The 141,677-nt window shown below is 48.4% G+C and overlaps 3 protein-coding genes and 1 pseudogene across 5 annotated transcripts; 3 read left to right on the top strand and 1 right to left on the bottom strand.

The window, feature by feature from the left end:
* Positions 1-32,438: 32,438 nt before the first annotated feature.
* Ivd (isovaleryl-CoA dehydrogenase) lies at positions 32,439-53,034 on the top strand. Its single transcript, XM_057781271.1, has 12 exons — positions 32,439-32,633; positions 38,620-38,709; positions 38,911-38,962; positions 44,139-44,308; positions 45,213-45,306; positions 45,465-45,601; positions 47,084-47,180; positions 48,683-48,776; positions 49,293-49,374; positions 49,836-49,940; positions 50,046-50,118; positions 52,159-53,034. Exons 1-12 carry the CDS (start codon positions 32,493-32,495, stop codon positions 52,290-52,292), a joined length of 1,269 nt encoding a protein of 422 aa, XP_057637254.1. The 5' UTR covers positions 32,439-32,492; the 3' UTR covers positions 52,293-53,034.
* Positions 53,035-72,536: 19,502 nt separating this feature from the next.
* Positions 72,537-96,097, top strand: Bahd1 (bromo adjacent homology domain containing 1). Of its 3 annotated transcripts, none has more exons than XM_057781466.1 (7): positions 72,537-72,755; positions 87,364-88,794; positions 90,592-90,974; positions 91,673-91,832; positions 92,245-92,321; positions 92,983-93,074; positions 93,933-96,097. In XM_057781466.1, the coding sequence occupies exons 1-7, from the start codon at positions 72,743-72,745 to the stop codon at positions 94,120-94,122; spliced, it is 2,346 nt and encodes a 781-aa protein (XP_057637449.1). In that variant the 5' UTR covers positions 72,537-72,742; the 3' UTR covers positions 94,123-96,097. The 3 variants fall into 3 exon arrangements, with proteins under 3 accessions (XP_057637449.1, XP_057637448.1, XP_057637450.1); XM_057781465.1 differs by having other exon boundaries at positions 92,974-93,074; XM_057781467.1 differs by lacking the exon at positions 72,537-72,755 and adding an exon at positions 73,722-74,068 and having other exon boundaries at positions 92,974-93,074.
* Positions 96,098-97,983: 1,886 nt separating this feature from the next.
* On the top strand, positions 97,984-99,910 carry Chst14 (carbohydrate sulfotransferase 14). The gene has a single exon (XM_057781313.1). The coding sequence runs from the start codon at positions 98,113-98,115 to the stop codon at positions 99,241-99,243; it is 1,131 nt and encodes a 376-aa protein (XP_057637296.1). The 5' UTR covers positions 97,984-98,112; the 3' UTR covers positions 99,244-99,910.
* A 6,326-nt stretch (positions 99,911-106,236) lies between these two features.
* LOC130880995 (60S acidic ribosomal protein P0-like) lies at positions 106,237-132,384 on the bottom strand (annotated as a pseudogene).
* Between the last annotated feature and the right edge of the window lie 9,293 nt (positions 132,385-141,677).

Here is a 141,677-nt window from a genome sequence, read left to right as displayed (position 1 = left end):
CACGCAGTGTGTGTCCTCCACCCGTTACTGCTGTGACAGCCCCTTCACCCTTACTGCTGTGACAGCCCCTTGCCTCCCAAAGTTGTTGCTTCTGCGTCTGTGCAGTGTATGCCAGGCTCTAGTCACTGCGTGTGTGACCAGTTGCTGCCTTTGCTCTTCTGTATGTCAGTGGTTTATCTACCACAGCCAACCAGAGCCTCATCCCAAAGGGCCTATGGTCTCTGTGGCCCACGGCCTGGCACCCATGGTAGCCTCCCCTTAGGGTCACCAAAAGTGTTGCCATGTTTTCTTTCTTAATAGAAATATACCAGCTTCGCTTTGGCTATCTCCCGTTGTTTTGTGCCTTCTACTGTCTTCACCAAACTTGCCTAATGAATCCTTCAAAATCACTATGGCTGCCCATAATCCGCTATCCCCAGTGAAGCCAAGTAACGTCCATACTTTCTTTTTCAAATGTGTTAAATGGTTTGTAACATAAAGGCACAAATAAGGACCATCACCAGTAGGTAAAGCAACACACATTCACCGCGCAAGGTGGGACTCCAGGAGGCACGGCTACAGAGCAATGTATTCTGGGTTCCTTTGTGATCCTTCCAAGACTATGGTGAAGTCCTGAATGGTGTGCAGAATTCAGCTGAGGGGTGGACAGTCACGCAGTGTTGCAGGAGTACGCTGTGCTCGTGCGTGAGGTGATAAAGGACACGCCAACGGGAGCCAGCATGGGAGCGGGTGACCCGCAGCGTCTTAGGAGCGGTCTTAAGAATTATATTCCACTCTTGTCTCTGTCAGAACTCATGCTGGACCGTGAGTTCTGGGCTGCAGAAGAGCGGGTTTTTTGATTGTTGTTGTTTTACCTGTCTTCCATGTGTTTTTCCACCAGCTGAAAAAAGCACACGCATACCACAGGTCAATCTTAAAGGGCTAAATTGCTAAAACAACCTCATTGTTGGTTACGTATGTCATAAATAGTGCAAGTAGGGGAAAACTAAATGAATATTTTCTTTTTGTTTTTGGATTTGTTTTGGAGGTTTTTTGCTTTGTTTGTCTTGTTTTTTGTTTGTTGTTGTTGCTGTTTTTAAAGACAAGGTTTCTCTGTGTAACAGCCCTGGCTGGAATTACTTTGTAGACCAGCTGGCCTCTAACTCAGAGATTCGCTTGTCTCTGCCTCCTGAGTGCTGGGATTAAAGGCATGCGCCACCACTGCCTGGCCTAAATAAATACTCTTAACCAGTTAAAAGGGTAATATTTTCCTTTGCCCATTTTCAGGATGTTCCGTTTAAATAACTGTCTGCTCAAATTTGTGGTTGACATCTGGCAGAAAAGAAAGTTTCCTTCTTAGGAGAGGGTGCTGTCGCGTGGGGAGCCTCGCTTCCTCTCCAGCCATCCCACTTTCCTTCTAGTAGGAACCCTGTTTGCTCCTGTCTGCTCTCAAAGGGTGTGACCCTGGGCTCTGTTTAGCACTCCCAGCCGGCATCTGGGCTCCCACCTCTTCCTTCTTTGATGCGGAAGACACATGGAGGTCTTCTGGGTACTAATGTGATCTCAACCAAGCTCAAGCTCAGATCTGCACCTCCTACGTGATTGGCTATTACAGGAACTTTCCCGAGTCCTGAGATGCTTACAATATTTGAGGAAACGACGGGCCATACACAAACTACATAACAAAGGCTCTAACACTTTGTCTGCTGCGGTGTAGCTCAGCCCTTTACTTATAATCTCCCATGCACTTCTACTCCACTATCTTTCTCCACACCGAAACACAGCACCCTGATTTGAGTCCCCATCCACCCAAGCTAGGAAAAGCTTACCTTCAACTTCCATTTTCTTTCTTTCTCTCTCCTTCTCTCTCTCTCTCTCTCTCTCTCTCTCTCTTTCTTTCTTTCTTTCTTGAGACAAAGTCTATCAAATCCTGACTGTTTCAGAACTTGATCTGTGGACCAGGCTAGCCTTGAACTCAGAGATCCTTCTCCTCTGCCTGGGATTAAAGGTGTGTGGTGACACACTCAGTCTCATTCTTTAGTTAACAAACAGAACGACGGGTCTCATTTGGATACTTTCATTTATGTCACTTTTTAACTTTTGTAAAAAAAAAAAAAAAAAAAGCAAAAAAACCCATATTTTATCCATTCTATTTTGTATAAAACAAAGAGAAATCCAACCAATCAACATATGACTGACCGCTTGGGAAGGAAATTACCACGCAAATGTTTCTCTTATGTCCACGGTTCATGTCTGTGTTTTTCCACTGAATTAGTTTAGAGATTCACATATCCCCATTGGTATCTTTTCTCTGTTAGAGGACCATGAGGGAAGAGCAGGTTGGTTAAACAACTTCCTAAGCCACTTCCTGCTGTCCCTTCTTCCCATCAGAGATTTGTGAGTGCTCAAAATGACACTACCCCCATCCTTCCTAAGCAAATCCAGCGCTGCCCCAGCACAGAGCACAGGCTGCAAGTGATGTCAACTCCAGGATCTGCAGCCCAGTGCTCTGTGACCCTGCCTTAGCCCCTCCAGCCAGGGTCCTGACGGAGCAAGCCCACTGCCTCCCGTAGACACCGCCCCCTTCTGCGTGTACCACTTTGTCTCTTACACTGATCTACCCATCTCTAAGACCCAGCTTCAGAGAGCTGCTCACGGATGTCCAGGGCTTGCAGTATGAGGGTGCTCACTGGTAAGTGTGTGTCCTCCATGCACAAGGCACTGGATCCGGTCCCGGGTAACACTCGCGCGCGTGCGCGCACACACACCATTTTCTCTTAAAAGCACAAATGAAACCACTGATAGAAAAGTCACTAAAATAGTCAGATTCGTTGAGACAAGGTAGAACGGAGGGCGAGGGAATTAGTACTCAGGAGACCATCGAGTTGCAGGATTTGTTATCGTTTTTAGCACTTCCCTATCCCCAGTCCTCAGGAGACAGACTGGTGGGTCTCGGTGAGTTCAAGGCTAGCCTGGTCTGCAGAGTGTGATTCTATCACAAACCAAAACTAAAAGTATTCTCAATTGGTACATATTTATGCTGATTTCATCAATTAAAACTTCTTTTTAATGCTGGTAATTGAATCCAGGGCTCTGGGAATGTTATATAAGCGTTCTCCTACCAACATAACCTTATTCATTTATTAGAGACAGGCTCTTTCTGTGTAGCCCAGGCTGCCCTTGAACTTACAATCTTCTTACTCAACCTGCTAAAAGCTAGGGCTACAAGCATGTGTCACCACATCAGCCGCACTGAGGTTTTCCAGTTTGATTATTCAGAACTATTCTAAGAGCTGTTTTTTGTTTTTGTTTGGGGATTTTTTGTGGGGGGGGGTGTTTTTGGTTTTGGTTTGGTTTGGTTTTTCGAGTCAGGGTTTCTCTGTAGCTTTGGAGCCCGTTCTGGAACTAGCTCTTGTAAACCAGGCTGGTCTCGAACTCACAGAGATCTGCCTGCCTCTGCATCACAAGTGCTGGGATTAAAGGCGTGCGCCACCACCGCCCAGCTTCCAAGAGCTGTTTCTAATGTTGAATGAGAGTTGCAAGAGGCCGGGCTAGGTTTGCATTTAGTTGGTAAAATTCTCACCTAGCGTACGTGAAGGCCTGTGCTCAGTCCCGAGCATTGCATTAAACTAGAGGTATGATAATGCCTGCCTCTGGTCCAGGAACTGGAGGCAGGAGGATTGAGACAGGCTGGAGAGCTACTCAGCAGTTAGAGCCTTCTCTTCCAGAGGTCACTTCCCAGTTCTGGGTGATCCCATGTTCTCTTCTGGCTCCCAAGGACACACTTACCACACACACACACACACACACACGTATAAACAAATGATTAGATAACTTATCTAAAAAAAATCATTCTCTGTTACATACACTGCAGGAGTACAATGCCAGGGTTGTGTGTGTGTGTGTTTTAAGGGGAACAAAGATTTACAGGAAGCCATTGTTTTTGAACTGATCTAAATGGGCCAGGTTAAAAGTCAAAAGAGAATTAAACTAAAGCCACCAAAATGAAACTAAAATGTTATCTGCTCTGACAGTTCAGGATTAGACTGACAACCAAGTTTCCCTAACTCCCGGACACCTACTGACGTCATAAAGGAGTTCCTTCTGCCTCAACTCTTACACAAAGGGTGCTAATCTGTGGAAGCTCATTTATCTCAGAAAGACCTAAGAGTTGCTCTCCTTCTATTCCTATCTCTGCCCAGAGCCCCCACGGCCCCAAGGAAATGGACCAATCTGCTTTGGGTTTGTGCTTTTTCAAGCCCTTCTCTGTTTATAAAACTTCGGTGTGCACTTAGCTTATTCCATGGGATGCAGTGCTCAATTCTTAAAAATAAGACAACTACAAACCACAATCTATTTTAATTCTGCTCTTGGATGAATCTGGCAGCCAAAGGATACTAAGAAGAAAGCTGAGAACTCCCAAGACCCCTGGAGGAACGTAGGTGAGCCAGTGCAGATCCCTTTTAAGGTCTCCTGTCTTCCTCACGCAATCCCAGAATCGCAAACAAGTGCTTCTCCGCTGAAGCGGATTCTTTTGTGTTTGTATTGTGCACACCACCTCGATGTCTTTTTGGTTTAAGGGGTGCCAGCTTTGGTTGTTTATACTAAAGCGAGCGTTTGCTTAGCACAGTCTGTAATCCCAGCACCTGGGAGGTAGAGATAACAGGAGTTTAAAACCAGTCTGGGTTGTCCTCGACCTGCTCTGAAGAAATAGAACTGAGGCAAGATAGAAAGACAAGGGACATTTTGAGACTTGGGAGGAGGAAAGGAGTCCCTTACTCAGGTGACAAGGGAAAGTGAGGTCCTAGAGCTTCATGGAGGCTTTCTCTCTCACGGGCGCTGGGGCATTAGGGAGCAAGAAGTTCACCGTCACACAAACCTTCTACCGAACCACTAGCTCCAAGTTCTTGGGGATTCAAAGAATGAAATTCAAGGCCCACAGAGGGCGAGTTTTTGTGTAGGGAGGGAAGAAAGCTAAATAGAGGCGGAAGCGGGTCCCAAGACGGAGCCCCACGCAGCTGCTAGACGGGGTGAGTGTTTAGGACCAATGGCAGAGACTGGGGTCCGTCCACTGGGCCCACCCACGAAGTGTCTCTCAAAGCTTTGGTCACGTCCTCCTGTGAGCTGCCAGGCAACACGGCGCGCTTAGGAGAGCTAACCGGGTACCAGGAACCGGACCGCCTTCCTGGTATTTCTGGCCTGCAGCAAGGACACGAGTGCTGACGGGACCAAGGACATTTCGGGATCTGCTGATTCCGGGGTCCCCACCTCCAGTTGTGTTCCCCTAAGGAGAAGTAACTGTCTTAAGGAATCTGGACGGTGACTGTCCTGGCTCCTGTGAGTCGAGTGGAGCCCTCTAGAGGTCAATCTAAGGGAAGGCAAATTTCAGAAGACAGCCAGGTGAGGTTAGGAAAAGACATCTGGTTGGTGCCTGGGTAGAGACATGCAGCAAGGCCAGAGAGGAGCAAGCTGCGGTGGTTCCGTCCCTCCAGCAGCAGGCGTGAATTTATACATATGTAGACAGAGAACACGAAGTCAGACAAATGACATCCGGAAATGTCTGCATCAGAGCTGGAGGGTCGGCACAGTGGGTAAGAGCTATGACTGCTCTGGCAGAGGACTCGGGTTTGGTTCCCAGCACCCTCATGGTGGCTCACAGCTCCAGGTCCAGGGAGTCGGTCGCCCTCTCTAGCCTCCGGTCTGAATTACAGCCTAGTACGGACTCAAATGAGGATCCATCTCTATTGGATTATTGGGCTTCCCTTAAGCTTTTTTCCTTCCCTGGTCTTCAAGGCCGGATTCAAAACGAGGACCCGAGGACTCTCAGGCTCTTTGACAATGGTCTGCCTTTTACTGGGAAGCAGAGGCAGGAGGATCTCTGTGAATTTGAGGTCAGCATGGTCTACAAAGCAGTTCTGGAACAGTTAGGATTGTTACACAAAAAGAAACCCTGTCTGGAAAAAACAAAACAAAAAGCCTGATGTAAAAGGCTTTGATCCAAGCATGTGGGAGGCAGAGGCAGGGGGATCTCTGTTACTTCAAGCCCAGCCTGGTCTACATCCAGAACAATCAGAGCTACAAAGTGAGATCCTGTCTCAAAATAAAACAAAACAAAAACATACCAATCACCTTACTCTTCAGTTATTCTTTCTCTTCGGCTGTTTCAGACTACCTAGTGGCCAAAATTAAAAATTACCCACTATCCACCCACACCTCCCTTTTTTTCTTAGCTGTCAGTGCCAGATATCAGGGTTACTCCAGACAAGGATGGAGCCCTGGCTTCTCTAGTCTTTCCTTTACTGGTTGGAATGTATCAAGGTCTTGCTGATTCAGGCGTCCCTCAGAAGCACAGGAAGCAAGTCCCCTGTGCTGACTCTTCTTGTGTAAACTGTACCCTAGTTAGGGTTCAATCTTTGAGTTTTAGTAGCCTCTCTGATCAAGAGAACAGGTGGCTCACCAGAGCTTCAGTACCTGGAGAGATGTCACTTAATCCTCGGACCTAATTAACCTTGGATGGCAAGAACCAAATTACTGGCTGTTTTAGTCACCTGTCCACGCTGGCGCTGGCTAACGCCTCCAAGTATGGATACTGAACACAGGGAAGATTGATTAGAGCAGTCTGATACTTTTAACTTTTATGTAACAAATAATGCTTTGATAAAAACCAAACACTTTTAAACCCCGGTTTTGTCAAGGCTCAATTACCCAAGCAGTTATATTAATTAGATATAGTTTTTTACTAGTCCTGATTTTGGTAAATGTTGCCAAGAGAATAAATCAATAGAAGAACTCCACTGATTTAAATAAAAACTTGTTAATGTGCTAAACTTTGACCTTAGAGATTTTAATGTCACTCATGTATCGTCTCCAAGTCTCTGTTTTTACATTCCTATGTAACTTAAATGGTCAGTGGCTTGTATAGGCTTTCTAGCTTTGTCTTATTTTTCTTGTCCTGGAAAAATCTAGCTACATTACTTTAGGATTGTCTTACCATTCAGAAAGCCTTATTTACCCAGAATATCTTTATCCTGGCATACCTTTAATATGTCTTTCTTCTACCTACTAGTTTCCATTTATTTTCTTTCTTAGTATCACAGGACATAGTAATAAATTTACCATCTTACTAAAATTCAAATTACATGGCTTAATATAATATATATTAATATAGTAGATATAATATATGTGTGTATATATATGAGGTTTGCCCCATAGAGAATAAAAGAGCCAAGAAATCTTGTGTTCTCTATGTCTGGGAAGTGATCTACTTACCACATGCATGATTTTCATTTTGAACCAGCAAATTTATTAAGTATAGAAGAGATAGCAAGTAGCAGATACACAGCAAAGCGCCATCAGCTCAGCAGAACGGAGCCGAGGACACCATTAAGACCGCCATGATGGAATTACCGTTTGGGAGCTGTGCGGGCAGAAGGCCTTCCCCATTCTGTCAGTGGATGTGTTTCCCGTCACAGTCATTCCCATGGCGGGCATTTCCATATGATGGGATCAATGACCAGCTGAAATGGCTTACCTTTTAGCTGCTCTCAGGGCACTGTGCTTTTGCTATTGGCCTGTTTTATTGTTCTCTCTGCTAGAGTCGGGGGCCAGCCTGACTTAGGACAGGGGCTTTGGGGGACACTTGAGACAAACATGCTCAGATCTGAAGCAGAGGTACTGAATCCTGCCTCCAGTGTCAACTTTTCAGTGAACATAAACAGCACATGACAAGTTGCCAAAATAGCGTGTACTACACCTTGTAATTGTAGCTGTGATTATGAAAGGCATCTGCTTTAAACCTGAACAAGGTGGTCACCTTTTCTGAAGGACCAAAGGAGGAGGTGCAGGCTGACAAGTGACCCTGAGCATCCATTGTTACAAGTGCAGATCAGTCCCAGTGAGTTTCATTGTCTGTTGGGTTGTACATTGGGGATGAGGATTGGCAACAATCAGGAAGTCTTCTTCCTCGGAGTGATGATATTTCTTCTTATCCAAAATCCAGGCAAGCCTACCAGAAAGAGAACATTTGATTTTGAAGTGTCATCCTCTTATACTTCAGGGGACCAAGTTACAGATCAACAACAACAAAGGCCAAACCAGAGCCTTTTATTAGTGACTAAGAGCAGGTTCTTGCATCAAAGAACTCTGGGTACGGCAAGGTTAAAGGTGAAAACCACAACGGCATCACCGTCAGGTACAGATCAGAGGAACTGGTAACATTTGTTCAGACTATACGTTCAGTCAATATTTGTGGTGTATCTGGGTCATGGTCAGGATCATGGAAAGTTCTGGATGTGCTGCTGAGGTGGACATGACTGTTCATGGGGTAAAAAGTGCCAAGCAGACACGAAGTGGAGTCTTGGCAAGGTCAGCACAAAATGGTGTTACCTCGGTCACTTCAACCTCTGATGTCTCTAATTGTTTAAGGTCATGAGTGCGTGGCAACCGGAGCAGCTGTGTGAGAGCCTGCACACGGAACTGGCGTGTGTCCACAAGGTCACCCGAGAAACTTAATCCATGAGTACCCTCCCTGACACGGAAAGATAGTGCGTGACTGATATTTCCCTCTGAGGGTACTTTTTCTGTCCTCCAGTTTAAATCCAGGTCAGGTTTCAGTGAAGAAGAACATCATTTGTTTTCTATGTGAAGATCTGGGCCAAACTGCTAGTCTAGGGACTGTCTTAATCACTATTGCTGTGAGGAGACGCCATGACCAACCAAGTTAACTTGTATAAAAAGCATTTTATTGGGGCTTACAGTTTCAGAGGTTGAGTCCGCGATCATCATGGTGGGGAGCATGGCAGCAGGCAGGCATGGAGCTGGAGAAGTAGCCAAGAGCTCGCTTGATCCACAAGTTTTCAGGCAGCGAAGAGTAACTTGACATGAACTTGAGAAACCTCAAAGTCCATCCTCAGTGATACACCTCCTCCAACAAGGCCACACCTCCTAATCCTTCCCAAACAGTTCTACCAATGGAGACCAAGCATTCAAACTTACAAGCCTATAGGGGCCATTCTCATTCAAATCACCCCAGAGGTCTTGTTACCCCTCTGTAATAAAAATAAAATAAAAGAGAGATGGGACTGTCTTCCGTGTCTCCTTTCTCCTCCTCTCCAGAGCATCACCTTGGGATTTTCCTATGCTTTTCTCCTCAAGAGCAACCGCAAGAAGAGGGATCAGTTGGACAACCACTCTGACAGAGGAGAACTCAGTTCCCTCATCTTGTCTTCCCTAAGGAGACTCCATTAAAAAGGGGGTTTCTTGGGCTACTTGTCCTTGCCAGCATGGTTTTTATTATCTTGTGTTTGATCTTGATATATTTTGCTTGGTTAAATGTAAATAAATTTCTTTTTCTTTTTTTTTTTTTCTTTTTTTTTTTTTTCTTTTTTTTTGGTTTTTTGAGACAGGGTTTCTCTGTGGTTTTGGAACCTGTCCTGGAACTAGCTCTTGTAGACCAGGCTGGTCTCAAACTCACAAAGATCCGCCTGCCTCTGCCTCCCAAGTACTGGGATTAAAGGCCTGCGCCACCACCGCCCGGCAAATGTAAATAAATTAATGGTAGAAATATGTGCAATGCATTGAAAGTCAAACCAACAGGCCCAGGAATTAGTACTGGCATGTATTACTTAATTTCAAAGTTACTTTGGTTGGTGAAAACCAAGACCCAAAAACTTACTGGGAATTGGGGTCATCTCCCAAATGCTAGAGATACCTTAGTTATCAATGATTAAGCTTCCTGACCGGCAAGGCTCAGGACCCAAAGTTGTCTTGACTGACAAGGGTATCTCTCTCTCTCTCTCTCTCTCTCTCTCTCTCTCTCTCTCTCTCTCTCTCTCTCTCTCTCTCACACACACACACACACACACACACATGCAGGCACCTACGGCAAATGCTAATTAGTCTTAGGAATAAAAACCTGGAGTCAGATATAGGAGCAAATGCTGAAAGATGAGAGAGACAAAGGAGCAAGGCACAGCCACTCCTGACCTTGCCAACTCCTCTGCCTGAAAGGGGAGTAGCTCCTGTCTCTGTTCGCCCTATATTCTTCTCTCTGCCCAGGCATATCACTTCCTGTCTCCTTCCTCCTAGTGCTGGGATTAAAGTGTGTGATCCCAAGTGCAGGGATTAAAGGTGTGTGCCACCAATGCCTGGCCTCTATGGTTAACTAGTGGTTACCTCTGATCTTCAGGCAAGCTTTATTTGTTAGAGCACAAAATATCAACACACACACAACTCTCTTGCACACACATACACACATTCACATGCACACACTCACACAATCTCTCACACACTTACACTCTGACACTCACACACATGGTGCCTATCTTTGCCCTGCTTGGGGAGCGCACAGAGGGACTGGGAAGGAGAGAGTGTGCCATGGGTACAACCTCACCTCGTGGCCACCTGTGAAAGCATCATGGACAAAGTGAGACCAGGAGATCTCCGTATCGGCTCCGAAGAAATAAAGTTGTTTAAAATAGTTCACACTGCTATGCCTGTGCTCACACTGGGGAAAAGAGGGAACAAAATGGTCTATAGAAGGTCTGGGCTAACATAGCCCTGACCAACACGGAGGCACAGCGTAGGGGCTGATGGATGGAGGCACCACATGGGCCGCTGTGGTTTTAAATCAGTGTTAACTCTTTTTTGCCAAAGTTATTTCTGCTGAGCCAACATACAGCCCACCAGAGGCGCTTGCCTAAGGCCCTGGAAAACATTACCTGCTGAGTTCTCACAGGAACCATATATTACCCAGAAAATTAGCGTCTCTATGGGATTCTTGCTAGCAAGATAAGTTAAGGTTCACCAGAAGGAAGCCTGAGGACATTTTCTCACTGTTTGAAAGGAAAACAATAGGTCAGGCAGGCCATACATTTCAGCAATTGCTGCAAGGAGGGAGGAAATGGGAAAGCAACAACTTTCTGAGTCAGGGTTGGAGAAAGGTGGCCTGTTCAGCAAACAGTGTCATGGCAGAAGAGGGGCAGAGTTCAGAGAAAGAGTAAGGAAGCCCGGAGTGTCAGGGAAAGAATATATAAGCTTTAGGTCAGTGTCTGAAAGAAAAAGAAGGGAAAGAAAAGGCTCTGTCAATGGCCGCCCGATCGTGCGTTAAGGTGTAATTATTCCTCCCTCTCCTTGGCGTGTTTTCAGGTGAGTCAGATTCCTGTGGGGCCATCTTCTGACCAGCTGATTGGCAGGCCCAGCTATATTCATACTCTCTTACTCATTCTTTCTCTCTTTCTGGCAAAGTCTTTCACTGGGACCACGATCAGCTCTGTTCTGCCACCTGCTCCCAAACAACCACTCAGAGACCTAGTATTAATTATTATAAATGCTCGGCCGCTAGCTCAGGCTGGTCACTAGCTTCCATGGACAGCAAGTAGGCGTGGCAGCAGGAGCAGCAAGCTGAGAGCTCACATGTTGTTTTGGTTTTCATATTTATTTATTTTAAATTATTTTGTGTGCGCATTGTGTGTGTGTGTCCAAAAGGGCCAGTCCTATTCCCTGGAACTAGAATTACAAGCTGTGCTGAGCCACTTGACATGGGAGCTGGGAAATGAACTCTGGTCCTCCAAAAGAGCGGCTTGTGAGAGTTCACGACCTGAAATGTAGGAAGGAAGCAAAGAGCACCAACTCTCAAAAAACACCTCTAGTGACATACTTCCCCAGCAAGGACATCCTAAAGCTCCCCAGACAGTGCCACCAACTGGAGACCAAGTGTAATGGACTGTCCTGTCTCTTTAAGAGACAAGCCCCCCCCACCAAGCAGATCTTCCTTCTGCTTCCAACCTGAGATCTTTCCTTTCCTGCTCTCTCCCAAAGAGGCAGCTTCTGCCTCTCTCTCTTCTCTCCACTTCTCCCCTTCCTCCCCTCCCCTCTCTCTCTGTTTCTCTTTCTCTCTCTCTGCTCTTCCCCCTTTCCCCTCCATAACCCACTAAATACCCACTTTCTCTGCATGACATGTCTCTGTCTCTCACCCGCCGAGTGGCTCTCACCTTCCACGTGGCTCCCTGCCTGGGACCTGCTGCCTTTGTAACCCACCTTGGTCTCGTGCCTGCTGCCCACTGCCGCCACTCAGGGACCTGCGGCATTTTATTTTTTACCATAACACCAAGTATTCAAATACATGAGCCTAAGAGAAAAAAACATTCTCATTCAAACCTCCACAAGCTTCAATGCCAGAGAAAACTTAAGGCAGAGGCTCAGATTGCTGGTCCTGTTTCTATGGTCTGTCTGATGGGAGTCCAATATCACATATCCTGCAATCATTGTCTGTTTGTTTTCTTGTTTGTGTACCTGACTGCTTGCTGTTTTTGAGACAGGGTCTAATTATAGCCCTGGCTGTCCTCGAACTAGTTACATAGAACAGGCTGGCCTTGAACTCATGGAGATCTGCCTGCCTCTGCCTCCCAAGTATGTGATTAAAGTCATCATGTGGCACCATGCCCAGCCTCCTGCAAGTTTTTAAACCATTCTTTATACAACTACTCCCATCAGTAAAACATATCAGAGATGACATGCCCAAAGGCTGGTGCTCACCTCTGTTGTGGGATATTTGTGTAATGGATTAAGGGAAATGCTGCAGATCCCCGTATGGCTGCAGTGGGCAGCAGGCCCCTAAAGCAGCCAGTCCCAGGCAGGGACAGCACAGTTCCCAAGTGGCTGCAGTGGGCCACGAGGGGCAGCAAGTCCCACAAGGAGACACAGACAGATGGGCATGCCAAGAGACCATGCCACAGGTCTCCAAAAGCAGCTCCCAGGCAGGGAGTCACATGGCAGGCGAGAGACAAACAGATAGGCATGCCATGCAGAGTGAGGATGGGTATTTATTTAGTGGGTTATGGAAGGGAAGGGGAAAAGGGAGAAAAACAGAGAGAGGGAGAGAGAGAGAGAGAGAGGGAGGGAGGGAGGGAGGGAGGGAGGGAGAGAGAGAGAGAGAGAGAGAGAGAGAGAGAGAGAGAGAGAGAAACAGAAGGAAAGGAGAGAAGTGGGGAGAGACAGAAGCTGCCTCTTCAAGAGGAAGACAGGAAAAGAAAGGACTCAGGCTGGAAGCTGAAGATCACTTTGCCTCAGGGACTGCAGAGGGAGTGGGTGTGGCTTGTCTCTTAAAGGGACAGAGCATACCATTACAATTTGTACATTGTGAAGATTGCTGTGATTGGTATAACTAAAAGCTGAACAGTTGCAAGTCAGATGCAGATGTAGCAGCTTGTGCAGTACAGAGAGGTAACAAGTCATGTGACAGAATGTAGATTGATATAAATGGGTTAATTTAAATCACAAGAAATAATGGGAGGCTGGCCAGTGATGGCACATGCCTTTAGTCCCAGCACTCGGGGAGGCAGAAGCAGGCAGGTCTCTGAGTTTGAGACTAACCTGGTCTACATAGCAAATTCCAGGGCAGCCAGGGCTACACAGAGAAACCCTGTCTCAAAAAAATAGGGGGGAAAAGTCTATCATAAGATAACAGGGCCCCAGACAGCTGGCTCCATGGTGGAAATGCCATCCAGGCTGTGCACTCAGACAGCACCACCATCCAAAAACTAAAACCAGGGCCTAATCCCTCAAAGTCCGTCTGGAAAAGTCTCTAAACGTACTAACCTTGCTTTTTGCCTTCTATAGTTCTGCTTCTGACTAATTGTTCTTGTTAACTGAAGTATCATGTCAACGCAGAACATGGTTTTTGCTTTTAAAAGCTCACCCTGAGGAAGGCTCAGGGCAACACCCGGATCTGAACACTCAATGCAGTCACTGGCTGGCTAATAAAGACTTCCTATTGTCTTAAACCTATGTCTGAGTGGCCTTCTTTGGTGGATACCCAACAATCCCACGAGACTAACTCCAGGGGTGTCTAATAACAAGGCCTACTACTTCGTTCATCTTACCCCAGTCATTTAGTTTGTAATACAGCTTGACTCTGATGTGAACATAACATGGCTAGGATCTTTCTCAAGGGTAACTTAGTGACTTCCACGATTGAAGTGTTAGTGGCTAATATTCTCAATACTCTAGGTCATCCACATATGGTTGAATCTAGCTGTCTACAGAAATAAGCAGGAGCCTGGGGATGGTACCCAACTCCTGAGTGAGCAGCCCTAGTCCCACTTCCTGTCTCTCTACTACAAAGCAGAAAAAAGGTTGCTCCCAGTCTGGTGGCCCGAGGGACACCTTTAACTTAGTAGATGCTTCTTGTAGCATTGGTTCCCTGATCAAGACAAGCAAAGTACACATACCTGAAACACCCAGGAAGTTGAGGCAGGAGACTGAGACATAGACCCTGATTCAAAAGAAAGAAAGAAAGAAAGAAAGAAAGAAAGAAAGAAAGAAAGAAAGAAAGAAAGAAAGAAAGAAAGAAAGAAAAAAAGAGATCCTATTTCAAGAGAACCAAATGGAACTAAAAGATCACTGGTTTCCACAATGATTCTTTACTGTTTACAATGATTCTTCAAGGTCAAAGTTCTTCTAGAAAACTACTGTTCATTCTAACGTCTACCCAAATACAGCGACTCTGCTAAATTCCTAGAGCACCAGAGGAAGAGCCCATCATAGTGAGAAGACATGGAATTGGCTAGCTAGGAAGAATGACAGAGCATGAAGCTGGCTGCTCAACTTCATCCATAAACAGGAAGCAGAACCTTTTGAATAGGTTGCTTTTCAATAAACTCTGGCATTGTAGAAAGTCACAAATAAGTTTACTCGTATTTCTGGCATAGCAAACTCATGATCAGTTCCCTCCTTAAGACCTGGCTCCGAATTCCTGTGCTAAGTCATTGGCAAAAAGAAGATTAGAACCCTGAAGGAGGACTGTTCAAATATATTGTTGCTTAACTTTAGTTTGAGGGCCAGCCCACTCCAAAACAAATAGAGTGGATGCAAGAAAGAAAGTATCTTTTAGATCCGAGACAATAAACTATATGGTGTCAAAGAGCATCTGAGTGAGAATATATAGCGATTGAGAACTGCAGGGGGAAATGGCTTCATTACTGCTCACAGGTCATAACAGGACAACATCTTGGACTTTGCCCTGGTCACCATGACAACCACTGCCGTATCCTACACTGGTAGCCAGTTCTATGGTGATGGAAAGATTAACCTCTAGTAGATGGAATAAGGGAGAGTCAGGGCACCCTGATCTTAGCCCTAGTTCTGCTTTCTTCCCCAACTGCTCTCAAGAACTGAAAGTCTATATAGAAAATGGAAGGCAAGGGACCTGGAGAGATGGCTCAGTGGTTAAGAGCATTAGTTACTCTCTCGGAGGACCCGAGTTCAATTCCCAGCACCTACATGGCAGCTCACAACTGTCTGTAACTCCAGTTTCAGGAGATCTGGCACCTTCACACACACATACATGCAGACAAAACATCAATGCATGTAAAATAAAAATAAATCATTAAAGAAAAAGGACTCCATGATGCAGCTTCCATAATGGGTGGGGCTTTGGCGACACAGCTGACTTCCCACATTCCTGTAGGGAATCCCTCACCTGCCGCCTATAAGCAAGTCCATTAAACACATTGGTTCCTGGCAGCTCCTAGGTGTGGTTGGGGAGGAGGTTAGTGTAAGTAAGAAGGAGAGTACAGCCAGAGGCATCTGGAAGGGTCCAGAGTGAACCCGGCTGTGAAAGGAGAAGTGGTGGGGTGGAAGAAAGGAGAGGGCTAGAGGACCAAGAGAGGGAGAAGAACCAAAGGGAGCGTGTGACACAAATGGCTGCGTTATATAGAAGAGGGAAGCTGGGGGAGGGAAGCCCAGCCCCTGGGCTGGAGAAGTTTAGGGTAGGGGGCAGCGTGAGAGGTACTGGGAGGAGCCATGGGTACTGAAGTGAGACTTGTCCCTTGTCTCTTTGGGACCTGTGAGCCTCACCAAGGGAGACGTCGGTATGATAGACTTTGGTCTGGTTTTATGCCCATGTGGGGTGAATAGATATTTGTTTTGTTTGTTTGTTTTTAATTTTTATTTTATGTGTATGAATGTGTTTTGCCTACATATATGTCTCTGCACACAACGTACATGCCATTGGTGCCAGGGTATCAGATGCCCTGGAACTGGAATTAGAGACGGTTATGAACTGCCATGTGGGTACTGGGAATTGAACCCAGTTCCTCTGGAAGAGCAACCAATGTTTTTAATCACTGAGCCATGACTTCAGCCTGTGAATAGGCAATTGTGTCTCTCCAGGAAAAATTATTACAACAAAGTCTTACGCTAAGTGATAATCATTATTAAGTTTTTTATAGCAAGAGGATAAAAATATTACATGGACATTGACAAGACCTGATTAAAACATATTTGAGAAATGTATCAACGGTCCGCGGGCTGGCCGAGAGGCTAGGGGCACTGCCCTGGGTGCGGGAGGTGGCCGGTTCGGATTCCGGCTCTGTGTCTGTGTGCGTGTCTGTCTGCGCATGCGTGTCACCCATCCACCCATATATCAGAAAAAAAAAAAAGCGGGGCGGTGGTGGTGCACGCCTTTAATCCCAGCACTTGGGAGGCAGAGGTAGGCGGATCTCTGTGAGTTCGAGACCAGCCTGGTCTACAAGAGCTAGTTCCAGGACAGGCTCCAAAGCCACAGAGAAACCCTGTCTCGAAAAACCAAAAAAAAAAAAAAGAGAGAGAAATGTATCAATAAATAGCCGATACCCTATCCTTGTTTCTGGCTGTAGACAGTACTGGTTTTATGTAGCAAAGAGACTTCGCATATGTCTGAAGGCCACCCATGCGAATGGCCTTACTGAGAACTGTGTGTCTTGAGGTATGGCCTCCCATATCTTGGAATAACTCATCTGTCACTGTAGCAGATGGTATCTAGGTTCAGCAATGTTTATACTTAGTAAATTAACTAAGTATAGTTAATGGGATCCCTGACTGGTTAAGCTGATAGCCCAATTTGCAAGAAGTCTTACCTCAATAAGGGAATAGAACATTCAGGAGTCGATGGGTAGTTCACCTCAGAAATGGTTAAACAGGTAGTTAGATTCTGCTGAAGCTCCTCCTCAACCCTTTTAATAATGAAAGGTGCAGAGTGACAGAAAAAAACTGGCCTAGGTGGCCTTCAAATCATTAAAGAATCGAGTAAGGCCTGCTGAGCATGCCCAGAACTGCCTAGAGCTCCTCCCGTCCAAGGGGAGCTGCAGTGTAGTGGGCATTTGGCTGCTTTAGCCAGACATTGTAGAGAGCTGCGTGGAGCCGCACCTGATGGCAATGTGTAGAGAGCTGCGTGGAGCCGCACCTGATGGCAATGTGTAGAGAGCTGCATGGAGCCGCACCTGATGGTGCTGGCTTCCGCCCTCCGCGATCCCGAAAGCGAGTGCTCTCTGTAATAATCAACTCCTTATGGCTAAGGCCTGACTTATGCTATTATCACGCAATGATCGTCAGCTGCTTGCATATGCGTGGACCTATGGACAGTGCCCACGTGGCAATCCGGGGTTGGCGGCCCGTGCCTATTTTAAGGGCTGGGAGAGGTTTGCCTGGGGAGACAGAGAGGAGAGAGAGGGAGAGAGAAGGAGAAAGGCTGCTGTGAATAAAGTCCTGAATAAACTGCTGCTGCAAGAAGAGCCCCGGTGTTGCGTCCTCCGGTGTTGCGTCCTCCTTGCTGGCCGAGGTGGCCACGACAAGACATTGCTAACAACCACCTTTCTAGGGTGATTCTAGCTCTTCAGAGTCAAGGGCAGTCCTAGTCAGAAGACCCCTTTGGCCTGTGTGTGGTTCAGGGTGTCTTTGGTGACTGCTGTCCTTGAGGTATGCCTCGCTGCACTGTCTAGGCTGCTGGAGGTTAAAATGAGCCTTCCTTCCTGCTGACTTCAGAGAAGTATTTCCTGTCTGGCTTAGGGGTGTTGTGTCATGGTTTCTCAAAAAGCAGTCAAAGACATAGCTGGCCTCTTATTTAGCCTTTGATCTCTCTTTTCATCTCAGGCTGTGTCTTTCTTCCCCTGCTTGATCTCAGTTTAAGAACGGTAAGGCTGGGCTGGAGAGATGGCTCAGAGGTTAAGAGCCACTGACTGCTCTTCCAGAGGTCCTGAGTTCAATTCCCAGCAACCACATGGTGGCTCACAACCATCTGTAATGAAATCTAGTGCCCTCTTCTGGCCTGCAGGCATACATGGAGGTTGAACACCATGTACATAATAAATAAATAATTTTTTTTTTTTTTTTTTTTTTTTTGGTTTTTCGAGACAGGGTTTCTCTGTGGTTTTGGAGTCTGTCCTGGAACTAGCTCTTGTAGACCAGGCTGGTCTTGAACTCACAGAGATCCGCCTGCCTCTGCCTCCCGAGTGCTGGGATTAAAGGCGCGCGCCACCACCGGCTAAATAAATAAATCTTAAAAAAAAAAAAACCTAGTTCCAGGAGAGCTAGAACTGTTACACAGAGAAACCTTGTTGCAAAAAAAAAAAAAAAAAAAAAAAAAAAAAGGTAAGACTACATCTAGAAGTTATATTTAAGGGTTTGGAGGATCCAATGCCACTTTCTGAAGCTTTTCCTCGATATGTGGGGCTGACTGTCCAACACAGTGAGACCCAGTACAGTAAATCCCCCTGGGTCAGTTCTTGTCAGTATCTCATGAGAAAAGGACGTGATTTGTTAGTGCCATAATTCGCCTCCTCCATTCATCATGCTTAGCAGAGCTGTTGGCATCTCCTCACTCTGCTCATGCACTCCACCTCAGTAATACCTACACCTCCCATGTGCTAATCTCAGTTTGGATCTGACCATGCAACTGCCTTGGCCCTGGCTAGCAGACAGTTAGGGCTAATGATAGGCCTGCGGCCCCGATTCAGTATTTCGTCAACTGTGCAACAGAGGTAGAATTACACAGAATTCCTTCCAAGTGAGCTCACAGGCCATGGTTATGTTTCCGAGACCCTGTGGGTGCTGAGCAAAGTAAGTCAACATTTCTCAATATTGACTTTATTTTTAATTTTTAAAGATTTTACTTTATTTTAAATTATATATACATGTGAAATATATATTATATATGTGTGTGATATATGTATCTATTTTACACACACACACAAATATGCATATATATATTCACATGAATGTAAGTGCCCCAGAGGTCAGAGGCACTGGATCTCCTGGAGCTGGAGTTACAGGAGGTTGTAAAACACTCGATATGGGTGTTGGGAACAAAATTTGGGTCCTCCATAAGAGCAGTACGTGTTCTTTTATTTTATTTTTTGTTTAATTTTATTTATTTATTTATTTTTGGTTTTTCGAGACAGGATTTCTCTCTGTAGCTTTCGAGCCTGTCCTAGATAGAACTTGCTCTGTAGACCAGGCTGGCCTCGAACTCAGACATCCGCCTGTCTCTGTCTCTGAGTGCTGGGATTAAAGGCGTGCGCCACCACTGCCCGGCTGCTTGTTATTTTTTGAGACGGGGTCTCACTACGGAGCTCTGGCTGGCTGATTTATAGAGAGCTGCCTGCCTCTGCCTCCCGGGTTCTGGGATTAAAGGTGTGTCTGTCTCCATCTGCTTGGTCTCAGCTTTAGAATGACAAGGCTACATCTTGAAGTTGTATTCCTACACCCAGCTCAAAAAGGTTTTTAAAAATTGCGTATGTGGTTCACACACACACATACACGCACGTGCTTGCATCGCATGTGTGAAAATACCCATGGAAGCCAGAAGAGATTTACATTCTCTGCAGCTAGAGTTACAGGAGGCTGGAAGTCATAGGATGTGGACACTAGGAACCAAGTTCAAGTCTTCTGCCAAAGCAGCAAACGCTCTTAACTCCTGAGCTATCTCCAGCCCCAGCAGCATCACGACAGCCTTCTCTTGTTGCCCTTTCCTCATGACAAATCCTTCCCTATCCTCCCCCCCAAAAGTGTGTCCTAATGGGGTTCTTTGAGACAGAATGGCTGTCTCATCTGCCCAGGCCTGGACTTAACTAAACATCAAATGTCTCCAGACGCTAGAGAGATGGCTCTGATGAAGATCTGAGGACCTCTTCTAGCCTTCTTAGGCACGCACGAGCACATACATGCACACAGACACAAACATAAATTTGCTTTTAAATGCAGAAAAAGAGGGGCTTGAAGTATGGCTCAGCAGTTAGGAGCCCCGGCTGTTCTTCTCCGGAGGACTTGGGCTGCTCACCACCATCTTGACTACCATGCAGGGAATCTGACCTCCTCTTCTGGCCTCTCTGGGCTCACATATGTGACACATAGACAGACATGCAGGCAAACACTCGTACATATTAAATACATGAATTTACTTAATTACTTATCAGTATTTCGAGACAGGATTTCTCTGTGTTATCCTGGCTATCCTGGAACTCACTCTGTAGACCAGGCTGGCCTGGAACTCACAGAGCTCTGTCTGTCTCTGCCTCCCAAGTGCTGGGATTAAAGGCATGTACCACCACCAGCCATCTTTAATTTAATTATTTGAATACTTATTCAGAAGTCTCTGTAACAGCATGACTTTTAACAACACAGAACTCTGCATGCTGAGAATGGAGGTGACCAGAGACCCTGTGAACACCTACCATCAACCCCAGGAAAAAGACTCACTATACTGTCTCACTGAGATGGCTCCCCTCGGACACTAATGGGGCGGATGACTGATCATGAGCTAGTCACTTACACACATGTGGCCGGTCACACACATGATACCTCCCCTGGTTGGGATGAGGGACCACGCATAAACAATGTGGGCCCCTTCCAGACTCAGCCATGACAGACCAAAAATGAGTACTCTCTATAAGGATGGTCTTCGTCTGCATTCAGTTCCCTCAGGCAGACGTGTGAACAGACCACTGGGCAGGGCAACACTTCTGTATTCTTCACTTAAAGCCCCTCCTACTCTGGGGAGTTCTTTCTCAGGTCTTCATTAAGACGTCTGTGCTTGCTCTGCTCGCTCCTGTCTGCCTTCTTGTAATCATCTTGGACATGAGCCAGCACACTTGGAAGCCCTGGCTCGGGTGACTTTAGGTACTGTTGATCGTTCAACACAGTAGCTATGTAGGTAAGCTCATCAAAAGCTGAGAAAAACTATAGCTCTCAAAAAAAAACAAACAAAAAAAATCCCAAACCATCACATCCAGAAAGTTAATACCCTCTGACCTCATGGGTCACTAAATGCTAACATTGCTAGAGGCACCGTGGAGACAAATCAGGTTCTTCCTCTCTTTGGTTTGAATAAGCTATAAATCCATTTTCCTCTGTCAATTCTGTTTCCTAATTTCTTTAGGGACATAGGAAATGGGACAGCTTGTTGTAAACCTGGATGTTTTTCTACTAGAGTATGTGCTACTCAGCCTGCTTACGGGGTTGTCATGGAGTCAGAGGACCTCCACTGGCCGCTCAGTTTTAGCTGATTTAGCTGAGCAGGGGCTTCTGGCCTTCAAACATCCTGCCCTCAGATGTCTGGTAAAACAAAGGTAAACAAGGGACCTGGAGAGATGGCTCAGTGGTTAAGAGCACTGGCTGTGCTTCCAAAGGTCCTGAGTTCAATTCCCAGCAACCACACGCTGGCTCACAACCATCTATAGTGGGATCCTTAGCTTGCAGACAGAGCACTTATACTTAAAATGTACATAAATAAATAAAAAATTTTAAAAAGCAAAGGTAAAAATTCAATTTGATTCCACTTTCAGAACATAATAAATAAATATATGCATACATACATAAATAGTAAATCAATAAAAACCATCACCACCATCATCACTAGAAACAACAAAACAAAAACAAGTAAAATAAAATAAAAGCAGGGCATGTATGGTGGTAAATGCCTATAATCCCAGCAGGGAGACTAAGTCAGGAGAATGCTACAAGTCAGAGACTAGCCTGGGCTACATAACGAGTTCTGGGACCAGCCTGAGCTATTGTGCTACAGTGTGAGATACTGTCTTATTAAAAGTCACCCCTCCAAAAAAACAGTCATCTCTCCCCCACCAAAAAACCACCTAAATTGAAAAAACTTGCTCTTAAGTTGGAGTCTCCACAGTTAGAGTCCTTTCTGGCGTTGGACTTAGTTATGTTTCCCAGAGGTGGTGCTAGTGTTTTGACATGTCTTATGCTGTTGAGGGGCCTGGACTCCTGGGCTCCACCATCCTCCAGCGTCATTCTGCCATGCATTGCCGACACCAGGTCCACACACCTGCTCAGGGTTTTTTTTTCCTTTCCGTGATAAGGATCAAGTGCAAACTTGTCTGCTCTAGACAAGAGTTCTACCACTAATTGCTCAGATTTAAAATAAAAAACAAAAACATTGCTTATTTATTTAAAAATTTGTAGCTTTTAAAATTCTTTTTTTTTAAGATTTATTTATTTATTTATTTACTGTATGGGTGCTTCATCTACATTTACACCTTCACATTAGAAAAGGGCATCAGATCCCACTACAAATGGTTGTGAGCCACCATGTTGCTGCTGGGAATTGAACTCAAGACCTTTGGAAGAACTGCCAGTGCTCTTAACCACTGAGCCATCTGTCCAGCCTCTAAAATTCTTTACAAAATAAACCGGTGCTGGCCGGGCGGTGGTGGCGCACGCCTTTAATCCCAGCACTTGGGAGGCAGAGGCAGGCGGATCTCTGTGAGTTCGAGACCAGCCTGGTCTACAAGAGCTAGTTCCAGGACAGGCTCCAAAACCACAGAGAAACCCTGTCTCGAAAAACAAAAATAAAATAAACCGATGCCTATGAAACAGATCTACATTTGTGAAACCACCTTTCTGCACAAGAAGAAAGTGGGGAAGGACTAAGTCTTCCCTTTGGCCATGGGGCATCTGTGATCATCTCCTGCGAGCCCATCCTTACCTGCACTTTCTTTGTTTCAGGCTAATAGTGGTGTTTAGATTTATGCTCCTTGTCAAGTTGTACAATGTCTGGCTTTTTTTCTAACTAGAGTCATCTCTTGGGAAATGCATTCTTGGAATTTAGCCAGCTAACAAGTACTTAGTCAACCGCACAAATGACTTGCAACCACACTGGACATAAACGTGTGAGCCTCCCACTCCAACACAGCAGCCAAAGAATTTCAATAAAGTCATGTGTGGTGTTGCACACCTTTAGTCTCAGCACTCAGGAGGCAGAGAGGGGCAACCTCTGTGGGTTCTAGGTCAGCCTGGGTTATATGAGTTCCAGACCAGCCAGCACTACATGGTATGGTGTATGTGGTTAGTTGAAGACCAGCCTGGGGTAAATAAGACTTCTTTTTAAAAAAAAGAAAGAAGAAAAACAGGCTCCTGCCAGTATGTGTGACCTAACCCGCACACTGACATGAAACAGTCTCTGTTAAATCTCATCACTAAAGAACCAACATGCAGGGCTAGGGAGACGACTCAGCGACTGATAACCCTTGTTCTTGCAGAGGGCCCAGCTTCCATTCCTAGCACTCACAGGGTGACTCACAGCTGTCTACAAGTCCAGTTCCATGGACTCCGAAGCCCTCAGAGGGCACCAGAAATGTGATGTACATGCATACACGAAGGTAAAACGCCCTGCACATAAAATAGATAAATCTAAAATTAATAATAATCCTAGGTGTCCTTGGACTCTTATATAAGCCAGACAAGAAATCCGTCAAGTGAGTTGTCTCTCCTGGACTCGTGTTTCCTATTGAAGGCATGCGTCTTCTTGGTAATAAAACCTCATCTCTGTCCCTCGCTGGTGGCACACGCCTTTAATCCTGGCACTAGAGAGTCAGGGGCAAGGAGATCTACGTGAGTTCGAGGCCAACCTGGTCTACAGCGTGAGTTCCAGGACAGCCAGGGCTACACAGAGAAACTCTGTCTCAAATAACCAGAAAAATAAAGAAAAAACAGTGACCGTGTGACGAGGGTTGTTAGGATGACAGCTCTGCCGGGCTGGAGCACCTGTCCCCAGCAGGTCAGTCAAAGAGACAAGCAGCAGTAGAAAGAACAAGAGATCTATTCCATGTGGTCACACCGGAAAGGGGACACAAGCCCGGTGACATAATCTCTCCCCACCTGCCATGACAGTGAGCATTCGCTGTCAACCTGGTCAAGCTGAGAATCACCCCTGCAGTCTCCATGAGAGACTGTCTTCGTCAGGTTGGCCTGGGTGCATGTGTGTGGGGGACTGACATGATTATGTATTAATGGATGCGGTAGGACTCGGCTGACTGTGGGCAGCCCCATGCCTTGGCTTTGGGGCCCTGGACTGTTTAGGAATAGAGAACTGTATGCATTTCTCACTGCTCTCGATGTAGCGTGACCAGCTGAGTTCCTGCCTTGACTTCCTTGCTGTGCTTGATTGACTGTAACCATTGTGAACTAAATCACACATTCTCTCTCTCTCTCCTAAGATGATTAAAAAAAAATGTGTGTGTGTGTGTGGCAGCGAAGGCCAGAAGATGGCATCAGTTCCCCGGGAGCTGGAGTTACAAGTTGATGTGAGTGCCGGAGGTGGGTGCTGGAAACCGAACTCAGGTCCTCTACAAGAGCACCAAGCACTCTTGACCACTGAGTCCTCTCTCCTGCCCCTCCCCCCACCAAGTCGTTTTTTTGCTAAGGTATTTTATCACAGCGACAGAAATGAAACTACAACACCCCCTCCCTGAGGGTCTTTTGGGGATCCTGGCATGAGGCTTAGGTTTAAACAGAGGGCAAGAGTTATTCCTAACACTGGTCCTGCCCACCATCACTGTCAGCACCAACTTCTCCACAAGGTTGACGGTCGAGTTTTCAGAACCGTGAGGAACCCCTTTCCGGAAGATAAGTTCTTCACTGCCTGGCAGCAGGCTTCAGGATTTTCCTTCTCCAAGGACGAGATTCCTAGGGGGACATCCAATTTCTTGAGGTCCTTTGTGTCTCTTTTGAACATCTTCATTCCTACTAGGAGTTAAGAGCCTAGAAACAGTAGGTTGAGGTCTCTGTGTCACCTCTGTCTCTGAAGCCTCTCCAGTCTGCACCACCACCAACTGCAAAGCTGGCTAACAGCTAAAAATTGTCCATGGCACCAGAGCTAAAGGCTTATTTTTCTAAGCCTTCTCTGAAGAAAGCAAAATAACCGACTTCAGCTACAGATCAGAGGATGAAACAAGGAAGGTCTGGGTAGGAGTGCAAACCAGGAGCAGAACCCTTTTTTAAATTTTACTGTCATTGTTTCTAATTATGTATGTGGGAGGTGTCTGCACGTGAGTACACTGATCTAGAGTGCTGGAGGGCAGAGGCCTAGGATCCTCTGGAACTGGAATCACAGCGGTTGTGAGCTGCCATTTGAGCGCTAGGAATCGAACTCAGATCCTCCAGGAAGAACAGCAAAAACGCTGAGCAACAAACATTCTCAAGCACTAAGCCACCTCTCCGGCAACCTCTCCGGTCATCTCTCCAGCCTCACAGGCAAACAGACCTCGCATTCATCCAGTTTGTAGTAAGCAGATTGCAGAGGCCCCACCAATCCGCTGTGATAACTTTGAAGGTTTCAGCATGACTTGGTTAGTTTTACCTGCAGCTGCTAGCTAGTTAACTTGGCATGGCTTGGTTAGTTTTACCTGCAGCTGCTAACTCGTTGACTTGTTTTGTCTCCTCCCTCTACTCCCTGATCCTTGAAATTAAGTTTTGATCACCTCAGAATTTTTCTCTCAGGGTTGAGTCTATTATCTGTTTTTCATAACATTAGATGAAATATTCTAACATGTGGCCATTCTAATCCGTGTCTGTCCATGAGAAATGCTGACTTGTATATTTTTTTCTTGTGAACTTTGTCAGATTTTGGTATCATTGCTTTGCTGGCTTCATAAAATAAGTTGCTCCTCCCCCTCCTTCTGCTCCTCCCTCCTCCCTTCCCCTCCTCCTGAAGTCTCGTTAAGCCAGTTGTGACAGAGTTGTGGTTTGGAGAAGGACATGGAAGGGGCAGTGTTCCAAATCAGAGGTTTGTCCCTGTGACCTGAGGGCCTGCAGACAGGATAGGCCTCCCTTGGGCTTCTGGAGGAACACAGACTGCTACAGACAGAGTGTGATCTTCCAGGAATAAGAAAGGAGGTACAGGGTGTCCTCCATGGTTTCCAGATTATTGCTAAATCAGGTTACGACCTGCAGTGATCATGTAGATGGCAACCAGCTTGGCAGACTTGAAGTTCTCCTCAGCAGAGATTTCATGTAGCCCAGGCTGACCCCAAACTCACTATGTAGTGATGATCTTGAACTTCTGGTCCTCCTGCCTCTGCCTCCCAACTGCTGGGATTATAGCCACATGCCACCACGCGGGGTTTACATCGCGCTGGGGATCACACACAGGACTTCATACAGACTAAGCAAGCACTCTACCAATCAAGTTGTGTCCGCAGCTATCCCATCAGCCTTTAATACCTTCTTGAAATCCCCTTTTCCCTGCTTTAACTTCAGATACAACACAGTTGCAACTTTCTTCCTACCCGCAGTCTGTGCCATTGTATCAGAGATCCCACTATGTATCTGAGGCCCAGGCTGGCCTCAAACTTCTGGTCTTCTGGATGCTGTACTATATAACTAAGTATACAATCACTTAGTTATATAGTTCAGCATTCTGTTGAGCTCCTTTCAAACGACCCAAGTCTCTTGTGTGTTCTCTCAATCTCTAGGCCCTTGCCCGACTCGCCTACGGTACAGTGGCACACAAACTGTACCGAGGGGGTAACACAGAATCGGGTGTTACAATTGGAGACCCCGCTGGGATCTTCAGCAACTACAGTCGGAGACCCATCTGCGAGATCAGGAAGTAGGGATCCCTGAGAGGTTACCCTCGGAAGGCTGGCCAGCAGGTAAGAATTGAGTGGTGAGGGTGTATTGATAATGGGTGCAAGTAATTCTGTTTCGGTATTGGTGGCCGATTAAAGGGCCAATTGATAGTGCTTTTAGAGAAGCAAAGCATGGAAGGCGCCAGTATTAAAAGTAGACAGCACAAGAGTTCCTTAAGACAGTTTTCTTTTGTGTAAGGTAGTTAATTGTCTAATTTTTTGAGAGAGTTTAGTCCCTGGTTTCTACACACAGGGGGCTTTAATATTACTGATTGGGAGCAGGGAAAGGTAAAGGCACTGAAAGAGTGAGGGCCAGAAGAATTTCCCATAGCGATGTTTTCACTATGGCGCTTAGAGATGCTCTTCTCAGTGATGATGTAAAAGTAAAAGAGCACACTCGGGAGGCAGAGGCAGGCAGATCTCTGTGAGTTCGAGGCCAGCCTGGTCTACAAGAGCTAGTTCCAGGACAGGAACCAAAAGCTACAGAGAAACCCTGTCTCGAAAAACCAAAAAAAAAAAAAAAAGTAAAAGAGCAATTAGAGGAGTTTGAACAAAACCTTTGAGGAGATTCAGGAAGTAGAATCTTTTATAATTTTTTTTTAGTGAATCTTTTTTTTTTTTTTTTTTCTTTTTCGAGACAGGGTTTCTCTGTGGTTTTGGAGCCTGTCCTGGAACTAGCTCTGTAGACCAGGCTGGTCTCGAACTCACAGAGATCCACCTGCCTCTGCCTCCCGAGTGCTGGGATTAAAGGCGTGCGCCACCATCGCCCGGCCTATAATTTTTTTTTAAATGCTGCAAGATCCCCAGCAGCAGTAGGCAGCAGAAATGCTGTAGGTCCCAAATGGTGGTAGCGGGCCATGTGGCAGCAGACAGCAGTTCCTGGGAGCAGCCAGTCCCAGGCAGAGATGGCTGCGGGTCCCCGAGCAGTGGCTGGTCCCAGGCAGGGAGACACAAGGCGGGTGGGCAGGAGACAGAGACATGGATAGACACGACTTGCAGAGTGAGGTTGCATATTTATTCAGGGGGTTATGGAGGGGGAAGGGGGGCAGAGAGAGAGAGAGAAGAAGAAAGAGAGAGAGAAGGGGGGGAAGCAGAGAAGTGGGGAGAGAGGCAGAAGCGAAGCTGCCTCTCTGAGAGGAAGATGGGAAAGAGAATGAGCTCAGGCTGGAAGCTGAAGATCAGCCTGCCTCAGCGGATGGGGGAGGGAGTGGGCGTGGCTTGTCTCTTAAAGAGACAGAAAACCATAACAGAATCTGTGAGTTCTATGAAGACTTTTGAGGAGCGGGAAGTTGAGAATATTAGTAGGGACATAAAAGAGGAAGAAGAAATTTTAGAAAAGGAGATCCACTGATAAAAAAGAAGTTAGAAAAAGAGGAAAGGAAGGAAGCAAAGAGAGATGTCTCCATGAGACCTCTGCCACAAAAGACATTCCTTGCCACTTCAAATCCTTGTACTGCTGCTTTTGTCCCTATAGAGTTAGAGGCAGAAATTCGAGATCCAAAACAGACTAAATATAAAGAGAGAAAGGCAGATTTATCCTGTTGTAGAAATTATTGATCTGCAAGGGCAGAGGATCAGGCAGTATAACCCCCTGGCCTTTTAGGACATTAAGTAACAAAAAGAAGCAGTTACGACCTATGGAACTCATGCCCCCTTCACTGTGGTTTTAATGGAATCCTTTACGGAACTCAATCTTACACCAGTGACTGGATGCAGCTTTGCAGCTTGTCTTTGGGGGTGGGGGGATTATTTGTTATGGAAAAGCGAAATGCAGGAAAATTGCAAAAATACTGCACTGAGTAATGCCACTGCGGGTTTAAGCGATTGGCCTATTGAAAATGCTAACAAATACTGTCAAGAGGCTATATGTCCCATGGAAATGGGAATTTAAATGACTTTATCCAGTTATGCAGGGACATTGATGGCACTCACCTGACTGGTCAGGTAATTGCTTCAGCCCTTAGGGAGGGTCAAGGTGGAGCTAGATCAAGGACTTGTTTTCAATGCAAATGATCAGGAAACATTAAAAGGAATTGCCTTGCAGGTAAAGGGACGGTTAATCAGCCCAGGGGAAAAGCCAAGTGTGGTGGCAGACATCTCTAATCTCAGTAACTGGAGGCAGAGACCAGCCTGTGAGTTCAAGACCAGCCTGGTCTACAGAGTGAGTTCCAAAAACAGCTAAAGGCAGGACGCATAGTGCCATCCACTTCTCCCTGGAATACTCCTATCTTTGTTATTAAGAAAAAGTCTGGTAAATGGAGGTTGCTGTAAGATCTTAGAACAGTAAATGATTGTATGGACATTCTGCAGGGGAATCCAGATCCAACCTCCTTTCATAAATTGACACCTCAGGCAAGGCAATGTATTACTTTAGTTGAAAAAAAGCTTGCCTCTGCTCATATTCATTATATTGACTATAGTCAGCCACTGCTGTTGATAATTTTTCCCTCTCAGCATAGTCCTACTGGCATTTTTTGGCAGCAAGGACCCATTCTATGGGTACATGAACATGTGCCACCTGTAATAAACTTAGTTTACAAATCTTTGGAATGTTACCTGTGTTGGACTCTAGTGTCCAAACACCGAGGAGGAGTCGCCCCAGAGACCATCTCACACACCACAGCCGATGCAAAAGCATGAGGATTTTATTAATTCTGTCATGACAGGGTCCCCCAGCATTCAGGAAGCCGAGGGACCCCGAATAGATGGCACAGGCTACTTTTAAAGGGGCCACAGAAGCAAGGGGGGGTTGTTCTTTGACTATTCTGATTGGCTTATTCGAAAGGGCTATTACCAATAATTGACTGGAGAGCTGTTGCCAGATCAGGTGAGGTAAGAGGTCATTTTGACCCCGTATCCCAGGGGACTGAACCAAAACATACGTATATGGGTAATTGTTCAGGAACTGAGTATGTGTGAGTGTAGCTGTTAGGTCCTTGGTTCCCAGGGGAGGAGGGGAAGCACTATGGCACAGAGGCTGAGAGGATTCAGAATAGTCATGAATGGCTTCAGGATTGTCTTAAAGTCTTACACCTGATAAGGTTATTACACCACATACCCAGGCAAAAATAACTTGGCTGCAAAATTTTGCTGAAGATTGGACCTTGTTTTTATGCACTAATCCCTGCAGGTTTGATAATCATTATCCTTCTGATAAGTTGGTCACCTTTTTCAAAAATCATCTGGTATGCTTCCCTAAAGTTATTTCTTTGCAGCTTCTGGCAGGGGCACGGAATGTGTTTACTGATGGGTCTTCCACCAGGAGAGCTGTGGTAGCCTCCCCTCCTGATTTTGATATTCAGCTAAATCTGCTCAGTTGGCTGAATTGATTGCTGTACAAATGGCCTTAGAGAAATATGCTGATATTCCATTTAACCTTTTTACTGACAGTCAGTATATAAGCAAAATTCTTGCACCTTTGGAAACTGAAGCTTATATATTGCCTCTGTATCTCAAGTCCAGATGCAGTTATTGGCTATTCAAACTTTTCTTTGGGCCTGATCTGTTCCCATTTACATAGGGCATTTGCGGGATCATAGTGACCTGCCTGGTCCCTTGAGCAAGGGGAATGCATTGGCTGACCACCTTACTTGCTTCACACTGCGCTGTGTCCTCTGCCCAAGTGAGCATACCTCGTGATAGCTCTGAAGTCTGAGGGATACTGTTGTCAAATATTAAAGAGACAGCAAAGATCCAAGAAATGTGTTCAAAGTCCCAAGTGTGCAAAGCCCTTTCCTGGACTTTGGGTGCGACACACTTGAGAGGAGTTAGCTATCCAAGAGCATTATCAGAGAAGTGGAGAGTCTCATCAAGGGAATTAAGGGGTAAGAATCTGACTCCTGTCAATCTGTCTTTCTTCTTCTTGACACAAAGGTCAGCTCTCGCCTCAAAGGCACGGGAGTGACCACATCCTGGGAACCAAAATTCAGATTGTCCTTGGTGACAAACTCCACCTTGGGAATGTGGAGGCCCAAAGAGGCCAAAGGTCAGAGTTTGGGACTTGTTTCTAGTTCATTCAAGGTTATTGTGCTTCTAACTTGAACAAAGGAGCTTCTCTCTCTCTCTCTCTCTCTCTCTCTCTCTCTCTCTCTCTCTCTCTCTCGTTGCCAGACCTCGTGCTCCTGAAATAGGTTCTTACCTAAAATAAAAGGATCCAACTAGTTCCCTTTATGGAAATAACTTGGGATTCCACCAGGGAGTGGTTTGCCTACAGAGTGTTTGGTCCAGGGCATGAGCGATAAATGTACCCCAGACTTTCAATTTGTATTTTAATGCAGTCCTTTTGTTCTGCTCTTACCCTTTGAAGTCAGGACTTTATTAAGCTGTTGGAAGATAAAACACGAGAGAATTTTTAGTACTCACTGAAAAATTCCCTCCTGATACTATCCTATGCTTCTGCATTTTATTATTTTCATTCACATCTTCGCATTCTTTACTATATTTCTAAATTCCCATGCCTCCACTCTGGAAGAGGATATTTTTGTCGAGCCCCCCCACACACACACACACGGGAATAGCTACAGGTATCTGTATAGTCACAGAGCTGAAGGGAGTGAGTCACAAATCGGTGCATTTACCAAAGACATCAGCTCCAGTGTTGGGGAGGTGAGTTAAAGCAAACCAAGGAAATCTCCGCCATGGGTTTCAGATGTTATTTGATGGCATACAAGTTAGTGATCTGCTAAATTAATAAATTCCAGGTGGGTGGGGTGATGCACACTTTTAGTCAAAGTACCTGGGAGGCAGAGGCAGGCAGATTTCTTTGGGTTCAAATTCAGAAGTTCTAGGCAATAGGACTACATAGAGAGATCCTGTCTCAAGTTAATTAGTTAAAAATAAATTTTCTTACCTGATAAGTCAGGAATATTAGGTCAGATACAGAGGCTGGAGATAAATGACTACTAAAGGAATACTCTAAGACAATTTTTAAAGATACATTTCTATTATCTTTTTAATTTATGTATTGTGTTCAGGTGCTTATATAGGCCAACAGTATCAGATCCTCTGGAGCTGGAGTTAGAGGCACTTGCAAGCACCTATGTGGGTGCTGGGAATGGAACTCAGGTCCTCTGCAGAACAGCTTGAACCACCGAGCCATCTCTCCAGCCCGTCTCCAAGATAATTTTGACTGAGAATCCTCAATGCCTAATCTCCACAATCAGAAAGTTCTAAATCAGTCGGTAGAATCTGCACACATGTGGCTTTTTCAGAGGACCTCAAACACTCTTCCTTTTCTCTCGAGAAAATGTCCTTCTAGTATCTGGAGGACCTGTTACATAACAAAGCGACTCTTATTATTTTAAACCAGAGTTGGCAAGAGAGTCTTTACAGATCTCTAGCCTAGATCTGTTTGGACTGTTTCTTCCTCCAAACACGCGCTCGGTCCGTCCTATGTTGGAGTACCTGCTTTTCCCCGAAGGTAGTCTTCTGCGGTTAAAGGTTACAATCTCAGCACAAGGAGATACTATATTGTGGGCTCTTCTATCCCAGGAAAGAGACTTAGGAAAGAAAATACCGCAGGCGGCAACCACCGGAGGCAGGGAAGGCTACCGCCTCACGACTGATTGGTTTGCTTGACTGCAAGAGCAGCAAAGCCTTCGGCTGGTCTCCGCGTGTGATTGGCTGCTGAAGCCCCACCCCCTCTCCAATTGGACAGAGTTGTGAGACTAGCCCCACCCCCTCTCCAATTGGACAGAGTTGTGAGACTAGCCCCACCCCCTCTCCAATTGGACAGAGTTGTGCGACTAGCCCCACCCCCTCTCCAATTGGACAGAGTTGTGCGACTAGATTGGTGGAGCTAATGCAGCCAAAAGCTCCCGGTGCAAGGCAGAGATGGCGACTGCAATCAGGCTGCTGGGGCGACGGGTGTCCAGTTGGAGACTGCGGCCATCGCCCCTCGCTGTCCCGCAGCGGGCTCACTCGATGCTGCCTGTAGACGATGCTATCAACGGGTTAAACGAGGAGCAGAAGCAGGTAGGGAGGCCGGCCCGAAGGCCTCGTGGCCCATGTCCCATCCCACAAGTAACTTGTGCCTGCCGGGCCTTGGAAGCGTCACTAGTAAGCCAGGGAAAGGAACTGTTCCCTTTCTCCCCTTAGCTAATGCCCAAGCCTCTGACTCATCGTTATCTCTAGTGAGGGAATATTTGCAACAGACAGCAAGGCAGAGCTGCTAGAAGGAAATAGAAAAGTAAAAGAACCAAAGCTCCCAGGAGACTGGTGGTATTTGGGTGGGAGGATTGGTTGGCCCTGTCCCTAGTAGCAATCATGCGTCGACTCAGACTCCAGCCAATAGTCTACGCGTATCGATCCCCTTCCCTCTAGACTCTGCCTTTGTAGACCAGGCTGGCCTTGAACTCTAGTGTGTCTGATTGCCTCTGCCTCCAGAGTGAGGGGTTTAAAGACATGGGCCACCACACCAGGCTTTAAGTTATGGTTCTCAGTTGAAGGTTGAGATTAGGGTTGATCCATAACCAACAAGGCATTGGTTTTTGTTTTTGTTTTTCCAGTGGGAGACTTAAGGAATTCTGAAATGCACCCTTAGTTTGCTTTCTTCCCTTCCTCAAGGCCTAGAGCACAAGGCTGAAGAAGACCTTGAAGGATGTGTTCACAGATTGCCTGTCCACCCTTATTGCTGGGTTTAAGGCTCTAAATAAAACCCTAGTAAATACTTCCCGGGATGGCTCGGGTTCCAGCAATGTATGTATTAGGCAATTGCTATAGATTGCCTAAGAAAAGTTCTATGGAGTGATTTTTTAGCACACAATGTTTCTTGAGTCAGATGTGTACAGGGGCGAGTGTTGCTATGAATGTCAGCCTAGGTGGAGGAAGAGTCTAGAAACCCCAGGCCAGAAGACTAACGTAACCTGGATACCAAGGTCCCAGCTTGTCATTCCACTATCCTGTCTTTGTGTTGACTGGTTCTCTGTGTCCTAGAGAACAATGGTTGCATTCAGATCTTTGGGGCAAACATACTTTTAGGATGTAACTTTCCCACAGTCGTGTTTTATTTTTATTTTATTTATTGATTTATTTACATGCAAATCCCAGTTCTCCCCTCTCCCCCCCTCCTCAGAGAGGGTAAGATGGGACTAAGGCCCTTTCTCCTCTCCCCCCTCACCCCCGTGCCTAGGCTGAGCAAGATCTCTCTATATAGAGAAGGGGTCCACAAAGTCAACCCATGCACTAGAAATTAGATCCTGGTGCCACTGCCAGTGTCCCCACACACTGTCCAAGCCACACCACCATCAGCTGTTTTCAGGGGGCCTAGTTCGGTCCTATGCAGGTGCCCCAATTGTCAGTCCGGAATCAGTGTCCTCCCACTAGCTCGGGCCAGCTGAATCTGTGGGTTTCCCTACCACAGTCGTGTTCCTAAGCACCTGGAACGTCAATGTTCATATGGAATATCATTTTTGTCTCTATACCATCCTACAGCAATAAAGGAATTGGGTATTTGCTGGTGAACTCATTTACCTTTTTAGCTGATTCTTATATTTACTTTCTCTTTGTGTACAAGTGTTTCTGCCAGAATGTATGTACGTGTCCCACGCTCCCACCTGGTGCTAGCAGAGGTTAGAAGATGGAATCCTATCCCCTGGAATTGGAGTGCTTGGAATCGAATCTAGGTCATCTGCAAAGGCGGGAAGTCTTTAGTAGGATTATCACTGTTGCGATAAAACACCATTACCAAAAGCAACTTAGAAAGGAAAGGGTTTATTTTATTTGGCTTACACTTCTACATCTTAGTCCATCATTGAAGGAAGTCAGGACAGCAATTCAAATAGGACAGGAACTGAGAGGGAGGAGCTGATGCGGAGGCCATGGAGGGGTGCTGCTTACTGACTTGCTCCTCATGGCTTGCTCAGCCTGCTTTCTTATAGACCCCAGAACCAACTGCTCAAGGATGGCCACTCTGTGATCTCCCCCATCAATTACTACTTAAGAAAATGCCTTTTAATGGGAAACGGGGAGCAGGTGGAAATTTTAATTAAAAAAGAATAAAAATTAAAAAAAAAAAAAGAAAATGCCTTTTTTTTTTTTTCAGATTTGCTTATTTATTATGTATACAGTGTTCTGTCTGCATGTATGCCTGCAGGCCAGAAGAAGGTGCGAGATCTTATTACAGATGGTTGTGAGCCACCATCTGGGTGCTGGGAATTGAACTCAGGACCTCTGGAAAAGCAGCCAGTGCTCCCATGATCCTCCCCAAAACGACATAGTCAGGTCTGCCACAGACACTGCCCTGGTATCAACTTATGTCCTAGTTAGGGTTGCCATTGCTTCAATAAAACACCATGACGGAAAGCAGCACGAGGAGGAAAGGGTTAATTTGTCTTCCACTTCCACACCTTAGTCCATCATTGAAGGAAGCCAGGACAGGAACTCAAACAGGGCAGCAACCTGGAGGCAGGAGCTGATGCAGAGGCCATGGTGGGTGCTGCTAACTGGCTTGCTCCTCCTGGCTTGCTCAGTCTTTCCCATAGAGCCCAGACCCACCCCTCACCCTGGGGTGGCCCCACCCACAATAGACTTGATCCTCCCCCATTGATCACTAATTAAGAAAATGCCCTGCAAGCTTATCTACAGCTGGATCGTGTGGAGGCTTTTTCTCAATGGAAGCACCCTCCTTTCCAAGGACCCTAGCTTGTATCAAGTTGATTTTTAAAAAAATATTTATTTATTTATTTATTATGTATGCAATATTCTGTCTGTGTGTATACCTGCAGGCCAGAAGAGGGCACCAGACCCCATTACAGATGGTTGTGAGCCACCATGTGGTTGCCGGGAATTGAACTCAGGACCTTTGGTAGAGCAGGCAATGCTCTTAACCTCTGAGCCATCTCCACAGCCCCCATCAAGGTGACTTTTTAAAAAGAAAAAAAGAGGGATGGAGAGATGGCTCAGTGGTTAAGAGCACTGACTGCTCTTCCAGAGGTCCTGAGTTTAATTCCCAGCAACCACATGGTGGTTCACAACCATCTGTAATGAGATTTGGTGCCCTCTTCTGGCATGCGGGCATACATGGAGGCAGAATGTTGTATGCATAATAAATAGATAAAATCTTGAAAAAAGAAAAAAATACAACTAGCCAGCACATGCTCTTAACCACTGACCGGTTGTCTAGCCCCGCACTTGCCTTTCTAAATCAGTGTTGTTGCAGTGCACTGGCCTGACTCTGAGCACTGATGAGGATTGCCTTTGTTTGTAGTTGGTATTTTATACTGTGCCTTGTTTTGAAACAGGATATTGCTAAGTGGCCAAGCTGGCCTGGAGATTTTAGTATCTTCCTGCCCAGCTTCCTGAGTGCTAGGATTATAGATAAGCATGCGCCCCCCAAAAACATACACCATTTGTGTGTATTCGTTGTACATAGCGTTAGGTTGCATAAGGACTTTTCCATGGACTTTGAACATATTCTATCCTATAATTCTCTCTCTCTCTCTCTCTCTCTCTCTCTCTCTCTCTCTCTCTCTCTCTCTCTCTCTCTCTCTCTGAGACAGTGTCTCACTATATAGACCAACCTAGCTGGACTCAGAGATCCGCCTACTTCCATGCCATTATAACAAGCCTTTTTTAAATTTTTTTTGAAGATTTTTTTGAGCTGTATTATTATTGTGTGTATATGTGGCAGTAATAGGACAGCTTTTTAGAGCATGTTCTCTCCTTCCGCCTCTCCACGGGTTCAGGGGGCACTAAACGCAGGCCTTCAGGCTCACAAGGTGCACATTTAACCTGCTGAGCCATCTCTCCAGCCCGCGATGTTCTTCTATAGTAGTTTGGCAAGGCCTGGATGACATGGCAAACTCTGGCTTCAGATGGGAAGAAGTTAAATATTAAGTCAGTTTTGCTCTTGTAGCCAAATGAAAGGTGGAGGCAGGGCAGAGAAATGAAGAGTGTGGTTACAAGTGGAGCTGAACCAGAGCTCTAGCTGGGGGCAGGAGGCTGTGTCACTTAGAGGCTGCGTGAAGTGCTTGGGTCTGTGATTCTCCCATAGCCCTAGTCTCATTGCATCAATGTAGGCCAGCAAGATGACCCAGTGGTAAAGGGCGCTTGCCACTAAATCTGCTGACCTGAGTTTGAGTCTCAGGACCCATGTGGTAGCAAGAAAGAACTGACCCCAAAAGTCGTCCCCTGATCCAGACATGCGCAGTGGTATTCCGCCATGCACACACAAAACAAATAAACGTGATTTTAAAAACCAAGAACAGAAGCAGCGCCTGGCTGTATGATTGGCCGAGAGCCACTTTGGTGACCTCGGGCTTCACACCTGGGTCTCTGGTGCTCAGGGCTAGGGCTCTAGTTTTGCCAGCAGGGCAGTGTCTCATCTCATTGAGTAATCTTTTAGCCACAGTCTCAAGGATGATGGAGAGATTGGAGTGTCAGGACAAAGTGGGAGTGTCTGGAGTGCCGGGAATGGGTAGTGGGAAGGTACAGGGAAGGCTGGACGGCCAGTGGAGGACAGGATGTACGGACTGGCTTAGAGGCTTGTGTGTTACTCTGAGGAGTACAGCAGGAAGGCACGGAATAATTTTATGTAGGAAAACAGCATCTTAAAAATCATCTTTAATGCTCGAGGGACTGAGGTACATGAGTTCAAGGCTAACTTGGGCAAAATTTAATCTTAAAATTACTAAAATGGCAATATCTTAATCATTTCCAAGATGTCTAAACCAAGAATCTTTTTTTGGTTTTTCAAGAGGATCCCTCTGTATAGCCCCTGCTGTCCTGAAACTCAGTAGTCTAGGCTGACCTTGAACTCACAGAGAATTCACTTGCCTCTGCCTCAAGTGCTAAGATTAGAGGTGTGAGCCACCACCACCCAGCTACCAAGAACGTTAATAAAGGGAGAGAATATTAGTGTCCTATTTACTATTGTTATGGTGAACGCCATGACCAAAAAGCAAGTTGGGGAGGAAAAGGTTTATTTGGCTTACACTTCCACATTGAAGGAAGTCAGGGCAGGAACTTGAACAAAACTGGAATCTGGTGGCAGGGGCTTATATCGGGGTGCTGCTTACTGGCTTGCTCCTCGTGGCTTGCTCAGCCTGCTAACTTATAGAACCCGGTACCACCCCCACCAGGGGTGGCCATACCCATAATAGACTGTGCCCTCCCGCATTGATCACTAATTAAGAAAATGCCCAAGCCGGGCAGTGGTGGCACACACCTTTAATCCCAGCACTCGGGAGGCAGAGGTAGGTAGATCTGAGTTCGAGGCCAGCCTGATCTACAGAGCAAGTTCCAGAAAAAGTTCCAAAGCTACACAGAGAAACCTTGTTTCGAAAAAACAAAAAAGAAAGAAAAAAGAAAATGGAAAATGCTCTATAAGCTTGTCTACAGTGGGATCTGATAGAGGCGTTTCTCAGTTGAAGTACTCTCCTTTCTTTTTTTCTTTTTTCTTTCTTTCTTTTTTTTTTTTTTTTGGTTTTGTTTGTTTGTTTTTTCAAGACAGAGTTTCTCTGTAGCTTTGGTGCCTGTCCCGGAACTAGCTCTTTTTTTTTTTTTTTAAATATTTATTTATTTATTATGTATACAATATTCTGTCTGTGTGTATGCCTGCAGGCCAGAAGAGGGCACCAGACCTCATTACAGATGGTTGTGAGCCACCATGTGGTTGCTGGGAATTGAACTCAGGACCTTTGGAAGAGCAGTCAGTGCTCTTAACCACTGAGCCATCTCTCCAACCCCCGGAACTAGCTCTTGTAGACCAGGCTGGCCTCAGACTCACAGAGATCCGCCTGCCTCTGCCTCCCTAGTGCTGGGATTGAATGTGTGTGCCACCACTGCCCAGCGAAGCTCCCTCTTTTCTGATGCTTCTGAAGAAGCATAATTCAGTGGGACCCCTAAGCCTTGACCTGACACTACATGGTGAGGGTGCCTGTGGCCTTCAGCCACAGGGACATTGCTCTCAGTGGCAATCACATCTGGTTTCAATAGCCTCTGTCTTACTTTTCTTCTCTAGCTTCGTCAGACTATATCTAAGTTCGTGCATGAGAACCTGGCCCCCAAAGCCCAAGAGATTGATCAGAGCAACGAGTTCAAGAACCTGAGAGTGAGTTGCAAGGCTGAGGGTGTGAGTGGCAGCTTCTGGAGTAGTGCTGTGTTGCACTGGTGCCCAGAAAGGTGCACCCCATCTCCTGGTGACAGAGACCTCCCTAAGTGTATAGTTGCTTTCTTTGAATGGCTTGGTCTTGTCCTGGCCACCTGTGGCTAACTGCCGCCTTGAAACTCGCCCACTCTGTTCTTTTGATAGGAGTTCTGGAAGCAGCTGGGGAGCCTGGGAGTACTGGGCATCACAGCCCCTGGTGAGTATGGCTTCTCTCCCTAAAGAGACGCTCTCTTTTGCTAAAACAGGCTCGAAGGGAAGTGGGTATGGTGGCACAATCCTGTAATCCCAGCATTAAGAGGCCTGAAACAGAAGGGTGGCTCTGAGTTCAAGGTCAGCCTGTGCTAAGCAGTAAGTTCCAAACCAGCCTAGGCTACAGAGTGAGACCCTGATTCAGAAAAACAAAAACAAGGGGCTGGAGAGAAGGCTCAAACTAGGAGCATTTGCTGTGTAAACATGAGGACCAGAGCTCAGAGCACAGCACTCTGTAAAAGCCAGGCCTGTCCCACCATTGCCTGGAATCCCAGAAGTGACTGGAGGCTTGCTGGGGCTTGTTCGCACTCACATGCTGCTATCCTAGCCAAAAAAAACATGAGTTCTAGATTCAGTGAGAGATCCTACCTCAAAAAGAACAACAGAGGTTTCTGTCCCACCCAGTCCCGCAGCCGTTCAGTCCCAAAGAAACACACACAGAAAAAAAAAAAAAAAAGAAACACACAGAGGCTTACATTAATTATAAACTGGTTGGCCTATTAGCTCAGGATTCTTATTAACTCTCTTTTTTTTTTTTTTTTTTTTTTTTTTGGTTTTTCGAGACAGGGTTTCTCTGTGGTTTTGGAGCCTGTCCTGGAACTAGCTCTTGTAGACCAGGTTGGTCTTGAACTCACAGAGATCCACCTGCCTCTGCCTCCCAAGTGCTGGGATTAAAGGCGTGCGCCACCACCGCCCGGCTTCTTATTGACTCTTATAACTTATATTAACCCATAATTCTTATCTGTGTAAGCCATGTGGCTTGGTACCTTTTATCAGTGAGGCATTCTCATCTTGCTTCCTTTGTGTCTGGGTGACGACTGCAGACTGAGCCTTTCCTCTTCCCAGAATTCTCCTGTTCTGGTTGCTCCACCTGTACTTCCTGCCTGACTACTGGCCAATCAGCATTTTATTAAAGCAATACAAGTGACACATCTTTATAGGGTAGAAGACCATTGTCCCACAGCACATGATGGCACACGCCTTTAATCCCACCAGAGGCAGGTGGATCTCTGTGAATTCGAGGCCAGCCTGATCTACAGAGCAAGTTCCAGGACTACACAGAGAAACTCTGTCTCAAAAAAAAAAAAAAAAGAAAAAAGGGACAAGGTAGAGAGAGATAGAAGAGGATGCCCGATATCCTCCTCTGGCGTCCCGTGTGTCCACAGGAGTGTGTGTGCACTCACATACACATGTGCACATGCATCATGCATACATACATATACATAGGTCCACTCATACACACACGCGGAAATCAACAACCAAACAGAAAGAGAAGGGAGAGTTCGTTTCCAAAGTACTTCCTCATCCTTGAACCTGAAACAATGCCCATTGACATCATCCTTAGGGATGACAAAAAGGCAGGATCTCTCAGACTCTTGACCTGCTATTTTTTTAATTCCATGCTGAAGATTTAATGAGAGCCTTGCATCCTATGGAATCTGCATGCTCTACAGATGCCTCCAGATGATTTGGGGGAGTGTAGAATAACTGTCCTGGTGGATCGGTTCCCTCAGGGACCCCTGAGCTCTGTCTCTCTAGTGGCCGGTACGTGGGAATCTTTAGGAAAAGTACTCTGCTCACGGCCTGTCCACCAAGCTCATTTGGGGTCAGAAATGGGACTAAGAAGGATGTCTGGGTCCTCAGGTAAGGTGGTCCCATGATAATCTTGAGTTTTAGTAGGCTCTTGGGCCTGCCCAGTATCCCCTGTGTGTGTTACAACTTGTTTGGGGTAAAAAGGCAGGACGCTGGTATATTATGGTTCTGTGTTGCCTTCCAGAAAAAGAATCTGCCTGGGTTGCCATGACAGTAAATGCCTGAGCTGTTGGCCTCCTCATTCAGCCACGCTCCTGGCCATGAGGGCAATACAAGAGAACTGGTTCTCTCTCTCTCTCTAGCTCTCTCTCTCTGTGTCTCTCGTTTGTTTGTTTGTTTGGTTTAGTTTTTTGTTTTTTTGTTTTTTTTTTTTTTATCAAAACAGGGTTTCTCATGTAGCCCCAGCTGTCCTGGAACTGTCTCTGCAGACCAGGCTGACCTTGAACTCAGAGATCCACTGGCCTTTGCCTCCTGGGTGCTGGGACTGGAGGTGTGAGCTACCACTGCCCAGCAGAGCAACTGTCTAATCCCATACTTGGAAGGCTAAGGCAGGAAGACTGGAAGTCCAGAGCCAACCTGGGCTACAGAGCTAAGATCCTCACTCAAAAAGGGGTTGTGGGGATGTAGCTGGAGTGATGGCTCAATGGTGAAGAGCACTGGTTGCTCTTGCAAAGGACCCACCTCCGGTTCCCAGCACCCAAATGTTGCCCCACATCCATCCATTGACTCTGGTTGCAGGAGCTCTTCTGTCAGCCAAGGGCACGAGGTATCACATGGTACAGGCAAACACCGTGTGCATAAAATAAATAAATGTAAAAGTGTTTAAGGGGAATAAAGCTAATATTTGTACAAAGCATGCACTATTTACATAATGAGTAGTAGAGGATTTAGAGGATATGGGCAGGTATGCATAAATTATATTGCCGTTTTCTTTATGTAAGAGATGTGACTGGATTTGGTATCAGAGACAGGTCTGGAAACCAAAGGTACAGGTGTTGGTTTGACGGGTGTCAGTATATTTCACCTTATATCCTCCTGGGGTTTGAGTTGACCCTGGAAACTTACCCTGGTGATACAATGAAACTGTTTCATTTAAACCCTGTCAATGTGAGCGAGTTTCACATTGACATAGGGAAGAGCCTTTTGGGAACCCCCTAGCAAGATTCTCTTTGTGCTTTGAGGGTTTATGATCCAGCCCAACATAATATGTTTCTGAATCAGAATGTATTTAATAAAACAAAGAAGGAATTTAAAATCAAGTGGCTGAATGAAGCCAGGCTGTGTGATTAAACTCCTGTAACCCAGCACTTGAGAGACAGAGGTAGGAAGGTTGGAGGTTCAAGGCCACCCTGAGGTGTATGAGACCCTGAGGAAGAAGCTGAGGATATAGCTCAGTTGTTAGAATGCCTGTCCCCAACATGACAGAAATGAATGGTGCCTATAATCCCAACACTCAGAGGTAAGGCAGGAAGAGCAGAAATTTGAAAAGAAAGGTGGAAGGAAGAAAAGGAAAGAAATGAAACGGAGGAAATCTGGGGTAGGGGAGTAGCTTACTGGCAAGAGTGTGTATACTTTGCATGAAGTCCTAAGTTTGATCCCCAGCACCACACTTAAAAAATAAGAAATCAAGCCGGGTGGTGGTGGCCCATGCCTTTAATCCCAACACTCTGGAGGCAGAGGGAGATGGATGGATCTCTGTGAGTTTGAGGCCAGCCTGGTCTACAGAGCGAGTCCCAGGACAGCTAAGACTGATACACAGAGAAACCCTGTCTCAGAAAACAAAAACAAGAACTCAGATAAAGTCCTTTCGAGTGGGAACTGCAAAAAGAAAGCCAGGGCTATTGTTTGTGCTGGGGATTGAACCTAAGACCTTGCACATGCCAGACATGAACCCTAACACTGAGCTATGTCCCCACCTCTTTTCCTATTGTTTTATCTTGAGTCTGGGTCTCACCAAGTTGCCCTAGCTGGCCTTGAACTCCCTCTGTAGCCAGGTAAGACTTGAATGTGTTCTTCCTGGCTCTCAGGTGGCTGAGACATACACCAGCAGGCCCCAGCTGAAGGATGAGTTTTGAAGGCCAGACAGGAGTTCTGTTTCCTATTTTACTTCCTGGAGTTGCGGTTGGCAGCTTTGCTCCCCTGAGCATTGTGCGGCCTGAGAGCTCAGACGAGTGTGTTTATGGAACCAAGGGACCGAGACACTTGGATTTGTTTTGGAACAGCTTTCAAGGAGTACGTGCTTCCTTTCTCTTTTCCATTTTCTGTTCTTTTCCTTTCCCTCCTAATTTTTTGAGATGGGGCCTCAGATAGCCCAGGCCAGCATTGAGTTTGCTACGAAGCCAAAGACAGCATTGAACTCATGATCTTCCCACCTCCACCTTCCAAGTCCCGGGTTACAGGTGTGTGCTACTATGCCCATTCTGAAAACCTCTTTTAAAAAAATTATATATCTCTGTGTGTGTGTGCACGTACCTGTGTGCGCACCTGTTGAGTATGCCACATATATGTATCAGCCTTACTTTGTTCCCAAAGCTATGTTTTAAACTCTCACCTCTGGACCAGAGAGATGGCTCGGTGGTTAAGAGCATCCCCTGTCTTCCAGATACCAGGTTCAGCCCTTGGTATCCACACTGTGTGGAGCACACTACCTATAACTCTAGCTCAGGGCAGTGGTTCTCAACCTTCCTAATGCTGCAACCCTTTAATATAGTACCTCATGTGGTAACCCTCAACTGTAAGGTTATTGCTACTTCATAACTGTAATTTTGCCACCGTTGTGAATGGTGATGTAAATATTTTGGGGGGTAGGTTTCTCAAAGGGGTTGAGAGTCACCACTCTAGGGGCTCTTCTGGTATTGGGGGGCACCTGTACACGTGTGGCATTAAACACATGATAAGTAAGGAAAAACACTAATAAATCTTTTTTAAAATCTCACCTTCTTGAGGCCTCTGCACATACCCAGTCTGTAACTGGTTTTGGTGCTCTGAGCATGGCCCCCTTCCCGCCCACCCCCTTCATATTTCTTTGCCTTCTTTCTTCCTGCATCCATCTGCTTCTGCCTTCTGTAACTTCTGGTGGAGTGGGTGCTCAGGTTTTTGCTTGTCCTTACTGAAGATGTCTGGGATAAAGCCAGAGTCGGCGGTGATAGTCTCTGAAGTGCAGTTCCCCGCCAGCGTCAAGCGGAACAAGGTGTACGTCCTTCTGAGCAGAGCCCCTGGCAACAGCCTACCAGCCTTGCTAGGGGAACCTGGAATAGCTACCAGGGTGTTTCTTTTCTGCCAATTAATAAAAGATTCCTGCCGGGCAGTAGAGGCGCACACCTTTAATCCCAGCACTCAGGAGGCAGAGGCAGGTGGATCTCTGTGAGTTCGAAGCCAGCCTGGTCTATAGAGTGAGTTCCAGGACTGGCTCCATAGCTACTGGGAAATCCTGCATCTCAAAACCAAACAATTAAAAAAATAAAAGACTCCTGTCGTTGTTCCAGTGTAACCTGGTTGCCTTTCTGCTTCCCACACTGCCCCACTTCCAGTTCAGTATGGCGGCTCTGGCCTGGGCTACCTAGAACATGTGTTGGTGATGGAAGAGATATCCCGGGCTTCTGGAGCAATAGGGCTCAGCTACGGTGCCCACTCCAACCTCTGCGTCAACCAGATTGTTCGCAACGGGAATGAGGCGCAGAAAGAGAAATACCTTCCCAAGGTGAGGAGACGGGAATGAAGGAATCCACATGGACTCGGCACTACCACTGTGTGACATGCCCTTCCCTTGGTGGGGACAAGCAGATTCTCATTGTCGTCCTATTCCTACGAACTAAACAGAATTAGGAGAATGACTGAGATTGATTTGAAATACTTAAATCAAAAAAATCTAACTGCGTGGTGGTGGCGCACACCTTTGATTCCCAGCACTTAGGCAGCAGAGACAGGGGAATCTCTGAGTTCAAGGCCAGCTTGGTCTATAGAGCAAGGTCTAGGACAGCCAGAGCTACACAGAGAAACCCTGTCTCAAAAAAAAAAAAAAAATGGGGATGGGGCCTTCAGTCAGAGCTGTGGTGACTTCCATGTGTGGAGTTTCAGCTGCTTGGGAGGCAGAAGAAGGAAGATCATGAGTCCCAGCTTGGCTGATTTGGCAAGGCCATGTCTCAGGGCAAATAAGAGTGGGTAAAAGTGCCTGCCTGCCACCAAGCTTGATAACCTGACTTTGATACGCATAGTGGAGAAAGCACCAACTTTCTTCCGCAAATTGCCCTCTGATATGAGTGTGCACACACACACACACACACACACGCACACAGTGGCCTTTGTGTATACATAAACACAGAGAACAAATAAATAAAAATATAATTTTTAAAAGTCTAAAGACTGGGGACTGAGAGGAGGGCTCAGTGGTAAATCCCGTGCATAGCATGCCTGAGACCCTGGAGCTAATCCCCACTGCTGCCAAAAGTGGTGGAAGTGGAAGAAAAAGAGGCCTTCCAGATAGTTACTCCACCTTGCTCTACAGGGAGTTTGCAGGGTGGAATATGGGCAGGAAGAGCAGTCCCTGGAGCTGCTGCAGGAGGCTTCCAAGGTCCTAACAAGGCGGGTCTTGGTTTTCCTTGTAGCTGATCAGCGGTGACTTCATCGGAGCCCTGGCCATGAGTGAGCCCAATGCTGGCTCTGATGTCGTCTCCATGAAGCTTAAAGCGGAAAAGAAAGGTAAGGCCACTTGCCACAAGGCAGCTGGAAAAGGCAGGTGGGGGTCTCTGCTGGGTTCCCAGTATGGCTTCTCGGCAAGGCGGCAGCAGTTACCCAACTGGTTGGCTGAAGCAAGACAGGAGACTTCAGCCAACAGCCAGCGGCCTGCTGTCCCTTAGGTGATCACTATGTTCTGAATGGCAACAAGTTCTGGATCACCAATGGCCCTGACGCCGATGTCCTCGTTGTCTACGCCAAGACAGATCTGTCTGCCATACCAGCTTCTCGGGGCATCACAGCCTTCATTGTGGAGAAGGTGAGCATGGGATCAGAGAGACTTTCCAGCCGATTGAGATTCAGTGTTCAGTGTTCTGTGCTCTGCTCCCAGGAAGGAGCTGGTAGCAGAAGCTGAGGAAGGTAGCCCTGAAGTCAAGTCTGGTGCTGATCCAGTTGCTCAGAAGTAGAGCAGCTGCTTAGCACATAAGACCCTGGTTTCGATTTTCAGCATTACAGAAAAAAAAAAAAAAAAGAAAAAGAAAAAAGAGACCCAGAGAGGCTGGGTCAAGTCTGAAGACAGAAAAGCTGTCTGTCCACAGAGTCAAGGAAGAAGAAAATGGAAAAGAAGCTATGGGATTTTCTTACTGGACTGAGCAGGAGCTGTGGGGGAGACTGAGGCATGGGCGGGAATGCAAATGCCGATTTGGACACTGTCCCTCCAATAGTATGGACAAGGACAAGATACATCAGGAGTTAGATTAAAACTTAAGAGTTCCATTTTGGTTTTGCTTTAGTTTTAAACAAACCAGGAACTGGACAAGGCTATTTGTATTTGTAATATGAGTGGCGCTTGATGGGCAGAGGCAAGTCTGAAGTTAGCCTAATCCTTATAATAAGGTCCAGGACTGTATAGCTTGATTGTCCCCAAAAAATAAAAGCAGGAGACAGCAAAGTTTTCTGTATAGAGAAAAGAAAACCAGGGTCATCTTTTGTTGTTGTTTTATTGTTTTTTAAGATGGAATCTCTTTGTGTAGCCCTGTCAGGTCTAGAACTCACTGTATAGAGCAAGCTTCCCTTGAACTCACAGAGATCTGTCTGCCCTAGTCTCCCAAGTGCTGGGATTAAAGGCATGCGCCCCAGCCTGGAAAAAGTTGGAGATATATAAGTTAAGGGAGCAAGTGTTGGCTTCACACCATTTGCCTACTGTTGGTGAAGAAAGAGGGCAGGTGCCACTGAGGCTTGGGGACCTAGCTGCAGGGGACTGGTAGAAAGTTTACTACATGGTTAAGTTAAGCAAGAGGTTGGCAGGGCACCCTGTGAGGAGGAGGAGTCGGCTGGCTGAGACGGGAACTGGAAAGGCCTGGGGGTAACAACAGCATGTGCCTTCACTCCCCTGTCACCTGATGACACATGTGCATCCAAGTCACCCTGGTCAAAGCGTGCTCGTAGTCGGAGTTGGGGCTCCTTTAGGGACAGGTGGCTAAGGAAAAGGGAGCAGAGGAGTTGTCGTGGGCTCTGAGAGTGTCTTCAGAGTCGTGTCCCTGGGAGAGTGACGAGAGCTGGGGACTTCATGTTTTGCTGAGGAAGAACTGCTCCCCTGAGAACTTAGGAGCAGCAGACTGGCGGCAGAGGTGTTGGGAAGAAAGTGGGTGGGACTTGAAGACTGGAGTTTTGCATCCAGAGAGAGAACTTGGGAGTAAGATGTGGGTAGGTATCCGAATCGGTAGGTAGAGTGAGTTTCCCCTTTACTAGGCCCCCTTGGGGCAAGTCTAACCAGGACCTCCTTTGGTTTCCTGCGAAGGGTATGCCTGGTTTTAGTACCTCCAAGAAGTTGGACAAGCTGGGCATGAGGGGCTCCAACACCTGTGAGCTTGTTTTCGAAGACTGCAAAGTTCCTGGTAAGTGTCCCGAGAATAAGGGAGTCTCCATCCTGGCTCCTCTGCAAGCTGGAGAAGCCCATCTCAGCATTACTGAGGTTCACCACCGTTACGTGCTCCATGATACGCAGCTAGGCTGTGGGCTTAGGGCTGCTGGACTGCTGTCTGCCCTGGCCACAGCCCCTGCTGCTGCTTGCTTGCCTGCCCAGATGAAGGCTGGTAAGGCTACTGTCACCCACTGACACCCTTCCATCTCTCTGTGCAGCCAACATGCGCTTGGCCAGCTTCTTGTCTCCTTTGTAAACAACCCAACAGAAATGTGTTAAAGAAGGAAGAAGTTCTTTTGGCTCATGGTTTCAGGTGTCAAGCCTACGATCTGTTGGCTCCTTTGTTCCTGCAGTACTGTGAGCCAGAGCATAAAGGTAGAAGGGCCTGGGGAGAACGGCTTATCAGGATAAGTAGCAGAGATAAAAAAGAGGCCAGAGTCCCATTAGACTCTCAAAGGCACACACCCAGTGGCCCATTTTTCCTGGAGGCCTTGTTTGTGTTTCCATTGTCTCATTAATGCTGTCAAATTAGGAATCCATCATCGGGTTAATCCATTGATTGGGCCAGCCTTCACGGTCCAGTCACGTCCCAAACCCCACCCCAGAACACTGCTGCACGGAGAACCCCAACTTCAGCACACCGGCCCGCAGGGGGCCATTTTGTGTCCAAACCACAACACTCTGAATTACACTCGGTAATGATGCTAAAAGCCCTTCTGAAATAAGTTGACAGAAGCCAGACTCGATGAAGGAGAGGTAATTTGATTTTGCAGGAATATTTTATCCCCTGTGCCGTAACTGTGAACGTGACACTATGTAGCACTGTGAGAGAAAGGAGGGTGTGGATCTGGTCATGAATAAGGACCGTTTCGTGTATCAGTGTGAACCTTCCAGAAACAGAATGCCGTGTCCAGAAAGAGTCTCTAGGAAGAATCCATACAGACTCGCCTTTTAGAAAAAACAGAAAATGCATTCACCAGCCTTAAAGGTGGATTAAGTTGTCAAGTTTTTATACCAAACGTTCTGCCCACATCTCCCAAGTCCTCACTAGGGGGTAGCTGCCCATCGGCTTCTGTCACAACCACCCTAACTCTCGACCAAGCAGTTGTCATGGACATTGCAGAAAGGTGACCCTGAACCCGAGCACACGACCTCAGTCCGACGAGTCCTTTGATTTCTGCATGACTAGACATCAGGTGTAGAAAGAGGCGAAGAGGGGAGGGTGACTTCCAAACCAATCCTAGGGAGTCCAGGGTGAGGAAAGAAAGCCCTAACAACTTGGGGCTCTGTAGTGTTGTGGACGGTGCAGGACCCCGAGAACTCCGCTTCTGACTGAAGTGACAAAAGCCATATTTTCCTCTCGCCGGAAACCTGAGTTGAAGGTGGAATAGTGTGCTTTTGTACCTCGTGTAACATAGTACTTTGTGTAAAAGTGAAGAGGCTATGAACGGCCCTCTCTGGCGTTTATCCCGGCAGCTGCTAATATCCTGAGCCAAGAGAGTAAGGGGGTCTACGTATTGATGAGCGGGCTAGACCTGGAACGCCTGGTGCTGGCAGGTGGACCCCTTGGGTAAGTGTGAGGGGGCTGGGGACCTCCTGGGTAAGCTTCACCAGTGTGAGGCTTATTGGGGAAGCTAGTGCACCCCTGGATGAGTGTGAAACTCGGGGCAACCTGAGCTTGCCAGTCTTGTTAGGTTAGCAGCCTCCCCCTGATAAGGAAGGGAGAAACAAAGGAAGCTACTTTGTGGTTTATCCTCTGTCCTTGAGAATCTTCTCCTGTATTTAATTTCTTCACACAGAGGGAAATGTCACTATGTGACAGATGGCAGGTGAGGCCCACTCTGCTTAGTCAGTGTGGTTGTGAAACAAGAAGCGCAGACTCTGACACCTGCCTGCTGCACCACACCCAACTGATCTCAGAGGACCTGCCTGGGAGCTGGGCAGGCAATGCTGTCGCTGAGACAGCAGGGAGGCTCTCGGGGACTTCAGTTCCTCCTCCTCCTCCCACCTCAACCCCCAGGCCTAATCCTCTGACACCCTTTCACCCTGCTTGACATCACACCCCCATGCTGTCTTCCTCCGGCAGGATCATGCAGGCTGTCCTGGACCACACCATTCCCTATTTGCACGTAAGGGAAGCCTTTGGCCAGAAAATCGGCCAATTCCAGGTAAGGGAAATACTTTCTTTTGCTGGATTAAAGGAGACGAGGAGAGAGTGGTGCGGTTCGGGTTATTGTCCTCTAGCAATGAGCTTGAGTTCTTAGAATGCAGCCCCTTTCCCAGTCAGCCTGGCTTTGGAGAGCCGTCACTTTGTCCTGCCCATTCCTATTGGAGACAGACGAACTAGACTCTGCAAGGCTGGAGGGTAAAGCTGCTGAGCACTGGAGTTTAGGGGAAAGGGAGCCGCGTTTCTCATCCCACCCGTCTGCCGGGAGGAGCTGCCGAAAGCTGCGGCAACTCTGTAGCCTCATCTAGAGCACATTCCATCTCCATTGTCCTAGGCAAGACCCATCTCTTCTCTGTGCCCCTGGCGCCTCATCTCTGGCCCTCAGCTTGTCCTTGCCCTTGACCTGCTTTTAGTCCTTAGAATGTGCCATCATGTTGACCCAGGGCCTCCCTTTGTGCCCAGCTGATGCAGGGAAAGATGGCTGACATGTACACCCGCCTCATGGCATGTCGACAGTACGTCTACAACGTTGCCAAGGCCTGTGATGAAGGCCACATCGTTGCCAAGGTGAGGGCCAGCTCTGGGGGAAGAAGAGGCGGGTTGGTGGGTCATCTCCGGGGACGGGGCCTGTGGGTTTGTAAGGACCCTGCTGAGCAAAGCCTCATCCCACAGGACTGTGCCGGTGTGATTCTGTATGCAGCCGAGTGTGCCACGCAGGTAGCCCTGGACGGCATTCAGTGTTTAGGTGAGTGGCCCTCCCTCTCAACTCCTCACTCGGCTTATGCTAGCCACAGTCATGCTGGCTCCCTAGGCTCTGTCTGCCTCCAGCAACAAGGAAAGGGAAGTTTTTTAAGGGCCATCAGTAAGTAAAGAGAGTGGGGCCCGGAGACACAGTTCAGTGGTTAAAAACACTGGCTTCAGCCGGGCAATGGTGGTCACGCCTTTAATCCCAGCACTCGGGAGGCAGAGGCAGGCTGATCTCTGTGAGTTCGAGGCCAGCCTGGTCTACAAGAGCTAGTTCCAGGACAGGCTCCCAAACCACAGAGAAACCCTGTCTCGAAACCCCCCCCCCAAAAAAAAAGAGCACTGAACACTGGCTTCTCTTCCAGAGGAACCAGGTTCTATTCCCAGCACCCACCTGACAGCTCACAACCATCTGTAACTGCAGTTCTAGGGGGAACCAACATCCTTGTGTGGCCTCCGAGAGCACCGGGCATGAATGTGCTGAGCAGACATGCTGGCAAAACATCCATATACATAAAATCAGTTTTTTAAGAGGGGGAAAAAAACCACAGGGTGGTGGTGGCACACGCCTTTACTGCCGGCACTCAGGAGTCAGAGGCCAGTGGATCTTGAGTTCAAGACGAGCCTGGTTTATGGGGTGAATTCCAGGACAGTCAAGGCTACACAGAGAAACCTGTCTCAAAGAAAAACCCCAAAAATAAAAAGGGAAGAGGAAAATAAATGGCGGGGGACAGGTTGGAGGCTCCGAGTGCCCCTATCTTCCCTGCCTGGCCCAAGGTCAGCAGGAAATGGGGAGAGAGTCTCGGGGGAGCAGCCTCGTTCATCGGTGGCTTAGGTTTGAATTCCATCTCTGCCACAGATTCTGCAGTTTTTTAAAAACGAGGTCCCAGGTGTGTGAGAATGTCGTATAGCTGAGGATGACCTGGAACTTCCAATCCTCCTGCCTCCACCTCCTGACGACTGGGATTATAGGCATAGACCACTGCACCTGGTTTGTGTGTGGTGCTGGGGACTGAATCCAGAACTCTGGGCACACTAGGTGAACACTCTGCAGTCCACGGCCCAGGTTTTGCCCTGTCCATCTCTAGGTCCTCAGCATTCTGACCTTCTAGACCAGCTCTCCCATGCCTTCCTGGCCCCAACAAGCGTCCCTCATTGCCTCTGCTTCTCTTTAGACAGCCGTCCTCCAGAACCTGAATATCCTGGGGTTCTTCTGCGTTCAACCAACAATCAAATATACTCAGAAAAGGCTGGGCATGGGAGTGCACACCTATAATCCCAGCACCTGGGAAACTGAAGCAGGAGGATTGCAACAAGACTGAGACCAACCTGGGCTACTTAGAAACTTCTTGGCCAACCTGGGCTACTTAGAAACTTCTTGGCCAACCTGGGCTACTTAGAAACTTCTTGGCCAACCTGGGCTCTAGCTCAGTGTAGCACACTCAGTAGCACACACATTAGATCCCGGAACTCCAGAAGTTAGGGGTTAGAGGATCAGAAGTTCAAGGTCAGCTTTGGCTATTTTGTGAGTTGAGGGCCAGCCTAGGATAGGCACACCCTGTCGCAGAAGAAAGGAAGTTTGGTTGCCCAGGACACACATGGTTAAAGGAGAAAATTCACTCACACACACACACATACACACGTTGTCCTCTGACCTCTACATGTGCGCCAAGGCACATGTGCATGCACACACATACACACAAAATAAGTAAGTGTAAGACAAAAGGAAAATTGTCCTGAGATGAACATAGACTTCTCTTGTCATGGTTCCCTAAACATTCCAATATAACAACTATTTAAATGACACTTGTATCACATTAGATATATAAACAACCTAGACATATGTAAAATATGAGCTGGGGTCATAACTCAGTGGTAGAGCATTGGCCTACACGGGGAGTGGAGGGTATTGGGAGAATACACGCAGGTTATATGCAAAGAAACCAATCCCTGAAGGTACTAGGGAATGACTCCTCGGCTCTGTTTTTCTTGCTGTCTTCAATTCTGTCCTTTCTCTTCCACCCGTTGTTTCTCTTCACAGGTGGAAATGGCTACATCAATGACTTCCCCATGGGCCGCTTCCTTCGAGATGCCAAACTGTATGAGATCGGAGCTGGGACCAGTGAAGTGAGGCGGCTGGTCATTGGCAGAGCATTCAATGCCGACTTCCGCTAGCACCACGGCCGATTGCCCCCAGTCCTAGCACTGAGACCTTCCTTTAGAAGCAGAGGCATGTTCTCACAGTAGCCCGCCACCCACACGAGGTGGGGTTCTCCAGCCGTGTCAGCCCAGTCTGTCAGGAAAGCTTTAAATGGACCGCACAAAGGACTTGGGTTTTTCTGGGGCTCGTAGGGGGCTTCAGTGACTGTGCCCTTCAGTGACTTCTCCACTTCCCATGTTGCTGTTCTCACCCTCTGGGATGGCACCTGGGATGTGCAGGTACCCTACTCCTGAGCTGGGGCAAACCTCTGGCAGGGAGCCTTTTCCACACAACTGTAGCGGGAGCCCTGCTGCTTCCGATTTTCTTAATGGTCTCTTTTCTTGAGGAAGAGGCAAAAACCTTGTCCTCGTTAGCTGTTTCCCTAAGGTTTAAACAGTTCCAGAACATCTATGTGACAGACCCATGGAAGACAGAGTCCTGGTCTTGCCATGACAGCATGAAAGATTGTCTCTGGATGGCGTCCCTGGTGTGCCTGAATCTAACTGCATCACTCTGTCACGGGCCAGCGCTGGGACTGTTCGTGTGACCTTCTGCAGCCGACTGGGCAGCAGGCACAGGCCCTGTGGCCAGCCCAGGTTGCCTGGCTCAACTCCAGTCTCTCTGCCTGTGTACATTTCTCTAGACACCCTGTGGCTAATTTTGTTATGGCTGCACAGCAGCTGCTGCCATCTTGTATTAAACATACTGCAAATCGAACCCTTCTGTGCCCAAAGCAGTGTCTGGAGGAGAAGCAAGCCACTTGTCTGTATCCCGAGTGTCTTGAAGAGTCTGGAATGGGAAGTCGCAGACCCAAATCTCCCAGTGACTTTTTTCTTTTATGGTGCTGAGGTTGAACCTGGAGTGTGTTAAGCAAGCCCTGTAGCACTGAGTCTGCTATCTCCTCCCTCCCCTTCCAACTTCCCCATGGTTTTATTTGGGGCTCCCTGTAGCCCAGACAGGCCTTGAACTAAGATCTTGAACTATAGATCTGCCCTTAACCTCAAGAGCTGGGATTACAGGCATGAGCCATATGCACCTCCCTGTGATTTCTCTTAAAGGAAGTGGGGCATTACAGCATGAAAAGGCAGGAGAACCATATTAAGTTTTCGGAGACCATCCTTGAGAGTTGTTTGGTTTCGAGACAGGATCTAGCCTGCCCCTGCCTCCTTAGTGCCAAAAATACAGGCATGAACACACCCGGCACATCTCTGAGTTTTGTTTTGTCTCAGTACATATCCATGGCAGGTCTTAAACTCAGATCCTTCTGCCTCTGCCTCCCAAATTCTAGGATTAAAGGAATGTGCCACCACCATGCCCAGCCCAATCTCTGAGGGTGGTTTTGTTTTTATTTTGTTATTTACTATCCAGACACCTTGATGTTTTCAAGGTCATAATTGAAACAGATGGGCTAGTAGTGAAAAAAATGGACCGTCCTGAACATCCCAACCCGGGGCTGGTGCATATAGCATCCTAGGTAGGGACACCTGAACATCCCAACCCGGGGCTGGTGCATATAGCATCCTAGGTGGAACACCTGAACATCCCAACGTGGGGCTGGTGCATATAGCATCCTAGGTGGAACACCTGAACATCCCAACGTGGGGCTGGTGCATATAGCATCCTAGGTAGGAACACCTGAGTTGTCCCACTCCTCAGTTCCCAAAGGTCTAAGTGGTTTTCCTGGATCCCACCCCAGTGGTACTTGGTCTGAGCCTACAGCCAAGAGCTGAGGCTTGAGACAGGTGAAGCTGGCACCTGCCCAACCCCAACCCCGTCTCATCTTAAGGAGATGATCCAGAGCTCACGGCTGCCCCTTCACTTAGCTCTTCTGGGTCCTAATGGTCAGCCGAGGCAGGACACTGGAATGACCCACAGACGATGGTCAAAATGTGGCAGGGGACCTGCAGGCCTGCATGAAGGCTTGCCTCGCAGCCTGACCATCTGCATTGGAGTCCTGAACCCCACATGGTGGATGGAGAGAACTGATTCTCAAGTCGTCCTCTGACCTCCACAAGTTAACAGAAAAGCATATCGCCCAGTCATGCCCCCTGGGACTCTACCAACTTGAGAGTGTCCCCAGAAGTACACGTGTTAAAAAGTCCTAACCCCAGCCCTCTGCTAATGGCTTGGGTAGTTGGACCCTCGTGACTTCGGTGGCTTTATAAGATAAGGCTCTTAAACAAGTGTGCCTGCTGTCATGTGAGGTCCCCTACCATGCCAACAGAAGATCCTGGCGGTGGGAGGGCCAGTGCGTCTGGAACCTTGAGCTAAATCTCTGTAATTACCTAACTCGTGTTCATCCAGCTGTAGCAACAAAGGAAGGATGTGATTGTTTTCCTGTTGTTGTTGTTGTTGTTTAATGTGATATACTCAAGAAATATTTCAAAAATAAAAGACAAAGGCTGGAGAGATGGCTCAGCAGTTAAGAACTCTGTTCTTCCAGAGGACCTGGGTTCAATTCCCAGCAACCACATGGCAGCTCACAACTGTCTGAAAATCCAGTTCCAGGGAATCTGACACCTTCATACCAATTCACATAAAATAAAGTTAATAAAAATAAACAAAATAAAATAAAAGACAAAACAAACTGTATCTTGAAAAGTAGATTGGGAAGCAGGCAGGGGCTAATGAGATGTGTTAATTGTGGCCTGGTCATGGTCTTTATCAGAATCTAGTGACACATAAATGTAAACACCCCGGTCCCCTGGGAAGTGACACTGGGCTAAGGCAGCCACAGAATATTACAACAACCCAACGTGGGCCTTGAGGGAGTTTGTCCCCAGAGACTTGAGTCTTAAACCTGTAGCGAAGTGGTAGTCCCTTACTGGAATATTGCTTCACTTCGCACACCAATTCCCTGACCTTTGCAACCAACTGGGTGCTCCAGGCAAGATTGCTTAAGGCCCCCGTGCAAAGCCCTGAAACGGGAGTAAACCTCAGGGACCAAGGGTGAGTCAGCCACGCCCCGACGCCGGGAAAAGGTTGGGTGGAGCCTGAGACCGTGTAAAGCAGCAGTTTGCGGGATTAGGGGAAGTGCCTAGCACTTCGCGGGCCTTGATGGGAGCTGGGACCCTCGGACCTGGATGGTCGTTGGTCGCGATCCGCAGCCTACACAGATCCGGAGTGCTCTCTTTCCGCCTCCTGCTTCAAAGCTCTGTGAGCCGCTTAGCGTAGCGGTGGACCCGCGGGACCTGCTCGGGTTCTGCGTGGAGCTCGCCTGACCCCTGCCGGCCATCCGCGGGGTCGCAGGTGCGCGGATCGGGCCATCCCACTTTCCCACTCTGCCAGGGTGCTTTGGATGAATGCACCATTTCCAAGACAGAAATTTCATCATGAATTGTATTTTGCTAATTTAGAACATTAAAAGAACATCGTCCTCTATCACCACCCTCTCATACAAGAATGACCGAGCAAAGGCGAGTGCCGTATTTTTTTTATTATGCACTGTTTGAAAAACTGTAATTTTATTTCAAAACTTATTTTATGTGTATGCGTGTTTTGCGTATGTATGTGCTCTGCTTGCGTGTCTGGTACCCGCAGAGAGTAGAGGAGGGCGCTGGATTCCCTGGAACTGTACTTAGGGACTTGTGAGCTGCCATGTGGGCGCATGGAAACTCAACCAAGATCCTCTTGTTTTTTTTTTTTTTTTTTTTTTTTTTGGTTTTTCGAGACAGGGTTTTCTCTGTGGTTTTGGAGCCTGTCCTGGAACTAGCTCTTGTAGACCAGGCTGGTCTCGAACTCACAGAGATACGCCTGCCTCTGCCTTCCAAGTGCTGGGATTAAAGGTGTGCGCCATCACCGCCCGGCTCCAAGATCCTCTTTGAAAGAGCGAGTGAGTGCTCCAAACCACGGAGCCATCTTTCCAGTCTCCAAAACGGACAAAACCACCTTTGAATTTCTTGAGGAGTTTCTTTTTGATTGAATTCAATTAATTGAATTGTCGGCTCTCCTAAGGATGGTGCTTTAATGTGCAGAGCTGTGATTTATGACAATCTTGCTACGTGCGAGTATTTTTCACGTCACAAGCAGGCATTTAGAAAAGCCCTGGCTAAGATGAAGCAGGGACCTTGTTCACATACCAGCCTCTGCCTCCAGCCCCAAGCACAGGCACTCAGAGCCACGGTTACTCAGGTTGGAGGCTCTCCCAGTGTGCTACGCCTACTTCCTCTAACCAGGAGCCATTCTGGAATTTTGACTTTTGACTTCTCCATGATCCACCAACCTGTCTCCCTTTTTCAGGCCAGGCTGCTCAATCTACCTCCACCCTGAGCCAGTGGGGACAAGCCTCCCCTAGAGCCGGCATGTGTCCTGGCACATTTGAGATCAAAGGTAACCCTAGGTATAGCGGTGCGGCCTGTGTTCCCAGCACTCACAAGTTGGAAGCAAGATGGCTGTGAGTTTGTGGCCAGCCTAGACTGGTTACATATCCAGTTCAAGGCAAGCTGGGTTATATAAAAGTAAAACTGTCTGAAAAATGCCCCAAAATCAAGACCTAACATTTCAACAGAGCATCTTTGTCCCCAATAATTTGGAGACTGAAGCAGGAGGATCGTTTAGATCCAAGAGTTTGAGGATAGCCTGAGCAATACACTAAACCCAGTGTTAAAAAGGAGGAAGGGCAGACATTCCAGTGCACACCTTTAATCCCAGCATTTGAGAAGCGAGGTGGGGATCTCTGTGAGTTCAAAAACCAGCTTAGTCTATAGAGAGAGTTCCAGGACATCCAAAGCTAGCTATTGAGACCTTGTCTTATAGAAAGAAAAGCCGAGTGGTGGTTCATGATTTTAATCCCAGCATTTGGGAAGTAGAGGCAGGGCCAGGTGGATCTCTGTTTGAGGCCAGCCTGGGGCGGGGAAAAAAGGAAGGAAGGAAAGAAGGAAGGAAGGAAGGAAGGAAGGAAGGAAGGAAGGAAGGAAGGAAGGAAGGAAGGAAAGAAGGAAGGAAGGAAGGAAGGAGGGAGGGAAGGAGGGAGGAAGGGAGGGAGGGAAGAGTGGGATGAGCCGACCTAAGGATTTGAAGGCAAACACTATTAAGAACCATCTTGTATTGTCCTCCTTGCCTGATTTCCTAGCCTATGTCTTTGCCCCAGCTAGTTCCTCCATCCAGGAAGTCTAACCCTTCCTTCACTGTGTTCTTGCTTCATCCCTAAAGCCTCAATGCAGGACTCCTTCAGAAGAACTCTCCAGCCTTTCCCCAGTCCTCTGTCTCCTCCTCACCACCCTCCATGACCTTCCTCTTGCCTTGGCCTGTGTGCATCCATGAGCTTGCAGCCGCAAGGACAAGGTGGGGGGCTCTTCTTCATGTGTTGCACCTACTTCTTCCAGCCAGGGACAGTTCTAGAAGGTGACTTCAGCACACTTCATCTGCCCACTCTCAGATAGAGAGACTAGCCTCCTTTCTACCATGTATTTCTTGGGTCTTGGTTGCTGTTAGATTAACCAGACAGAGCACTCAGCGGGAAGAAGCCCCCATCCCACCCGACGGGTTGCGTTCGTTTGATATATCCATTTCTCTGCGCTTGGGCTATAAGTTTGAAGCCTGTGATTGCTCTGTCTGTATAGCAGCATCGCCAGCACAGTTTCTGGTGGGCGGTCATGTGATGTCTAGTCTTTATTTTGCTGATAACACAGTTGTGGGGGGTATGGTCCCCTCTAGTAATACTGTTAGATCATAGAGTTCAGAAATCACGTCTCACCCGGTGTAATGGCAAATGCACACAGTCCCAGTACTCTGGAGGTGGAGGCAGGAAGAGCCGGCGTTTGGAGCCAGCCTGGGCTTTGTGTTTGTGGGGTAAGGCCCTAAACGAACAAACAAATGAAAACTACAGTAACAATAAACCCCTTCCACGTCCCTGAGCGCTCAGCAGCACCCAGCCCTGCAGCAAGTGCTCAGTGGCCATGCTCACGCTGGTTGACTGAAACAACAGGTGGGCCAGAGCCCTGGCCTAATCCAGAGTTGGCACAAACAGCAGGGCCAGCCGGCTTTGTCTGACCCTACTCTCCCCGGGCCTTCCCACCACCCTGGAGGAGCCAGGGCCCAGCTGCAGAAGGGAGGCCCTCACCCCCCACGTGCCTCTGACCCACTCAGAAATAAAGAAAGGAGCTGTTATAAGGGACCTTTTGGCCCCTCCTCTGCCGGCTGGGGAGAGAACGGGGTCTGGATGGAAACGGGAGGCAGAGGGAGACCACACACTGCTCTCTCTTCTCACAGTAAAATGTGTAGGAAGCCAGTCCATGCAGGTCTCAAAACTAAGAGGCAGAAGTAGGTTCCGTGGTCTACACCTGCAGACCCATCATTTGCAAGGCTGCAGTGGGACTGCCACTTCCAGGCTAGCCTGGGCTGCGTAGCAAGACCATGTTTTTTGTTTTTTCTTCAAATAAGTTCAAATGACTTTGAAGCCCTCCACCATTTTATTTTATTTTATCTTATTGTATTGAGGTGGAATCCAGGACCTAATTCATATTAGGCAGGGATTCTGCCACCAGCACCCGGTTGTTATCTTTTCGTTACTTTAGAGACAGACTCACTGTTTGCTGGGGTTAACCTTGAGCTCTAGGCTCAGGCTGTACTGGTGCTTCACCCTCTCACAGGTGTGCTAGTAGCCTTTTTGTTTGAGGTGGCTTCTTACCTGTCTGTGTATCACCACACGATATCCTTTTGTATGTTTGTATGTTTGTTTGTTTTTGTTTGGGGAGATGTAGCTGTTGTTATTTGGGTTTTTTTTTTTTTTTTTTTTTTTTTTTTTTGAGACAGGATTTCTCTGTGTAGCCCTACCAGTCCTGGAACTAGCCCTGTAGACCAGGCTGGCCTCTAATTTACAGAGATCCACCTGCCTCTGCCTCCTCAGTGCTGGGATTAAAGATGTGCACCTCTGCTGCCTGACCGGATGCTAGTTTTTTGTTTTTTTGTTTGTTTGTCTTAACTTTTTGTAGTTGGACTCACACCATGTATATTTGTGCATGAGTGAGTGGTGTATGTGTGTGTGTGTACGCGCATGTGTGCGTGTGCGTGTGTGCATGAGTGCATGTGTGTCTTGCTATCTGGTTCATCATTGTATAGTTTTACTGTTTTTCTTCCAGGCTAATGAGCAGAGTATAATCTGTTCAACTTTTCCCTTTTTCCTTGTCTAGTGCTCTCTCGTGTGTCAGTCCTACAATCAAATGTGCCATCTTCCTTATCGGCATTTCTAGTTTGAGATTGCTGTGGGATGTTCCTACAGTCTCCAAGTGTGCCACAGGTTCTCCAGGTATATCCTTAGGGATGGGATTTCTCTGTTGTAGGGTATAGGCTTGACCAACCTGAAAAGGAAATTCCAAGTCGTTTTCCACAGTGGCGGTAAGAAGTCGGATGAGAAAACTCAACTGCTGCCCTTCCTGGCAACCTAAATTCAATCCCTAGGACCCACACGGGAGAGGATCCCAGCACCTACAACTTGTCCAACGACCTCCACATGCACACAGAGCATGCGCACCCACAAACATGCAGTACAATTACAGAATAATGATTTGATTAAAAAAAAAATTTAAGGGGCTGAAGAGAGGGGGCTGGAGAGATGGCTCAGTGGTTAAGAGGACTGGTTGTTCTTCCACAGGTCGTGAGTTCAATTCCCAGCAACCACATGGTGGGTCACAACCATCTGTAATGAGATCTGGCGCCCTCTTCTGGTGTGTCAGCATACATGGAGGCAGAATATTGTATACATAATAAATAAATCTAAAAAAAATAAAAATAAAAAAAGGGGGGGCTGAAGAGATGGCTCAGTGGTTAAGAGCATTGACTGCTCTTCCAGAGGACATGGGTTCAATTCCCAGCACCTACATGACAGCTCACAATTGTCTGTAATTCCAGTTCCAGGGGACCCAACACTCATGGCAAAACTCCAAGGCACGTAAATAAAAATAAATTAATTTAAAAAATTAAAGCAAAGTAGTGGTCTATCTATATGTTTTTAGACCAGTGGCTCAGGAAGTGACTCAGAACAGAGATGGCAAGCACACCAGAGCAGGGCCAACTCCAAGTGTTTATGAAAATGCATTGCTGCTTCCCCGCATGTTGAATGTGAATCCACACATTCAACAATGTTTTCTAGACAAACTAAGGGCCATCCCCTGGGCCAGGAGTGTAGACAATGACAGCTCAGCCCAGACCAAGCTCAGAAGGACAATTATGTTCCTATGTATTCTGCCAGGCAGCCCAGAACTTCAGCTTGCCCTGGGGAAGAGAAGCACTTGATGGTAGGTTTTAAAAAGAAGATTTACTGTCTTAAAAAGAAAGCTACTTCAGGCCCAGGAAGGAGCAAGCTCCCTCCTTGGAGACAGCAAATGAGTCAAGGGGCTGTAGAAGAAGACCAGGTCTAACCCAATGGTAGTGGCGCAAGTCCTTAATCCTAGCACTTGGGAGGCAGAGGTAAGCGGGTCTCAGTGAGTTCAAAGTCAGCCTGTTCTACAAAGTGAGTTCCAGAACAGCCAGGAGTGTTTCACAGAGAAATACTGCCTCAAAAAAGAAAAGAAAAGAAAAAAACAAACAAAGAAGAAGACGAGGTCTACACTTGTGCTAACAGAAAAAGGCACAACCCCAGATCATCCAAGCAGAGTTTGTGCCTTGTGCCTGTCTGGAGCAGACATGGGTGAGCACACACATGGACATGCATACCACTACACACACCAAGAGTCTGTCAGACACGCTGTAGGAGCAGAAGCAAGGAGCGTGAACACGCAGCTGCCAGTGGGAGATAAGCAGAGGACTGGGGGGCCGCCTGCCTGGCCTGCTGGGAAAGTCACCTTTTGCATCTGCCTGAGCTCCCCAGGGGCAGCCTCTGCAGAGTGCTGTGCTTCAGAACAGCCTGGGCACCTTGCCCCACCCTCAAGGGCTTGTTCTATTTACAGGCATGGAGTAGCAAATTCTCTCTCAGTGCAGCTTGGGCTGTGGCTGATGCTGACAGGCCCAACTGGATCGGGTATTCAGTGGTTCCTTCAGTTGTTAGCGAAAAGTTTAATGGCATTTGCTATGAGAAACTGGGCTGGAACTGTAATTTGGTGATAAAATGCCTGCCTAGCATGCTTGAGGCCCTGGGTTCAGCTGATCCTCAGCTCTGGAAAATAATAAATAAAATGAAACGAAATGAGTGAGGAAGGGAAGATAAAGGGCAGGAAGGGAAGAAAAATGAAATGAAATTTCACAAGACACCTATGCCTGTGAGTCAGCCTGCAGCTTCCGGGCTGAGAGTGGAAGGGTAGAGAGAGGTTGGGGTCAATGCAAGGCCGCTCCCTAAGACTGGACATAGGTCAATCTTACACGGCTGTGGTATTTAGAGGAGCTGAGGTCTGCTCCGCTGTCCTGACAGTTTGAGATGGCTAGTTCAGGCTGAAGAATTACCACTTGGATGGTTAAACTCAGCAAATCCTAGCCCCTCTCAGCACCTCTCTCCCTTCCCCCACCTGCAACCCCCACCCTGTGCCTCCGGACAGAATACTGTGATCTATTGAGGCTGGAGAAGGATGGGAAATGGTCTGGCTTTCGGGGACTCCACGTCCCCTGGATACCCCCCTCCTTAGGTTTGCCTGGCCCCAGAGAGGAAAGAGGAGAAGCCCTCTGTGGAAGGCAGCTGGGGCCGGTCCTCTGGTCAGGGTACCCAAGGCACACACATCTCTATGTCCCATTCGCTGACCTACACATAGCTGTGGCTTTCTGCTCTTGTGGCTCACAGGGGCAGCAACCGCTCTATTCCAGACTCCTGAGTCTGGTGAGAGGTCATGGGTATGTGGCAGGGGTTCTAGATGTCTGTTCTGAGTATGGAGCCTGTCACAAGGAAGGGACAAGACTGTTCTCTTGTAGGAGAGGCTGCTAGGTTTCCCCAGAGAGCACAGCCCTGCCAGGGATATCTGCCTGAGACATCAGAGCTATTATTACTATATAAATCCCAATAGCAGTTCTCTCCCCGGAGGTTACCCTTCCTAGTCCATGTTCCTCTTCCACATTATCCCTCCCCTAAGGTGGGAAACCCCACTGGTCACCTTATGCTTCCTCTTCAATGTCCTCTGAGAAGCCCACTCCCACCAAGAACAGCCACTCAGCTCATCTCCCTGTTGCCCATAGGGACACCGTTGCTCCACACCTCAGAGGATATGCCCAGGCCCTCTGTGCCCACCATGCCTTCCCACCACCCTGCTTATGAGGCGTGCTCTTGGCTAGCCTCTTCTCCAGGCAGCCTGCCCTCAGCCCACTTGAGTGATCCGCCCAACTTGCACCGGTCATCTGTTTGGTTTAAGAACAATTGGCATTGGCTGAGTTGCCACTATGTGGAGGGGTTGCCAGGGCAATGGCAAGTATTAGTTATGAAGTAGACAGAGTTTAAAAGTTAGGACAAGAGAGACAGAAAAAAAAAAGGTCATTTATAATTTCAGTCACCAACAATCTTTATCAGTTTGGTTTTGTCGTTAAGACAAGATCTTGCTATGTAACTGTAGCTGGCCTGGGACTCATAATATAGCTCAGCCTAGCTTGAAACTCATAGCAATCCTCCTGCCTCAGCATCTCAAGTCCTGGTATTGTAGGCATACGCTCCTGTGCTTAGTTTTAGGATTTCTGTGCTGAGACCTGAACCCAGAGCCTTGCACATGCTCTAACCAAGCGATATTACTAACCCGTCAGCCAATTTTAATGTTGTTCTTTTTTTTTTTTTTTTTTTTTTTTTTTTTTTTTTTTTTTTTTTTTGGTTTTTCGAGACAGGGTTTCTCTGTGGCTGTGGAGCCTGTCCTAGAACTAGCTCTGTAGACCAGGCTGGTCTCGAACTCACAGAGATCCGCCTGCCTCTGCCTCCCAAGTGCTGGGATTAAAGGCGTGCGCCACCACCGCCCGGCCTTAATGTTGTTCTTTATGACGTAGCATGAGCACCATCCCAGTCCTCTCCCTGTGCGGCTTAATAGTCCTCTACAGCGCACTACCCCGGCTTAATGGAGTTGCCTACACAATCTATTTTTTTTTAACTGGAGTTATTGGGATGGGGATGGATGAAACATGGTTTAAAGAGATTGCCTGTCAGGCAGTGGTGGCACACGCCTTTAATCCCAGCACTTGGGAGCAGAAGCAGGCAAATCTCTGAGTTTGAGGTCAATCTGGTCTATAGAGTGAATTCTAGGACAGCCAGGATTACATAGGGAAGCCATGTCTCAGAAAAGAGAGAGATTGCCTAGCATGCGTTAGGCAGTAGTTCAACTCCTGGTACTACATTTTATAAATTTATTTTATGTCTTGGGAATGGCTTGGTACCAGGGTTTGGTTCTCAGCACCCAGGTCAGGTAGTTCATAACTACCTGTAACTCCAGTTCCAGGGAATCTGGCGCCTCTGGTCCCACAGGTACAAGCACTCATGTGCGTGACACCTATGCTTATATGTAATTAAAAATAAAATCTTTCTTTAAATGTGCCTAGTTTTGAGTCATTGTCTCAATGAACAGCCTAGACTACCCTAGAACTCTTGATCCTCCTGCCTCCAAGTACTGGAATTCCAGGCATAGGCCACCTTTGCAATAAATACTTGCATAATAAACATGGTGGTAGGTTGCTGCAGACCCATCGGGAGCATCATCTCTCTTCCCAAGGCTCTCCAGCAAGCTTATCTAAATGAAATCAGACTAAACTGAACATCAAGGGCAGCCTTGGAGAAGGGAGGAAAGGGGTAGGCAAAGGAACACTCAAGGCCTTGCCTTGAACTAAATTCTCCCTTTTTAGTCTTTTGGTAGCAGCTAAAAAAGTAGGCTCTGTTCACAGTACCTGCCTTCTTGGTTGGGGAAGGCAGAGCCAGAATAACTGTTTTCTGGTTCCAATGACAGAATCCAGGACTTTGAACAGTTAAACACATGCTTTATCATTGAACTATATCCCAAATCCCAAACTTTAACTTTTGGGTGTTCAATTTCAACAAGATAGTTGCTATTGTGTCCGGCGACTTTTTAAGTTGTGGAGTGAATGTAGTCAGTTGATTTTATAGCAAAAGCAAGGCATCGGTCTTAATAAAAAACATGAAAGGCAATCCAGGGGCCACAGTAACATTACTATTACTCTAGAAAACAAAGGAAGTTATCATTCAAGTCAGCAGGAGCCTCGGACAGTGGGTAGGGCCTGGCACACAGTGTGACTGTAGAAGCTAGCTTCCAGGTTGATAAGGAAATCCCCAGCAGAATCATACAGCACAGCGCACTGCCCAGGCTCCGATAGCCACCGAGTAACTGCCTTCTGAGAGCCATCGTGTGCAGGTGCCTGGCAACCCAGGACACTGGACATGAGTGCCTGGCAGAAGACAGGTGGCACTGAGGAGCCACAGGAAGCCTGACTTTCAGGTTTAGAAGTGAGACCGAGTCCAGGGATAAGTTAAAGAGGGCTCGTAGCTAGGGAGCCGCGAAGGCAACTCCAGATTTGGACGGCGGGGTGAGGGAGGAACACTGAAGAGCTGAGGCAGGCCATGGAGATGAAGTGGTGTGCTCTGGAATGATCTCACTGAGACCCGGCTGGCTTGCTGAGGGCAACCAGGGGTCAGGACTTTGGGTCACGGGGACTAGAGAGCAGGTGAGGTTGATTCACGCAGGTGGATGATAAGCTCTGATGATACACTAGCAGACAGACGGGCAGTGTCTAATGATGAAGAGGGGCGTGCCAACGATGACTGGAAAGTTCTCGGGTTTTCAAAGCTGGCTGGGAGGGGGAGCCACCGGGCCAGTCTCCTGCAGTTAGAAGTGGGGCTAGTGGATGGGAGGTTCCTCAAAGCCTCATTGTTGTTTCAGTGTCAAAGCAAGTGCAGAGGGTGGGGAAAGAGGACTTCTGGTGAGGTTTGCCAAGGGAATATTCTTTTGATAAAGAAATAGGGCAACCCACTTGCAACATTTTGCTCCAATCTCATAGTGAAAGGAAGGTTGCTCACAGCAACTTCACGTGTAAAATTCAAATGAGTTGCTAACAGACCTTTGGAAAATAGAACAGGCAACCATTGGGTAAGCTCATTTAGGAATACATGATGGGAAAATAGTTAAAAGGGGCAAGGCTGGGAGCTGAGTGCCCAAACAACGCTGAGTACAAGTGGCCAGTCGGCTGTGGCCCAGACTAGTCTCTACTGACAGGAACTGGTCCTGGCCCTTACTGCAAGTTCATGAAAGGTGAGGGGAGAAAGCAATAGAAACTCGGGTGATTCTCCCTCTGCTCGGGATTTTGGAAAATTAGAGGGATGGTGGAAAAGCCCAGAGGTAGAGTAGGCCTCCTATGTGATCAGGGTTGCCACTGAGAATCTTTCCGAATGCAGAGGAAGGTATCTGAAGCCATGAATTCCGCCTTGGTGTCGGATGGTGGAGTAGGGAAGCCATAGAGAAGCCAGCTAGACCTAGTCAAAGAAGCCACTCAACCTGACTGAGGCCAGAAAAAGGAACAGGCTGCAGCTTGGGAGGACAGAAGAAAGCCACAAGCACCATGGAGCTGGGGATCCATGGGAGGCAATAGGGTATAGACAGAGGATGTAGGGAAGCAAGGCAGCCTGTAGGCACAGCTGGACGAGAACAGGTTAGACTCACAACTGCTAATGCTTTGGGGGCACCTGGCTAGGGTCAGGCACTGTTCAAAAACACAGAAATGTTTTAAGAAGACAAAGGAGCTAGGACATCTACGTAGGCACTCTGTCTTCAGAGCTTGCATCCTTAACAACTACACTGTGTGGAATACAGTAAAAATAGAGAAAATAAAGAAAGCTCTATAAAGGATTCGACTTCGGCTTGACCTTTATGTTAAATGCCATATCAAAAATCAAACAAACAAACAGGAAAGGTTTTCAAAACACCCAAGCCTGTGTGATCTTAGCAGTCGCTCAGATCATTCACCTTTCCGTTTTCTTGTTCTTTTGTAAATTTGGGCATAAACCCCCGCCAGGATTGCTGAGGGTTAAATAAAGAAGCCTATTGAGCGCTTGCCCTTGCCTTCTGCTACTTCACTGGTTTTGGAGCTCTCAAGATAGTACCCATTCCAGATCTGGATTTCCTCATCTTTCCAGGGACTATACAGGGCTACAGGTCTGTACTCACAGACCCACAGGGTGTGCACCCTGGCCTCTATCAAGATGCTTCAGGGAAGAAGTCCCATTTAACATACTCCACTGGGGTATCTGAGGAGACAAAGTGTCTGCTAAGAAAGAAGCTGCTGACCCTGGCATCTAGTCCATCACATGCATTTCCTCTCCTCCCACTCATGAAGCTGCTCCTTACCAATCACTTACTGATCCTTCCACAAAATAAAGCATGGCACCTCCATTTTCCAGAGAGTATGCCATGCTCTTAGGAGTGATCGCCGGGAAAAAGCCCACAAATCCTGTTTAATTTCCCTTTCACCGGCAGCCTGGTCTGTGGGTATTGGCTAAGTATGTTGGGTAAACTTTGTTCCTGGGGGAATAATGAAAGCGCCTTTTTAGAGACGACTACAAGACTGCAACAAGGATCTCCAAGAAGGTCTAAGGTAGGCAGATAGTCCATGGTTATGAATCATAAACTTGAAACCTTCAGGGTTAGGACTTCTCAAAAGTACCCCAAATGAGAAAGGAGGAACGGTGGGCAAATCAAAGCATACTCACTCTGTAAGATGGCACTGGCTACTTCCTATCTGTCCATCACTACAATAGAATGCCATCAACAGTAGCAAATCTGATTTTTTTCCTCAAGAGAAATTGAAACTTACTTTAAATCTCAAAATAAAAAAAATAGTATTGGCTTCTAATTTTAGTCTTTCTTGAGAGTCCTGTGAAAACCAACAATACTTGCTTGCTGGATTGTTCTTGGGGACTAATTTACCTCTAAGAGGATTTGAGGGAGGGCAGAGGTGAAGGGCTGTGTCCAAGGGCAAAAACTGGAGGATCGGCAATGTTTCCTTGGGGCTAGGACTGTGCTAGACCTACAGGAAGCAACAAATGTGTCCATAGACCTGCCCTTCAGGTGTTTATAGACTCATTTTAGTGGCCCAGATAAAGCAAGTTGGCCCAGGAAGCAGAGGCAGGGGGCTATGTAGACTTCCTAGAACTCTGAGCTTCAGACCTTTCTAGACAGTCAGGATTGACTTTTGAAAATAGCGATTCCAGAGGTAGAAATTCTAGAGAGCTCCAGAACGGAAGGTAAATAAATTGAGCAAAAGCCGGGTCAAGTGGCGCAAGCGTGAAAGCTCAACATTCTGGAGGCCGGGGAAGAGAAAGGCAATTTGAGGCTAGCCTGTTCTGCAAAGAAAGTCTGAACCCTGCCTGGGCTATCCAGGGAGACCCTCTCTCAACAGATGAATAGATAAGAGGCATGAACTGTACCCAGAGAATTTGCTTGCAGGCTAAATTACCATTTGGAAAAGGCCGTGCTGGAGTGTGGGGCTTCCTTGATACCAGCATATTGTCACGTGAGGCATAGCAATCCCCCAAACCAAGGTGGAAACCAGCTGGGGATGACTGGAAAATAAGGCCCTACGTGCCCTTCAAGCTGGAAGAAGGCAGGGCGGTGGGCTGCAGCAAGCGTGGCAGCTCCAGGTAGATGCTGAACACTGACTTAAGAGTCAAGAGGAGGACAAGCAAGTCCCTTTCTGCACTGAGGGATAGGCACTTACTGCGTTAATCGTGGGCTCCCTCATCTGTGAATCAGCCACATTAAATGTATCCCAAGTGGGATTGGGGTAAGAAGGAGGAACCAATTCACTTTTCTCCATTTACATATTTTTTTGGTAGTCCTGGCTGGTCTGGAACTCACTATGTAAACCGTGCTGGTTTCAAAGAAGCTGCCTCTTCCTACCACCGAATGGAATTAGAGGAGTGTGTTTGCCACCATACTGGTCTCTCTATGATTTTTATGGCTTGAGAGTTCTATTTTCAGATAGGGTGGGGAGAAGCGCTTTTGTTCTCCATGTTGGTATCTTTTCCAGTAGGTGCTCCAGTAATCAACAGTTTGGGGCTAGCAAGGCTGACTGCCTCTGAGGAGAGAAATCGCCTTTGCCTTTCTCAGCCTTTCCCAGGTATGGCGGGCAGTTAGGATTGGCAGCATCTTTGAGGGGTCTGTGCCCCAGAAGGGACCCTTTTCACCTAGTTCCTACCTGGGAAAGAAGGTGAGACCCAAAAGTAAAGCTCAGAGGAAACTGAGGGCTACCGGACTGCCCCTATCTGAAAGCATAGCATTGTTCCGTCGGTTTGCGTTTTGGATCTCAGGCCCAGAGTTTCTTTTCCTAGAATGATCTAGAGTGCTCCCCAACGCCTCTGGTGCAGGGCGTGGCGTATCTAAGAGAACTTGAGTGGTTCCAGAGGTTCTCCAGCTCTGAGCGGGTCTCACAGATCTCTACCCATGCTAAAAGGGGAGACCCTTGCCGCCGGTGTCCTCATCTTCCCTGCTCCCGAAAGTCTGTCAAAAAAAAAAAAAAAAAGTCGGCTGCTTTGCAAAAGCAGCTCGCGTTGTGGACTCTTGTCAGAATGCCCGCACCTTTCCCCAGCCCCACACCCGGGAACAGACCCTGGCACCTGCCCCTCCCCAGCAGCCATTACACGATGTTCACAGAAAGTTAGTTTTCAGTCTCCTCCTCCCTCTACCCACAACCCATCCGGGTGCCGGACTGGAAGCATCTTGAAAGTAGGAAGTCACTCTCCGACTGGCCTCTGCCTTGGGACCTTCCGATCACTCCCTAAGGGATGGAGCGCAGTGGGGGTGGGGGGCCGTGAGCCGCACAGAACCCGAGCCGCCGACCCGACTGCCCAGCCCGAACCCTGGGACGGGGGCGGGGGTAGGTTAGTACTTCGCCCTCTAGGACAGGCTCCAGCCTAACCCAGCCCACCCGGCTCAGCTCCGACTCTCAGAGGCGTGCCCACCCAGCCAGGTGATCTCGAACCTTCTCTATCACACACCCCAACAACAAACAACCCTCAGCTCTCTCCATCCGGAGAAAGGAGGTGGAGCCTGACCTCAGCCGGAGGCTGCTGCAGCTACGGAGGGGGGGGAGGGGGCTCACTACTCCAGTCCTGGGGGGGTGTCTTTCCTCCAGGGAGTGGCAAGGGTGGGGGCCTTGGAGGGCTCCCAAGCTTCAGGAAAGCCCTCCCCCAGCGGTGTCTACCCTCCGCCGGTGAAGGGAGAATGCAGAAGAGGTGGCTTTAGTGAATGCGACTTGTGACTGTCCCTCTCCGGCTGAAGTGCCCTCGGGGCCCCTCTCCGCCATTTATGCCCTCCCCCCCACCAACAACCTTCTAGCTTTAAGGACTGGATGAACCTAGGTGCCTGGTAGGCGGCGGAGAGGAGAAGCAGCTTTACTGCGCTCTAGGGAGCTGAGGTGTGCCCATCCCCCATCCCTTGACGGGTGGGGGTGCAGGCGGACCCCAGGGACGCCGACTAGGGGAGGAAGGAGCCTGAAATAGGTGTAAGCAGCAGTTGTTGGCATTGCAGGGAAGCAGCTCGGGTGAGGGGTAGAGAATGCAGCTTAAGGGGAAGGCCGGGGACCCAACGAGGGTAGGAGTCCAGTGTCAAAGGGAAGGAGAATGCAGAAACAGCTTTCGCTGGGAGGGGCAGCTGCAAAGACTTCCCTGGCTAGCAATCTGGAGGCTAGCGCTGGACAGATGGGGGTTTTGGACACAGCACCATGGCATGCGGCCCCCAAAGTCTGAGCGCATGCGGGTTGTGCGAAGACTGGTCCCACTCAGACCCCCGATCACCCGAACCCAGCCTGTGGCAATAGACGTTCTTAGGGAAGAGAAACGATCCTCTTTGATGGGCACTCAACAACTGGCTTCTTCTTGGTGGCAGGAGGGGGCCCGTCCCCTCCAGCTTAGTTAGAAAGGGAGTACCTCTGACTCTCCTATCCCTAGGGAAAGAGGCCACAGCAGGTAAGAACCAGAGTTCTACACTTGGCTTTGCCTGAGGGCAAATAATTTCCGGAAGTCCCTTTATGAGGGGGTGTTCTGACCCCTCTGAAGAGGGAGCAGGTCCCAGCAAAAGGGGGCTTCATTTGACGGGGGGGGGGCAAGTGGCATAAAATTTAATCCATGCCAAGGTGTCCCTGCACAAGAGAGTCAGTCCTTCATCTGGTCCAGTGGAGCTTAGAGGCCAGGTTGCTCAGAGTTCTGGGACCTGGAATTTGAACGTTCTGAGGAGAGGCAGAGGAGGGCTGCCTGTCTACACCGGGAAAGGCGACACCTGGGCATGACATCGAGGCAGGTGAAAGTGGTCAGTGCCACCTTCACAGAAACTTCGCTGGGGGCTTGGGTGCCCTGCCCGTGCCAGGTGGCTGGATCTCTCAGGGCAGGCGATCTGCTGGGACTGCAGCGGCAATTGGGGGGAGGTGCTTCGCGGCTGAACTGGGGATGACAGAGCAGCCGGTCTGTCCCTGCTGTCAGTCTGGTTGTACTTGGTGGGGGAGGGGTGTGCAGCACGTTCTCTCTGGCCCTGGATGTTCTCCTCCAGGCATCCATCTCCACGGCTCTTCGGCTCCGAGGCAGCTAACCCTTACTGAAAGGTCGGGAGGTGCTTAGGTAAAGAGCAAGCCTCTTCTGCGGGCTGCGGTGAGCGGGGGTGAGCGGGGGGGGGGGGGGGGGGGGTGGGGGGGTGAGCGGGGGAGGGGGTAGATAGTCGTGGAGACCTGATGGATCCATTCCTCTTTCCAGACCAAGTGACAAACCCTTTTTTGGCCAGAGAGAGGAAAGGTGACAACCCCCAGGCACTGGCACAGCTGTTCTGGTGGAGTGGGATGGGAGCAACATGCTCTAAAGAAAGGCTGGAGAAACTAAGAGAGCTGGAGCCTTTTCAGAGAGGCTCCGGATTGGGAAGGAAGATGGACCAGATGCAGAGGTTCCTGAAAATGGAGTGAGAGAGGATAGGAGGCCAGAAGGTCCCTTTGAGGTACAAGCAGCCTGTATAATAACCCTGGCCTCCTCTTAGCTGACTTGTTGGCCAGCTTTAAAAAGCGAGAGAGAAGGGGACCCAGGAGATCAGTGGGCTGCTAAAGGAGGAACATCAAGTGCCTTTAGCAAGCCAGTGCTGTCCCCCTCCCCCCAGCCCACTGAGCCTGAGCCACCTGGGGCAAAAGAGCCAGCCGCCCACAGGGAAAGCTCTGAGGACAGAGTTCCTTTGGCGATGGAGCAGGCTGGGCAGTCTAGTAGCTCCTGGAGGCTTTGCCTCTTCCACAGTCGGGATTCTCTGTTCCCTCCTACCTGGGTCCCAGAGATGTCAACTCTTGCCCTCGAGTACCAGGGCCACGGGGTTTAGCCTGAAGGTGTCAGGGAGAAGCCCACGCCAGCAATGTTGCTCTGTCCGTTCCCATGCTTAAAGTGGCCTGCCACTTGAGTATCCTTCACTGTGACCTATCTTTCCTGATTCTCAGTCCCAGTGCCCCCACTATCAGAGATAAAGCAGCTATGTCCCCTTATCCCGCCTTATCCCCTCTCCTTCTCCAACCTTCGGGAGCTTCAGCGGCCATTTAGGTGCCTTCTACTCCCGATCTGATGAGGACTGAGGTCTACCGTGAGACACGACAATGGACTTGGCCGAGGAGAGGGGCTAATTTTGTGAGATGGACAGTAGGGCTGGCCTGTGTGTACTGGAAAGGACTGCTGGGAATCTTTGCCTTGGGAAGCTCAAGGAAGGGAAAAGTCCTTCAGGGTCCTACTTTCAAGGTTTGAGATGTTGCCTTCCCTAACGATAGGAAGCAGACGGAAGGGTAGTGGTCCTAAGAGAGTTTGGCCCTTTGAGAAGTTTGTGCACCACGGTTTAGCACGGCCTTGGTAAACTATGCCCTGTAGGTAGTCTGGGGGTCCTCCCGCGTAGTTCTGGAAGCAAATGAACTGCCTTTTTCTTTTTTCTTTTTCTTTTTGCGAGGGAGGCTACTGCCCAGCCACAGAGACTGGCAGTTCCCTTCAAAGCTGCCTGGGTCAGTGCTTCAGTAGCATGGTCTGGGAGAGGTGGGGCACAGGATATAGAGCAGGAGGAGCCCCTAAGCCACTCTTTAAGGCTCGGTTTTTCCTGCTTACTAACCAGGCTTCCTCAGCAGCACTCTGGGCGCTTCTCTGCCCTAGGCGTTCCAGGGCCCAGCCCCTCCCCGGCTGCTCCCAGGCTCGGGTGACTTGACACTACCCTTTCTGCTCCTGCTCCTTTACCTCCCTAAGCGCCCCTCCCCCGCCTGAATTGGGAATGAGGCTTTGTTCAGGGGTGGACTCTCAAGGATTTCTCAAGAACCTACTGTGTGCACATTACAGCTCCTTGAAGTGAAGTCCTGGGCTGGCTCTGGCGCGACAAGGTGTCCAGGACACAGTTCCTTCCCGCACCTCATAGGGACCTCCCACCCCTTCGTATGACCTCAGCCTGCTGTGCCCACCCACCCAGCTGACCCCGAGAGCGTGCTCAGGCTTGGAAAAGCACGTCTGTGGGTGTGAGAGACGGAGCCACAGCAGAAGGTGACTATGGGGAAGCTAGGTAAGTGTCTGCATTGGGTCTACGCTGGCTTGGGGACGCCAAGGAAGGTGTCCAGCCGCGCCTGTTGGGCTGCCCGCCCCTTTCGCCCTCCCTCGGAGAGCTCTGATGTTCCCCGCGGTGGTGGAAGAGGGTGTGTGGGTGTCAAGGACTCACAGACCGGGCTCTGCTGTCAGCTGGAAATGGATGAGGGTTCCACATTCGGCTTCTCAAAGAGGGCGAATTGGGAGCCGGGGTGGGGGGCGGAGGTGAAGGGCAGAAAGAGGAAAAAGAGATGCGGGTGAGGGGTTACCGAGCCAGGACCGACCTTGCTAGGAAGGAAAGGAGACGTGGCAAGCAGGGAAGTCGGAAAGATGAGGCAAGGGCGGGAGGGGCTTCTCAGCAGTCGGGGCCCTTTCGCGCGAGTCTGGGGCCCTTTCAGCAGAAAAGGGGGTGTTGTTCTTGCTTGATTTTTCGGCTGGTCTTCCCGAAGCTTTGCCCCGGGGGCAGCAGCCTGAGGAGGGTGGGGTGTCCCTCGGCCCGCAGTTTACTGTAGCGGGTGCTTAGAGAGGTTACCAGGGAAGAGAGATGTAGAAGGGTGACGGTCAGGGAGGGGGTGAGCTAAGATTTCTCAGGGTGGGGGTCTGCAGCTAAGGGGCTGGGGCTTCAGGGTCAGGTCACCATGGGATACGGGCACAGGCTCCGAAGACTAGGAGAAAACCCAAGAAGCCGGCAAAGAAAATCATCCCCCCGCCACCACCCTTGGCACCGTACCCCTCCCCCCAGGCCCCACCACTCCCCGCACCGCCTCCCCCGGCCGCCTCGTGCTGCCCCCTGCGTCGGGACGACCGACCCGCGATTCTGATTGGTTGGAAAGCGGGAGGGGGAGCCGAGGGCCGGATTGGCTGGCGGGGCCAGCGCAGGGCGGGGCGGCTGATTGGCGGAGCTTGCCGAGGGGCGCGCCGCTGATTGGCTGGAGACGAGGAAGCAGGAAGGAGGGCGGCGGAGGCTCCGCTCTCGGGGAGTTTGTGGGGGAACCGCGAGCGGCGTAGCGGATCCCGGAGCCCGGCCCCCGCTGCCCGCCCGTCTGGCCGCCTGCCCCGCCCGTCCGGCCCTTGCCGTCCGCCCGCCCGGGCCAGACGCGCCCGCCCCCCCGACGGCCCCGCCCGACCGCGGCCCCCGCTCCGCCCGCCCGGCCCCGGCCCCCAGGAGGAGGCGCTGACGCAGCAGCGTGGAGCCCGGGAATTGAGCGCCCCCGGGGGGTTCCAGCCGCCGGATTCCAGCCCGGCCGGGGCCTGCGGGCGCCCAAAGCCGCGCCGTCCGCGTCGCTCGTCCCGGTGAGCGAGGGGCCGGGATCCAGGAGGGGGAAGGGGCGGGCGGGCGAGCGAGCTAGGTAGGCGGACTAGCAAAGGGAGAGGACCGGCCGCCCGTCAGCGCGCCCCGCCGAGCGCGCCGCCGCCCCCGCCAGCCCCGGGAAGGGACGGACGGACGACAAGAAGCAGGTGCGGCCGCCTGCCCGCCCGCGCGCGCCGCCTCCCTCCCCCGGGTCCGGCGCCGCGGTCCCGCCATCGGGGAGCGCGGCGCGCCTCGAGGTGACAGCCCCCGGGGGGCGCCCGCCTCACAGGCCGGGGGCGGGGTGGGTGGCGGCCGCAGGGTGGCAGCTTGGCCGGGCGGCGGTGGCGCGGGCGTCCCGGGCTACGGAGGACGGGAGGACGAGGGGCGCTTCCTCGCCGCGGTGGAACCAGCTCGCCTCCGAGTGCGCGGGCGGCAAGGCCCCCGCCGCGCCCCCTCCCCCATCGCGGTCCCCGAGGCAAGGGGCCGCGGCCGGGGGCGTCGCCGCGGGATCGCCCTCTCGGGGTGGGGGGGGCGCCCTCCCGGGTTGGGAGCAGACAGGCTATTGCCGGAGGGGGGGTGGGGATGGGGGCCGCGCCAGGGCGAGGGGTAGTGTGGACCCGATCGGGTCGGGCTGGAGGAAGGGAGGCGCCGAAGACGGAAGGGGACCGGTTCGAACAGCGAGTGTGGGCCGCGGGAGGCCCTGTGGGGACCGTGCGGGGCGGCGGCCGAGTCCGAGGTGGGGCGGGGGCAATCGAAGTTGTCAGACCGCCTCCAAGTGACAGCGGGACCCGGTGCTCCAGGCCCGGCCTGCTTGTACCCTTCCAGCCCCGCCGCCTCTCCTCCGGGGCTGGGGGCCGGGTCAGGTCGGGCCCGAGGGGCCCGCTCGGCGATGAAGGGCCGGACAAAGGCGGCGCCCGAGCGGACGCAGGTAGTGGTATCGGGGAGGGGAGCGAGTCCGGGGCACCCACCCCAAGGGGCGGGCGACGGGGCCGGACTCTGCCCTGGGGACTGCGGGGGCCGGGGCGTCCACCGGGAGGAGCTGCGGCACTGGCTCTGGGCTCTAGCCGCAGATCGCCTCGCGGCTCCGGGAAGAGTGGGGTCGACTTAGCCAAGGCGGAGGGGCAGGGGTGGGGGGGGTGCGCACCGAGTGCCCTGGCCGGTGGCGAACCGGCTTGGTGGACTCATGGAGGCGAGCAGAGCCTGCTAGCAGTGAGAGGCGTTCAGCAAGTCTGCCTACCGGTAGAGGTTTAACTCCACCTGGGATGTCTCTTAGTGGCCCATTGTCGGCAGTCTTAAGAGCACCGACAACTGACTACTTGGATTGGGACTAAGGGACCCACCCCCCTACACACACACCCACTGTGCTTGTCGATGCCTTCACTACTGCTGTAGCAGTTTTTCTTAGCTAAGAAGGTACCCTCATAGGGACATGATAAGCGAAGTCCATAAATCCAAGGAGAAATGTGATGATGAGAAAAAATGAGGTTTCCAGTTGTCTTTTGTGCCACCTGACACGTTTCTTCCCAGTTTCTGCACCTGCATATCTTCTACTAAAAGGAGTAAAGAGCTTCTGAGGGACCACATTTCTCAGGGACAACACTGTCGTAGAACACTTTGGAATCCCTAACTTAAGCTGAGAGTACTGATAACCCCAGCAGTGACCAGCTCTAGGCTGTGTGCTGTTTACCCGGTTGTTAAAGACCCACTCAGCTCCAGTGCGTCCCCCCCCCCATGTGAGCATGTTGGGAACAGGAAGAGAGGAGACTCGGGCTAATGACAGCTGAGAACATGGTCTTTTGCTGAGAAAAATCTGGGTTGGAGTGGCACACCAGGGGGACCCGTCAAGAGCCCCATTCGGCTGAGGTTGGCTGTAAACCCTTGATGAGAAAGCTACCTGTCTGCCAAAGGGGACTGGGCAGTAGGCTATGGAGTTCATTCATGGCACCCATTGCTCTCCCCGGGAGGGTGGAGTTGAGGCTTGTGGGAAAGGGAGTATTACTTCTCACAAGAGACTGGTTTGTTTGACAGAATTTAATTGTGTGTCTAAAATCCAGAGAAGGCTGGAGAATCTGTGCTTTTGCTGGGGTTGCACTGTATGTGACTTCTTTTGGTGGCAGTCAGAAGGGTGACCTGATTTGGCTGCTGGAAGGTTAAAAGGAGTTGCCGAAATAACATTTCCCTCTGTGGTAGGGATTTTACCTGGCAGGAGACTCATGCCTGTCAGATCAGTGTTAAGGGGAGCTGAGCCGTTAGTATGTGTCTGCTCTCTGTTCCTCTCTGTCCGTCCCTCCTTTCTGTCCTTCCCAACCCTAGCTCTCGCGCTCTAGCTGAGGCTAGCCAAGAACTTGCAGCAACCCTTCTGTCTGCCTCTTGAGTGCTGGAGTTGTCTCTGCACCACTGTGCTGGTTTGGGTTTCTTCTTTTGATGTCTCCCTCCCTTCCTTTCTGTTGCCATGTTCCCATGTCATTTCCTCTTGCTTCCTCTGACTCTTCTAATCCAATCTGTGCACATCGTTCTCCCCACAGGACCCTTCCACGAGTCAGTTTCTTACTCACTAAATTGTGGTTGCTCTCTCTTCCCTGCATTCTGACCCTCGACAGTGTCCCCAAGGCTGTTCACCAGTCACTCTGTACATTTGTCTCTCCTCTGCCCTTTGCTCCTGGCTCTTCCCTTTCCTTCTCTTCCACTTGTCCATTGTCTTGGTGTTGTTCAGGAAAATGTGTTTTCTAGCACAGTGTCTTCTCAAATATTTTGTGAGCTGGAAGTTTCTTAAGGATAGGTGTAGTGAATTAAAGTGTGTGTGTGTGTGTATGTGTGTGTGTGGTCTATTCTGGAACAGAGAGCAGCCTGGCTTTTCTAGAAATGCCCTGTATGGATTCAGTCCTTGGAGGGCTCTGACCCTTTCTGTCAAAGGTATATAAATAGGGCATGTTTGTGAGACTCTCATGGGTGTTTTCTGTTGCTGCTGTTCTGACCCATCTGCTGGTGAAGTCGGTCCTAGATAGTTCATGTGACACCACACAGACATGAATTGAAAAGGGGCTGTAACCCTGTTTTCCTCCTGTCCCCACTAAACCATCCTTTCCCTCTCTTCTACCCAGCTTTTCTGTTCATTTGCAATTTGCTTGCTGTCCATGCTAAATGAATCCATATGTTTTTACCTCTTCTCATCTGGGTGTAAATAAGGGAGAAAACACTCTTCGGAGAACAGAGGAGAAAAATAAACCTGGGCTAGTCCATGGATGGGCTTCGTAGGGTCCTTTTCTAGAAAGTGTTTTTCCGCTTTGGGGGCTCGGTCTGTCCCGTATTGGACCTTTGAGGATGGAGTGCTATCCTTCCAGCGCTCTTAGAAGTTGGTTTCTGTTGGTGATCAAGCATGGACCTTGGGAACATGGGAGAAGACTGATGCTGCGTTGACGCTCACTGGTGAAGAAGCATATCTTGCATCCATCCTCTTTCCCCCAAACCTCTCTTTTGTGCCCCAGTTTGATGATTAATGGACCAGCATTTCCCTTCCAATCAGGAAGGCCACCCCTTACAGTTGCCATGGTAATGCGGACCTCTCCCCCGTCAGTTAAGAAAAAAAAAATCCTACTACTCTTATCCTTTACTGTAAGGGAAAAGCCACCTCAGAACGCCTCTCCTGGGCTTGCTCCTCATCTGCTTGTTCTGTCTGCAGTGTGCATCCTGGAACATAGGTCCTTTCCCTACTCAGGAACATTGCCTGAATACCTTAACCAGATTCTGCACTTGTCAGAGCCAGCAGGGAGCCAGCAGGTCTAGAACCCGCAGGAGAGGAAACAGCCTTTTAATTTATTCATCCATGATGCAAAGTACAATCCAGAAAGAGAGCCCTTCTCCTTTAGGGATACAGGAGGCGCCCTCCGTATGCGTTCCAGTATTTAGAGGTATGAACTGGGTAGCATTTGACACCCGAGAAGGAAATTTCAGTAGACCTGAAAGAAAATCAACCTAGCATATCTACTAGAAATTGGAGTTCAGTGAAAATGTGGTAATTATTTTCATTTCTCCCCACCTCTCCATCAGAGCATCTAAGAGGACTTAGAATGTTTTTGTTTTATCTACTGTTGTTCCTCCTGACCTTGCTCAGGCAACATCTAGCCTCAGTGCCCTGTCGCAAGGTGAGTCATTAAGGAGGAGGAAAAAACCTTAAGGAGGAAAAAAAAAATCCCCAGAGCTCAAAAGTAGTCTGTGTTGAACTGAAGCTGCCAGCAAAGCTGGCGAGTTTATGGAGCATTATATGAACAGTCCGACATTAAAGGGCCTCCTTTTTATGAATGGGTCGTGAAGAATGTAAATAAAGCAGCATCCCTCAATGGGGAAGCATTTTACATAAGCAGCACTACCCCAGCCCAAGTATTTATGGGAACTTGCTAGCACTGTCTGGCAAGGCTTGTTTCCTTTGTGTCGTGACTTTGGAGGGACAAGGGGAGTGTGAGGAGAGTGCGCTTTGGCTCTGCGGGCCAGCACAGTGTCTGTTAGCCCTAAAAAGACGGAAGAATAATACCCTGTGTGGTCCAGAGCTTGTGAAAATTAGCAGCAGAGGCTCCCGATACCTGGTGTAAGATTCTTAATGCAGCTCCTGACCTCTCAGGCTGCTTAGATCTTCCTAGGTCATGCCCAGGAGGTCTTGGATGATAAGATCCTACCTGGTTTTATGGGAGGCACCTAGCTGGAATAAAATGTACTAGTTTGAATTTCAGCTTCTTTATCTTTCTACAGCCCCTATCCTGGTTTTGCCACTAATGAGCTGTAAGCCGGCTAAAAAGTGGAGGAAGCAGTGGGCACCGAACATTCCTGCTCAGGGCTGCCAAGTCCTGGGGTCCCAGTGAGGGCGTGGGTGTCCTGTCCCAGGTATCTTGGTGTGAAAGCTGGGGATGAGAGGCAGCTGGGTTTGGAGAACAGGGCCCAGAGTGCAGTCACTTCTCAGACTTGGTGTCCTGGAGTAGTGGTCATTACATTTGTCTTTGCACAGTGGGAAATACCTGCACAGGTGGTTCTTCATCTGATTCAGTGTGCTGATGGCTCTTGAGCTCCTCCACGGGCTTGGTCTGCCAGGAAGGAATGAGGGTTGTCTCTCGGTCTGGTGTTATGAATCAGTAACTTCCAAGATACCATAACCAAGTACTTGAATGAAAAGACGGTGGCCTTTCATAGTTAATGATAGCAGTACTAGCTAAGAACGTCCTGGGTCTGATTATTTTCTCTGGCCTCTGCTCCTTCTCTGGGATTTAGGAAGGACAGATATGTTGATTTCCCTGACCTGGAGTCAGGTGTGTGTATCTAGTTTCTGCCTATGCCAATACAATTTTTCCAGTTTCCTGCTGCAGAAGAGCAGAATGGACCCTCTGCGGTTGTAGTCACTTGTCGGGAATGCTTGGGGATAACACAGTTTGTTTATCAGGTTTCTGTGCTGCCAGGTAGTTTAGAAGTGTGTTCTTAGAGTAGTTATTATTGAGGTGCCACTTGTTGCCAGAGAGTAGTACCACATCACCTCTGCAGCCAGGGTCAGTGGTCATTTCCCAGCGCTGACTCGGGCTCACAGCGTTTCCATTGACTGTAGAAAAGAATTCTATAGAGAGGAAATGCTCTTATAGAAAACTGAAAGTACGAGAGGTTATCTGCCCTGAAGAGAGGAGCAGGAGCAATTGCTATGTCTCTGTAAGTTAAGGTGGGTGTCTCTGTAAGTTAAGGTGGCCGTCTCCACTGTGATAGGCCACTTTCCCTCCATTGCAGTCTGAGCCGGGGAAGGGGATTTCCCTCGGGCCTGTAGACTTTGAGTAGATGTTTGGGGAAAGTTCTTTCCTGGATTTACTGTAAAATATGTTCTCTCTGGAGCATTCCCCACTTTCTAAGTAATAAAATGATTTTGTTTCAAAAATGTATGCAAGAGTTTATTCTGGCCGGGCAATGGTGGTGGCACACACCTTTAATCCTAGCACTCAGGAGGCAGAGGCAGGTGGATCTCTGTAAATTCAAGGTCAGCCTGGTCTACAAATTAAGTTCCAGGGAAGCCAGGATTGTTACACAGAGAAGCCCTGCATCCAAAAAAAAAAAAGTTTATTTGGAAATTCGAGCCAACTTTTCTAAAGATGATGATGACGACGATACTGATGATGATTTAGAGACAGGATCCTATATAGCCCAGTCTGCCTAGAACTCCCCTTCCCCCTCCTCACCTTGAGTGCTAGTATTTATAGGTGTGTGAACCTGTCTCTGTGAACAGTTCTTTAAGCTGAGAAATTCAAGAGAAACTATTATGTTGGGCTGTGACCCAGCAGCCATCCTGTGAGGCCCTAGGAAGTATGATAACTGTGGAAGTATGGGCTCTGAGACACCTGGATGGCACCGCCCCCCCCCTTTGCTTTTTACTGTGCTAGGTAGGGTTTTCTTAGGAGGGAGGGTATCTGTGCGCGCGTGCTCATGCACATGTAGGTCAGAGGACACCTTGCGGCAGTCAGGTCTTTCCTTCCACCATGTGAATTCTGGAGAATTTAGCTGAGATCATGAAGCTTGGCAGTATGTGCCTGTACCTGCAGAGCTCCCCTATGTATAGGAACACGCCTTCCTTCCTTCCTTCCTTCCTTCCTTCCTTCCTTCCTTCCTTCCTTCCTTCCTTCCTTCCTTCCTTCATTCATTTTTATTGAACTCTTTGTGCCTGTTTAAGTCTCCTGAAGATGTAATGGTAACAGCTGCTTCCCTAGACTGTTGTGAAGGTAGATGCAGTGATTGCCATGTACTAGGTGGTACTGGGTACCCAGAATACAGAGTAGCATTCCTGGGACAGTAGGAGCCCCTGGTGAGTCATGTTCTCTGCCCCTGCGCACTTAGAGACCTTGGGGACTGATCTGGCTCTTTGGTACTGATTCCACCTCCCTATCCCTTCTGGATTTACTGCTTACTGTTTTGTTTTGAGACAGGGTCTCATGCAGACCTCAGATTTACTGTGTAGCCAAGGATGCCTCCCGCACCTCACTGAGATTACAGCTGTACATCACACTGCCTGGTTTTATGCAATGGTGGGGATCAAACCCATTGCTGCCTGCATACTAGACAGCTGCTAGCTACATCCCCAGCCCAGGCTGTCTCTAGAGTTCTTTGTCATAATGTGTGTATGCTTACCTACTAATGGTCGGGGTGGAGGAGGCATGTAGAGTCTTTCCTTGAGGTAGCTAGGTGAGATGGAGAGGAAAAGGGATGCTCGTGAAAGAGTTAATACAAAATTAATTTATGAGTGTGGATTAAGTTGAATAGGCACGATGGACTCTTGGGAGTGAGGGTAAAGTTGAAGGCCAGAGGGTTCCCTAATCCAGACATTTAAAGTCCTTGGATTGCCTCAAACGTTGTTGGGGAGCATATTCTTTTTTTTTTTTTTCTTCTGTATCTTAGATCTATAGCTGGTAAAGTAGATGTACATTTCCCAAAATGGACTGGGGTGGGAACCCAGAAATCTAAAATACTTACAGATCCAAGGATTTTGAATATGGGATTTTCTACCCTTACTGAGTCAGGCCAGTGAGCTGGCAGTCAGGTAAACCAATGGATAGAATTTAGTAGTGGGGAAGGAGGAGGCTACCTGACGTCCCCCAGGCTTGCCACCTGTTTAGGTAGCGTAGGAGCCTGCCTTGTGACTCCCTTAGTGGAATGTTTGGAAGACTTGGCCTTGGGACTTGAATCAGGAGGTTCTTTGTTGGAAAGGTCTGGGGCATAGCTGTCCTCATGACTGGTGGTCTACTTATGTTCAGGACCAAGAGGTAGCTGACAAGCCACTGGGGTCCCCGTGTCACCCAAGCTGACCCAAAACTACTAGGGTACTGAGCCTGCCTTGAGATTTCCTCACACCCATATTTTACTGGTGTTGGAGATTTGCGAATATCAGGCACAAGAGTGCTCAGCAGTTAAGAGCACTCATTGCTCTTTCAAAGAACTCAAGTTCGAGTCCCAGCACCCATGTGGTGACCTACAGCTGTTTGTAACTTCAGTTCTCAGGATCTGACGTTCTGTTCTGACTTTGGGGGGGCACCAGACACACAAACGGTGCATATACGTGGCAGCCAAAACACTGATACACAAAAGAATTTTAGAAATAAGAAAAACAAAAGAATGGGCTTGTATTAATTGTCTGGTGTATACTAGGCACTCTATACATGTTCTCACTTAATCCTTAAAACAAACAGTCTTGCATTGAAAAGTAAACCAAGCAAGGCTTGGAGTTCAGGCTCTTTTCCAGTCCTGACGAGGCTCTGCTGTGGGACTGGTGGTAGGGACAGAGATCACAAGCAGTGCAGTGTGCCTGGGAAGGAGCAATGGGTGTTCTGGTTCTCACAGGAGCTGTACACCAGGAAGAACTATGGGAGAGTAAAATGGCTAAGGTGTTAGGGCCTTTAAATCCCCTAGGGCCAACAGTACGACTCTGTGGGTGAAGGCATTTCCTGCCAAGCCTGACATTCTTGAGTGCCATCTTCAGAACCCTCACAGTAGAATGAGAGAAATCAGCTACCGCATAAGTTGTCCTGACCACCTGTGCTATTGGTGCATGCACTCATACGCATATGTACACATGCACCAAAAAAAAAGTGTTTAAAGAAAACGCCTAAAGACTAGTTGGTATTGCACATGGTTACCTGTTGTCAGTTTCGTGAAGCAGGACACGGGTACTACTAATGAACTACTAAAGCACAATACCCTCCCACTGTCCTTGCTTAGGATCTGTAGATATGGAAGGCGCTGTCTTTATTTACTCCCTACCTGTAGGCAGTGCTTAGCCTCCATACTGAGGCATTGGCAGTTTCTGCCACCCGAGAAAGCACTTACTTAGTATTGCTGCTGTTACTACCCTAAACTTTGATCTCTAACAGACATGGGAGTCTGTAGTCTTAAGTTAGAGCTCCCCCTCCCAGCGAATCCATGTGCCTTTACGGTTAGTGGAAGAGGTCTGGCTGGCTGGCTGACTTTGGCTCTGGAGCTAGAAGTAAGCCAAGGTCTGAAACTTTGGCCCTTTAGGCTCTCATACTAGGGTATCAGAATGGATTTTTAAAAAGAAAATATTCATCGGGCTGAGCTGAGCTGCCCCAGCCAGCTCCTTTCTGCGTGGGATGGGTGGTGGGGTGGGCATGACTCCTATGCAGCTACTTGCTGTGTGTCTCTTGGGTTCCCAGAGACCTCAGTATGACCCATGAGGAGCAGGTGAGGTCTTACAGGCTCTAGACAGTATTGGTACCTTTAGATGGCAGGTGTAACTCCTCAGATGGATGCCAGACCTAAGGAGAATCAAAAGCAAGCCTATGCCCAGGTGGGTGGGAGCAGTTCCCTTTGGTTGTACACTGTGCTCTTTCCTGCCCAGGTATTTCTATAATTAAGCTCAGTTGCAAGGCGGCTTGAGTACCTGCAGCAGGTGATGTTAAATTGGCAGAGCTGTGGGTGCCTGCTGTGGATCCTTAGATACTGGGGTGGTCAGAACACATGCCATCCTGGTCCCATCTCCCCACATTCATACCACCCTGGCTCCACAGGGGAAAGGGGACATTGTTGCCATCTTTCCTTGGGATGGACATTTGCATGTCCTTGGCAGAATAGTAACAGAGCAGAGTTCAAGTGCGGACTGGATGTTTGGATTCTCGCCCAGACGGCCCAGGGCTCCTGCTGTAGGGAACTGATGATAGGTGCCTCTTCTGTGGCTTCTGCTCTCCACCATGCTTCCCCGCGGTGTCTTGCCATCCTTGTCAGTGCTGGTAAGTAAGGTTTATTTTGGTATGTCAGTTTCAGACAAGGAACCTCAAGTTTAAGTGAGTTGTTCATTTGGGTCAGAGCCAGCTTTGGCTTTGCATTTTGTTAAGCTGAATGTAGAAAGAACCCAGGACCTTGTACTTGGTAGACAAGCTTTCTACCACTGAGCTGCTTCCCAGCCCCAGAGCCAAGCCCGCCTTCCTCAGACTCGGTTCTGTCTGCTTCTCACTAGAGACAGAGAGGTGCAGTGCCTTTGCCTGGCCTTACCATAAGCCACGCAGAAGAAGCTGCTGTTTTCCCAAGTGCCATCGGTTGAACATGTAAATGAAAAGGAGACTTTGCCTTTGCGTGCTTGTTGCTTTTCTTTGGTAAGATTCAAGAGAGCTGGTGTTTCTGACAAAGATTCTTTTTTCAGGGGAATAGTCTCAGTCCTGAGACTGAGGACTCTGATTGACTGAGGGGCGCTGTGTAGTAAGGGGAGCGGGAGGCAGTTTTGAGGATCTCTTCCTACCCGGGGCAGATTTAATTTATGGGAGTGGTTCATACTGTGACCTGTAGCCCAAGCCTCTGGCCTCCCTCGTTGGAGCCTTCTGCTGGACACGTAGCAGCTAGCATGTGCACTGCCTCTGTTGACAGGGTGGTATGTGCCTTTTCTGCTTCTGGGCATGGCTTCTGCAAGCCCCAGGCAGAGCTGAGTTACACTGAAGCCTAGCCTCACACACCCTAACGCTCCAGATTCCCCTCAGTTTTGAGGCTTTGATGTGCCTGGAATGGAAATCTCTTGCTTGCCAACTTGACTTATACTTATGGGGTTCAACTTTTGGGGTCTTTGGCTCAGAAGCCCTCTGGCCGGCCACTGTCCTTTAGGTCAGTTGTTCAGGGCTGGTGACAGTCAGACTGGTTTTCCCCAGTGAGAGCTTGCTTGATACCAGCTAGGTAAAAGGTGATTGCCCTGGGGAGTCCTTCTCAGGAACCTTCTCTCAGGGGGCCTGGATTGTTTGTGCAGGGACAGGTCTTCCTGAGGGCAGAGGAGCAGTGCTCACCACTTGACAGTGGTACAAAGTTCTGGGCTGAGCTAATGGAAATGAGAGGGCCTGAAGGAATGGCTGTCCTCCCGGAATAGGGACCAGGGCTGCACTCCCGGCCAGCCCTGCTGGGCCACCTCCTGCAGAGCAGACGGCCCTGGCAGGCTGCAAGCCCCTCCACCTAACCCCACCCCAGGGAAAAGCTGCTGCTGAGGTTCTCACAGGTCTTCAAAGCATGACTCACGCTAGCTCTTCTCATTTCCAAGTACAGCAGAGGGCGGCAGCAGAGACCCCAGCCTCTCAAGACCGCGCCACTGAGGCCCCACATGAAAGCTGGAGGTTATTTTGCAATGTGCTTTGATGGCTCTAGCAGTCTTTAGCCAGTGACAGAAGGTTTGGCAGATGCAGAGGAGGCTAGCAGGAGGCTCCTGTGCTTGGCTTGGAAACAGGACTTGCACCCTGTGATGTAGAGGTTTACCGGATGTCCAGCCCTCAGGGGCAATGGCTCCCTGAGAGACTGGAGTACTGAATGGGAGGTTAAAGTGAAACCATCTTTACAGGAAACAACACTCTAGGAACCGGCTCCGAGAGTTGTCACTGCTGCTGCTTCCCACCTCTCTGCCTGGGACTTGTGGGTATTAAGAGGGAAGTACCGAGTATAGACAGATAGCCGGGGACAGCCCACCATCCCTGTGACCAACCTCCAGCAGGCAACCTCCTCCCTCCTCAGAGCTCTCCACTAGCTGCTGTTCTCTGCTTACGCTCTATCCTGCCCACCCCCTTTGCTCTGTGCTTGGTATCCATGTCCTCAAAGGCCACAGGCCCAGGTGACCTCACCCTTGGCCCCCCGGCCATTCCCAGGCCCAGCTGCTCTGGCGACTTGGGGCCTGTTGAGGGGCTTCAGCCCATGTTTGGCCGCATTGTCTAATCACTCATCCTTCATCTCCAAGCTTTTTGGGAATGGGAAGCAGGACCTTGGCTTTGCCCACAAGTGCAGATACTCTGCCGCCGGCACAGGGTGCCTCCTTGTTTGAGAAAAGAGTCTGTGGGTTGTCTGCGCCTGGGATGCTTTTGAGCGTAAAAGGGGCGAGCTGACGAGTGTGCTGAGCGCCAGGACAGCGATCCTGAGTCAGAGCAGAAAAGAGACGCCTGAAATTGTTATGAGATCTGCCATTTAAGAATGAATGGATTTGCCTCTTGTGACTCTTCGTGCCTGGGCCCTGATTTCTGGACAGTGGCAGGTTCCCACACATGGCCTGTTGCTTCTTCCGCCTTGCAGTTTTCCCAGTCCTTTCTCCATGAGGGTTGTCTACACTGCCCCATCAGCTGAGTTTTCTTTCACTCTTTCCAGGCCAGTGCAGCTTGTCTGTGCAGAGAAGGCACCTGGTGACCCCCACTAATGGCTGAAGACCACAAAACTAATGGGGAAGAACTTGGCAAAGCCTGGAAATCCTCAGGCTTGGGATCTTTGGGGTTAAGTCCCCGCCCCTCTCTACTTCTCCCAGCATGAATAACAATAGTGGGGAAACGATGCTGAAAAGCCTAGCCTGCTGGATGGGGAGGTCCCTGAGGTGCCTGGTGAGGAGAAGCGTGGACTGTCTGGCACCTCACTTGGCAGCCCCTGTGCTTTGGAGAGTAGATGGGAAGTAGTCTGGCCACCCTCCCTCACCCTTGCAGATCTGCCTTGCCTTTATGGTACAAGTGTGCAGTGCACAGCTCAGCCAGCTCTGGCCTTTGTCACTTAGAACCTGAGATCAGACTGCCCCTGAGTGTATATAGTAGGGAACATCTGCAAAGCCACAGTTAGCAATCATGCCTGGTCATGGGCATCCTCGGGCTTCCTGAGACTCTCCTCCCCTCTCCTGCCCACTATCTTGCCTATCAAGGAAAACTGAGGTACAGGGCAAGGCTTACAAGGACCACTGGTTTTTCTCCTGTGCTAGCTTTAATCCTAGCTAAATATCCGTTTCCAACCCTGGCACGCTGACCAGATTAGGTGGGGGCTACCTCCTTGGGCAGGCTCAGGCCTCACCTTTCTTAGGGCTTTTCCAGAAATATGCAGTTATGGCTCTCTTGCTGGATGGAGGGACCTTCTTCCCCTGCCTAGCAGGCAGGTTCTTTGACTCAAACCTCTCTCTGCCCCTCTTTATCCTCTGGCTAGTCTCAGAAGCCCAGAGTTGAGGAGTTGGTAGTACTTTGGTTGTGTCTCTAAAGCCTCACACTGCCTCAGCCCCGTTCTGGCTGTGTTTTTACAGCCTCCTCTTGGGTGTCCAATGGAAGCAGAAGAAGAGGTCTGATTGTTGCCTTCTGTTCCTCCTGTGCCTTGGTATTGGTGTCTGTGACATTTCTCAGGCTTTCTGGGGCTTAATTCATGGGGACTAGGTGCTAGGGGCGAGGGGGAGCCAGTGGACAGCTACTGGTGGTCTGCTGGCACCTGGAAGGCGGGTCCTGGGAAGTTCCAAGCTGGACACAGCAGGAGGGAGGCAGTGACCAGGTCTCCTCATCGCCTGCCTTCTTTCCCGCAGATTGGAGGGACCCCATGACACACACTCGGAGGAAGTCCCTTCCTATGCTTAGTTCTGGCCCCACTGGCCGAGGGGAGCCCCTGCAGATGGAAGACAGCAATATGGAACAGGGGACTGAAGATGTGGAGCCAGGCATGCCTGAGAGCCCTGGGCATCTCCCAGGGCGCCGCAAGAACTACCCATTGCGTAAGCGTTCACTGGTTCCAGGAAAGCCCAAGGCCTGCAAAGTGCTGCTGACTCGCCTGGAAAACGTGGCTGGTCCACGAAGTGCAGATGAGGCTGATGAGCTGCCCCCTGACCTGCCCAAGCCCCCTAGTCCAGCCCCATCTAGTGAGGACATTGGCCTTGTGCAGCCCCGCAAGCGGCGCCTGGCCTCTCTCAACGCAGAGGCCCTCAATAATCTGCTGCTGGAGCGGGAAGACACAAGCAGCCTGGCAGGTGCCCGCCGAAACCGAGGCGGGGACCCTCACCGTAGCCGGGACCGGGCCACAGGGACCTGGTCTTTCTCTAAAAAGCGACCTCGACTGGGAGACCTTGGAAAAGGAAGTCGAGACCAGTCCCCAGAGCCAGCCCCAGATGAAGGTGCCCGACGAGATGGAGACCCAGCTCCCAAGAGACTGGCTAGCCTAAACGCAGCTGCCTTCTTGAAACTCAGCCAGGAGCGGGAGCTACCTCTTCGACCCTCTCGTGCCCAGGCTGAAGCAGATGGGCGCTCCGCTGAGCCCCTGGCACCCAAGATTCTGCGGCCAAAGTGGGCCAAGGTCAATAACAAGAACTGTCCCAAGGCTCGGCAGGGGACTGGCTCTGGGGAGACTTCAGGGCCCCCCAGCTGGCAAGAACAGCCTGATGAACCTTGTCCATCTGCTATTCCTTGTGGGCCACCTATCCAGCCATCTCGCCAGGCCCCAGGCAAGGCTCTGGAGGACCCCTTGCGCCCCCACCTGCCTCTGCTGATGGGTGGGCAAGCAGCCCTGAAGCCAGAGCCAGGCCGTCCAGGTGAAGAGTCACCCGCCCCCAAGCAGGAACTGCACCAGCCCTCCTTCCCTGCGCCTCAGCTGTCTCCGCTGCCGATGCCTGGCAATCCAGCAGACTACAGTGGTCTGTGTGGAGGGCCTGAGCTCACTGCCCTGGGCAGCTTCTACCTGTACTGTGGCCAAGACGGGCTGCAGTGTGGGAGCTACTCCCCTTGCCCCATGCTCCCAGAAGGCAAGCTGACTCCGGTGGCAGCCCCCAATGAGGGGCTTCTCACGTCCCCGAGCTCAGTGCCCTCTGGCATCCCTTTCCAACACCCTCCTTGGAGCTCATCTCGCTACTGCTCCAGTGAGGACACTGGAGTGAATGGCTATAGCGTTTGTGGGGTGCTGCCCCTGCCTCTCGCCCACATTGGCACTACCTGTGGCGGCTGCCCCTACAAAATGCCTTTTACAGCAGGTAAGCTCTGTCAGGGACACACATGGTATGCTAGGGAGTTTTTAAGGCATGACATCCTAGGAGGCTGAGATACAGCTCTGGACAGGGACTCTACTGAGTCTGGCTGCTACCTGGGAGGCAGGGACCTTTAAGAAGGGAGGTCTCTGCTTATTTAGGCAATGTCCTAGGCCTACAAACAATCCAGGAAAGAGCTCCATTTAGCTCTTATGGCCTACTTTGCCCAGACTGTCAGTGAGATTTCCCAGCTTGAAAGTTAATGTACATAGTGGACAAAGTCCCTCTTCCAAAACTGGGATTCCCGTTCTTAAACTCTTAGATACAGAAATTAGGGTCTTAGGTAGGCCCTGTGGTGCACGGCTGTAAGCTCAGCTACACAGAAGGCTGAGTCTGGGATCATGAGTTCAAGACCAGGCAGAGTTACAGAAAGAGACACTTCTCAAACAAAAAAAGAGAAAGGTCTGGAGTTCAGTGATGATAGGAATGTTTAGCATACGTGAGGCCCTAGGTTCAATCCCCAAACGTGGGGAAGAAAGAAAGAAAGAAACTAGGGTTTTTGCCAAGTCATTCCCATGTCCCTTCTATCCGGGACTCTCCCTCATCCCTTGGAAAACTAACATTCCTCATGTCCAGGATCCACCTACATGCCAGCTGAGTTTAGCATTTATGCGAAGCAACACCAGGGGTGGTGGGACAGTTTTGCCCTGGCTGTACAGGCTTTGAAAAGACAATAGATACACAGATGTGGCATTGTGTGGATAGTTGGGTGTAGGCAGGGTGGGTGGGCATACTCAAGAAGAGACTAGTGGGCACCCTCGGCTTTGTTATCTGTAAGACCCAGGGATGGCTCGTGCTCAGCTAGACAGGAAAGGTTGTCCTCACCTTCTCTCCAGGCTGCTCCCTCCAGCTTCTGGGTAGAAATGAGGTGACTAAAGCCATCCTGACCAGCAGGTCTGCCCTGTGCAAGAGAGGTGAGGGCTGGGCCATCCCCTGCTCTTCCCTCCTCCCCCCACACCCCTTAATGTAGGGGTCTATAAAACAGCTTTATAGACCACTTGGCTCTGGCCAGACTGGTTCTATCAGGTTCTAACATGGGTTGGAGTCCTGAGAAACAAGAGCAGATTGTTTCCTGGCCTTTCCTCATAGACCCTTACCTTTTACCCTAATGAGCAAGACCACCCATAAGCACTGTGTGCCAAGCGCCATTCTCAGTCCTTGACACACAGTCACAAGGCATGTAATTAGGCAGGCTCCGCCAAAGTGCCTGGATTGAAATGTTCTCCCCTGCTCCCTTTCCTCACGACATCGGCTAAGCCAGTAACTGCTGTGTCTGTTTCCTCCAGTGTAAAGCAGCAGTAATGGTTCCTACCTGGTGTTGTAAGGGTGAAATGAGTTAGTATGTAAATAAGGGAAGCAGTCAGAATTCTGTGTCATGCTTGTAAGCACTACTTAACATTGCAGAGGGACCAGAGTGACTTGCCTGAGGTCACGTGGCTGGTAAGTGGTAGGTGTGGGGCTCATATCCCAGTCTGTCTGACTCCAGAACTGTGAAAACCCTGGAGAATCTTAGGTCAGAGCTAACGAAGATATTTTTGCTGTCATTCCTTCTTCCAGTTAGAATGGGACACACAAGTGTCTGCTGGCCAGTTTCCAAGGTGAAGAAAGGCCCGAGTCCCACCTCCCATCTCAACTGGCCTTAGAGTTGCACCTTGGAACTAAGCCAGGCCTGGGACCTGAAAACAGATGGCTAGAGGGGTTGGAGTTTGTTCTACCTACCTTGACCCACTCTCCTTTTTTTAGAAGGCTGCAGGTCCCTCGGCCAGCTGGAATTTCCTCTCCCAGAAGCTGGCCACCCAGCCTCACCTGCTCACCCCCTCCTGGGATGCCCTGTGCCCAGTGTGCCACCTGCAGCAGAGCCCATCCCCCATCTTCAGACACCCACCTCGGAGCCCCAGACGGTAGCCCGGGCATGCCCTCAGAGCGCCAAGCCTCCAAGTGGTTCCAAGTCTGGCCTGCGCACAGGCTCTAGCTGTAGGTACACTGTGAGGAGCAAGGCTGCCCGCAGACCCAGCCACCCCAAGCAGCCGCGTGCTCAGCGCCCACGTCCTCGCCGCCGCCGTCGCCGCCGCACTAATGGCTGGGTGCCTGTCGGTGCCGCCTGTGAGAAGGCAGTGTATGTCCTGGTGAGTGTTAGCACTTAGCTGATGGGAAGAGGGTGGGGGCGTAGGACACAGGACACTAATGAGATGGGGCTGGCTACTCTAAGGGCAACAAGGAGCTGCAGTTCACCTCAGAAAACAGTGTTACTTCTGGTTCTTTCCCCCAGTTCTTACCATGCGCCCTGGTGGTTTCTGTTTGTCACTTAGTCTTGGTGATCCGAGTCTTCAGCTTCTCGGCCCTGTTCACTCCTCCTTCCATCCCACACTGTATTGGGGGGTTGGGGTGATGGAGTAACACCAGGAGAGGGAAAACAGTGTCAGCTAGAATGTTTGAGCACGTCTGAATTCCATGTTAGAACTTAAGCTAAGTGCTTTGCGTGCTTTATCCTCTTTAATCTGACCACCGCCGTACATGTGTAGTGTGTGCTCCATGGTCCCTTTGATATATAAGGAAACTCTCCCAAGGCTCTGCCACTTAGAATGGTGATTTAAGGGTTCAAACTCAGACCACCCCATTAGTGCCCAAATGCTTAGAGAACCAGCCTCATTGATATCACCATTTCCAAGCTTAGGAGTTCCCCACCCCGATCCTGTCCCAGTCTTCAGGATCTTAGGGGGTGGACTGCCTTAGTGAACTAGAGGAGATACTAATCCCTCTTCCCTCTGTCCTCACTCTGGAGTGTGGCTCGCAGACTTATTTGTGTCATTGGTTCATTGCCCAGGATGAGCCAGAACCTGCCATCCGAAAGAGCTACCAGGCAGTTGAGCGACATGGAGAGACAATCCGAGTTCGCGACACTGTCCTCCTCAAGTCAGGCCCAAGAAAGACGTCTACACCTTATGTGGCCAAGATCTCCGCCCTCTGGGAGAACCCTGAGTCAGGTACCTGTCCCCGAACCCAAGAGACAGCCCTTCATTTGGCCCCTGCCTAGAGTTTGGCCTGGCACAAGACCACCATTCTTGGCAGAGTCTGCCCGCCCTTCAGCTGGGGTCTGGCTGCTGCAGAGGTATAGCATCTTGTGACTTGAGTTGAATCCATGCACTCATTTCGTTAGCCACCAGAGCCCAAGCACTTGTCCCAGGCCTTAGCCATCAGTGCCTTCTTGCCTATCTCTCTATGTCTAACAGCATTCCAGGCTGCTGAGTGCTTGGCCTTGGTCAGGGGACACAGGCAGCCAGAGCCTGCAGGACGGGGCCAGCATCTGGGATTGGACAAACCTCTCGGGCAGGTGGCCAGCCTATCGTAAATAAGCAGGGTACTAGCACCTGCCATGACCTCTCTGTTGTCTCCTAGGAGAACTGATGATGAGCCTCCTGTGGTATTACAGGCCTGAGCACTTACAGGGAGGCCGCAGCCCCAGCATGCATGAGGTGAGCTGCCTAGCAAGGGGAGTGCAGCAGGGTGGCATTAAGACATGGCATATGAAAGGGACAGCTAGGAAACAGCCAAGTCCTCCTTCAAGCCCTCTGGGGGTTAGCATCTCCCAAACACCGTCCCAGCTTATGTTCTAAATGGGAATAATGACCCTTGAGCACCGTGGCTTTGAAAATGGAAGTGAGCAGTTCTGTGCTAACTCGGGATGACAAGGTGGCACTGTGCACCTCACCCCTTTATTACCTGCAGTGCTCAGCACCTCTGAGCTGAGCGCCTATAGGCTGAGAGTGGTCGAGCTCACCTGTTATTTCCTTTTTGAGACAGGGTCTCACCGTACAGCTCTAGCTTGGAATTTACTATGGGTAGACCAGGCAGCCTTGAACTCACAGAGATGCATCTGCTAGGATTAAAGACATGTGCCACCCCCTTTGGTGTGGGACTTTTCATCTCATGGGGGAGAAAGGGACCAATTTCTTTTCCTCTTAGGCTATGTGGGCAGACAGGGTCAAGACTTAGATGAAACTGACTCTGTTGCTGCTGGCATTGGCTCAGGTCAGCACTCCCTGCAGAGGAGCCGTGCCTGCCTTGTTCCTGGAGTGAGCTGCCTTTCTCGCTCCCATAATAAACCTGCTCCTCTTTCCCCTTGAGCCTTTGCAGAATGAAGTTTTTGCATCGAGACATCAGGACCAGAACAGTGTGGCCTGCATCGAAGAGAAGTGCTATGTGCTAACCTTTGCTGAGTACTGCAGGTAGGTGGTACTCTCTGCTCCCGTAGCTGGTACTCTGCTCCCCACCCCCCATAGGTAATCTCTGCCCACGTAGCTGGCCTATCCCCTTGGACTCAATGAGCGTGATTTAGGGTAACTTTATGGAGTTCCAAGGAAATCACTTTATGCTCTAGGCCCAATCTTAATGGTTTAAAATGTTCTTCCCTAAAACCTATCTCTAATAAAGTTTCTCACCTTGTAGGTTATGACCCCTTTGGGGGTCAAGCAACCCTTTTACAGGGGTTGCCTAAGACCATTGTGTAGAAATAACCATGCTAGCTAAGAATAAAACAATTTTATTTATTTATTATAAGGGGAAAACTCAGGAAACACAAAATAACTATCCACTAAGAATCATCTAACACCTTTTGTTTAGATTTGTTTGAGACAGAGTCTGTGTAGCTCTGTGCTCTCCTGGAACTTAGTATGTAGACCAGACTGGCCTCAAACTCCAAGAGATCTGCCTGCTTTTGCCTCCTAAGCGCTGAGATTAAAAACCACACTTGGCTGGAATTTTATTTTTTAATTATCAGAACTGTTCCCTCCTGAGGTAGAGTAATTTAGAGAGCACAGGTTCTCCTGATGGTGTTGTGGCCCACTAGTGTTCTGAGAGAGATCTAGGAAAACTGAGGTTTTTGGGAAAGAAGCCCTGAACGGTGTGTGTGTCCAGGAGCTGAAGTCAACTGGAAGCTGTCAGAGTGCACCCAGCCTTGGGGATCAAAATAGGGCAATGTCACCTCTCAGTCCCCACTCAATGGGTAGTGTGGGGAAGAGATTGGTTTTCTTAGAAAAGTGGCTGTGCTGAAGGCAGTAATGGTGTGTGGTTGTGTGTGGTTGCAGGTTCTGTGCCATGGCCAAACGCCGGGGCGAGGGCCTCCCCAGCCGAAAGACAGCACTGGTGCCCCCATCTTCAGACTACTCCACCCCACCACACCGCACAGTGCCAGAGGACACGGATCCTGAGCTGGTGTTCCTTTGCCGCCATGTCTATGACTTCCGTCATGGCCGCATCCTCAAGAACCCCCAGTAGTTCCTGTCTTCGTGCTCACACTGGGGCTGCCTTCGGGAGAGTGGGGCCTGGGGTAGGGGCACTGCTTTGAAGCACAGCACTTGGTTAAGGGCCATGGGATGCTGGCCTGTGGTTCTCTTGGGGGTGGGGGGAGGGCAGGGGCCCTATGGATTCTGGGCCACATGGGAGAAAGGTAGGCCAGGACACAAGAAAGTTATCTGAGCCCTCAGCTTGGCCTGGGGTACCTATTTGGGCACCCCAGCGTGGATACTCCTGAAGATTCAGTCTTCCCTGAGGTTGGGCCAGACCTGAGGGACATGGGTCAAGGTAGGGCAGGGGCAAGTAGAAGGGTTAAAGTCCTTCCAGAAACAGGCCCAGCAGCCCCTTTTCTAGCCTCCTAGGCCTTCCAAGGGTAGCAGGAGCCAGCTTTACCTCACCCACTGTGACCCGCTGCTTCCCGTCAGCCTGGGATCAGGCTCTGCAGATTCTAGCACAGCTCTGACTTGTTCCAGTGAGTCAAGAGAGCCAAGCTTTGACTTCCTCTTCCTGGACTCAAGGCTTTTCCTCGGCTTTCTTCCTTTACCCCTGCAGTAGCTACTGGTGCTGGCATAAGTTGACCCAGTCCACCCATGGGTGTCCGCCTCCTGTCAGCTTTCCATTAAGGGCCACCCAGCAGGTCTGGCTTCCCAGAATACTGGTCAGCATGGAGCTTGTCATGTCTGGAAGAGCTGATGAGTGCTGGGAGAGAGGGTGGGGGGCAGGGGACAAGGAAAATTGCTACCTGATTTGCTGAAGATTTTTCCTCTTGCCTTATACTTGGAGGTTCTGGGAAACCTCTTGCAGAACTTCACACAAGACTCTTCAAGCCACACCCACCTGAAATCAAACCAAAGGAGTGCTGTGGCTCCCCCTGCCCTGCCACCCCTTACGCTAGTCTTTTGTAGATTGCACTAATTTACATCCCAGTGAGAATCAACACTGTATCAGTCCACAGACCAGAGCTGCAGCCACTTACTCTAGGAGCTAGGACCTGCATTTTCAGTTTCTTCCGTTGTCCAGAGATTTGTTCTCACCTCATGCTCCCTACTAGAGATTGATCAGGAGGCTGGGTCCCCTGTTGTCCTGGCATGGGTCTAGGCTTTTGGAGGCCTGGTTATTTGTACCTTGTTTGTACCAAAGAGGAGCATGGGGATTGAGGAGGGTGCAGTGCGGTTGGGTTTGGGCCCAACACTGGAAACCTGCCAGCCTAGCAGTTCTACAAGGGCATGCTCCAGGGGTATATGCTGTGGAAGGTGGCACTGGGTCCTCCCCTAGAGAGGGGTGACACGGGTCCAGGAGTCTGAGATGGCACTGGGTGAGTACAGTCTGGCACAGGCTACAGTGGGGGGTAGAAGTGAACCCTGAAGGGCAAAGTCCTGACAACTTCAGGTCCAGGTCCTGATTCTTAGAAGATAAATTGTTCCTGATGGGTAATTGGGCTGGGTGAGGACCTGAAGGCTTCAGAGGTTAATTTTTGTTTTGGAAGCTGTGTCCCAAACCCAAAAGGAAGACTTTGTATTGAATAAGCTCTTGGGAGGAAGGCATGTATCTGGAAGAGCAGGGTGTAAGAGGTCAGCACAGTGGTAGTGGGCCCATTGGAACCTGCTTTTTCTAGGGTGCTGCCCAGGGACCCAGCCTCACCCCCAGGAAAGGAGAGGAGAGTCCTAGGAGGCAGGGGCTGCTGCCAGATGTTAAATGCTTTTGGAATCTCTTAGATGTGGAAATATTTTTTCGAACATGAAATTGCAGCTGGTAGAATTTCAATGGAAGTATAATCCATGTAAAATATATTTTAGTTGATATTTTGTAAAATGCACTTTTTGTGTGTGTCGATCCTGGTTTCCCAGATCTGTATTTCAGTGTTTACAAGGGAGGGGGTACCTTTCCTAACCTCCCTTCTGACAGAGATTAGAAGTACTTCTTTAAGAAAAATAAATAAATTTGAGAAATTGTATTGATTTAGAAAAGAATCATTTCCTGTGTGTCTTATTTGGGGGGGGCATGTAAATATGAAGGGGCTTACCGTTGTTTTGGGTCCTGATTAATTACTCCTGGAAACACAAGGGCTCACTAAGGCCGGTGAGGTTGCAAAGCTAGAAGAAAAGGAGAATGGAAAGAGGAAATGGGAGCTTGAAGTTAGCCTTGAGGCAGCCATGGCTTCTGGGTTTGTGAAATTCTTGGGTTGCCAACACTGACCTAAGTGGGAGTGAAGCGCATCTGGACGCTTGAGGGTAACAGTACCGGCCTCGGTGTCCTGCAGCTGGCATTTCTTTTGTGGGATAGAACAGAGTTTCTGACTGATGGAGTGGCTGTGGACCCTTGCTAGCCTGATCCAAATCCATGTTGGTGGAAATGATGGGGAGAGGCAGAGCTTTCATCCCTAATGCTCTCTACAGAGGTTCACGATAGGGGCGGCCATCAGTGTGCTGCCCACAAGAGTTGTCGTTTTGTGGACAAATGTGGTACCAAGTAATCCCACCACCAGTCCATATATACATTGACTGGAAGCCGACAGCAGTGTGGTTGGTGCAGAGTCAGAAGTGACCTGGAAAGGTACCTCGTCCCGCTGAGCCAACTCCCAGGACTTGAGAACCTCTGAACCTCCCAGTTCTGTGCCTTAGTACCTGTGTTCTCTGAGCCTGGGTTTGGAGGCTCACACTTTTAGCATTCAGAATAAGCAAGCCTCATTGCTGTTACTGGCTACTCCTTCCATATCCCTCTGGATGTAACCTGTCCTAAGGTCAACGCTTCCTCCACCCATCTAGTGTTGTGCTCTGTCATGACTAGAAATTGTTTTAGAGGGAGATCAGCATAGACAGACATGGTGGAACATGCCTGTAATCTCAGCACTCAGGAGTCTAAGGCAAGAAGATCCAGAGGTCAGCCTTGACGCCTCTGAAAACCTTGAAACAATCTATAAGGAAAAAAAAAGCAGCGTCACAGCTATGCCCAGAATTTACCTGTCAAGTGGCTGTGACGACTGAAGAAAATAATGCAAAACTTTTTATTACCTTTGACCTCCAATTCTGTCTATTTCACAACCTTGTCAGACCCCACATTCAAATTCAAACGAGTGTTTAACTCTGTTCAGACAGGAACCGGTTGAATACCGTCTTTCAAAGTGCTCTGGGAACTGACCGTATGTAGCCCACATGGCCACCCTGATGCCACTGGCACGTCTTGCCTCCAAATGAGGAGTCTCTTTTTGTGTGCTTGCTGCGTTGCTGCGTTCCGTTGTGCTTGTAGGCTACACGTAGACCCGAGGTGCTTGCCCTTAACTTCTACCCAGAATGTCCCAGTTAGCCTTCTGCTTCAGAGTTGGGAGGGGTTATTCCATCTACAGACAGATCAGCGCTGCTAGGTGGATAACCCCCAGGAATATCACCATGGAGACGGTAGCCTGGGCTTGACAGAATGGCCCTGTCCTGGACTGAGGGAGGTAAGGACGGCTAAGGACCATACTTTTTGAACCCGCAGAGTGGTGGGCTGCCCTGCCTTCTGATCACCTGTTGGAGGACCGGCTTTGCCAGGGCAGTTTAAGGCAGTATGGTGAGTGCAAGTCTTATGTTCAGCTCACAGAAGGCACGTGTTGCAAGACGTCTAGCTCTTTTCTGCTTTCCAGGTCTCATTGAGCTTTTCTCCCCAGGCCCGGGGGTCTGGAGTGGCCCTGACTCAAACACTCAAACGTCTTTTCCCGGGCAAGGGTCTGCCTTCGGCCTCCCCAGAAAGCTCCTACGACTCGGGCACCCGCCTCTCTCCCCGCCCCACCCCCAACGTGGGCCCGCCCCCGAGCCTGTATCACGGCGGGGCGGGGGGCGGGGTGGAGAGCAGCCGGGCGGGACATCCGGCCCTGGTCCCAAGCTGCACCCGGGAGCCGGCCACCCACTAACCCTCCCTTCCCGAGATCTCCAGCCCCCAACTGCAGTCGCCTCCCCAGCAGTCCTGAGATCGGCGAAGTCTGCCTGGATCACCATGTTTCCTCGCCCTCTGACCCCACTGGCGGCCCCCAAAGCCGCCGAGCCCCTGGGCCGCACGCCGAGGCGGGCCCCATTGAGTAGGACCCGTGCCGGGCTCGGGGGGCCACCCCTGCTGCTGCCGTCCATGCTGATGTTTGCAGTGATCGTAGCCTCCAGCGGGCTACTGCTCATGATCGAGCGGGGCATCCTATCGGAGATGAAACCCCTTCCCCTCCACCCTTCCAGTCACAAAGGCGCGGCCTGGCGTGGGACAGCTCCCAAGCCTGGAGGCCTATCCTGGGATGCTGGGGACTCGGACTTGCAAGTGCGGGAGGACGTTCGAAACCGGACCTTGAGGGCGGTGTGCGGACAACCGGGCATGCCCCGGGACCCCTGGGACTTGCCGGTGGGACAGCGGCGCACCCTACTGCGCCACATTCTCGTAAGTGACCGCTACCGCTTTCTCTACTGCTACGTCCCCAAAGTGGCCTGCTCTAACTGGAAGCGCGTGCTGAAAGTGCTGGCGGGCGTCCTGGACAACGTGGACGTCCGCCTCAAGATGGACCACCGCAGTGACCTGGTGTTTCTGGCAGACCTGCGGCCTGAGGAGATTCGCTATCGTCTGCAGCATTACTTCAAGTTCCTGTTTGTGCGAGACCCCTTGGAACGCCTCCTGTCTGCTTACCGCAACAAGTTTGGGGAAATCCGAGAGTATCAGCAGCGCTACGGAGCTGAAATTGTCAGGCGCTACAGGGCTGGAGCTGGCCCTAGTCCTGCAGGGGACGATGTCACCTTCCCAGAGTTCCTGAGATACCTGGTGGATGAGGATCCTGATCATATGAATGAGCACTGGATGCCTGTGTATCACCTGTGCCAACCATGTGCTGTGCACTACGACTTTGTGGGTTCTTATGAGAGGCTGGAGGCTGATGCCAACCAGGTGCTCGAGTGGGTGCGAGCCCCACCCCATGTCCGGTTCCCAGCTCGCCAGGCCTGGTACCGGCCGGCTAGCCCGGAAAGTCTGCATTACCACCTGTGCAATGTCCCACGAGCCCTGCTTCAGGATGTGCTGCCTAAGTATATCCTGGACTTCTCCCTCTTTGCGTACCCACTGCCCAATGTCACCAGGGAAGCCTGTCACCAGTGACAGTAGTGAGCCGGCAACTTTTGGAGTTTGGTTTTAATGACATCGGCTTCGAAGTACCTTTCAGAGAATCCTCTGGCTCTGGGGCTTGCTAGTTTCTCTAGATGTCTCCATATCTCAGTGGCTGGGACTCCACGTAGGGCCAGACACAAGTGTGTTACTCAAGCCATATGTTTAATCTCAAGACTGACTCCAGGCCCCTTGCTGCTGGGCCTGTGCCGTTCACCTGGTCCATCGGAACGTAACCTGTGGCCAAATCCCAAAGGTGGGACCAGCCGAGCACATGATCACGCCTGGGACCAATGGCTCTGACCCCCGTTTGCTCACCCCATGGACCTCGGGACTGGAGCGAGCTGTGGTGCCTTAGACATGAATTTTGAGCCTTTCTACTCCAGACTTTGAATTTCCTACACTTTCCTACACATTTTTCATTTTCCCAAGGAAAGAAAAACTGAAAGTAGGGCCCTTACCTCACAGCTCTAAGATCCAGCCCTTCAAGCATCCAAAGACACGTGCGCCTGACCTCTTCCTAGGGCTCTTGGAGCATCTTCAATAAACCTCCCTTCCCTACAAAGCCTTTGAGATTGTGTCTTGGCCTGTGTATCTGGCTGTCACTAGTCTAATGCATTTATTTAAAATGTGTGTGTATACATACATACATACATACATACATACATACATACATACATACATTATTTGTTTCTCTGTGTAGCCCTGGCTGTCCTGGAATTCACTTTGTAGATCAGGCTGGTTTCGAACCTAGAGATCTGCCTGCCTTTGCCTTCTGAGTGCTGGGATTAAAGGCATGAGCCTCTATGCCCAGTTAAATGTGTATATATTGATAGAATCTTTGTAAGGACTGACTTTTAATAAAGCTGTTTTGTATACAAAGTGAGTGTTTTCTGTGATTGCCCTCAGTTCCCATGGTTGCGGGGGTGAGGAGGAGACCCCTAGATGCTTGCCCCCCCCCAGATCAAAAGAGGAAGCTTTCAGTTAGGAACAGTAAGACCTAGCTAAACCTGCTTACGTAGGTCCAGTGTCCAGTGGCCCCTGTCACACTGGGGCCTTAACTTAAAGATGGAGCCTTTTGGGACTTCTAAAAGGCTCACAGACTCACTTTCAAAGACGCCATTTTAAAAGGCAAAGCCGGTCAAGAATGACATCAGCCAGAAGAAGGGAGTGTATACACCTCTTAATCCAAGAACCCCGGGGGGGGGGGGCAGAGTTTGCGGTCAGCCTGGTACATACAGGAAGTCCAGACCAGCCTGAGCTATACAGTGTGCCCTCAGGTACAAAGCACACGTACAGACCTGGAATGAGGGCTGGAGAGGTGGTTCAGATGGTAAATCTACGACTGGAGCTCAAGTCTCAGCACCCACCTCTGGTGGCTCACAGCTGCCTGGAACTCCTGCTCCCAGGGGATCCAACAGCTCTGAGCTCTGGGTACCAATACACACACAGATGCACACAAACACCCAGGATTAAAGGTGAAGTAAGGCGGAGAAGGGGAAGAATAGGAGGCATGGGCTCTGCATTGTCTTAAGGCAGGCAGGGAGACTTTGTTGTTGTTTTGTTTTCTGGCTTTGGTTTTGGTGGTTTTATTTTTTTAATTTTGGTTTGGTTTTGATTTGGGTTGGGTTTTTTTTTTAATTTTGGTTGGTTTGTTTTTTAGGTTTTTGGGTTTTTTGAGACAGAGTTCTGTCTCTATGTAGCCTTGGCTGCCCTAGAATTTGATACGTAGACTAGACTGGCCTTGAACTCAGAGATCCACTTGCCTCATGTCTCCAAGTGATGGAATTAAAGATGTGAGCCACCATGCAGGCTAATTTTTTTTTTTCAATACAGGGTTTCTCTATGTATCTCTCTGACTGTCCTGGAACTCATTCTGTAGATAAACCAGACTAGCCTTGAACTCACAGAGATCTGCCTGCCCCTGCCTCCCTGAGAGCTGGGATTAAAGGCATACACCAACATTGCCTGGCTTAATTTTCTTTTTAAGGTATGGTGGCCCTGCTATACTTTTTTTATTTTGAGTTGGTGTGGGGAGAGTTCTTATTATACCTGGGTTGGACTTACAATCCTGATCAATCAGTCTCTGGAGCAGCCTGAATTACAGATGCCTACCACCATGCCTGCTAGGAAGACCCCTTAATGGAGAAGCCCCCATCCGTACCCCAGCATTTTCAAACAAGAAGAAGGTAATGTATGAACAAGGGGAGAGCTGAGGATTACAAGAAGGTACTGTCACTAAGTCCTAGGAGCCTCGAGGACCTCAGGAGTCCTCCTATCCTGCTCCCTTCTCTTTCTTTCTCACTTGGGGTGTCACCTAATTGGTAACCTATCTAGGGCCCACTAGTGCACAGGCAACCTAGGAAGCCCAGAGAATGCAAGGCCCTTATGCTGGCTCCGCTTCATTCCACTTAATACCGAGGGGTTCAGTTCTCTAAAGTGTCTACATCGTATTTTACAGATGTAGGAATTGAGCAGCCCACTCAAAGAGTCCACCCCAGGGATACGTGCCTCCCAGGTAGGAGGGAAGAAAGGGCAGACACACAGACACATGGGAGGTCTAGAAAGTTTGTGGAAGGTGGGACTAAAGAGGAGAAAGGACAGAAAGCCAGGATTGCAAGAAGGACTGACGGGCTTGCAGACAGGGACAGATTTCTCCACTCTTATTTGGAAAGAATAAACCCAGCCTAACTGGCCAGCAACACCCTCTAAAGGGGAAGGGGGAAGGCCAAACGGGGTCCTTGATAGGATTAGCCTTCTATCGGTTCTAGACAACCTGGCAGACAAGGGATCCTGATGGCCAGAGGTGGACAGCTGTAATGTAGAAGTGAAGTAGTAAGAGCAGAGAGAAGACAAACAGCACCTGCTGGACTTCTTAAAAAAGGTCCACAAGGAAATGATGAAGAGTTGTGAGGCCCCGCTGGCTCTAGTGGGAACCGGCTCACCCTGGGTGCCCAGGCCAGAGCTGGAGGGTACTGTGGGCTCACATCACGAGGAGAGGGACTTTTCAGGACTAGATGCTAAAAGTGCATCTTTTAGATTTCTTTAGAATTCTTGCCTTTCCCTGGGTCAGCTGTAATCCCACAGAGAAAAACCCTATGCTATAAATTGGCCCCTCAGAGAAATAGGGCCCCTCAAAAGTAACTCCACCCACAACAACTCAGGTTCCCTGGACGCATGGGGATGAGCATTAACTCCTGTAGGGTCACCTGAGTCTGGGCCTGACTCCACTCCCAAGTCCCAGAACCTGTCCATTTCTCTGCCTGTCTGAAGCTGCTGCAAAGAAATCACCTTGAACTCAGGTCTTTTCCCCTGGGTTCAGGAAGATACACCATACTGAACCCTGCAGGAAGCCAGAAAGGCACCCACCTTCCTGGCAGAATATAGAACCCTTGCTTCTAGGTGATCCAGTCACCAGAGGAACCAGGCTCCTAGGATGGCCTTTCTTTTTCTTTTCAAAAATTTATTTCTTTATTTTACGTGTATGAGTGCTCTATTGACTTTATGCCAGAAAAAGGCACCAGATCCCAGGACAGAGGGTTGTGAACCACCATGTGGTTTCTGGAATTGAACTCAGGACCTCTGGAAGAACAACAAATGCTCTTAACCACTGACCCATCTCTCCAGTTCCAGCCTTTCTTTTCCAAACCAGCTTCGGCTGTTCAGATTCTAAAACCAACAGTAACTCATGGTGGCTGCTCTCAACCGCCAGAGCCCGACCACCGTATTGCATGCATTCCTCACCATCCTCCCGACTCAGGGCCAGTCACTCAGTAAGATCTACCCCTATACTAGAGCAGAGGAAATCAAGTCCAAGGTGGGGAGAGAAGGGGCTGGAACTAAAATCAGCTCTGTTTGGTGAGTGAGCATGTGCTGTAGGTAACCCAGTGCTCTGCTGTGCTTGCTAGGAGCTTATGTTTGGTTTTTTCCTCCTGAGTTTTTGCACTGTTTTTCAGACTTCTTCCCCAACGCTGTAAAATTGCTTCGGTCCATGGGCTTTTCCAAATCTAACAACGTTCCTCAGGCTTGCCCACCCCAAAGGTCAACTTTCTGCTGCTGCTGACCCCAGACCATGAATGCAATCTGTTCAGATTTTTTCAAGCGGTTGTGAATATAGAATTTGATGAGCAAGAGATTTAAAGGAAGAACTCAGGCATTGTGGGTAAACTGTACTCTCAGTACTTGGGAGACTAAGGCAGAAGATTTCCTAGGTCTTGGCTAAAAGAGGGAGGAAGGAAGCATGGAAAGAAGGGAGGAAGGAAGGGAGGAAGGGAGGAGTGGAGGGACAGAGGGACGGAGGGAGGGAGGGAAGCAAGACCTTTATTGGGGCATAGGAGCTATGCCTACACTCTCAGTTCTCTGTTTTAAGTCTGAAGCCAGGCTGAGGAGTAGGGAGTCAAGAAGAGTCTGTGTCTGTGAGATGAAAAAGCCAGAAAGAATCCTGAATCCACTGAGTCTGTTTACGGTAGGCCTGTAAGGGAAGGCCCATCAGAAGGCAATCTCTATGAGTGTTAGTACTTCCACCGTGCTGGAAGCAGCTGAGAAACATGAGCACTGAGGTGAACAGGAAGGTGCCAAGGGCAGCGAGCAGGGGGTCCTTGTCAGGCAGCTGCGTTTTCCCAGCAGGTCATCTTAAAGAAAGATGCTAAGATTCTAGTAGGGTGAGCCCATGGCTACCACGCAGAACGAGTGTACCACTTTGACTTATAACCTATTATCCCCTTGGGACTCTGTCAACATCATTTTGTTTAGTGGTGCTGGGCGTTGACCCAAGGTTTTGCTCATGCTAGGCAGGCGCTCTACCAGTGAGGGGCATCCCCAGCCTTTGTGGCTTTTGTTTCTTAAATATTTAATTAGGTGGGGGGTGGTGCGTGCACACCGTAGCAAAGCCTTGGCAGTGAGAGGGCAGCCTTGAGTGTGTCCTTGCCTTTCCCCGTGTTGAGACAGGGTCCTTGCTGTTTTGTCTCCTGTTGTCGCCTCCTGTCTCCTCAGAGGAGCACATGAGTTACTGTGTTCAGCAGTGGATGGGCAGAGGGGATTCAAGCTCAGATCCTGAAGCCTTTATTCATCTCCAAAGCTCTTGTTTGTTTATTTGTTTGCTTCAATTTTTTTTATTTTTTATTTATTTTATTTATTTTTTGCTGGAGGGTGATGGTGTTGAGACAGGGTTTCTTTGTGTAGTCCTGGCTGTCCTGGAACTCACTCCGTAGACCAGGCTGGTGTCAAACCTACAGAGATCTGTCTCCCGAGTACTGGGATCAAAAACTTGTGCCACTACTAACGAGCTTCAACTTTTTGTTTGTTTGTTTGATTTTTTTTTTTCAAGTCAGGGTTTCTCTGTAGCTTTGGAACCTGTCCTGGAACTCACTTTGTAGACCAGGCCTTGAACTCATGGAGATCTCCTGAGTGCAGAGATCAAAGGTGTGTGTCACCACAGTCCTCCTTCAGATTTTTAAACATATTTTATCTGTTTTTATGTGAAAGAGCACATCAACATATACGTATGTGCACATGTGCGCTGGACCCTTAGGAGTCCAGAGCAAGGTATTGGAGGCACTTGGAGTTGTAAGCAGTTGTAAGCCTCCTGAGCCCAGATGTGGGAATGGAACTCAGAGCCTCTGCAAGTGCCTTCTCCACTGCCACCGGGCAGGAAGCTTGTTCTCTAGTAACGCCGCTCCCCAGTTCTTCAGCTCCCTTCTGCTTGGTCCAGCAGAACAGTCCCCACCAAGGCCAGGAACATTGTGGGATCAGCCCTGATTCTGTCATTGTAGGTAGGGGGCATAAGGAGGACCAAGGCCAAGCCAGGTCATCCAGGGTCCTGTAACCTTATAGAAAGAAGGCTGTGGCAGCCTTGACTTTGAGATGTGGAGCTCTGGGGAGCAGAAAAATAAAATGGGGGGCTCTTTAGTGAGGCGTTCCTGCCAGTAGCCAGGTGATGTCCACAGACCTGTTATAACAGCCCCTGCCTCGCTGCCAGCTTGCAGATGGATGGACCTAAACACTGTATCACGGTCTAGAGACAGGAACATGCCTAAAATGCTCACCTGACTTTAGCCCTTCTCAGCCCTGGAGGAGATTAGCTGCCCTTGCTACCTCTGCTAGAGTGTTAGAGGCAATAGGTGTTGTTATCATTGCTTTTCATTTGGTTTGGCTTTGTTTTTGTTTTGTTTTTTTTTTTTTTTGAGGTAAGGTCTCACTCTGTAGCCCATGTTGTTCTAAAACTTATTATGTAGTCCTAGCTAGGTTCCAACTCCCAGAAGGCCTCCTGCCTCAGCTGTCCATATGCTGGGATGTAGATGTGAGTCACCACCCTCAATGAAGAGGCAATAGAGCCTTAAAAATCCCATGTACTAGCCGGGCGGTGGTGGTGCACTCCTTTAATCCCAGCAATGGGGAGGCAGAGACAGGCAAATCTCTGTCAATTCGAGGCCAGCCTGGTCTACAGAGTGAGTTCCAGGATAGCCAGGGCTGTTACACAGAGAAACCCTGTCTCGAGAAAACAAACAAAAAACAACAACAACAACAAAAATCCCATATACTTTTTTGTTGTTGTTGTTTTGTTTTGTTTTTCGAGATAGAGTTTCTCTGTGGTTTTGGAGCCTGTCCTGGAACTAGCTCTTGTAGACCAGGCTGGCCTCGAACTCACAGAGATCCGCCTGCCTCTGCCTCCCGAGTGCTGGGATTAAAGGCGCCACCACCGCCCGGCTCCCATATACTTTTTAGGGCTTAAAGAGATGGCTCTGTGGTTTAGATTGAATATGCTTCTCTTCCAGAGAAGTTCAATTTCCAGCACCCAGCCACGTCAAGTGCCCCATGACTGGCTGTCACTCCAGCTCCAAGGGCATCTGAGGCCTCTGGCCGCTTTAGGTGCATGAACTCGTGTGCACATACATGCAAACACATACATCTATACATAATGCAAAATAATAAAAATAAACCTTTAGAGCCTTCCTGTCCCTGGCTCTTACCTCTCAGGTGTTGCGTGTGTCACTTCCTGCTCTTGCCCCATAAAGATGTATCCAGGTCACAAGGGTCATTGCCCTCCTCATGGTCCACCACCCCCTGGTCCACCACCTCCTGGCCCAGGACACTGTCCTGTGGGACCCCACCCTCCAGGACCTGCTTGCCCACCCCATGGCCATGGCCCCGGGCATGATCCTCACCATCATCACGGCCCTGGGCACCCTGGTCCTCACCATCCCCATGGCCCCGGGCACCATGGTCCTCATCATCATCATGGTCCACATCACTGAGAAAGGAGAAGACGAGAGGACACAAGATGAGGAGACTACACAGAACCCCCAGCTGACCCAGCTCCCATACTTACCCAGAATTTTCCATTCCAAATAAATAGCCTCCTGGAGGCCATGTTTGTGCTCCTCAAAAAAATAAAAAAAAATAAAAATAAACCTTTAAACTGAGCATAGTCAGGAGGCAGAAGCACTGAGTTCCAAGACAGCGAGGGCTGTAGAGAGGTCTTGTCTCAACAAACAAAGCAATAACAACAAAAGTCTAATACAGAAAAGTCCAAGCACTGACCAAGGACTGTAGAACCGACTTTTGGGAGGGGTGCTCTGACTGTGGATCACAGAAAGAACCTTCCACACAGGTGGCTACAGGTGCTTCTTCAGAGACTAAATGGGCAACCTGTGGAGTGACTGCCACAGAGCAGAAACAAAAAAGATGAAGATGCAACTCTGAGCCAGCCCTCCCTGAGGCCTTCCGACCACTTAGCCCTTTTTCTTCTCTGATCTACTACGGTCCTAGCACACCATTCGAGAAGAACTTTTAACCCAGCTTGTTATTTGGCGGGCCCTGCCCAAGGCAAAAGCTAGGCTTTGTGTCCCTTTGTGTTTGGTAAATACTAAGTGCTCAATAAAGATCGAACTGTAGAAGACGTGTTTGGACAGATGATAGATACATAGGTAATGGAACTGACAGGCATGGGTATGTGTATATTCGTGTTATATGGATATAGGTGGAATACAGGAAGAGGAACTTGTGCAAGAGAAGAAATCAGGAATCATTATGGAATCTGGCATTTGGCACTTTGACTTAAGAAGAAATGATAGGGCCAGGCAATGATGGCGCACACCTTTAGCCCCAGCACTTGGGAGACAGAGGCAATCTCACTGAGTTGGAGGCCAGCCTGCCTACAAAGCAAATTCCAGGACAGCCAGTAACAATGCAGAGAAACCCTGTCTCAAATAAAACAAACAAACAAACAAAAAAAAAAAAGGAAGGAAGGAAGGAAGGAAGGAAGGAAGGAAGGAAGGAAAGAAAGAAAGAAAGAAAGAAAGAAAGAAAGAAAGAAAGAAAGAAAGAAAGAAAGAAAGGAAAAAAAAGAAATGACAGCTGCTGGAAGGAAGTGAAAGTGTTCCTTCCACTAAGAAAACAAGAGCAGAGGTTTGGGGCCCAGAATGGAAAGACCTGGCCTAGACATGATGGTTTCCTGAGTTTTCAGAGACTCGGGAGGGAAAGGGTGACAGCAGGGGACTAGCAGGGACATGGCCGCATGAGGCATGCTTGTCATGTGTTGTAATAAAAACGGCGGGGCTGTGTCCCGCCACCCAGTTAGCTTTACCCGGAATAATTACACGTAAAACTGTATTCTTTTGAACACTGCCTGGCCCATTAGTTCCAGCCTCTTATTGGCTAACTCTTACATATTGACCTAACCCATTTCTAATATTCTGTGTAGCACCACAAGCTGGCTTACCAGGAAAGATCTTAACCTGCGTCTGTCTGGAGTGGGAGAATCATGGCGACTCACTGATTCGGCTTCTTCCAGCATTCTGTTCTGTCTACTCCGCCTATCTAAACTCTACCCTATCAGAGGCCAAGCAGTTTCTTTATTAATTAACCAATGAAAGCAACAGATAGACAGATGACCCTCCTCCATCAGTCATGAGAGACTAAGAGAGATGCCCAGGAGTCAAAGGGTGACCACAGGAATTCCCCAAAAGGAGCGCTTTTAGAAATCAACCAGGGTCCCTAAAAGAGAAGTCAAAGAGGGCTGTGTACACATTTATAACCCACCCAGCCTTCCCTGCGGGTTTTATCTGTCTCGGACGGTGGTTATGGGGGAGTCCCGGTGGTAGTAAAGGTCACAGAGGGAGCAAATTCTCGTGTCCCAACTCAGAATCTGCCACGAGCCTCTTCTCTGAGCTCAGGCTTCTCACTTTCACTAACTTCTGAGGGCTGGCTGACCACATTGGGGGTGGAGTTTTGCGTAGTATCAAGCTACACACACACACACACACACACACACACACACCACGATCCAGAGAAGCCGTGTTGTGAGAACTCAGGAGTCAGGAGGTCCTGGATCCAGACTCTTGCTCAGGAGGCAGTCACAAAGACTTTAAACCTTCTCTGAGAGCCGGGCGGTGGTGGCACACGCCTTTAATCCCAGCACTTGGGAGGCAGAGGCAGGCGGATCTCTGTGAGTTCGAGACCAGCCTGGTCTACCAGAGCTAGTTCCAGGACAGGCTCCAAAACCACAGAGAAACCCTGTCTCAAAAAACCAAAAAAAAAAAAAAAACCTTCTCTGAGCCTATTTCCCTACAAGTGGAAGAAACAATTCAACCGCTATCATGAAGAGTGACTGGGACTAAGGAGAACACAGTTAAGAAGGTTTCAGGCTCTTGCAGTGTACTCAAGTTCTGTTCCCAGTATCCACATTGGGGAAGCTCACAATCACCAGTAACTCCAACTCCAGGGACCCATCACTGCAAGCACCTGTAAACTCCTTTCTCTCTGTCTTGGTCTCTCTCTGTCTCTCTGTGTGTGTCCCTCCCTCTCTCTCCATTCGCCACACACATACACACACACACACACACACAGAAAGAAAGAAAGAATAAAAACATTTTCTTCTAAATTGATTTCTATTTACGTGCTTTGGTGTTTTGCCTGCATGTGTGTCTGTGTGTGTCTGTTGGATCCCCTGGAACTAGAGTTGGGAACTGCCATGTGGGTGCTGAGAATTGAACCCAGGTCTTCTGGAAGATCAGTCAGTGCTCTTAACTGCTGAGACATCTCTCCGGCCCTAAAGAATGGTTTCTTTAAAAAGAAAGGTGAAAAGTATCTAAACAAGTGGCTGACGTCTGCAGAGAAGGGTTAGTCGGTGTTGCGGTGAGCAAGGGCACCCCAGTACAGGTGAGTCTCCCAGAGGACGGAACTCACCCGCTTCTCAGTCAGAGTGCTGTCTCCTTCTTCCGAGGTGACATGGAAAAGTCAGGCTGGGAATGTGGTTGATGACCCGGCAGGGTGGGCCCAGACATTTTCCTCCCACAGTGTGGAGAGCGTGATACCACCACCCATGCAGGAGATCTCTGTGTGTCTGGGAACACTGTTTATACCCTTTGGAAGGCAGGGCAGAAAAAGGGAGGCCCCAGCTTCTCAAGTCCACGCCAGAAACATCTTCTTCCACGGCTCTGCTACCCCATTTCTTTGATTAGCCCATTCTCAAGCAGGAATAAGAATCAGCTCACACATCCAGAGACCGATTTATCCTGACTGGCTAGTTGTGCCAAGCCTTGAGCTCTCCCCCCCTTTTTTGAAAATGTTCAAACCTACAGGAACATTATAAAAATAGTACAATGAGCACCGTAACCCAGATTCTCCTGTTAGCATTGGACACTTTAATTCCCCTCTTTGAATGTATATGTTTTCTTAAACCTTTACTCTGGTGCTAAAGCCCCCATCAGGAAAAGGACATTTTGCTGCATAACTCACTGCTGTCATCAAAGTTAAGACATCGTACCCAAAACAGCACTATGTAAGCCATATTCAAGTTTTCCAGTTGTCTGAAAAAATGACTGTTACAACTTAAAAAAAAAAAAATCAAGAACCCTGTGCTGTATTTTATTGGCTTCTTAACATTCTTGAATTTTGTTTTTACTACTACTGTTATTCTTATTATTATTATGTTGTTGTTATTTTTCAAGACAGGATTTCTCTGGGTAGCCTTGACTGTCCTGTAACTCACTCTATAGACTATGCTGGCCTTGAACTCACAGAGATCCGACTGCCTCTGCCTCCCAAGTTCTGGGATTAAAGGTATGCACCGCCACCTTTATTTTATTTTATTATGTGCATGAGTGTTTTGCTCACATGTCTGTCTGTGTACCATGTGTATGCCTTCTGTGTACCATGTGTGTGCCCGATGCCCTTTGAGGTCAGAAGGGGGCGTCAGATTCCCTGGAACTGAAATTACAGGTGGTTGTGAGCTGCCGATTAAGTTCTGGGATTTGAACCTGGATCCTCTGCAAGAACAAGTGCTCTTAATGACTGAGCCAGCTCTCCTGAGAATTAAACTAAGGTCATCAGACTTGGTGGCAGGTGCCTTCACCTGCTGAGCCATCTTAGGTTTTGACAGGTCCTGGTGTGGTGAAGATTAGTGTGCCTGAGGTGGAGACCGCTCTAACCTACTTTGTACAATGAGCTTGGCCTCCATGGTCAGCCTGTTTTGACTCCCTTAGGCCACTTCAGAAATCATGTCTCTTTTCCACCCCCTTTCTAGACCTCCAAGGAAAGTGCTGCATTATCTTACACACTGCGCAATACTGAGGGTGTAGCAATTCTCTGGGTACAGTCATCATTGAATTCTGTCCTGTTGCTTAGCAACTCCAGGACATTTCAGCCCTTTCCAGCCAGAGGGTGGGTAGAGGGGGTGACAGAATGAGTGGCTGGGTCCTTTTTGCTCTGGGGGGTTTCCACACGGCCAGGAATCTAACAAAGAGGGAGGTTCTTGCATCAAGGGGAGCTCCTCTCCTCCTCTCAAGGGGCAAGCTCTATCTTCGGGGTCCTTCCTGTGTGGCCTGGAAGACACATCATGCCATGGAATGTGGGGAGGAGGGTCTGAGGACATAGAGGAGGCTGCACAGCAACCCTTCCGTAAGGCCGAGAGGGGAGGATCCAGGAGTGAACCACATCGTGCCAGGAGAGGCTCTCAGGCATCCTTGGAGGCTGCCTAGGCACTGAGTTTCTGTGGGAGACCTGGGCACCTCCTTAATCACCCAGCCTGCTGTACCAATTATCCAAACTCACAGAACAGGTCCTCCCCTGGCCTTACCACAGAAGCAGAGAATCAACTAATCTCGAGGATAGATCTAAAACGTTGCACATTTTATTTAGTTAAGGTTTAGGGTCAATGGTTTTTAGCTGGGGTTCTCAGGACCCCTTAGGGAACCCGAAAATAATCAAAGGGGTAAATTGTGGAGAAAGATACATCATTTTTATACATTTCTGAGAAGTTAGTAAATTCTTGTTTTTGTGAATATTGACTGTCATATATGGGATGTACCAACATGTCTATGCCACTTTACAGATGCTAAAATAGCACTAACGTTAGACCCTGCCATGTTCATGACGGAATACATGTCAGTATTTCTGTTGTTTAGTTCATTTGTTGCTTTTTCGAGAGAGCATCTTCCATAGCCCAGGCTGGCTTCAAGGGTGACCTTGAGCTGGTTCTGCTGCCTCTGAGTCCCTAGTGCTGGTATAACAGGGACCTCACTCTGCTGCATAAGTGTACTCAGCTTCATGTTTATCATTATTTGAAAAGCAAGCCTACATCGGAGCTCTAGAATCATTCTCACTAAAGGAGAAATGCTGGACTGGGCCATTTACCCACAGTTTTTAGTACTTTTTTATGTCTCTTCCTGTAGGTCATCCCCTTTTAAAATTTTTGTTTCTGCTTTTGTTTTGTGTGTGTGTGTGTGTAAAACAGGTTCCTACCCTGTAGTATGGGCTGCTTCAAACTTGTGTTGATCTTTATGGTTCTGCCTCCAGAATACGGGAGTTACTTTATCTTTCTCTCCAAAAAGAGACTGGGCCTTGCTATGAACCCCTGAACTGGGGCAATTCTCCTGGCTGATTCAGTATCCCAAATAGGTAGGATTTCATTGAGACAGCATCTTATTCTAGCTCAGGCTGGTTCAAACTCATGACAATTTCCAGTCTCCCAAGTATTGAAATTATAGGATCAAATAAATCATCACACCTAGCTTCCTTTTAAAAATATTTATTTTTATTTTTAAAGTGCATGCGTGTCTATATGTGTAAGTGTGCACAGGTGTGCCTGCAGAGACCAAAGGCATCCAGTCCCTGAAACTGTAGTTATAAACAATTATGAGTTTCTTAGATGAGTGCTGGGAACTAAACTCAGGACCTCTGCAAGAGCAGTGTGTGCTGTTAACTGCTGAGCCATCTCTCCACCTCACCTTCTTTTCCTTTTGAAGAATAAAATGAGCCAGCTAGGGTCTCAAGCATTAGGTGACTGCCTCTCAAAGGCTTCTCAGATGCAAGTTTAGGTCATGTCTGAAGATGTATGGGTCCTTGTTTTACCAAAAACTCATTTTTATACTTCAAGGTCTGAAGCACTAGAGTAGTTTTATGCCCATGAGGGTCCCTAGACTATTTGATTTTCTCAAGGTGCAGATTCTTTGTGACACTAACCATGAGGCGGGGTACATACTGCCCTGGAGTCAAGAGAACAATCTGGACTGTATATGATGTTTATGAATTATTCTCTCTTCCTATCTACTTCTGGGAAGTATGTAAATCAAGTTTTCTATAGTTATGTGGTCACATACATATTTTAATTTGTGGTGGTGTTTGTAAATGTTACAGTGGAAATTAAAGCTGGGTGGTGATGCACACCTTTAATCCCAGCACTTGGGGGGCAGAAGCAGGCAGATCTCCAAGTTCGAGACAAGCCGGATCTACAGAGTGAGTTCCAGGAAACTCTGTTCGTGAAAAACTGAAAAGGAAGGAAGGAAGGAAGGAAGGAAGGAAGGAAGGAAGGAAGGAAGGAAGGAAGGAAGGAAGGACCTCACAATGTATCAGAGAACCCAATCTCTCTCTCTCCCTCTCACTCTCTTTCTCTCTCCTCTTTCTTTTTTTAAGACAGGGTTTTACAGGAGAGATGGTTCTACAGTTAAGAGCACTGACTGCTCTTCCAGAAGATCTGGTTCCATTCCCAGCACCTACATAGCAGCTTACAATTGTCTGTAACTCTAGTTTCGGGCTACCCAATCCCCTCACACAGACATACACACCAATGCGCATAAAATAAAAATAACTCTTTTTTTTTCTTTTTTGAAAGAATTTGATTTGTTTAAGACAGGCTTTTACTATTCAGCCTTGGCTCACCTGGAACTCTATGTAACCCTGGCAGGTCCTAAACTCATAGAGATCCACCTGCCTTTGCTTCCTGAATTCTGGGAGTAAAGAGGTGTACCATCACACCCAGCCCTTAGGGCACTACACCTACATGGTACACAGACATACAGGCAGGCAGGAATACATATACACAAAAATAAAACTGGACACGGTGGAGCGCTCAAAATCCAGTGCTGGGAGGAGGAAGACAGGAGGAGCCCAGGAGCTCACAGATTGGCCAGTGTAGCCTAACTGGTGAGTTCCTGTCAATGAGCAGCTGGATGGCACCCTGAGGGTGACACCCAAAGTCCACCTCTGGCCTTCACACACACGCACACACACAAAGAAGGCACAACCAAATTGTTGGATATGAAAGTTCTATGGCGCATCATTGTGTAGCCCTAGCTGGCCTGAAACTCACAGAGATCCTCCTGCCTCTGCCTTCCTGAGTGCTGGGATTAAAGGCATGCGTCACCACTGCCCAGCTGAAAGTTCTATGACTTAATTGCTTGTTTAGGACTTGGTTAATGGATGAATGAATCCAAACCCTTGATAAGCACTCATTTGAATATGTATAAACTCTGCAGAAGAAACTGTATGGTATGCCTCTTGAACCCCAGACTATGATGGCGTATTTGAAATTAGGTGCAAACAAGGCTCCTAAAGATGAATTTTAAGTTACTAACAAACATGTGTCTGTCCTTCCCCCCACCCCCCACACCCAGCCCAATGCTTTTGATAGGAAATTCAGATGACTAGATTAACCACATGATACGGCAATGGGAAAAACATCAGTTTAAAACGAGTCCTGACTCTGGTTTGGCATTCCTTTGGCTGGTGAAATTCCAGAGACTTTTAATGAATTAAAGTCACATTTGCCCACAGAAGTCAGCAAAGCTACTGAATAGCTTGGAAATCCTTCTTGCACCCAGTAGGATAAGAAAACCCTTAGGCGTGGCAGCTCACTTCCATCGCGGGCACTGTTTACGCCAAATTTGTGGTCTGCATACAAGTGGAGCGCACGAGGAACACATTTCTGCATCCCCACAACACAGCAGCCTAGCCCAGAAGAAGGGGAAGTCTAACAGAGAAGGCTCACGTCCCTGTGTGTCAAACCAGAGGAATGGCTTGAGGAGCACGCCACGCGGAAAATGAACGTAAACGTACTTTCCAAAGAGAGCCCTGCCCTAACAGGAAAAAGCGGCTATTCCACTCTGCAGTGGGACTTCCAAATACAGCTAATTACTGACTGAAAGCAGCGCTGGTGGGTCGCCCCCAGGTGATTGATTACAATCTATTCTTGTACTTTCTCCGATGGGGAGTTATCCTAAAGTTTTTTGTTTGTTCCCGTCTGTCTCCCCCCTCCCCCACTCTTATTTTCTGTTCTATCTATCTATCTATCTATCTATCTATCTATCTATCTATCTATCTATCATCTATCTATCTACCTATCTATCTATCATCTATCTATCTATCTATCTATCTATCTATCTATCTATCTATCTATCTATCTATCTATGTGTATAGATGTTTTACCTGCTTGGTGCAGCACACACACACAGTGCTCACAGAGTCTGGGAGAGGGCATTGTACCTCCTAAAACTGGAATTACAGATGTCTGTGAGCTGCCCTGTGGGTGCTGGGAGTAGAACCCAGGTCCTCTGGAAGAGCAGCTGATACTCTTAACCACTGAAACATCTCTCCTGCCCTATTTTCTATTCTTTTAAGATGGTGATTTCAGTGTATTACACAGACTGGTCTTGAACACCTGATTTCAAATAATTCTCCTGCCCGAATCTCCCGATAGTTAGCACTGCAGGTAGACACCTGAATGAAGGCCAGCATATTTTACAGGTCACCATGCTATACATTTCTTTCTTTCTTTTTCTTTCTTCCTTCCTTTCTTTCTTTCTTTCTTTATTTATTTTGGTTTTTCAAGACAGAATTTTTCTGTGTAGCCTTGGCTGTTCTGGAACTGGCCTTGTATACCAACCAGGCTGGCCTTGAACTCACAGAGACCCCCTGCCTTTGCCTTTCAAGTACTGGGAGGCATGCACCACCATCACCCAATTATATTTCATCTTTGCATTCCAACATTGGAGGTATAAGTCCTATGTGATTTATTTTAAAACATCATATGCTTTTGTTTTAAATTTGTCTGCCAAGGTGCGTTATGACAACACTGATCTTATGAAATTTCCCCAATAAACAGAGAGATGTTCTTTTTGCACATCTACATTTGTGAAAGAATTTTTTGAGATTTCTGCTCTTTGGGTGACCTATCGTGGGTTTTGCCTGATTTCATCATGGTGTTGAAACTGAGTGCAAGGCAGGCGTGGTAGCACATGCCTTTAGAGTCTGTACTCAGGAGGCAGAGGCCGCTGCATCTCTGAGTTTGAGGCCTGGGCTACACAGTGAGACCCTGTCTCAAGAACAAACAAAAACATAAAGCTGGTGCATACAATTACCAACCATAGTGATAAATATTAATCTTACACTTTGCTACTCAAAATTTCCTTGTGAGTGGAATATATGCTTATGGCCAGGACCCCTGTAACCTCCCCAATGTTTATGGTCCATGTTATTATTGCCTGTATACTGTGTACAAAATACCCCAGAAAGTGTTTGCTTGTTTGTTTGTTTGGTTTTGCTTTGGTTTTAGTTTTGCTTTCTTTCCTTTTTGTAATTTTACGTTTTTAAAGCAAATTCTCTTTCCAAATGTAAACAGATAGCTTTTAAAAAGTGGCAGGGGTGGGGGACACCCGGGAGATGGCTCGCTTGCTGTGCAAACATGAGGATCTGAGTTCAGATCTCCAGCACCCACATAAAAGCAACTTCCACCAGATGGAGCCCATACCTGACACCATTATCAAGGTCAGGAACCTGTGGTTAGGGAGCTCCTAGGCCCCAGGGGAGAGCCTACTCTCCTTGATGGGCACAGTTTTAAACTCCTGATGACTTATTTCTACACCCACGTACTAACGCACCTCTCAGCCCTCATCACACAAGGCTTTTCTTGCATTAGATGACAATTAACACAGATCTACAACTGGTCAATATCCACAGAGGGATTGCAGAGTGCTCAGTCCTAAGCAGGATGTCCACAGCATCCCTCCTCCCAAGGCTCAGGGATCGTCAAGGAAGAGCCAAGGCAGAAAGACTTTAAGAGGCGGAGGTGGTAGTGTTTCTGGGATAGCACAGGGCAGATGCACTTATGAACCTGCAGCAACTGTGGCAGCTTGCACAAGAGCTGCTTAAGCCTCAGTTATGGTTACTATTGCTGAGATCAAGTATCACGACCAAAAGGACGTTGGGGAGGAAAGGTATTTGGCTCGTACTTCCACATCTTAGTCCATGATTGAAGGAGTAGAACAGGTACTCAAACAAGGCAGGAACCTGGAGACCGGAGCTGATGCAGAGGGGTGCTGCTTACTGGCTTACTGCACATGGCTTGTTCACTTGGCTTTCTTATAGAACCAAGACCACCAGCCCAGGGATGGCATCACCCACAATGGGTCAGGTCAGGTCCTCCCCGTGGGTCACTAATTAAGAAAATGCCCTACAACCAGATCATCACATGGAGGCATCTTTTCAACTGAGCATTCTTCTCTCCAAATGAATTTAACTTGTGTCCAGTTGACATAAATCTAGCCAGCACACCAGCATGGTGAAGGGGAGGTAGACATAAATCTAGCCAGCACACCAGCATAGTGAAGGGGAGGTAGACATAAGGTTTCCCCATGGGAGGAACTCTAGGTATTTGATATCTGCTGCAAGAGGAAAAGTCAGGTTTTTTTTTTTTTTTTAAAAAAAAAAAAAAAAAGGTGTATGATCCCTAAAAAAATCTACCAAACTCCAGGGCAGGCTCCACACCGATAACTATTTGGGCAGCACAAACTGGATTTAACTGGGCTGAGAGAGAGAAACAGAGTTGGATGGGTGGGGAGAGGGAAGTAGATTGGGGCAGAGTTGGAGAATGTTGGGGGTGAATATGATCAAAGCATTGCACAAAGTTCTCAAAAAATAAGAATGTTTTATTTATTTATTTTATTTATTATTTTTTTTTTTGGTTTTTCGAGACAGAGTTTCTCTGTGGTTTTGGAGCCTGTCCTGGAACTAGCTCTTGTAGACCAGGCTGGTCTCGAACTCACAGAGATCCGCCTGCCTATGCCTCCCAAGTGCTGGGATTAAAGGCGTGCGCCACCACCGCCCGGCGATAAGAATGTTTTAAAAGAAAAATTGTAGCCAGGCGGTGGTGGTGGCACATGCTTTTTTTTTTTTTTTTTTTTTTCCTGTCCTGGAACTAGCTCTTGTAGACCAGGCTGGCCTCGAACTCCCAGAGATCCGCCTACCTCTGCCTCCCGAGTGCTGTGCTTAAAAGCACATGCCACCAGGCGGATCTTTTTGAGTTTGAGGCCAGTCTGGTCTACAAGAGCTAGTTCTAGGACAGGCTCCAAAGATACAGAGAAACCCTGTCTCAGGAGAAAAAAGAAAAATTGTAAAGAAAAAAAATCCTACAGTGTCAGAATCTGCAAAACCAGTAGAGACAGGAGGATCTCTAGGGTGTGCTGGCCAAGAGTCTCATGGAACTGGTACCTTACAGGTTCAATGAGAGACCCTGGTCAAAGTATATGGAAGAGACTGAAGAAGGACACCTGACCTTGACCTTTAACCTCTGTACACACATGCACACAGGATTTTTGTTTTTTGAGACAGTTAGATTTTGTAGCTTTGACTGGCTTAGAATTCATTATGTAGACCAGACTAGCCTTGAACCCACAGAGATATTGTTGCCCTTGCCTCTTGAGTGCTGGGAAATAATAAATAAATAAATAAATAAATAAATAAATAAATAAATAGAAAGGAAGAACTGATGGCACAAGGTGGAATCTCCATGTGAACTGTGGAGAGCATCCACACACGTGTACTGTGAACTGTGGGAGAGCATCCACACACGTGTGCTGTGAACTGTGGAGAGCATCCTCACACGTGTGCTGTGAACTGTGGAGAGCATCCACACACGTGTGCTGTGAACTGTGGGAGAGCATCCACACACGTGTGTTGTGTTGTGAACTGTGGAGAGCATCCCACACGTGTGGTGTGAACTGTGGGAGAGCATCCCCACATGTGTGTTGTGCTGTGAACTGTGGAAGAGCATCCCACACGTGTGTTGTGAACGTGGGAGAGCATCCCATGCGTGTGTTGTGCTGTGAACTGTGGGAGAGCATCCCACATGTGTGTTGTGAACATGGGAAAGCATCCCCCACATGTGTATTGTGCTGTGAACTGTGGAGAGAATCCCCCACATGTGTATTGTGCTGTGAACTGTGGAGAGCATCCCACACGTGTGCTGTGAACTGTGGGAGAGCATCCCCACACGTGTGCTGTGAACTGTGGAGAGCATCCCACACGTGTGCTGTGTTGTGAACTGTGGGAGAGCATCCCCACACGTGTGCTGTGAACTGTGGAGAGCATCCCCACACGTGTACTGTGAACTGTGGGAGAGCATCCCACACACGTGTGCTGTGAACTATGGGAGAGCATCCACACACGTGTGTTGTGCTGTGAACTGTGGAGAGCATCCCCCACACGTGTGTTGTGCACACACAGATCCACACACAGTAATAACAAAAAGAAAATAAGATTTTCGAGGTTCAAGGATTAGACTGTTGTCTTCTCAGATTTTTAAAGCCATTCTAGAAGGAACGGCTTGGCTGTCAGACTCACATTTGGAGGGTGAAGTCCATTAAGGCAAGGAAGGCATGGCTGAGGAAGGAGGAAGGGCTCTCAGCTGCCGCCCTAAAGAGACAGGAAACAGAGAGAGAGCAAAGAACACCAGCCCCCAGGGGACAATTTCACAATCTGTTGACACATCTCTCTCTCTCTCTCTCTCTCTCTCTCTCTCTCTCTCTCTCTCTCTCTCTCTCTCTCAGAATGGATCTTACTAGGCAACCCAGGCTGGCCTCTCATAATGTAGCAGAGACTAACCTCAAACACAGAGCAATCCTCCTGCTTTAGCCTCCTAAGGGTTGGAACTGCAGGCACGCACCACCACACACAGCCTATTCATAAATCTCCCCAGCATCTTGGATTCTTCAGCAGCTAATGAGATAACAAATACATAAAAATGAACTGCTAACATAGTTGTCATTAATGAGATTCTACCTACTAAAACGTGAGTCAAGGGCTGGAGAGATGGTTCAGTGGTTAAGAACACATACTGCAGCTGGGGCGGTGGTGGTGCACACCTTTATTCCCAGCACTAGGGAGGCAGAGGCAGGTGGATCTCTGAGTTCGAGGCCAGCCTGGTCTACAGCATGAGTTCCAGGACAGCCAGAGCTGTACAAAGGAACTCTGTTTCAAGAAAAGAAAGAAAGAAAGAAAGAAAGAAAGAAAGAAAGAAAGAAAGAAAGAAAGAAAGAAAGAAAGAAAGGAAGGAAGGAAGGAAGGAAGGAAGGAAGGAAGGAAGGAAGGAAAAGAAGGAAGGAAAGAGAAGAAGGAAGGAAGAAAGAAAGGAAAAAAATCAAGAACACATATCACTTAAGAAGAGGATCTAGAAGCCGGGCGATGGTGGCGCACGCCTTTAATCCCAGCACTCGGGAGGCAGAGGCAGGCGGATCTCTGTGAGTTCGAGACCAGCCTGGTCTACAGAGCTAGTTCCAGGACAGGCTCCAAAAGCCACAGAGAAACCCTGTCTCGAAAAACCAAAAAAAAAAAAAAAAAAAAGAAGAGGATCTAGGGGCTGGAGAGATGGCTCAGAGGGTAAGAGCATTGTCTGCTCTTCCAAAGGTCCTGAGTTCAATTCCCCGCAACCACATGGTGGCTCACAACCATCTGTAATGGGGTCTGGTGCCCTCTTCTGGCCTGCAGGCATACACACAGACAGAATATTGTATACATAATAAATAAATAAATATTTTAAAAAAATTAAAAAAAAAATAAAAAAAAGAAGAGGATCTAGGGAGCCAGGTGGTGGTGGCGCACGCCTTTAATCCCAGCACTTGGGAGGCAGAGGCAGGCGGATCTCTGGGAGTTCGAGACCAGCCTGGTCTACAAGAGCTAGTTCCGGGATAGGCACCAAAACTACAGAGAAACCCTGTCTCGAAAAACCAAAAAAAAAAAAAAAAAAAAGAGGATCTAGGGGCTGGAGAGATGGCTCAGTGGTTAAGAGCACTGGCTGCTCTTCTAGAGGTCCTGAGTTCAATTCCCAGCAACCATATGATGGCTCACAACCATCTGTAATGAGATCTGGCGCCCTCTTCCAGCGTGTGGGTGGGCATACACAGATGCAGAATGTTGTATACATAATAAATAAATAAATCTGAAAAAAAAAGATCTAAAGCTGTTTCTGAAGAGGCAAGTAGGTGTTTGCCTCTCTCTCTCTCTCTCTCTCTCTCTCTCTCCTCCTCCTCCTCCTCCTCCTCCTCCTTCCTTCCCTCCCCTCCTCCCTCCCTCCCTCCCTCCCTCCTTCCCTCCCCCTTTCCTTCCCCTACTCCCTTTCTCTCAATAAAACTCCCCACATTAAAAAAAAAAAAGAGGCTCTGATTCCCCCCAAATCAGGCAGTTCACAATAGCCTGTAACTCCAACTCCAGGGGTCCACACTTTTAACCTGAGCATTTTTTCCAGGTAGAGGCAGGCAGATTTCTGTGAGTTTGAAGTCAGCCAGATCTGCATAGTGGGTTCCAGGACTATGTAGACAGACCCGGTCTCAAAAAACCCAAAATAAATCAATATGATTAATTTTTTTTTAATGTGTCAAGTAACAAAATCTTAGGTTCTATTTTTCCTAATCCACATGATCCTTGCCTTCTGGAAACCTTCACTTGAGATGCAAACAGGAAGTTAATGTTTCCTTGGACCAACAAAGCAAATCTGCTCATCGTGTGCCGACTCTGTCCTATGCCTGGCTTTGGTTGGAGTGGCTATAGCCATGTCCCCTTCCTCCTCCTTTCCCCTAAGTCACACTTTACTCAGGTGGCTGGAGACACTTTTTATCATCAGGCTGGATTGTCTGGATCATGTCTGATATTGGGATATGGGATCTGGAAGGAGCCCACCTGATTTCTCCAGAGACGTGAGCTTCATTCTAGTGACCCACTTTAAGAGTGATAAACTTCAGGGGTCAGAGACATGGAACAAACTTAGAACCACACTGAATTCAGAAGATTACTCCATGAAGTTTTTTTCAGATATACTAATATCTCTTACACATTTCGGTAAAATATACCCTACTTTGGTGGGTAGAAGGGCAAAAATGGAAGGAAAGGGGATTGGAAGGAGGGGAGGAGGATCAGCAAAACAAGTTATTGAGGACTGGGGATATGGCTCAGTGGCCAAAGGGCTTTTAGGGCAAATATGAAGACCTAAATTCAATCCCAGCACATATGTAAAAAGCTGGGAATGGTGCATGCCTTTAAAGCCAGCACTGGAAAGACAGAGGCAAACGCATCTCTGGAGGTCAGCCTAGTCTATATAGTGAGTTCCAGGACAGCCATAGCTACATAGTGATGCTGTCTCAAACAAAACAAAAACAAAAGATGCTGGGCATAGTGACTGGTGCTTGCAATCCCAGTGTGCTGGGGGCTGGGGTGTGGGCAGAGAAGGCTCCTTGGAGCTCACTGGCCAGCCAGCCTGGTGTAATTAGTAAACTGGCGAGAGACTGTCTTTTTTTTTTTTGTAGTATTTTTTTTATTGTTCTTATTGAGCTATATATTTTTCTCCCCTCCCCTCCCTTTCTACCCTCTCTCAGTCCCCATGCTCCTAATTTACTCAGGAGTTTTGTTTTTTTTCTACATGAACGACTCTGTCTTAAAGACAGGTGTCAGGGAAGCAGAGGTAGGTGAAGGTCTATGAGTTTGAGACCACCAGGGCTGTATTGTGAGACCCTGATTTTAAAGCAAACAAGGGCAGGTCTGATGGGCAGGTCCTGAGAAACAGGATTCAAGGCTGTCCCTGGCCTCCGCACGTATATGCACACACATGTACACCTCACATTTGATCACACACACAAATAATAAGAAACAAATTATGTATGCTAATGGAATTAATGAAACCTGCTACTTTGAATACTAATTAAATGTTTTAGTAAAATAAAAGAAAGATAAAGGAAGGAAAAACTGGACATTCCCAGCTTGACTATAGAACCCCTTTTCCATGGGTGGAATTCCTGGTTTAGGAAAGACAAGCCTCTGGGAGGCTCACGCACTCTTTGCCTGTTTGTTTTGTTTTTTGAGACAGGGTCTTTCTACATAGGCCTGGCTGTTCTAGAACTCACCGTTAGACTAGGGTGGCCTTGAACTCAGAGATCTCTCTGCCTCTGCCTCCCAGGTGCTGGGAATAAAGAAAGGCTTATGCCATTATGTCTGGCTGCTTTGTATTTTTTTTTTTAATTAAAATTTTAAACCAATCCATGAAAAGATTAAAATGACAGCACACACCTTTAATCCCAGCACTCGGAAGGCAGAGGCAGGCGGATCTCTGTAAATTCGAGGTCAGCCTGGTCTACAAGAGCTAGTTCCAGGACAGGCTCCAAAGCTACAGAGAAACCCTGTCTTGAAAAAACAACAAAAGATTAAAATGGCACATATTAATGGAGTAATCCCAGCCTGGCCTGGAGTTTATCTTCATCCCAAACTACCTCAAACTCATAATCCTTGTGCCTCAGCCTCCTAAGTATCAGGTAACACAAGATGTTTCAATGAATACATACACACACCTATATACATATATATATATAATATATATACATATTTATATATATAAATCATATTGAATAAATCTATTTCCTCAAGCATTTATCATTTATTTTCTTTCTTTTTATTTTTATTTATTTATTTTCTTGTTTTGCTTGGGAATTGAGTTTGGCCTTTTTTTCCTCATTATTTTGTTTTGGTATTTCATTTGTTTGTTTGAGACAAGGTTTCATTCTGTCCCCCAAGTTTGCTTGCACCTCACAGCCATCCTCCTGCCTCACTCTTGTAATCCTGTGAGCCACTGCACCTGCCTTCTTTCCTTTTCCTTTCTGCCTTGCCTCACCCTTTTCACAGATCCACAGATAGTTTCTCTGGAAGTGGTGGCAAACACCTATAATCTCACTACTTGGTGGCAGAGACAGGCAGATCTCTGTGACTTCGAGGCCAGCCTAGTTGACATAGTGAGTTCCAGACCAGCCAGGGCTACATAGTAAGATCATGTCTTTTAACAAAAGCAAAAAGGAAGTGGAGTTTGCTGTTGGGGGAGGGGTATTCAAACTCCTCCTCTCTCAGCCTCCCAAACAGCTGAGCAACAGGCTTGTGCCTGCACTTGGCTTTGTGTGTCTATCTTAAGTGTCCTCTTTCGTCTGCACAATTTTTCCTAGGTACATCTTTCTCTTGCTTTGATAATCCCAATAGCATCATTGGTTGGCTCAAGAAATGGAAAAACTAGCATCCTGAAGTTTTAAATTATAGTAAGCCCGTCTAAGATCCTCTTTCTTCTTCTCTCCCTTCTCTGCCATCCTAAGTCTGAGGATTTACCCTACCGAAGTAGTCACAGAAAGATTGTGGGGCTTGGAATGTCTGTGCAGATCAGTCCACGAACCATTGACCACAGAGTAGAAAATGTCGCCCTCTTGGTATGAACCTTGTCCTCCGGGGATTTCCAGGAGAGTCGAGGGGAGTGGAGGGCTGAGTCAGCAGAGCCACGTTCACCCTGGTGCCTCTACATCTGTGTGGCCAGGGTCAGATTCTGTCTCTGTAGAATGGAGTTTGACTGCTAGTTTCAGTAGCCCCTGATTCCAGTGGCTTAGGAACGGTGGGAGATGGGCGTTGGCCTGAGAATCGCAGTCATTCCTATGAGAGCCTACCAGCTCCATTGCAGACTTTCTGAACTAGCAGGTGGAATCGACTGTTGATCTGGACAGCATCAAAGTCTTCTCGCTTCTACTTTCTGGGATTTTTTTTTTTTAAGGGGCAGGTACTTGGGATTGAACCCATGACTTCTTGCTTGCTAGTCAAACATTCCTACCACTAACTTAGAAACTCAGTTCTGCTTAATTTTCTGTCAGCCTGACTGAGTGGTTGAATGTTATTCTGGGTAGCTCCTCAGGGTGTCTTTGGAGGACTTTAGCATTCGAATAGACAGCCTGAGTCGCAGGTGGCCTTTCAGAGAGTGGGTGGGCCTCTGATCTAATCCACAGATGGCCCAAATAAGACAGAACAACACTCACCCTCAAAGAAGTGGCTTGCACTTCTGCTTTCAGACCCCAAGAGCTCTCCTCTGTCCCAGGCCCGAGCTTAGACGCCCAGCTCCTTGTCTACCTGTCAAGACTACGGACTTGAACTGGAGCTTTGGTTTTCTGGGTCTTTAGCTCCTCCAGATCTCGAGGCTTCTTGGCTCCGTAACCATATGAGCAGATTCACTGTGATAAGTCTTCCTCTTCTATACCTATATCAAACTGGGCCCATTTCTCTGAAGAACACTTGATTAATCTAACTTTGATAGACAGTCTTAAAAACTCATTTAAGACTGTCAAAATGATTAGAGAAGCATCAAGCTGAGGACTGGTGGGGAGTATTAAATATACAGTGACCGAGCTAAAAATGAGGCTCACAAAGGAACATTTATCTTGTAAAGACCAAAGGCTATTCATATACAAGCATAGCGACAGAAACGGGAGATGCCGGCTGAGCAGATGCCGGCCCTTGCAACTCAAGCCTGATGCTCTTGAGTTTGATTCCCAGATCCCCCGTAGAGGAGGAGGGAAAAAGAAACTGTCTTCACAAAGTTCCCTGACCTCTACAAGTGTGCTGTGTCATGTGAGCCCACACACACTCAGATGCAAAATAAATAAATAAATGAAGCATTTGTAAAGAAAATAGTGTAGTGATATGGCTGGCTGTAGTAATATGCCTGTAATCCAGGACATGGGGATGGAGGCATAAAGGATGAGGAATTTGAGGCCATCCTTTGCTTAAAGCCAGCTTGGGCTACATGAGACTCTGCCTCAAATAATAAACAAACAAACACTCTCTTTTAGTTTTGGATTTATATTAGAAGTATCAGGACTTCATAAGCTATTTTGAATGTATCAATGCAACAATTAATGTTTACATTTGTCTGCTATTGTGTCAATTGAAGAGACTAGAAGAAGTGTCCCAGCAGGGAAGCAGTAAGTATAGTGGCCAAACTGTGGTCTTGAGATTCTGTTTCCTACCCTAGAACTCAGAACTTACAGAAGTAGCCTGCCCTGTTACAGGCACTGAGGTCCACAAAACCACTGTTGGGAAGAAAAATTGGTAAAGGGAAGGGGATTGTTTACAGTTTGGATAAACATGGGGGAGGGGCCGGAAGAAATCTAATTTCTTCCCTACTGTGCCCATGACCATCTTTCTGTTTCTAGAAAGCCCTGTGACAAAGGCTAGAATGAATTCAAATGCATTTGGTGAGAGACCAATCAACCCCTTCCTGAGAGGTAAGGGGCCCTTGGCCCCAGGTTGTCTCTGTTCCATTATATAATCCATACACAAAATAGTCCTGGACACCGTTTTACTGGCCCAAGTCACAAAAGCAATTCAGAAGCCGCTGAAGATGGGACACTTTTAACCAAAAAAAAAAAAAAAGAGAGAGAGAGAGAGACTTTTTGGGACTATTGTGTTCACACCTGCGTCCATATCTCTATTTTTAAAATAGCTGGAAAGCCAGGCTGTGGTGACACACCTTTAATCCCAGCACTCGGGAGACAGAGGCCCGTGGTCTCTTGAGCCCAAGGTCAATCAGGTCTACAGAGTGAGTTCCAGGGCTACTTGGGTCTCAAAAAAAAAAGGAAAGAATGAAAGAAAAAAAAAAAAAAACAAAGTTGGAGGACCAAGTGTTGTGGAATATACCTTTGATCTCAGAGGTAGATCTCTGTGAGTTTTAGGCCAGCCTGTCTTTATAGCCAGTTCTAGGACAGCCAGGGTTACATAACAGGGAGGTCCTGAGTCAAAAAGCAAAACAAAGTCACGAGATGGTGGTGTACACCTTTAGTCCCAGCACTTGGGGGGCAGAGGCAGGTGGATTTCTGTGAGTTCAAGGCCAGCCTGGTCTACAGAGCTAGTTCCAAGACAGCCAGAGCTGTTACACAGAGAAACCCTGTCTTGAAAAATCAAACCAAAACAAAACAAAACCCAACAAAACCAAAAATTAAGTAAATAAATAAATTAACCAATAATAGCTTGAGAAAATGGTAGACATGATCTTGAAAACAAGTAAACAAAGAGTCACTCCATCAATCTAGCTTTCTATTGAGTTTTATCTTTGTGTAGCCAAACAGAAGACAAAGTATGTTTTAAATAAGGGACCCCAACTAATAAATAAACTAGAAAAGATGGAACTGAGGGTGTAGCCCAGTGGTAGAGCGTGCACCAGGCTCAGACTTCAAACACAGCCAAAAGAAATGATAAGGAGAGGAAAAGGGGGTGGGGGAGGAAAGAGGAATGGGGATGAATAGAAAGAATGCGCTGGACTCTCGCCCTGGCAGCTACTGATCTCATCGACCCTGAGGCAGGTCCGATGCCCACCCGCCTCTCCCCACCTGACTGAGGACTGAGCAGCCACCAACTTGCAGGAAAGACTCAGGACAGACCCCACCAAGGGAGCTGGGAAGAAACAAAAAACCAAACCCTCAAACGCCACAAGAAATGGCTAGCACTTACCAGGTTTAGTACCTGGGTTGGTGTGGCCTTTGTGTGTGATATTGCTTTATCCTTACAAAAACCAACGAAGCAGATGCAATTATCACACTATTTTATAGACAGGGAACTTGAAGCACAGAGGGGGTTAGGAACTGCCCAAGGTCACAAAGCTGGCTAGTAGGTGAGCTGGAATTTCAGCTCTGGTCAGCTGGTTCCAGGATCTTCTCTCGGAAACACTGGATTATATTGTCTCTCATTTAAAAAAAAAAAAAAAAAGCCATCGAAGCCATCAAGATGGCTCAGCGGGTAAAGGCATTCGCTGTCAAGCCTGAGGGTCTCAGTTCTCTCCCCATAACCCTCGCGGTGGAAGACAGAACTGAGTCCGAGACTGATAAGTGTTCTGAGATAATGCAAACATGTGCATTGTCTTAAGATGCTAACACACAGTTGTTCGGACAGATGAAAAGACACTGGAGGCCATGTACTCAAACCAGAGCCCGAGGCTTACAGCATGGAGAGCCAAGAGCTCCCAAGGCTTTCCCTAAGAGAGCAGCCAATGCCACTTGGCACCATAGAAAAGCCCAGTAGGAAGAACTACCCCCCACCTCTTGCTTGCTCTCTCCCTCTCCCAGCCAGGACTCAAAACCGCTCTGGGGGCTGTGACGCTGCTGTTTGCCGGCTTTTCCTGTAGCACCCCCTTTCCCACATTGTCTCTCACTTCATCCCTTAGGACCAGTCAGGTTACTGGAAACATCCTCCATACCTGAGAAAAAAACACCTCAGAAAGCAGAATAGCCTTTTCTTACTTTCTTATCTTCATTCAGTTCCTAAACTAGGGCTGGTAGCCCTAGGGGGGAGTTTTGTGATTGTAATTTGTATTGTTCCGCTCTCCCGGCAGGGGGTCCTACCCTGCTACCCTGACGCATCCCCCACCCCCTGCTCTAGTCCCTGCCAGGCTGTTGTCTGCCCCAAGTAAGACTGGCTCTTTCAGAACATCCCAGGTTGTCTAATTCAGTCCGCATGGCCATCCTGCTTTGTGGGTCTGTACCCCCAATTCTCCTCCAGAAATACCCAAACCCAGACACCTTCTCAACACCAGTTATGTTGTAGCACAATTGACAAATCAAAGTTGTCTGTGTAGCAGGGGTGGTGTGCACACCTGTAATCCTGGCGGTTTGGAGGCAGAGGTCAGGACTTGGAACTACACAGGGAGATTCTGCCTCAAAAAAAAACATAAGTTCACAAGTGTATGTGTGTGTGGTACAACATGATGTTTTGAAATATATATATATATGTATATATACATACCTGAACTATGCATTATTACCACAATCAAGCTAATTAACATATTTATCACCTCATATACCTTTGTGTGTGTGTGTGGTAAAAATACTTATGATCTACTTTTAGCAAATTTCAAATGTACTGTCATTATCCTTGATTGTTTGTTTTGAGACAGGGTTTTTTTGCATAGCCCTGGCTATCCTGGAACTCACTCTGTAGACCAGGTTGGCCTTGAACTCACAGAGATTTGCTTTCCTCTGCGCATGTGCGTGAGCACACACACACACACACACACACACCTGTACTGGGAGTAAAGGCATGCACCACCACACTTGGCATCATTATCCTTGTTATTAACAGCAGTTATCATGCCATACGCCAGAGCCTGGGGTCTTTCGCAACCTGAATGAGGAGTGGAATGATGCAAGGACCAGATGTCTGTTCATAGATAACAGGCACTAGCCGATACTCAGACCTGAACCCCCATCTCTGACAGCCACAGTCGAGGAAGTAGAACATTTTAAGTATGTCCAAAGTGAAGTTTTGGGTTTGGTTTGGTTTTGAGACATGGTCTCACCATGTAGCCTTGGCTGCCCTAGAACTTGATATGTAGACCAGGCTGACCTCAGACTCACAGAGATCCTCCTGGCTCTGCCTTTGCACTGGGATTAAAAATGTTCTTTTGCTGTTACTTGGAAGGCAGAAGCAGGTGGATCTCTGAGTTCAAGGCCAGCCTGGTCTACAGATCAAGTTCCAGGACAGCCACTTCTACACAGAAACCTGTGTCAAAACAAAATAAAGTGTGCATTGGTTTTAAGGAATCACCCATGTGATTGCTCTTGGTGAGGCGTCTCTGTCTCTGATGATTGTGATATGCTTACCTTGAGGAACAACTTGAAAGTTTCAGACGTTAATGCCAGGCATAGTGGCGCACACCTTTAATCCCAGCTCTTGACTGAGGGAGCAGATCTCTGTGAGGTCAAGGCCAGCCTGGTCTATATAGTGAATGCTAGGATAGTCAGGGCTACACAGAGAAATTCTGCCTTGGAAAAAACAACAAAAACAAAAGTTTTGGCCGGGCGGTGGTGGCGCACGCCTTTAATCCCAGCACTCGGGAGGCAGAGGCAGGCGGATCTCTGTGAGTTCGAGACCAGCCTGGTCTACAAAGGGAGTTCCAGGACAGGCTCCAAAGCTACAGAGAAACCCTGTCTCGAAAAAACCAAAAAAAAAAAAAAAAAAAAAAACAAAAGTTTTCAGACATTCTCTATTCTCCCAACATATGTATCAACTTTCCAGAATCTGCTTCTTCCAAGGGAAAAATAAAAGGATAAATTAGAAGGCAGAGAACTGTCTCTGAAATGTGCACACACACACATTTGAGGCAGACGTCATGCAGTCCAGGCTATGTAGCTGAGGATGACCTTGAATGTCTTAGCGTCCTCCCTCCATTAACGTGAATACTTATGGTTTTCTGTGATGCTAGGGACCAAGCTCAGAACATCACAGCGAGGCCCAGGACTCCATGCATACCAGGCAAGCTCTCTATAGCCCAGGCCTCCACAATGAAGGTTTTAGATGTCAACAGTTAGGATTAGATTTGGGCATATGTGTTGGTTTCTACTGAGTGCCAAGTAAATGACATTGGTGTCTCCAAATGGGTCAAATGTCTGAGGTTTGAGATCTACAAAGACTAACGTAATAGCCTGCTCTGGCAAAGAATGTCAAAGTTGTGACATTACTATGTGTTCCAGTCCCCCAAGCCACCTCCCTTCCCACGTAGGTCTTGGACTGAGTGTCACGTGCCTCTGCCTCGAGAGCAGACTCTGCCTCTTGGCTTTATGGTGGCCTCAGCAGAGTTGGAAGTGTCACTAGCAGTGTGGGGAGACCCGGGTGCCGACACACGCTGTGAGTCACCAATTCTGATGCAAGCATCCATCATGGTGATTCGTCTCTTTCTACCACTTCCTCCTAGTAGATCAGCAGGCTGAAAAAGGCCCCATATCAGTCATTGTCTTCCAAACCATCTGCACACACAGATCATGCTGGTTAGATTTACAGGTGCATCCCCCAAATGAAGCACATTTGTCTTGTTGCCTCCGTGATATACACAGCAATCTCCCAGAATCTGGGCTTCACGACTTTGCGAGGAGGGGTGGGCCCAGTTCCGCTTTAGTATGTGGGTTTTCATTGACAACCAGTGGCTTTTCTCCTATTGAAATATGACACTGGCTGCTGTAAATTCTAATGTGAAGGTGTTAGCAGCTGAGTTGCATGCTCTAATAGATAACCAAGCTTCTAAAAGGAGCTGTTTATACTCATTGCCCCTATCTCTTAACTTCCTTCTCTTTTTTTTTCTTTTTTCTTTTTTTTTTCTTTCTCTGTGGCTTTGGAGCCTGTCCTGGAACCAGCTCTGTAGACCAGGCTGGTCTCGAACTCACAGAGATCCGCCTGCCTCTGCCTCCCGAGTGCTGGGAACTTCCTTTTCATTTTTTGACTCCAGCCTCCCAGCAGAACATCTTTTCCCATGGTCACCAATGACCTCTGATTTACTGGATCCTCTGGGCATCTTCAGGCTTCTTGCTTGACCTCTCTGTTGACCACACTTTGTTGAAACACACTCAGCTGAAATCCCCGTGCTTGGGGATGGGAATACAGCTAGACTGGGCTAAAACCATACTTCCCCTCCTTCCCCCCGCAAAAAAATCAATCATACTTCTTAGGTGTCTCGAAGTTACTTCCAGACTGATGAGCTAGCTTAGTGGGTAAAGATTTCTCTCTGTATAAGCCTGTTGACCTAAGTTCAATCCCTGGAACCTAGCAATGGAGATAAACTAAAGACTGGCTCCCAGAAGTTGTCTGCGGCGCTCATACCGTACGCAAACATACATAGCACACAGCCAAGCACATCAAACACATACGTTACACATACACATGCCGTACAGACTACACACACACACACACAGCCTGCCACCATGTGCCACACTCACATGCCACACATAGAATATACACACTCACACATGTTAATAATAAACAAAATAAATGTTTAAAAAGATATTTCCCGTTCAATCTGTCTCAAACCCATGATTTCTTCCAAAGAAAAGGGAGAAAAAGTGGGAAAGCAAGGAGATAAGAGGAGGGGAGGGAAGAGTCAAGGCAGGACAAGCAGGGGGCCGGAGAGAAGGCTAAATGAAAATCTTTTCTTGAGATGGAGTCTCGTGTACCCCTGACTGCCCTGGAACTCGCTATGTAGAAGAGCGGAAAGGTGCACTCTGTCTCCATAGACAGAGCCAGAACCTGCTTGTATCCACTGCGGATAGAGTGTGGCGCTGGGGCAACAGTCAGGTCGCCAATCTGCAGACAAACACTGGCGATATTTCGGACACCCTCTAGGAAGCAAGAGTGCAGAGCCTGCTCTGTGATGTCAAGCACTTCCAGATTGTAAATGCTGCCCTTTCAAACACCTGCTGTGTGATCAGTCCAAAGCGGAAGTGGGAAATGTCCAGCATGGCCAGCAGTGCGGCTTCACTGGCTCCTAAGTTGTCTCCTGTTTTATCAGCTGCATATCACTCAGAATTTCAAGGGTGCCCCTGGCGATTCTAGCGGTGATGCCTAAAGCCTGGAAAAAACAGGTCGTCTCTGGCCCCAGACCAGTGTTCTGGGCTGGCACAGTGACCTCACATGGGGCGATGGTTCCAGCACAGGCAGCAACGGGCACCTTATTGGCCAGCAGCATGTCCCTAATCTCACTGAAGTCCTCCTTGGTGAACACAAAGCCCACATTGCTCCGGATATGAGGCAGCAGTTTCTCCAGAGCTGCGTTGTTTTCCAGATGTCCCCGAATGGCCTTCTGTATCATGGTGTTCTTGTCCATCAGCACCACAGCCTTCTCTCGCAGGGACATGAGGACTGCTGCATCTGCTTGGAGCCCACATTGTCTGCTCCCACAATGAAGCCTTTTGGGCAATCATCCAAAAGTTGGATGATCTTAAGGAAGTAGTTGGACTTCCAGATCACCCTGTCTTCCCTGGGCATTACACAGGGCATTACGTCAGGGATTGCCCAGCAGGGTTTAAAGATAATGTCACTCTGACGAGGAAGCTTGGTGAGAGGAGGAGGCTGGCATCAAACTCACAGAGATCCCCCCTGCCTTTGACTCCTAAGTGCTGGGACTAAAGACATGCGCCACCACCGCATGAGGTGAATATTAAAATCTGGGAAGAGCAGGAGACATGATAGTAGTAGTATAATTGTTGTTGGGACTGGAGAGACAGCTCAGTGGTTCACAGCACTGGCTGTTGTTGCAGAGGGTGCAGGCTCCATTTCCAGCACCCACACGGCAGCTCATAGTCATTGATAACTCCAGTTCCAGCAGGTGAGATACTCATGAACATAAAACAAAGCAGTGGTTTATTAAAAAGATGTATTTATTTAGCCAGGTGGTGCATGACTTTAATCCCAGCACCTGAGAGGCAGAGGCAGGCGGATCTTTTTGAGTTCGAGGCCAACCTGGTCTACAAGAGCTAGTTCCAGGACAGGCTCCAAAGCTACAGAGAAACCCTGTCTAAAAAAAAGAATGGAAAAAAGATGTATTTATTTTTTCTGTGTGTGTGTGTGTGTGTGTGTGTGTGTGTGTATATATATATATATATATATGCCTGAATGTATATATATGTGTGTACCAGGTGCATGTAGATGCCCACACAGGCAGAAGAGGGTGTCAGATCCACCAGACCAGGAGTTCTAGATGGTTGTGAGCATCCTGACATGGGTGCTGTGAGCCCATATCCTTGACAAGACAGTAAAGTGTCCTTACCTCCTGAGCTATCTCTCCAACCCTCCATCCTGACATGGGTGCTGTGAGCCCATATCCTTGACAAGACAGTAAAGTGTCCTTACCTCCTGAGCTATCTCTCCAACCCTCCATCCTGACATGGGTGCTGTGAGCCCATATCCTTGACAAGACAGTAAAGTGTCCTTACCTCCTGAGCTATCTCTCCAACCCTCCATCCTGACATGGGTGCTGTGAGCCCATATCCTTGACAAGACAGTAAAGTGTCCTTACCTCCTGAGCTATCTCTCCAACCCTCCATCCTGACATGGGTGCTGTGAGCCCATATCCTTGACAAGACAGTAAAGTGTCCTTACCTCCTGAGCTATCTCTCCAACCCTCCATCCTGACATGGGTGCTGTGAGCCCATATCCTTGACAAGACAGTAAAGTGTCCTTACCTCCTGAGCTATCTCTCCAACCCTCCATCCTGACATGGGTGCTGTGAGCCCATATCCTTGACAAGACAGTAAAGTGTCCTTACCTCCTGAGCTATCTCTCCAACCCTCCATCCTGACATGGGTGCTGTGAGCCCATATCCTTGACAAGAACAGTAAAGTGTCCTTACCTCCTGAGCTATCTCTCCAACCCTCCATCCTGACATGGGTGCTGTGAGCCCATATCCTTGACAAGACAGTAAAGTGTCCTTACCTCCTGAGCTATCTCTCCAACCCTCCATCCTGACATGGGTGCTGTGAGCCCATATCCTTGACAAGACAGTAAAGTGTCCTTACCTCCTGAGCTATCTCTCCAACCCTCCATCCTGACATGGGTGCTGTGAGCCCATATCCTTGACAAGAACAGTAAAGTGTCCTTACCTCCTGAGCTATCTCTCCAACCCTCCATCCTGACATGGGTGCTGTGAGCCCATATCCTTGACAAGACAGTAAAGTGTCCTTACCTCCTGAGCTATCTCTCCAACCCTCCATCCTGACATGGGTGCTGTGAGCCCATATCCTTGACAAGACAGTAAAGTGTCCTTACCTCCTGAGCTATCTCTCCAACCCTCCATCCTGACATGGGTGCTGTGAGCCCATATCCTTGACAAGACAGTAAAGTGTCCTTACCTCCTGAGCTATCTCTCCAACCCTCCATCCTGACATGGGTGCTGTGAGCCCATATCCTTGACAAGAACAGTAAAGTGTCCTTACCTCCTGAGCTATCTCTCCAACCCTCCATCCTGACATGGGTGCTGTGAGCCCATATCCTTGACAAGACAGTAAAGTGTCCTTACCTCCTGAGCTATCTCTCCAACCCTCCATCCTGACATGGGTGCTGTGAGCCCATATCCTTGACAAGACAGTAAAGTGTCCTTACCTCCTGAGCTATCTCTCCAACCCTCCATCCTGACATGGGTGCTGTGAGCCCATATCCTTGACAAGAACAGTAAAGTGTCCTTACCTCCTGAGCTATCTCTCCAACCCTCCATCCTGACATGGGTGCTGTGAGCCCATATCCTTGACAAGAACAGTAAAGTGTCCTTACCTCCTGAGCTATCTCTCCAACCCTCCATCCTGACATGGGTGCTGTGAGCCCATATCCTTGACAAGACAGTAAAGTGTCCTTACCTCCTGAGCTATCTCTCCAACCCTCCATCCTGACATGGGTGCTGTGAGCCCATATCCTTGACAAGAACAGTAAAGTGTCCTTACCTCCTGAGCTATCTCTCCAACCCTCCATCCTGACATGGGTGCTGTGAGCCCATATCCTTGACAAGACAGTAAAGTGTCCTTACCTCCTGAGCTATCTCTCCAACCCTCCATCCTGACATGGGTGCTGTGAGCCCATATCCTTGACAAGACAGTAAAGTGTCCTTACCTCCTGAGCTATCTCTCCAACCCTCCATCCTGACATGGGTGCTGTGAGCCCATATCCTTGACAAGAACAGTAAAGTGTCCTTACCTCCTGAGCTATCTCTCCAACCCTCCATCCTGACATGGGTGCTGTGAGCCCATATCCTTGACAAGACAGTAAAGTGTCCTTACCTCCTGAGCTATCTCTCCAACCCTCCATCCTGACATGGGTGCTGTGAGCCCATATCCTTGACAAGACAGTAAAGTGTCCTTACCTCCTGAGCTATCTCTCCAACCCTCCATCCTGACATGGGTGCTGTGAGCCCATATCCTTGACAAGACAGTAAAGTATTCTTACCTCCTGAGCTATCTCTCCAACCCTCCATCCTGACATGGGTGCTGTGAGCCCATATCCTTGACAAGACAGTAAAGTGTCCTTACCTCCTGAGCTATCTCTCCAACCCTCCATCCTGACATGGGTGCTGTGAGCCCATATCCTTGACAAGAACAGTAAAGTGTTCTTACCTCCTGAGCTATCTCTCCAACCCTCCATCCTGACATGGGTGCTGTGAGCCCATATCCTTGACAAGAACAGTAAAGTGTTCTTACCTCCTGAGCTATCTCTCCAACCCTCCATCCTGACATGGGTGCTGTGAGCCCATATCCTTGACAAGAACAGTAAAGTGTTCTTACCTCCTGAGCTATCTCTCCAACCCTCCCCCACCCCTCTGTTTAAGATGTTGTCATTAAGCCAGGAATGGTAGCATACAATTTTAGTCCCAGCACTCAGGAGGCAGAGGCAGGTGGATCTCTCTGAGTTCGAGGCCAGCCTGGTCTTCAGAGTAAGTTCCAATACAGCCAGAGCTACATGGAGAAACCTTGTCTTGGAGGGCTGAGGCAGGGGGATGTTGTCATTTGCAAATTCAAGACCCAGAATGACTGGCTTGATCCTTCTTTTGAGATGAGTCCCTATGCTCCTGTCTGTCACAGGGGCTGTGCTCCTCAGCTGCTTATAGGTCTCTGAGAAGAGCCTTCTTTCTCTCCCTCCAGCAGACCAGATCAGCTCTCTGCACCCTGCTCCCCATCACTCTGCCCCTCTCCTCTGTAACTCTCACTACAGTTTGTAATCCTTTCTTCCTTCCTTTCTTTCTTTCTTTCCTTCTTTATTATGTATACAATGTTCTGTCTGTGTGTATGCCTGCAGGCCAGAAGAGGGCACCAGACCTCATTACAGATCGTTGTGAGCCACCATGTGGTTGCTGGGAATTGAACTCAGGACCTTTGGAAGAGCGGGCAATGCTCTTAACCTCTGAGCCATCTCACCAGTCCTACAGTTTGTAATTCTATATCTGATTGCTAACTCCAGTCCCCTCCAGAGGACCGCGAAAGTAACAATTCTGTCCTTTTTCTTTGTCCCAGCGCTCTTCCTAAGCCCTGGCTGTGGCAAGGGTTCAGCAGATATATGTTGAATGCGTGACTGAAACTATAGTTAATTCATTACTCGTCCATCTTTCATGGACCTGTCTTTAGTAACCCTATTTCTCTGTGAAGGCACATATGCTAAATACACTGAGGGACAGAACAGTCACTACCGGGAGACAGTGCTCAGATGAACACACACCACAGTATATGGGTTTGATATACCAGCCACATATTTTATTAAAGTATTTCTTTCAGGGTGGTAAAACACACTCTGTTACTGGCTTGTGGGCATTGAGCCTGGCACTGGGGCAATGGGTCATGTTACCAACACTACAGATAAGTGAGGATACTGGTGGCAGGCAGAGAGGAAGCTGCAAGAACACTCAACTCCTACTTGGGGCCATTCTGCATTCTCTGCTCAGAAGGTTTCAGAGGGGACAAAGGGATAAACAGTCCCAGAATCAAGTGACAGGAATGTCTGTGAGCCTCAAGGCCTGGATGACTCTGGAGAGGGGGGTCTCACAATGGGACTCTGCAGTCTGATTTCAAACATTTCCAGGTCTGCTTTGAGGGTTGTCGTGCCGTCACACCGTAGTGTTGGAAGATAATATCAGTGTGTAGAGGGACAAGACTGGCCTTGGAGTCAGAACAACCAGCCAGGTCGCTGGTTCTCAGTAAAAAGTCACACATCAAGAATCAACCTTGCTACAGAAGAAGAAAAAGCTCCTGGCAAGCTGTGTGGAAGACGGAGTGAGCTCGGGCTGGTTGTCAAGGTAGTAACCACCCTGTTCTGAGGGGCACTGGCCACGACGGGTACTTGCTGCACTTTGCATGCGTTATCTCACCGAATCCTGCAATAATCTCTCAGGGCTGTTATTAGCACCATCTTTCATGCAGTGCAACCAAATGTCAGTGTGAGGTAAGCCAGCTCGTAAATGTCATAAACAGGATTCCAAAGCAGTTCTGTCTGACTCTATATCTGCGCCCTTGCCTATGGGGTGGGGTTGCATTGGCCATTAGGAAAGTTGGGTTTCAGCCTGAATCTCCCATCACAGTTTTGTGTCTTACGGTTATTTCTAGAAAAAAAAAATGCAGTCATATATAAATGATAAATCTGATGCAGAGGGTTGGTGAAGATTTAATGAGGAACATGGCTGAAGTCTTTAAGGCCATTCTAATGCCACAGTCACTGCCCATGTGCAGGGTAGCTACTGAGCTTGGACTATGACCACCTGAGCGGAATGAGAGGTGCCAAAGGGGTGAAATATGAAAATAGCGTGCAAAGAGGATGCAAAACATCTCAGTTTTCCCCACACTAGATATATAGTCTTTGTTAGATTAAAATAAAATATATTTAAGCCAGGTGGTGGTGGCACATGCCTTTAATTCCAGCACTCAGGGGGCAGAAGCAGGAAGATCTCTGAATTAGAGGCCAGCCTGGTCTACAGAGCAAGTTCCAGGACAGTTGGGGCTATACAGAGAAACCCTGTCTCAAAAAACCAAGATAGATAGATTGACAAATAAATAAAATACATGACTGAAATTAATTTCATCTGTTTCTTTTTAAAAAATAATTTATCTATTTTTATTTTATGTTCATTGGTGTTTTGCCTGCATGTATGTCTGTGTGAAGGTATCAGATCTTGGAGTTACAGACAGCTGTGAGCTGCCATGTGAATGCTTGGAATTGAACCTGGGTCCTCTGGAAGAGCAGTCAGTTCTCTTAACCATTGAGCCATTTCTCCAGCACCCATCTTTTTCTTTTTACTTTTTTTTCTTTAACATGGCTACTAGAAATGTAGATTTCTGTGAGACTCATTGAATATTCACTATGCTACAGCATGCTGCCCCCCTGAGGCCTATAACGATAATTTATTATTGCTATGGTGATTTCACTCAGAACACATACCGTTTTGCCACTGAGGTCAGCACCGAGACAGAGGTGGACTAGAGTGAGGTCCTGTTTGCTTATCAGTATGCATTTTAACATGAAAAAATTTGCAGGTCTTCAAGTTTTGAATCTATTATTTTTGATCCCTGCCCCTTCCCCTTGGTTTTTTTGAGACAGAATTCCATTTATCCCAAGTTGGTTTCCAATTTGCTATGTAGCTGGGGATGACCATGAATTCTGATTCTCCTGCCCCCATGTCCTGAGAACTGAGATTACAGATACAGGACACAATGCCATTATTTTGGGTTTTTTGCTTTGTTTTGTTTTGTTTTGGTTTTGGTTTTTTGAGACAGGGTTTCTATATGTAGCTCTTGAAGGACAGGCAGGCTGGTCTTCATCTTAGAAATCGGCCTGCCTCTGCCTCCAAAGTGCTGGGATTAAAGGCGTGCACCGCTACCACCTGGCTCACAGTGCCATTTTTAATGTTGGTTTTTCAAATACAAAGACTCTTCTAAATAAAGGGAAGTATATATGTTTGGTAGAATCATTAGACTCAGAGAGTGTTATAGAATATTCTTTTAGGCTGTGTGAAGATGTGTCACTGTGATTGGTTTAATAAAGAGCTGAATGGTCAACAGCTAGGCAGGAAGAGATTAGGTGGGACTTCTGGGGACAGAGAGGACTTGGAGAGGAAGAAGGGCAAAGGCAGGGTCACCGGTTGGATGCAGAGAAAGCTGGATGCGCAGGAGAGGTAAAAGCCACGAGCCATGTGGCAGCACATAGATGAAAATAAATGGCTTAATTTACATTATAAAAGCTAGTGGGACAAGCCTAGCTTAAGGTCAAACTTTCATAATTAATAAGAAATCTCCGGAGTTGGAGGTACAGAGAAAGACCCATCACAAGAGAATACACAGGAATACACAGGACAGTCTAAAACATTGGGACCCTTTTTTTTTCCTGTGCTTTCTTTTTCCTGTTGACACAGGGTCTCAACACATTGCTTAAACTGGTCTCAGACTCAAGACATCTTCCTGCCTCAGCTTCCTGAGACATGAACCCAGAGCCTCACATACACCAACCAGGCAAGTGCTCTACCGTTGAGCTCCTCGCAGTCCTGGAAGCTACAGTCCTCTAGTCTGGGAGAGATCTGCATCTCATGGAGGATCACATGCTTCTTTCTTTCATGCACCACAAACAACCCCTTTTCTTTCATTACTTATCAACTGCTACATATCTTAACTAATAATAGCAGATACACCCGTTACAATGGTTTCAAACCAATATCCCTGAAAGTTTTGATTTTCTTTCTCTCTTTCTCCTTCCTTCCTTCCTTCCTTCCTTCCTTCCTTCCTTCCTTCCTTCCTTCCTTCCTTCCTCCCTCCCTCCCTCCCTCCCTCCCTCCCTCCCTCCCTCCCTCCCTTCCTTCCTTCCTTCCAACAGGGTTTCTCTGTGTGACAGTCCTGGCTGTCCTGGAACTCACTCTGTAGACCAGGCCGGCCTTGAATCTGCATGGCTCTGCTTCCCGAGTACTGGGATTAAAGTGTGCACAACCACAGCCCAGCTAGCATTTATTTTCTTAGACAGGGTCTGGCCACCCTATATGTATATAACAGGTTGGCTCTGATCTCTTAAAGATCCACTTGCTTCTCCCTACATAGTGCTGGGATTAAAAGTGTTTGCCATCACACCCAGCTAGCCATATCATTTTAATGCATACCTAAATTTCATCTTGTTGTCTCCCGAGTGCTGGAATTAAAGACGTGCGCCACCACTGCCCAGCTCAGAGGATCAAGTTTACAGAGCTGACCTTGAAGATTGATCTGTGGTCCACATTCAAGTTATATCCCAGAAAACTATAAGCTGGGAGAGGAGTTTTACTTTACGATGACAGTAGCTGCTGTAGCCCAGAAGCTCCAGCATTTCAGAGGTGTTACGCAAATGGAGGCTATTTATCACGGAACAGTTTAGAGCTAACATTCCTAGGCAGTGGAACTGTCCTTTTTCTGGTGGTCGAGGCTCTGGCAATTCTTCTATCACGTGACTCTGCCAGCCTCTAAAGTCAGGCTATCCTCTGCAGCCAATTAGCACAGAGAACGGTTGGAAAAGGCATGCCCATTTCTAACTGGGCCTGAAAGTGGGGCAGGATCGCTTCTATTCCATGCCATTAATACAAACTTATCACATGGATTCCCTGAAATATACGGGAGCTAGAAATCCAGTTCCCAGGCGGGGAAGTCTCTCCCGAACGGCGTTATGCAAGAGGAGCGTTGCAGGCCGGTGAACAGCTCTCCACTTCTGCTTCAATTTATAAATGGAAATTACTCCCATAAGGATGAATGCAAAATATTGAGATGTGTTTCCATACTGTGCCATCAATACTATCCATTATCACAGCCCCCGAGTCATTAAAAAGCACTAACAAAACAAAGAGTATAGCTTAGGCAGAGTGTGTGCCTAGCCTACGTGAGGCTTTAGTTCAATTCCCAGCACCAAAAAAAAAAAAACAAAAAAAAACAACAACAACAAAAAAAACAAACCAAAAAACCAAAAAACAAACAAACCACACACACACAAATTATTATATTATTACATAATATATAATATAACAAAAGACAAGGCACTGGTGGGTGGTTCAGTCAGTCAAGTACTTGCCTTTAAAGGGTGGGGACCTGAACTTGGATCCCCAGAACTCACGTGAAAAGATGTCCATGCTTGTAAACCCAAAATGCGCAAGATTGGAGGAAAAGACAAGAGATTCTCTGCAGTTGTTGACCAGCTAGCCTAGCCTACTTGACAAAGTTCCAGGCCAATAAGCAATCCTGTCTCAAACAAAAGGTGGGAGGCACCTGCAGGGTTGAGTGTGCTGTCTCCGTTGTCTGGCATTTTAATGCTTGGTCCCCAGTTAGCACTGTTTAGCACTATTAGCACTATTTGTGGATTAGAACCTGAGGCTTTGTTGGAGGGAGTGTCTCTGGAGGCAGGCCTTGAGAGGTTAAATACTCTTGCTATTTCTAGTTTGCTCTCTTTTTCCTAATTGCCTTTCAAGACATGAGCCCTCAGCTTTCTGCTCCTACTGCCATACCTGTTCCTTGCTGCCATGACTCACTGACATGATGGATTATCCCCATGGAACTCTCTCTCTCTCTCTCTCTCTCTCTCTCTCTCTCTCTCTCTCTCTCTCCCTCCCTCCCTCTCTCTCTCCCTCCCTCCCTCCCTCTCTCTCTCTCTCTCTCTCTCTCTCTCACACACACACACACACATATACACAAAACTATGTAATCATTTATTTGCTTGTCTTATTTATTTATTTTGGGCTTTTCGACAGGGTTTCTCTGTAGCTTTGGAGCCTGTCCTGGAACTAGCTCTTGTAGACCAGGTTGGCCTCGAAC

This window comes from Chionomys nivalis, chromosome 9, assembly GCF_950005125.1.
Source record: "Chionomys nivalis chromosome 9, mChiNiv1.1, whole genome shotgun sequence".
Classification (NCBI taxonomy): domain Eukaryota; kingdom Metazoa; phylum Chordata; class Mammalia; order Rodentia; family Cricetidae; genus Chionomys; species Chionomys nivalis.
The sequence above is the reverse complement of the archived record's forward strand: the minus strand, read 5'-3'. Positions and strand labels throughout refer to the sequence as shown.

Excerpts from the sequence above, each read along its gene's own strand:
- Ivd (XM_057781271.1), top strand. The coding sequence starts at position 32,493 with ATGGCGACTGCAATCAGGCTGCTGGGGCGACGGGTGTCCAGTTGGAGA. Across the intron at positions 45,307-45,464 it reads GCTTAAAGCGGAAAAGAAAG|GTGATCACTATGTTCTGAAT; the intron begins GTAAGGCCACTT and ends GCTGTCCCTTAG. Across the intron at positions 49,375-49,835 it reads AGAAAATCGGCCAATTCCAG|CTGATGCAGGGAAAGATGGC; the intron begins GTAAGGGAAATA and ends CTTTGTGCCCAG.
- Bahd1 (XM_057781465.1), top strand. Across the intron at positions 90,975-91,672 it reads AGAAGGCAGTGTATGTCCTG|GATGAGCCAGAACCTGCCAT; the intron begins GTGAGTGTTAGC and ends TTCATTGCCCAG. Across the intron at positions 91,833-92,244 it reads CTGGGAGAACCCTGAGTCAG|GAGAACTGATGATGAGCCTC; the intron begins GTACCTGTCCCC and ends GTTGTCTCCTAG.
- Chst14 (XM_057781313.1), top strand. The coding sequence starts at position 98,113 with ATGTTTCCTCGCCCTCTGACCCCACTGGCGGCCCCCAAAGCCGCCGAG.